Below are 143,615 nucleotides of genomic sequence, written 5' to 3'. Positions count from 1 at the left end.
GTTTGCAGCCCCTTTTGAACATAAAACACTAATTTGTAATAAACATATCTGCTTTTCAGCAGCACGTTACAATACTGGTTTTGTGGGTGATTCGCACAGGGCTGCTGAGAGTCTTTACCAGAACAGATACATCGCTAATGGTATTAGGGTATTAGGTACACCTGTACTTTTACTATATGCTTTTACAGCTCTGATAAAATCATCTGGCCTTTTGTGCCATTTTGTTCAAGGCTGTTGAATGTTTTTTTCTTTTTTTCATTTATTGCCATCTCTCTACTAAAAAACTATTTGAAAATGACCTGTTCTTTTAAAGGTCATCATGGATTGTTAACACGTTTTACATTTAAACAACTCTAAAGTTTATGCCAAGAAACAAGATATTGCAAAGCAATGAAAGACAGGACTGAGGCTCAAATTGGATGCTGATTGCATCCCGTACTAAAACGCTGAACTTCTATGTGTCTTTCCTCTTTTCATTGACTTTGTGGCATTCATTCTCCTACTAGCTCTTCTTGTCTCTCTTGCTTCTCCTCTCCAGGTCTCTCCCCCCTGCTTGCCTGTGAAGAAAACACTGATATGACTTGTGTCTGATCTCCAGCTTCTAATGCATGTTTTGGTTGACTGGTTTATAGATATCGCCCCGCGTTCACAGAATGTCAACACAGGCTGCCTCAGCAATTATGTATTTTTGAACTCTTTGTTTTCATTGACTTTCCCAAAAACGCTGCTGTCACGGGGTCAGAAATGTGTCAGGGTAATAGCTGACATCTTTTATAGCTAATCGCACACCAAGACACACCGGTGCATCCACAGACACACAGAGACAGACCCAGTCACATACCAAGAAAACTTTCAGAATATCAGCACCACTAAAAAAAAAGAAAAAGACCTTGCTATAAGTGATTTGCATAAGATGTTACATGCGTCGTCCATTAAAGAATGGGACGAATGGAAACAAGCCAAGGCTCTTATGGTAATTGAAACAGGTTTCCTCAGAGGCTGCCAGTGGGCCCACCAGGATTTGAAGCAACACTTGGCTCTTCATGTCAAAAGGGGCCCCAACAGCAATCTGTCTGATTGGAAACCCCAACTTCAAAACATGAACCACCCTTGCACACACAGAGCTGAGATCTGAAGGGTTATACCTTGGCCTCTACAGCGGGCTGGTTCCCTTCAGCTCTACCAAATCCTTCCCTGCATGCACTGTTGGCTCGCTGTGCATTCACAATAGCAAATTTTAAAGCTCCAGAAGCCCCAAACCTCCTGCCCCCCTTTTTTCTTTTTCTTTTTTCATCCAGTTTCTTAATATTAGTGACGTTTTGCTGCTCAAGCAAAAGTTTGGACAGTTGTGGTTATTTCGCAAATTCTTGTGTTCATATCTGTACCCTCCATGCTGGTTTTTTTTCTTCTTCTGTGAACCGTTTCAACATTTGGATGAAAAATCTGATGACATTTGTATGTCACTTTTAGTCTAACGTAGCCCTGATAAAACTGCATTAGGCTAGTTTTATAGTGTTAAACTCTTATCAGGTTAATATTACCAATGGTGCAGATGTTTAATGTCGGCTTCTATGTTTTGCTCGCAGAGCACAAATTTGCAATAAAAACAAACAAACAGAAAATTTAGGAGACGATTTGCAAAGACGTTGGACCTTCGCGCCGAGACAACTTTTACAGCAGACGAACACGAACATGGAGATTACACAGGGATTAAATCTTGTAATCTCACATGTTGGCCTGTAATGCTGTCCAAAAAAGGAACAAGGGAGGCTTTTTCCCTGACAGTTTTGCACCCAGACACAAACAACACAGAGAAGCTCATAAATCACAAACATGCTTGACTGTCCACTGCTGACATGATTTTTATTTAAAACACAAAAAATCATTTAAAAAAAACAATACCTGCAACAGCAGGAAGAGTGAGAATACTTGGAGCCTGACAGCATTTTGTCGCCCTGTTTTCCTTTGAGACCAAAAACTGCAACTTTTTTTTTTTTTTTTAGATTTCCTATCGATCTCTTCTTTCTTCTCTCCTTCTTTATCTACTGCTGACAGATCGTTGACCTTCCTCATCTTTCCTTCATTTTCTTTCTTCTAAGCAGAGATAAAGGAAAAGATGGAACTCTTGGAGGATCTGCAGTGTTTGGAGGGACTGAGGGTGATTATTTCGGGGGATGGGGAAGAGGTTGCAGGATAAAAACAGAGGTCCTGGCTTTGCTTTAAGGCAGCCTTAAGTGATGCTTTGATTGCTGTGACAGTTTATCTTTATTATGAAATTCCATAATGGAAAATCGACCCTGTCCACTAAGCCCGGGACCTTATCTGCAGGAGTTTGAGTTGGATAGAAGTCTGTGTTCACAAGAGTGTGCACATCTCTGGTTTTATTTAAGAGATTTATAAAAAAAAAAGACACGTGTTAAAATCAGGCACAACAAATCAAACTGGACAAAAAGTGAAAAAAAAAAGGTTTATTACTATTAGAGAATCACCCATGCCAATGCAATTATATACACTTCCTTATTCTCTTTGGCCTGCTGGTTATGCATGATCAACAATACTACCTTTAAAAAACCTATGTCACTGCAATAAGGCCTGATGATAAGGGCCCCTGCATTCACCCAGAAGCCTGAAGGACAATAATAGGCTGGGGCCTCACTGCCGTCTCAGCAGCCTGGTTTTCCTTTGTCTGTGTAGATTTGTGAAGCTCTAGTGACAGATGGTAGGGACATACTGCCGTATCTGTTACCTTTCCGAGTGACGTGCAACATGTACTCTTTCCTACAGACGACCACAGAGAGACGGCAGCTGTCCATCCCTCGCCCCGCACCACCCTGCAAGGACGTAGTCTACGAACTGCCCAATTCAAATGTGGCAAAAAAAAAAAAAAATCACCATTCAAAATTCATTAATGAGTATATTTGTGATAAATTAGAGTATTCTATTTGTAGCCACTGTTATTTTTGGTTTCTGTAGAAATCATTCTTTTGTGTTTGAGAAAAAAAGTTAATGCGGCACTCTTTCATATTTACATCAAATCAGTCCCGAGGGCTGCGCTGTGCTGAATAATATTAGGAAGTTGCGTAACTTGTGTCATCTCGTAAAGTTTCTTCAGTCCTTGTCTACTCTCCTCTTCTGTAACACGGGTTACAAGTAACATTAGTTCGCTTGAGTCCCTTGACAGTGAACTAAGGTATCCATAATAAGCAGGGATGATGACAATGTGTGTGAATCACTAAGGGTAAGCCTGATACATTTCATCCTTTTAGTGTATATGACTCACTTTAAAAACTGACAATAAAAGTGTCTGCATTGTCTCTCCATGTATCTGTGTGAGCGCTTATTTGTGTGTGTGTGTGTGTGTGTGTGTGTGCGTGTCTTCCTCCCCGCCACTGATTTATAATGGCATAGTCCTAGCGCGGGCCTTTGGAGGCAGATCTGGGGGAATTGGTCTAATTTGTGTGAACTGCTGTTGATTTATAGCCCAGCCAGAGGTTAATGACAGTGTCGCTCATTGCCGCTTGTTCTTTCCACTGTAATGTCGTTAAAAGGAGGCAATGCCAAGACCCCGCGGCTTTGTATCCATCGTTTCTTTCCTTCCCAGTGACCGCGCTGTCCTCCCCTCTATGCCACTCACCACTTTCACCTCATCTCACCTCACCTCCAGTTCCATCATTCATTCACTGGTGATGTACTGGATAGGTTAATTATCTTTATAAAAAGGCTCTTTTGGATGAATGCCTTGACTGAGAGCTCTGTGTTGATATGGAAGCTACAGGAGCATTTTTATTTTTTTTTTGGGGATGAAAAATTCAAGCACCACATTTAAAGCAACAAGGTGTACTCCAGTATCAAAGCACGAATGTATACTTTTAATGTACTATTACTAATTTTATTGCGATATTATATCCTATACTGTAGGTATTACAGTCATGTGGGTCTAAGGGCAGAAATAAACCCCTAAGAATCACATTAATGCTGCAGCTAGACAGGATATAAAATAATTTTTCTTTTTCTTTCATTTTATTAGAGTTGAATTTAGAATACTCTGATCCTCTGTTGTATTAAAAGCAGCTACACAGAATCATAGAAAACATCATGGATTAAGAATCCATCCAGTCTCCATGAAATAAAAGTGTAAAAAAATAATCTAATTATGCTTTTAAAAAAATCAACAGGAAAAGTGATTTATGTCACAGTTACACCCTTTTCAAAAGTTTTGGTGCCAGTTTCAGAGCTTAAATCTAATTTTCACTGTTACTATTTTATTTCTTTGTCTTAATGTTTGTCGTTCTGCCATTTTACTTACCAAAATAAAAGTTTGTCCACTCAGATAAGTTAACAATTACAGACTATTGACTAGACCAGTGACGATTCAGAGGTGTCCAAAGGTGAATAACAACATAAACTTGTATTCTGCATTTAACCTCTAATAATAATTTAGGTTACTTTATCAGAATCCGATAACAGGTTGACTTTAAATGGGCTGTCTCTCTTAAACCTGCTTTGATTCTGTGCAGTAATACATGCACACTTACCAGGCAGATCTATAGCTTTATATACAGTAGGAAAATTGCAAGTATGTTGCTCTAGGTCTCTCAAAGTTGCATTAGAGTAAAAACATATACATTTCAAACTGCAAAAATTGTCTGACAGAAAAAGATGCACAAAATGTAACAATATACGATAGTAAATATATTTGTAATATACTATTTTCAAACAATTTTACACAGTTCTTCATAGGATAGCACCAATTAAAGCTGTACGTCCTCTCGAAATAAATAGTGTTTGCATGTGTTTTTCCTGCTTAGTAGTACATGCACTAGAATAAGAGGGCAATTATTCAGGTTTTTACAGAATATAAGAAATAATTTCAGTGTACTTCATTTTATGCGGTGTGTAAGCAATTCTAAGCAAGTAATTTTAAGTATTATATAAGCAGTTTTAGGTTGTGTGAAAGTAATTCTAAGTAGTGCATAACTTATATTTCACAGGTAAGGACACGCAAATTATGCTGAAAGTAGTTCTAAGTAGTGCAACAAATGCTGTAATTCCTCTCGACTTAAATGCAATTTCCATTGTTTTTCCTGCTTAGCAGTAAATATACTAGAATGATGGGGTAATTATTAAAGACTAAAGTGTAATTTTGAGCAGTATGTAAGTAATACTGTAATAATAGTTATTTCTTATTTCCTGTATAAACTGTACTCCTTTATTCTAGTGTAGGTAACTATAATTACATTGTAAGTTCAAATAAAAAAAAGTTCCATTTAAATTTAGACACCCTAGTTGTAGTCCATGTAACAGTGTTTCCCTTTATAGAACTACTTTGATTAAAGTGTATGAGTTAAAGGACTTGGTTACCTTCCCTAAGTGTCAGTGAGCACACACGTACACACTTCATGACTTTGACGACACTTTGTGGCTGCAGCCGCGACTCCAGACAGGGCTCATCTGTGCGTATCTCTAGAAGCAAGGAATGCTGGTAACGTCAGCCCAAGAGAGGCTGTGTCTGTCTGGGCATGGATGCTGCCCTGTCACCCACCCCACTGCTCTCGCCCCACGCCTCCCTCAGCCTGCCTGAGCAGCAGCAGCGGCAGCAGCATGGCATGAGAACCCTGAGACAGACTCTGCATACAGACAAGAAAGGGAGGCGGGAAGCTGAACTCATTCACACTAAACTGTGTGGTGGAAGTTCAAAAATAATAATTTGCCAATCCATTCAGCCTTTATTAATCAATGTAATATTCCTCCTCCCACATAAAACCTTGAAAATGTTTTTCACTTGACCTGCCAGAAAGGGTGTTTTGGAGTATTTGTCACAGCAGCAGCAGTGTGACAGGAGGCAGCAATAGTCTAATGCTGGGGGAGGAAAATATCCAAAGTATTTACAAAACACCCGTGACACGTGTCAAATCAATGCTGCTTTGCTGTTTGTAGTCGGCTCTTGATGCTACCAAAGTGTTGCCAAAAAGAATTCTGTAGCACTGTGGCTCTTCAGCTGGGTATTGCATTTTCTGCCGTTATGAAATGAAATCTCTGTGTGTGTCTTTCCCAAGAAACACTCGCGAAATCCAAACTGCTTTCACAGATTTTCAGAGGCGTGAACGGGTCTTTCTTGCACTCTCTCTCTCATCGCCCTCATTCCTTTTTTGTCAGTTCAATCACATTTTTAGTGAATCCACAAAGTTTACTGAAATAACTTTGAAGCACAATCTGTTCTAGATTACCAGAGAAAACGCATCTTTAGGGATTTTTTATATCTCATCTATCTATCTATCTATCTATCTATCTATCTATCTATCTATCTATCTATCTATCTATCTATCTATCTATCTATCTATCTATCTATCTATCTATCTATCTATCTATCTATCTATCTATCTATCTATCTATCTATCTATCTATCTATCTATCTATCTATCTATCTATCTATCTGTCTGTCTGTCTTTTTTCTTCTTCTTCTCTTCATAATCTGTTTGCATTTACTCACTTGATGGCACAACGTGAAAATTTATCTGCAAATGTCAGGCCTCTTCTGCTGTCATTTCTACAAGCCTTGTTAGAACAGTTATTACAGTTTTTCTCAGTCGCTTTGGTGCGTTTCTCAGAACACCATTAACATTTGCACAGCAGTTAGTGCATTTCCCAAAACAATTAGTGCAAACTGCAAAACCTAGTGGATAGCCTGCAAAAGCACGTCACATGCACAGAATTGATTATCCATACCTCAAAAGCAAGTATCCATGTCAATGAAACTGTCAGTGCCATCAAAATGAAAAGTCTTGACACCATCTTTATGAACAAGATAGTCAAATGGCATTGTCATGTTTCCACTATGACAGTTTATAATTTCAGTGTTTCCCATTGCAAAAACAATTGGTGACACCTGAAAATGCTGACGACAGCACTATGGCCTACCTGTACAGCCATCTGAAATGTGCAGTAAAGTCACTGTAGATGTTATGGGAGTCTTGGGAGTAACTGAGACACTGAATACGTACGTTTCACATTTCCATTGTGTAGAAGTGTTTGTAATCCTACAGAATTGTGCAAAAGAAAAATATGCTACAATCACTTGTTCACTGTAGAATACATGTAAACATAAAATCACCCATTTGGTAGAGCTGTGCACTAATGTGAACAATAAACAGCACATGTAACAGTACAGTAAATCATTCTGGCACATCCAGACGTTCCTGTCTGTCTGGCCACATATTTTCATCTACATCACAACAGATGTTATCCCTCGCAATGCAGCGAGGAAAGTATCTCCTGGAGTGGCGAATCCATCCTCTGCAGGACCCTGCTGTGATGTCGTCACATGCTGCATCCATGGCTGCTAGCAGGGCCATTTGCTCATGTGGATTTCATTTTTCTTGAGTACTCTGTCAATTGTTGAAATTGGAACAGATTCAATATTGCCAAATACCGTGTAATTCTCTATGACAGCGCTTTGTATGTCTCTCAGCTTTATTGCATTGTTTGCAATGACCATTGCACAAATGGCTTCTTCTTGCTGTGGGGTAAAAAGGGGCCCTCTTCCGCCTCCGCGAGGTTGTCTTACAATCCTATGTGGTGCAGAGTGAACTTTTTGTGAAATTGCAAATACAGTACAGTAACATGTGATGTGTCTGAGATGGCACAGTACAGTACAGTGTATTACTGTTTGCATACCTGTTTTCCCTACGGAATGTTTGAATGATTGAACTGACAGTAGTTCTTCCAATATTGGGTTGCACCCTTCGACCAGCCTCCTCCATGGTGAGGCCGTGATTGACAACATGGTCCACAATTGTAGCCCTTATTTCATTAGGAATCCGCCTATATCTGCCTCTTCTCCCTCTTCCCCTTCCCCTTCCTCCCCGCATCCTCACCCCTCTTCCACGATGCTGACCTTCCGTTTTGTGTCACAGAAGTGTAGAAATGGTACACACTAGCTCCTGCGCAGTTTATATATGCTTGCCAATTGGGGATTCACAGGATTCATCCATAATTGACAGTGAACAAGTTGTTTGTCATTGGTTACAACTAAACTTTCACACGCCTCCTCATGAGTGACAGCTGTAATTCACCCGAGATCAATTGTTCAATTTCGGAGACATTTCCAGGAACAATGATACAGAAAGGTATAGGATTTGCTTGACAGATGGCCAATATTTGGCATGTGATAACTAGTTCAACAATTTTGTGTGTGATGACTCAAGCAATGGATGTATGACTATTAGTTTTATTGGGAACGACTATTCAGCATCCATAGGTATGATTACTTTTGACTGACATGACATAAGCAAATGGAAATGTCAGAAAGCAGCAGGGAAATGTATGGAAGCAACTGATTCATGTCCAAAATCATTTGCAGTTTGTTCAGAGAGAGGAGAAATTGCTACTATGATGTGCACAAATGACTGAGTGTTGTGGAGGTTGAACTAATAGTTATGAGAATTTCAATTCTGATCTGAGAAACGCACCAAAGCGACTGAGAAAAACTGTAAATATTGCTGAGCAAGTGCAACAAAGGAGAGGACAATATCATTTTCCCTGTCATTAGACATTGAATTTCAGAATCCATGACACTGCCAGGTTTGCGTCTCTCAGATATACCCGGCGTGGATGTATTTGGTGTTTTCTGAACGCAGTATTTATTTCCAGAAATTAATATTTTTAAACTCATATAACACCAGTTTAGTCTGTGTGGGCTAAACTGTGGATCGCTTTTCATTGCTTTAACATAAAGGTGTTGGGATGTGTTTGTAATTATGACCATGATATTCAAAATTGAAATAATAATAACATATTAATAATATACATATGATACTGTCATAAATAGTAGCCACATATTCAGTATAGGAGGTGGCTGTAATGGACTTTATCACTAGTTGTGACCAACACAGAACAAAAAAAGAAGAAAAAGAAGCTGTAGGAACTGGATGCCCCCTAAATATGAGAACTAACTGGACTTCCACTTTTATAGGGTACACTTGTGAAATAGTGCATAAAAATGGAGACCCATGGAACTGTGGCATAAATAGAAGGGGTTGTGACAACATTTTAAAAAAATATACACAAGGTTTTACAAAAATTAGATAAGTAACAGCATCAAGAGATTTTACAGGATTTCATCCACGAGAGAAGCCACAGCAGAGATTTTCATCCACCCCAAACGTATACATAGGCACATTTTTTTAAAACATTTTTTTGTTTAAATTTAGCTATTTAGCTACACTATGTGGATAAAAGTGTTGGTCCCACCTCATAATCTTTGAAGTGAAGTGTTTTCAGTCCCATTGCCACAGGTGTATGAAATCAAGGATCTAGCTATGCAGTCTGCCTTGCTCAGCAGTTGAGCAAGCACTTGGTGACAGTGGGAAGGAAAAACCTCCAGAAGAACCAGGCTCAGCAGCCATCTGCCATGATCGGTCAGGCGTGATCCCAAATCAGTTTTTCAAATCCAGTTGCACTTTTGTGTGTGTGTGTGTGTGTGTGTGTGTGTACATCATGTTTACATATCTTTGTGGGGACCAACAGCTTTTATAGGGACAAAATGCTTGTCCCCAAAAGTTTGAAGGGATTTTTGAGACTCAAAATGTGGTTTAATGGTTAGGTTTAGGCATTCATTTGATGGTTAGCGTTATGTCAATTAGATGTCCCCACTAACATATAAAAACACCACTGTGTGTGGTGTGTGTATTATCTGTATTTGCAACACATTCCATTTCTTCATAGCCTTGTATAAAAATATTCTTTCAGTTGAATTGGTTATTGCTATGGGTAATAACAATGTCCTTCTGTAGTCTGTCGGGTAGAATAGTCCTATCTACACTGAAATATAATTTTTATACAAAATAATTGGAATCTTTGTAATGATAATTTTTTTTACATAGTAACAACAATAAAGTAATCTATGTTTTACAGTGACTCAATTAAGACATCTATTTACAATATCGATATCTATAACAATTCATTTGTGCTGCTCTACTTTGTACCATTTGCAGTTTCTTAATCTGATCCACTGTACCACCAGACCATACTACTGAGAAATACTCAAGATGAGACAATATCAATGCCTGGATTAATCAATTATTAAGCAGCTTGTCCTTGAGAAAAAATGGCAGGCCTAAAAAAACACTATCTGCAGCAGATGAACAGTAGCTGAGGATCATGTGCTTACTAGGAAGAAACCCAGCTAAGATATGACACAGGGCCCGAGAGATGCATCTGGACCTTGAGCTGATTTATCTACTCTTCACTGAGGCTTAATCAGTAATGGTCTCAGTGGAAGGGTGGCTGTCAAGAAGCCGTTCTCAAGGAAGTGAAAGAGGGAGAAAATGCTGAGGTATACCACATTACAGGAGAACTGGACTGGAATCAGTGGCAACAGGTCTGATGGAGAGATGAATCTAAATTTGACATTTTTTGGGTCAAATCATTGTCAATGTGCACAGAGAACATTAAGAGAGAACTGCAACAGTGAATGTTTACAGCCATCTGCAAAAGACGCTGCAGGCTATGTTATAGGTCAGGGTTGCATTTCTGCTAGTGTTGGGGGTTTCGTCAAAAATTGATGGAAATATGAACACAGGAAAAGTCTGTCAGAAGTTAATCCACCATGCAGTACCATCCAGAAAGTGTCTGATTGGCAACAGCTTCATTTTTCAATATGACGATGATCTCAAAAATACTGCCAATAGAGAAAAAATATACCTGGACAGAAAAACACATAACAAAGCACTGTCGGTCATGGATTGGTCTCCCCAAAGCCCGGAGGCCAACGTTACTGAAACGGCATTGGATCATCTCGTCAGAAGGCAGAACAAAAGGCAGCCAACATCCACAGAAGAGCTTTGGATGTTGGCTGAAGATTAGAGGAAGGATTGCCAAAGACTGAAATTATGAATGTGATCATACCAATTATTGAATCTGAAGCTGATTAGAATTGTACAAACTCTGTTTTTGTTTTATATACTTTACTTCCATTTTTGTTTTTCATTTGAAAAAAAAAAATCACTTCACCCACTGCCCAATCAAATCCTCAAGACTTTTGCACAACACTGTACTGTATCATTTTGAAATGTGTGTCATAAAGGGAGAACTCTCCATACATTAGCATAATCCTAGCATTTTGGCGGCTAATTGGCTAAGACAAATGAAAGAAGGTAAGGATTGTTTATTTCAGTTCCTAATTGATACATACTGTAGCAAAGCACTGTAGGCTACTTCCAGCCAAAAAGAGGTAGTTTTAATTTAGGTTTCTGAAACTGCAGGAAGTACTGAAAGTAGATATTGCAATAATCTTTTGCAAGTTAATTATTTTATTTTTTATTTGTTTACCAATGTTTTTCTTGTTGTGAAAATCTGATATGGTAGCAGGTTTACTTTTACAAATTGAAAAAATGCATCAGAAAATACACAACATGTGTGAATTCTTTGCATATATGCTCTTTTAAATAAACACTTTTACCAAACTCATGTAAGATTATAATATTCTAACACTTGCCACATAAATAAGAGTCCAAACATTTGAAAGCTTTGCAAAGTGGGAAGGCATTTAAGAATCCTAAATGTTTTATGTTAGCATGTCACAAACATTTTACAGCCTATCCTAGGGTAGCGTCTCTTTTTCTTCCACTGCTACCAGACAACCAACTGCTGACACAACAAGTGGCAAAAAAAATAATTCTCTCTTAGGTATACTGAACAGAAAGCCTGGAATTACTTAATAAAGTGTGTTTTGTTTTTATTTTTCATTTATTTGTGTGTGTGTGTGTGTGTGTGTGTGTGTGTGTGTGTGTGTGTGTGTGTGTTGGGGGGTGTCTAAAATTTAGCTTTACTTTGATTGTATGACAGGTACAAAGAAATGACACTAAAAAAGCATAGATGCAAAAGGAGTAAAAGGTTGAAATGAAAGATTCTGTGTGGTTGGTTAAAAACAGTTGGAATGATGCAACACACTGTGATAAGGTGCTTCTGCCAGACTTTGGAGGAAACACACACACACACAAACCATCTGTTACAGACGAACATTTAATTCAGGGGTTAGACATCCACTTTACGTGACTCAGACAAAAAGACACCCAGATACCTTGTGCAGTTACAAAAATAAGCCTAGATTTTATAAATAATTGAATTTTTCTGTAAAAAAAATAAACAAGAAATACACTATTTCCATGTAAGGTTTAGAAAAGTGAAGAATTAACTTGATATCACAAGTAAACAGCGGATTATTTGTGGGGACTGAATCCTTTGAAACATGTCCATCCATTTTTAAAAATAGATTTTTAGATATTTTCTGCTTTTATTGTTTATGTTTTGATGCTTTGGAGGTTTGCATTCCAGTTTTCAAAACTACATCTGATTACATGGTGTTATAAATCCAGTCCTTAGCACAGCACCAGACCTTGAAAAGGCAAATTAGGAAATCGGTGACACCACACGTGTCATTTGAGCCAAAATCTTTAGGAACATGGTACAAAAGATATTTTACAAATTTGTGTAATTTTTTTAATCCAAAAAGTATTGTATGATATAATGTGGCTTTGTGGCTGTGTTCAGTCCATTATAGATTGACACTCCCACAGACATGGGTACTTAAAATGTTTTGGGTTTTTTATTTCCTCTGTTATATTTTTTTTATTTGTGAATAATCTATAATATTATGTCTGTATTTACTATATATCTAAGTCCATTTAAGTATTTAGTATTCGGTCCCCTTCTTTTTTATTATTATTGTCCTTTTAACCACTGATTTAGCTTTTTCTCTACATTTGTCACAACTAATTTCCTCTGCTAAAAAATAAATTTATGATGATGTGATATAAATACAAACTCAGCACTTTAAAAAAAATCTGCAATGAAAGCACAAAATGAGCAAACTGAATAAGCCATGATAACAAAAATGGCGTCACTTGCATATGTATGTTATTTGATGGGATTGGTTTTCTGACACTTTGATTGACAAGTGTGGCATAGCTCCATTTTTGTTACCCGAATCTATGCACGTGTGTCCGCAGAGCTGGTTGTGTTTGGCTTCAGATAGAGCTCGGGTCACGAGTGGAGGGCTCAGGGTCAGAGTTTAGCACTAGCTTCAGGCTCTGCTGTGTCATCTGTCTTTGTTGGGTAAATCACTTCCCTTCTGCCAGGGTCAAGGTTTAGTTAAGGTCAAAGGTCACCAACAACAGCGGGTGCCTTATGAGGCAAGGTGCTGCGTCTGTTGGGTCTGCTGCGTCACAGACACAAAGAAACACACGGGCACACTCTTAGACGCACACACAAAGCTTTGCGGGCCTTATCTGGCGGGTGCAAAGCACCATAAGAGCCAGACGTCTCCCCTTGATGTAATGCTCATGTTTAAACTGCTGCTTAATATGTCTGATCTCCATATCTAATTGACACCCCCACAACACACACACTGATCTCCATCCCAACAACATGCATCACATTTTAAGACTTAGCTGCCCTCTTATACTGTAACATCTATTCCCTCTGCATCGTTAAAAAAAAATAGCCTCTTACTAAGTTGTCTTTTAAGTATCTTAACCCCCAATCCATCCATCCATCCATCCTTCCTTCCATCCATCTCTCTGCTACCCCCCACCCCACCCCTTCCTCAGTTACCAGCTGAGCCTACTGATGGTGGCGGCTGTGTCAAGGGCTGAGGTCTGTTTGTGGGTGAGGGGGAAGGAGCAGAGGGATTTTGGGGGTTGCTGGGGATGAATGAGGTTGTCTGATTGTGTGACACATGCCGACTGTTGTTTCTGCTGCTGATTCATAGTATCTCCCCCACTTTTTAAAAACACAAGCTGGCGCATGCATACACAATCAGAACCTCAGAGCCCCCTCCCCCGCCGCTTTTATCTCACTTAATCCATCCATTCGAGTACATACGGCTGACAAACATGGCGGTCTCCATGTAAAGGCACACAAATATGCACAGCATACACACATACATGCCCAGCTCGTCCCTAATACTGATTGGCTGAGCACAGCAGAAGCCGGCATTGGGGGGGGATTAAGGTCACATGGTGTGTGTGCTGCTGTAATCCTTTACTGCACCCAAGGACAGTTTGGCCTCCATCACCACCAGCAGAAGTCACCCCTGACAGGAGAAGAAAAGGGGAGTGGTGGCTTGTCTGGGTAGCAGTTCACATCCATGTTTTAATAAGAAGATCACACATGTTTTGCACACAAAAGTCTGGTGTCGCAGCCCTGCCTGCCCTGAGCTACTGTAAATGAAGCAACATGGAGGATGGTGTATCAGTGTGGGTGAAGATAAATCGATGTGTTCATCTAAACGCGAGCTATAGATGCAGAGAGAGAAAGAGGAGCGAGTACAGTAGTACAGTATGAGGTGTTGTATCTCTGGGGAGGCTGAGGTGACAGACCGGTACGCCTCTCACTCCAGTGATTTCGCCTGCTGCCTCATATACTCACAGCTCTACAGTCAGTTGCCATGGAAACAAGACGATAGGGTGTATACTTTTTGGGAAAATGTACATTTGCTCGTCGAGGAGGATGGGGCTGCTAGTGGCACGATGGAGTAACGCTTGCTTGACTTACTCATTCATCAGCGTGTATGTATATGTACTTAAATATATAATATATAGAGAGATATATATGTGAGTATGTGTGAGTGTGTTTTTTTGTTTGTGTGTGTGTGTGTGTGAGAGAGAGAGCGGGTTTCATATTGTCAGGCTTCCACTTTTGTCAAGTACTCCGTTCCTGTCTGTTCACCTGAGGGAGGGAGGATTAGGTGATTAGTGTGAGATTATCGGGAGGTGAATCCCCTGGTTCTGCTAACGACTCAACAGTGGTTCACACTTAGACTCTCTCACACACACACACACACACACACACACACACACACACACACACACACACACACACACACACACGCATCCTGCTGTAATATCCTATCTCCATCAGCACCCCCTGTTCTATCACACTCTTGAATAAACTGAGAGGCCCAGATGAGCTCCCATGTTGCAATAGTGTGAGAAAAAAAATTGCACTGTACTGCAGGCACATTCGTATTTATTTCTAGATGTACTGTACGTGCCCACTGTAAGCGAATGGATGTGTTGGCTAAATTCCTGCACATCACTGTTTGTGTTTCATTTCCCATGAATCAGCAGACTCTGGGTAAACAGAAGCAGGACTAGTTTTAATTACAATGTTAATTGATAGGAAACAAAGGGGGCTTAATTAGGTGCAATGAGGCAATGGGCACAGTGGCACTGTGGACTTAATGATTCAGTGCACTCAGTCTGCCGATACAGACACTCATCTGTACCAGCGTGCACAAACATACACACACACACACTTACACACACAAACAGAAACACAGAGAAATTTGAATATGTGGGAAATCCTAAGGAGGGAGAGGACGAGGCAGCGAGGCAGAAATTTTAAGTCGTCGTTGTCATTTATTCACCGTGTTGGTTCTTGTTAACAATTTACTGATATGCTGTTGCTCCACATACTAATGTTGTGGAATCGCCAGAGAGCAGAGGAGGAGCAGAGAGGGAGAAAAGAAAAAAGAAATCAGTAGGGCTGCAGTGGAAAACGTTGCACAATCCAATCAATATTTTCGAGTCACAGCCAGCATCAGTCTCAGAAATAAACCAAGCTTGATAAACCGCATATAAAATCACTGCCAAACTCTGACAGATACTTCTGAAAATTTCTCTCACTGATGGGAAGTTTCTGTGGCACTCAGGTGATGGGATGTCGCTCTATTTGCTTAGCTAAGCATACACGTTTGAAGACTTTGATAATTGAGCTTTTGTTTGGGACCTCCCTCCTTTTCCCTGCCACCTACGCCTCCTCCTTCTCCATTCCTCCTGTCATCCTTTGCTCCGTTATTGCTGTGATATTTTTCTCTTCTCCATCCCAGAAGTAATTTGGCTTGTGAAATTGCACCTTTTTCCTCAGCACCCCCCCACCCACCTCCTTGGAGTGTTCCTCTTCGATTTCCTGTCTGGGTGGCTGCAATCACTCTTCCCTTGTCCTTGGTCCACGACCTTGGGCCAACATCGACTCCCATCCATCGTCATGGAGATGACCCAACATCTATCACCATGGAAACAACCTCTGAACAGTGGTGGGCCACACCCCACCCTTAGGACTCAGCAGATTCACTGCTGCCTATACACACACACACACACACACACACACACACACACACATTAAAACTCCCATGCGCCCAAATGCAAGGCAGCACACCAGCTTTGCATAAGCATACGTGGAGATATTATTGGTTGTTTTCATTGTTTGGTATTCCTGTGAGCTCCTACTTCACTGTGAGAAGTCTGAAAGTCAAGCGAGAGCGAGATCACGGAATTCAAATAGAACTTTCTCACAAAGTGAACAGCGCGCAAATAGATCTCTTAGATGTATCAGTCACATTGATATGCTGTGATTAAAGAACGGCGAGATAAGGCGAATGAAAGAGATAGAGATAGGAGAAATGCAGGGAGAGATAGGCACATAAAAGGATGGAGCTGTGGCCCTTCGGGCTGCTTGATTAACTTCTCTGAATGCAGCACTCCCCTGTCCTATTTTCAGACATTAACATCAACAAATAAGCCAAAACAGAAATAAGCATAATCATGATTACCCTCCTCATCCTCACCTTCCTCAGCAACCCTGTCCTTTTTTAAGTGTACTCCGATCACCACGACAGTTGCCACCTCTCCCTCTTCACAATGCCACATTGCATTTAACCCCCCCAACTGATTTCTCGTCACAATCCAGTGGTTACTGCTAAAATACTTACAAATATCCTCTGTAGGTCAATCCATCAATTGTAGTTATTCAATTTAAATGCAATTATTTCTCCTTACCCATGCACCCACAGTACTTCTGTGTCTGCATATGTGGCCATTCAGTATCAGGTAGAAGTCATTTGTAACTGGGCTGATTCTTAGATGCCACCATTGTGTTGTATGTGTTTAAGAGCTCTGCCAAATAGACTTCCTCTGTCTCTATTGCTGAAAGCCCAGTCAGTCTCATGGCATGTGTGCATCTTTTATTACTTCCAATTCAGCACTAAACCCCAGAGAAAAGAGGAGTTGGCAGTTGGAGTGAATGGGAGCGAGGGGAGAACAGGATGAAAGGAAGGAGAAGAGCGGGAGACCTAAAAATAACACACCACCCCTCAATTTACAGCCCCCTCCCCACCTCAACCTCACCCCTCTCACAGAAAGAGAGGGAAAAAATCTGTGGACCCCTGTTGGAATTGCCAGTACCACTCAAGCTTACTCTTATGCAAATTTTGCTGTGTCTGTGTCAACGGTTGCCGTGTTAACAGGGGGAGCTGTGGTACGCAGGCCCTCCTCACTGCCATATCATTTGTTTAAGTCATCCAAACAAAAGCCAGGGGAGAGAGCCACATGATTGGTGAAATATGCTTGTGTGGGACCACTGCAGTGGAATAATGATTGCGGCATTACTCTTGCGTGTGCCAGGGGCTGTGTGGCCATTTCATGCCAGCACTGAGTGAATGTAAGAGATGTTTATTCATGAGGGAAAGACAGAAAAAGGGGGGTAATAAAGGATGGTGAGGAGGTGATACCGATATTACTCCTCTGTGAGCTGCCTGTGTCTATATGTGCCGAGACCTTGGACCAGCAGAGGGAGGAAGTATGGAAACCAGGAAGCCTGCAGGTGCAAAAAGAGACTCTTTGTGCCATTAAAAGTGAAAGCGAAATAAATAAATAATGGAGATCAAGAACATTATGGGTTAATGAAAATAGAAATTGTCTGTGCTGTATATATTCTTTTATTCATGCTCTCAGAGATGGATATGAGGCCTTGGGGTTTAACTATAGGCGCTTAACTTTTTTTAAATCTTTGACCTTATTTAGATATTAGCGAATGCACAAAACAGCCTCTTTTAAATCCCTTTCATTGAATTAGATCAACATGTTCCATCTAAAGCAATTCAGTACGCTTGCACAACACTCACCACAGTCAACACAGCGGTTGTTCTGTAGAGATGCTATGATGAGCGTCACTTGCTTTTATGTTCGCCGTGACTTCTGAACAAAAAGGCAAAAATCCACACAGAAATTGGCTGCTCTAGTCACTGACGTCTTCATTCTGGCTGCTTTAATTAACCACGTTTGAGCTTCAAATGGGAAACAGCACCAAAGTGTAAAATGAATGAACCTGAAGAGGATTTAAGAAACGCAGGAGTGGTTTTTGGCCTACTAGACAGCCGCCTACGGTGCCACCAGCTGGATTGGCACCAGAGATGAGGGAAAATATTTTGTTATTGCTCCTGATCTATTCTTAATAGTCTGCCATTGACGTCGAAAGCTCCCAATATTTTGTTAAAAACAATATTAACACTGCAGTAAACAGCTGATGCTTAGAGGACACTTCAGACAGAGTGAGTAAGGACACGTTTATAACGCAAGTAATAGCATATGTGTGTAGTTGTGCAAATAAATACTAGAAATAATCAATGCACTGAATTTAAGGCAAGTCTTGTGTTGCAAGGTTGAAAATCCCAAAATTTTGATACTGATAGCTACTGAGGAGGGCACCAAATCCTAATCTTGGCCAGAGAATATTCACGAGAATATGCAACCAGAACTTGAGACAACTTGTGTCCCTTTGGAGTAACAGTGAAAGCGGTAATAGATGGTCAGCCCTGCAGACTGGTATTGATAGTTTAGGATGATCATTACATTCCCACCATGCACTGATCATTTGTTGGGTTCCCTGCTTGATCTGTCTCCTCTCTCACATTTAACACCAAGCTAATTACAACATGGAGAGAACAGTCTCACTCAGATGATCAAAGACAGAAGAGTTCTGTGTGTATGTTCAACGCTCCGGTGGGGGGATGTAACACTGCAAATCAACACACGCATGCAGTCATACACGTGCACAGAGACACACACACAAGCTATGAGCACTTGTGATTGGCAGCAGAGCTCAATTAGAGGCCTGCCTTGTATGCACCCATCAAGAGAAGCTTTCACAGAAACTTATCAGTCATCCACATGATGACATGCATATTTTAGGCTTCCCTTCCTGCACTCCACATCTCGTCACTTCTCCTCCTCCACTCCTCCTCTCCCATGCTTTCCTCCCTCACACTTTCCCCTCATTATCAGCTTGAGAAATGACATGCTAGCTACCTGTTCTGTAAATATTCCTCAATCCCAAACTCATTTGCCAAACAGGTCACTCCCACCTGCGTTAAAGTGTTCCATATAGCACAGCAAATCGGGGCAAAAACCTCCATAACCACCGGAAGGACGCGGTTATTGATGTGCATGGTCGCATTCGCCGAAACATGAAACATTTTCAAAGTCCTCCATTTTGCTCCCTGCTGTTATTGCATCTCACTATACGTAAGGACTATTTGCGCAATCACAGCCGAAAGTGACATAGCATCAAAGAAATATGACAGCAAGATACACAAGCTATTGAGACTGTGTGTGGCAGAGAGACAGGAAGATTGCAGATATTAGTCACAACAGGAGGTAGCGTTCTTCTAGCCTGCTTTTACCACATGGCCTCCGCAAAAAGAGGAAAGATGTTTATTTATAGAACTGCATCTGACTATTGCCTACTTATTTAAAAAAAACTACTGTCTGATAATCTTACACTTTTCATTTCACTTCTTTTTGCAATGCACAACCTAGTCTTTCAGGGTCTTGACGGCGCAAAGGTCAGCCAACATATGTGTGTGTATTTGTGTGCATGTATGTTCACTGCCTCATTTCTGTTCACCCCTCAGCACACATCTTCAGGCCCAGTGGCACATTTAGCCAGCCAGGTGTGAAACGCAGAGAAGGCCAGATGAGGAGAAAACTACATTCAGTGGAGTACAAATAATGCTGTGCTGCTTATGTACGAGGTTCTTCTCCGAATCAACCCAGCGGCGTCCCTTAGAACCACAGTTAGTATTTTGCAATTTGCTATTTCTGATGTTCCCCGTCTTTGATGTCAGAAAGGCTTTGTGGCTCTTCTTCACATGGAGAACAAAAGCCAGTGCTGACAATGCAAAGCTTGAATGCATATTCAAGTTGCCGCTGCAAAGTAATCCGGTAATCGCTATCTGTTCGACACAAGAGTTTGGAGGATGAGTGTTTGTGTTTGTGTGTGTGTGCTTGTGTGAATAATTGCACATGAGCGCGGGCTTTTGAACATGCCTGCATGTATGTGCTGTTTTTTTTTTTTGTCTGCTCGGACCTGAATGCATGCCTATGTTTGTGCGTGTAATGGGGTGAATATGTGTCAGGACCTAAGCGGCATGCTAATTCAGATGAGAGGCCACAGCAGTTATCGGTACTGAACACGCGCCACTGTCGGTGTGTGAGTCTTTGTTTGGGGGCTGTGCTGTTTAGTAATGAGCGGGACTCTGTCGCCTCCGTGTGAGCTGTGGAGGGAGAGGAGAAGGATACAAGAGCAACACACACACACACTCACCAGCCCCCTCCGGTTTTTTCTCATAGGCACTGCTTCTGACCATCTCAACAGTACATAAATTCAGGGACAGTTGCAGAGCACTGCTATTCTCATGAGGCCACATCAATATATCTCTATTCCTCTACAGTTTTCCTCTCCATGCCTCTTTGTGGCAAAATGATGAAATGTATTATTTAAAACAATAAGTACAAAAGCATTTTTTATGTAGAGTAAAATGCTGATTTTTTTTTTCAAACACTATATTTTCCAAAATTTCCCCTACCAGACTCCAGCCCCCACTCCCGCAAGTGTTTATTTATGTCCTGCAGTGGCTATCTTTGGGTTTATTATGTATCAGCTATGTCAAACTTAAAGGACACCATGTCATCATGATGAATATTTTCATGGACATCACAACTCTGACTGATACCCTGAGTTGTGTGGGTCCGTAGAAAAAAAAGAAAAAAGGAGAGAGGACAGGACACAAGGAGATGGATGGAAACGGGGGAGGGGCCAGTACAGAGCTAAACTTTGAGCCATGTACACCATCCATTCAGATCCAACCTTGTAATCAACAAGAGCTGAAAAGCAATTAACTAGGACAATTATAGCAGTCAGAAGAGGCTGAATGGTTGGCTAAGTAAAGCAGTGTGTCATTGAATGGAGATTAATTGATGAGGGGAATATTTCAAGGTCTCTATTTGGCCTCTAGAAGTTTAAGTGAAACATGTTTTGTCACTGTCAAAGCCCAGAAGCCCATTCAGGGATTTCCCCATTCTCATTATCTGGTTGAGTTATCAAAAAATTAAGAGGTCACAAAAATAATCATCTTTCTATTAAGGTAATATGCAGTTAAAGTCCATATAACATATCATTTTATGTGACTATCTATATTAATACTATTATTGTTGGTAATAACAATAATGGGTATTTAATGTGCCACATCGTGGATCACCTGTATTATATTATATCTTCCAGTTATAAAAGTTTGCAAGTAGCTATATTTTAATTTTTGAAGCACATACCAGTCCATTAGAGAAGGAGAAAATTGCTTCTGATTCCTGTTACACTGTGTTATGAGAGGGCGAGTTTTTTCTTCTTTTTTTTTTAAGAGCTAACATGCCAAAATATTATTCGAAAAAATCTTTTTAACTACAGCTGCTAGCTAAAAGCCAATCTGATATAATTTAATCAGCGTATCAGCAAGATCATCAAACTTGAGATGCAAGGGTAAAATGAAGAGATGATTATAAGATTTATACTGGGGCCAACAGGGTCAGGAAGGCGGTGAGTGCTGGCTGGTAGCGGATGAGCATTTAATAGTAGTTCAAATGTGACTGAAAACTGAATCCCTTCTGACTGAGTACCATCTCAGCACTCATCTTCTTCAGTTGTTTTTTTTTTTCTTTTTTTCTGCTGGAGCATTGTGTACTTGGACAACAAGATACCAGCTGGCTTGTCTGGCACATACAGGTTCTCTATAGTCACTGTGGAGAAACTCAGTACTCCTCCTCGCTCTGTTACAAGGGTCCACACAGCATGCATCACACATGAATAATCACATTTTATCACTACATTCAAACACACTCGAGCTCTGTACTCTTTCCCCATTTCATTTTCTAGTGCTGTGTGCGCTTCGTCTATCAATAATTCAACAAGCGACAAGATGGAGGAGAATGATTGAGCTTGTTTTCTCTTTATGGTTGGACGACAGTCAGTCCAATTAAAAGTGGAGACAGTGGGCTTTTTTCCGATTTCCCCTCCATTTTTGGATTAATTAACATGAGTGTGTGCATGTGTTTTGAATAGAAGCACAGAGCACAGGGCTCTGCCTGTGCCTAGTTATCAGTGAGGGCCAGCCACGCTGTCGTCTCACTCGGCCTCACACTCACTCAACGGTGAACTAAATAGCTGGTAGAACCCTGTCACTCACACACATGTGCTCACTTTGGCACGCACAGTATGTACATATTTACATGTACTAATAAATATGCCTAAATATGAAACCAGGTGCTATGTAACAAAACAGGTAGATAAAGTGCCACGTGATTATGACTTTTAATGAGTTAAACTGCCTTGGTCATTGGGTCGTTAGTGTTTGTTGATGTCGTGACTGCTGGTAGAAGTAGTAGGATGAACTGTGAAGTATACAGAGTTGGACTCTCTACTCTGAGCTGCTACACAGTGCAAATGGATAATGACCCAATGCCAGGACTGGACTGGGACAAAAAATCAGCATTTTGACTAGAGACCGGCCCACCAGGTATTATAAGAAAAACCATAAAGCCTTTGAATGAAAACAAACGCTGCTGTCACAGTGATGTACACTGTCTTGTTGGTATATATGTATCAGTCTAATAAACTAAACTATTCTGGTATTCTAAACAGTACCCGAAAATAGACTGCTTGGTCGAGTTAACCTCCTGAACTATCTACAACACATGGTGAAAACCTGAAATTAAGACAGAGAAGACTAGAGGTGAGACATGATCATTACTGATTACTGATGACAGATTTAGATATATTTTCATAAACCATTCATTTGCCACATCAATAAACAGCATGGCAGGGCAAAATATTTTTTCTAACATGGCAACCTTTAAAAAGTGAAAGGAGACAGAAAGACAGGTGAGAAAGAAAAACTTAATTGACTTTTTGATGGCATTTTACACAAAGTACTGGTACAGTACCTAGAAAATGTGGGAAAATACTGGCATCATATACAGTACTTAGCTACTTCTGAAGAAATTATGATGGAACCCTAAAAAAAATTACTATGTACAATAATGGATTTCTATATATGTTGTAAGATTCAGATAATTATTTGTTAAAAGCGAGACATTTTAAATGAGAATAAGAAAGAAAAGTATTTCTTTGTGCCCACCTCTCCCTGTTAATGCCCTACCTGCCCCCTGGCAAAACTTTGCTAGATCCGCCCCTGCACAGTTACCAGCTACATAAAAAAAGGATCCTGGTGTTATTTGTCTCTCAGAAACAGTTCATAACTTCCCTTCAACTCATTTATGTCACCGAAAAGGTAAACCTGTTTCTCCATCACCTGTTCAGCTCTGATGATTCAGTAAGGACATCTCCTGGTTTCATCTTCATGTTTCCCTCTCACCAGATAAGCAAACCGATATCATGACCAGCAGCTTTTACAGCTGTGGCTCCAGCAAACACCAGCTGATACTAGAAATTAATATTAAATAAATTCTAACAACAGCTGATCAAGCTTAAACGTGCTGCTATTGTTTAGCGTGACATCCGCTGGTTTCCTCTTTCTGGCGCAAAGTGAGCGATAAACAAACAAGAGAGAAAAGCCGATCAGCTGATCATTGATCAGTTTCATGATTGAAGTAGAAACAGGGGAGGGTGGGGGGAGAATGAGAGAAGAAGAGGTAGCTGTGCAGCAAAGACACAGAATAACTCCAGCTTTGTGTCTTTTTCATTGTAGCTGAATTACGGGACAAACTGTGTTCCTTTTCACCTCAATACAAAACGCGCAATATTTTCTCTGAATACGAGACGATTCCGTTTTTTACGGGACGGTTGGAAACTCTAACCTTATAAATAAAATAAGATAAAACAAGTTCAACATCATTAACATCATAGCACCCGCCCAGCAGTATATAAACTCCGTCATGCTAGCTAGTACGCAGTACGAGTTATTGTAACTGACTGTAAAAAGTCAGCATAACGAAAACTCCACCTAAACTTGGTTTATATCTGACCCAGATAGACTGCAGGGCCCTGTTTCAGGAAGCCGGTTTAGTGGAAAAACTGAGTAAGTATACCCTGAGTTAACGAAAACTCTGGGTTTTCGGTTTCACAAAGCGAGTTCAGCTGCAGCCTGAGTGAGTCACTATGACGACACACTCCGTGAAGCTAACCTGCCCCCTAGCAGGTTTACTACAACTAACCCTGACTGTCTCCGCCCCTTTGTCGGAAACCTGACAGTAGGAAGTGTCGGACATGGCGTGCCACTTCCTTGAAGAGCCAGTAGATCGTGAAGCCCAAATTCTCCGCAGAGCTCTCCGCCGGGAGAGAGTGATCAGAGCGCGTTTGGACATTTTATCATTTCCTGATGATTTTCTGTGCGAACGTTACCGTTTCTCAGCACAATCTATAATTTATTTGGATAACATCCTCAGGCCATATATTACGCATGTGACACATCGCGGACATGCTCTCAGTTCATTGCATATTATTTGTATTGCACTTCGGTTTCTTGCAAACGGGAGCTTTCTGTATAATATTGGTGACGCTGAGCACGTTTCCAAGGCTACCGTCTGTCGGGCAGTCAGGAATGTTACAGTTGCACTGAAACGTCTCCTGTACTCGTTTGTGGTGTTCCCCGGTCACAGACCCACAAGATTTATCAAAGAGGGATGCCACAAAATTGCAGGTATCAGGATGACCAAAACTTAATGTATGATGTGGTGATACTTGGACTACTACTTAAATTGCACATTTATTTTCAGGGTTCCCAGGCGTGATTGGCTGTATAGATGGCACTCACATTCCAATCATTGCTCCTTCAGTAAATGAAGGAGACTATGTGAACAGGAAGTCTTTCCACAGCATTAATGTACAGGTACATAGTTCCCTGTAGCATGTCAAACTAACAAATTATTTCATTATAGTAATGGATGCTAATTTGTGTTCTCTGCACTGTGAAGATCATATGTGATGCTGCCAACATTATCACAAATGTGGAAGCCAAGTGGCCAGGCTCTGTCCATGACTCACAAATATTCCGTGAATGTACACTGAGCACAAAATTTGGACATGGTGAGTTGAGAATACTTTAAAATATATAAAGACCAATTGCTTCAGGGACATTTGAACTGAAGTGTACCCTTCTGTCTTAGGAGAGTTCACTGGCTACTTGCTTGGTGATAGGGGGTATCCATGTTTACCCTATTTGCTTACCCCTTACCCTGACCCTGAACCGGGCCCACAGCAGCGATATAATCTGGCTAATTGCAGGACAAGAGCCAGAATTGAAATGACTATCGGAATGCTTAAGGCCCGGTTCCAGTGCCTGCAAAGACTCAGGGTCACCCCAGAAAGGGCATGTGACATTATTGTGGCATGTGTGATTCTTCACAACATTGCCACAATTAGAGGAGAACACTGTCCTTCTGAACCAAACATCAGCAGTGATCCAAACCATGAACATCCTGACCCTCCCACGGACATACAAGATGGAAGAGCAGTCAGAGACACCATATGTCACAATCATTTCTTTTGACCCATCACCTCAACATGTTGAAAGAAGAATAAACAGATTTTTTGTTCAACTGGCTTTATTGGTCGCCTGTATTTCCTGTACACAAAGTATTAAAAGATGTAAACCTCATAAAGTGTCTCTGTTGCTTCCTCCTCTGTAACAGCTGTCAATGTTTCTTCATTATTTTCCTGTAGTAAAGAAATAGACAACATTGCTGTTCTACTGTAAACTCATATAATCTGTGGAGTATTACTCACAACTGCATGTTGGTCTGGCTCAACAGGAGGCTGCACCAGATGCAGTACACCATCACCATCAACTGATAGAATATGAGGTTTATACAGGTCACTTATAACTTACAAGGGACCAAATGGCAATTAACAAACATACCAAGCACCTTACACTTCATTGTCATTATGCTCTCAAAGACAACCAAGACTGAGGGAAGGCAAAATCAGTCGGAAAATAACTTCACTACAAAATAATTCATTATGGTAAAGAGTTTATCAAATGAATGTGTCGCACTGCAAAGGTGACTGTGAAGAAAGGATGTATGCACATCATGTATTATTTTGAATTTACCCCTTATGTAGGCACTTGTGTCTTGCGGGGTTATTGACTCAGAGGATGTCCCCGCAGAGATGCCTTCAGCCACAGGGCGCCCACTGTTTTGGCTGAGGGCCAACTGCTCAGCCTCTGTGAGTGGTGGTGGTGGAGGACCCCCACCTGTTTTTCGGGCCTCCGCTTTTTTTCTGTTGGCTATAACGGGCCACATTTGAGCATACAGAGTAAGCAAATATGTACTTGTAATGTGCTCAGATAATTTCAATAAGTGCTTACAGAAAGAAAATTAATGTAGCCTCTAACTGCAATTGATTTACATAGGACAAACAGACCAAGCACTATGGCTCATAATACAATTACACCTTACCTGTTTGGACTATATTTTTATATTTCATTTCACTTGCTGCCAGGCACGTTTGGGGCCTGTTGGGTTGCACCTGCGCTCACATCACATCACAAAATAAAATGTATAAAATAACAAATAAAATAACATATGATAAAATAACGTGTTAAATGGGTGGAAATCCCTCGATCAATGTTTAAATTAACACTCACGCATTGACTCTGTCGGCTATGTTTTGCCATGCATGCTTTTGCAGCTGTGGCTGTGTTACTTTTTTCCGCGGAATTTGCATGTTATCGGCATATGCTGCCATCAGAATTTCGGCCTCAAGCGCTGTGAAATACATTGACCGCGCCTTCTTTCCCTCCGTCTCCATGGTGACTCGCTTAATCTGTGCTCCGCTTATCAGGGCTTTATGTATCCTCGTCCGCGCGCTTCACTTGGGGTTAAAGCAACTCCGCGTTGACTGAACTAATTGTTATCAGCCTTTCTGAAACGGAATATTCCGAGTTGGACAGTTTGGGGTTACTCAACCGTGAGTGTCGTTTTTCACTCTGAGTTTTCCAAACCGGCTTCCTGAAACAGGGCCCAGGTCATAACTTCTTACCTGAAGTTCAGTTGACCGCCTCGGGTCTCTGCTCCTCCTGCCTTTCCGTCATCCACCTGCCAGCGTGTTGCATCTGCTGGCCTCCATCACTTGCTAATGTTACTGAATCTGTGGAAGCTCCACAATAGCCACCACCAAACAATTGCGTTACTTTTACACATCTCCCAGCATCTGGCCAATACACCACCTTTCAGTGTTTACAGAATTCAGCATTAATGAATAAATGGTACGGAAGTGGAGGAAGCAAGAAGAATGAGTTGAGTAAAGTTTGACTTACCTGACTGTTTTGTTTTGCTTAATGCGCCTTATAATCCGGTGCGCCAAAAAATATGGCAAGTACAAAAGAAAAATTGAGCTCATTAAACTTGAACTAGAAAACACACTAAAGCTAGAAACACTGGGATTACAAAATACTGATGCTAAAAGGACCAGAACATAAATGGACACTCAGACAAAGGATCTAGAGAGACAATAAATAAAAAAAATACACAGAAGAAGTAATTATGGGAAGTGAAGACTTCTGGGAGGAATGAGACATGAATGAACTAAATCACAGAAGATAAGACACAAAACTAAAAGCAAAGTACCAGGACCACAACTCTCAAACTAAAACAGGAAGTTTTAACTAAACAGGGAATACAGAGAATAATCCAGATACAAAGGACATGACACATGAGGAAGAGCGGGGAATAAACTAATGCAATTAGGAAATGAGAACACAACTAAATATACTTAAGAGTAAAATATGCAAGAAAAAATATAACTACTAAGAGAACCAAAAATCTCAGGGAATATTTAAATGAATACTAGAAAGACTCCCAAAAACATCAACCTAATTTCCAAAAGGTTGATGTAATGCTTGCGTTGAACGCCCTGGAATGAAATCTTAAAGTCTGCACATCAGTCTTGGTTCTTTGATTTAATCACCACCAGACAACTGGTTTACAAGTTTTTCACAAAAACCTGTGAACTGTAGCTACATTGTAACTCACTTGGCTAAATTGTTGCTGTTTTGCTCAGTTGGTTAATCAATTGATCAGTATCACCACCGGACAACTGCCGTACATAAGAATGAGGCCACTACATCTGTCTGTTAGGAGCAGCACCTACAACTAGACCACGCTAGATGTGAAGTCTGCAGTGATCACAATGGGAACTTTCAAATGACGAGTTCTGCATTACTCCTTTATTTTATTTTCAGAAATCCTACAAATATTGCAGATGCCAGTTTACCAGCTCTGAGAGTGTTCGCAGTATGATCGCAGAATAAAACAACAAAGATGAAAGTAGTGTAAATGTTGCCAGTACTACTCATTTCTGTTTATTGCGTATCCTTTATTTACTCTAACAGGGCTAGCTGTTACGATTGTTTTAATCTAGAGATATGTGCAGATCTTTGCTTTCCCCTGCTTGGTTGATGTAAAAACTTATTTCAGTCCAACAAGGTTTTTTTTGGTTCACTACAGGCCTACTGAGTATCAGGTTATTATTGAAAAAAATAATGAAAATAATGGGAGGCTGAAAACCCTAGACTGTAATAAACCACAATTATCCTTTGAGCTGTAGACCTGAGACTTGACCTGGACCAGCTTTGCTTTGTTTACTTTTCTAGGTCTATTTTTAAGGGTTTGTTGAGTTAACCTTACATCTCCGGCATAGCGAGAAGAACTACATTTCCTTAGTTAATTGTCATTGCACAATATTTGCACAGAATATGACTTAGAAACCCACATATGCCTTGACATTGAGTCATCGCCCCAATGATCTCTATTAGGCTAATTAAGCCAATTAACCTACTGAAATAATTCAGCGAGGCCACAGCACCACCTCGCCAACGCTGAACGAAACCCTGAAGGTACATCACACAGAGGCATGTGTGTGACTGATCCCTTCCCAGATACACCAAAAGGACAAGCACTGTTTCATATCATTAGCATAAACAAATTAGGGCATCGCTCCCTCGTTAGGCCAAATATGTCTCATTAGTGCCACAGCTGAACAAACCTCCTGATTAGGCCTCACTGTCTCCCCTTGAAGCCCACAAAAGGAGAGTCTATTTTTTAATTAAGCTCATTTGCATTTACAAATGAGAAGCTAATTAATGAGACTCATTTTCTGGGGCTTTTCTAGTTTGGCAGGAAGCATGTGGAACTGTTTTTACCTGCACGCAGAAAATCCCGGAGTGAAACGAGGACAAGAAAGCGTGGCTCGGAGAACTTAGAGAGCCAATGTTGTTTCTGCTCTTTAAACCAACAAACTGATGTTACATATTTTCAAATCACATCACTGGCAGAGCATCCGTTGTGCAATTCCTCCTACTCGACTTCACAAAGAATCTGTTTTTTGTTTCTTTTTTGATAAGATGGCAGTTGTGACGGAAAGTTCTCATTCAGTTTTGTGTTTGTGGGTACACGTTAGCTAAGAGGCCTCCTCTTGGTGAGCCCAAGGTGGGCAGGATGGAGTAAGGGGAGGTGTGGGTGGCGTGTCATGCGAGGACAAGAAGGTGACAGGGCAATTACAGTGTGCACGAGTGTTAATGTGTGTGCCCGTGTTTGTGAACGTGCACGTGTGTTAGAGAGTCAGAAAAAGAGGGAGAACAAGAGGGAGAGAAAGAGGGAAAGAGAGGTGTGATATCATCAATTAAATAACCCTCCCACACAGCATCTGGTGCTCTCTCTTAGGCCGTCTGTCTCTTTCCCGACCATCGCACGCCGATTTTCTGCTTCTCCGTTTGTTTTTCCTCTTTCTGTGCTTTAGTAGTGTCAGTGTTTCTTAAGTTGAACATGCTAGTTAGCCGAAGTCAGAGGGTGTAGCGACGCTTCCTCTGTCTCACTAAGCATCGGATTTCACATCCTACAAAAATAAATATACATATATATCTATATATGCACAGGTTGGCTTGAACACACAGGCTGATGGAGGGCAAAACCTGAAATAGAAGAGTTAATGTAACCAAGTGGAAGACTGTTGAGGGCAAAATCACTGACCGCATGTTAATAAGGCAGATGTGCACACTTTGCTTATTAATTCTTAACTCGTTGCGTTAACTGTGCTACTTCAGTTTGGGCAAAGTCCGTGATTCAGTAAGACATTTTTCCATGCTAATGAGACCACTGTCCTCTCTGTCTTCCTCTGCCGCACCATCTTTCCTCCTCTGATTTATTATGAAATGAGGCCAGTTCATGTGTATTGTAGTAAGACTAATATGAGATCCAATGATGAGGACAAAGAAAGCTTTCATATTAATAGGAAGAATCCAATTATAAGTTTATGTGAACTGCAGCTAGCAGGGAAAATTAATTTGCATTTTAACATTTTGGGTTTTGATGTTAGATTGAAAGATGAGAAGGAAAGAGGGAAAGCTCTGAAATGAGAAAAGGGGGGAAATTACAGATGTGCAATTTGGTGTGAATGGATCAAATCAGCAGTTCAAATCTTTTAAGGTGAGAAGTGATGAATGGAATGATGGTGTTGCACATAAAGCAGAGACATAGGGTATGTTTCTTTTTTTTTCATGTGTGAGTGTTATTCTTTGTGCGAGTGCTGACACGGGGCAACATCTCTCTCTTCATGTGCATGATTTTAGAATCTAGGTCAGCCTGGTGAATTAGAAACAATCTGCATCCCTCTGCATGCCTACAGTGAAGCCATCCAATAAGGATCCGTGTGTATGCGCACGACACCCACTCACACAAACAGACACATACGCGTGCACATCAATCAAGCCCTAACAAATATAATCCAATTTTAGATATGAGCCCTAGTTTCTCAAAATTCTCAAAGATTTAAGAGAGAAAAATATTAAAGGTGTTTCTGTTAGGTCTGCTGACAACAAAATGATGTGTCTCTTTGACAAATGAGGGCATTTTTTTTTTCATACCGCAGTTCAGTGCATGAGAATGACACCACTGTGTGGGAATGAGTGGGATTTGATGGAGTCTGCGCTTTGTTGTAGAAAGCTCTTGGTTAATGATATGCCTCTCTCATCCAGCCCGAGTCGCGCCTCCCCTCCCATTCTGCAAGCAAGAGAGATAACGAGGGAGCAGACAGCCCAAAACTTCACACAAAGAAGAGAGGAATCAGCACAACCGCAATCTCAGCCTTCACTCGCAAAACTTTCTCTTCTTCTCTGTCTTCTGTTTGCCGATAGTCTTCAGATGCTTGTTCAAACTTGTTCAAATACGCCTACTGATCAAGTAGGGGACAGCTGCACTTGTGTAACTTAAATGTTGGAGGGCTCTCTGGAAACAAGTCCAATCTGAATGTAATGTATAAACAAAAAACTGAATCTGAGGGTAGCTCAAGGCAGGAACTGCAGTAAGGTGACGGAGACACTTTGAGTCCGTGACTCATAACTATGTCTTCACTCTGTGCACGCTCGTGCGTGTGCACTTGCCTTCCACATATGTGCATGCGGGTGTGCACGAGTTTACGCAAGCTTACATGTTGTATTCGTGCGCGCATGTCTGCGACTCACTGGGACAGAGGCTCGTCCCCCTCTAGAGCACCATGCTCTGATGGATGTTAATGTGGACTGACGCAGGGGTGTCCCCCGAGGGAGGGAACATGGCCAACGAGTGAGGAAGGGTGTGTATGTGGGTGTGTGTTTCTGTGTATGTGTGTATGAGATGGGGAGGGGGATTCGTTCGTTCTAATCCTCTCCCTTCTTCACAGAGCCAGAGCGGGGAAGAGGCACTGAACCGCCCAATGAATAAATAAAAGCCTCAGCCCCTGCTTCCTCCTCCTCCTCCTCCTCTCCCCTCCAGCCCAAAGCCCTGCACAGGAGCACTTAAAAGCATTTTAACAAGAGAGTCACTTCATTAAATATGTACTTCCTGTCCACAAAAACCCTAGAAGGAAAACTCTGGGTGACTTTTCACATTGTGAAATATTGGGAAAAATGTGGGGGTGGGGGGTGGGGGCATTCATGGGAGTTTGAGGCAGACAGAGAAACTATTGCGCAGAGAGACAAAGGGAGAGAAATATAGCAGTGCTGAAAAAAAGGACAAGCAAGGCGAGATAACAGGAGCAGTGAGGTGGAAATTGGTGAAGACCTGTCAGATCTCTCTAAATTTTCACAAACCACACATCAGGGCAGTTTTGCGTTCATATTGCATCCTTTTTATGTTTGTGTGTGTGCGCCCATTTGTTACCTGTTTTCAAAGCTTTGACAGAAAACAAATTTCATCAAATTACATTGCAGAGTCGAATAAGACTGAAAAAGAAGAAACAGAGTAAGATAAAGACAGTGGGGCGATGAGTTCTGCTATGCAATCAGCTCAAAATTTTAAAGACTTAAAGTTTGTAGGAAATTTTGGAGGGAAAGAAATCGATGTTTCTTTCGTGTTTTTGAAGCCACTGCAAGAAATGGTGCAACTTAAGCACCAAATTCAGCTCGATGGTGTATTAATGTTGAAACAGGCTGCTGTTAAAAGGGACTGTACCACCTCTGAGCACTTTTCACCCAGACATATTTAATATGTCAAAAAAAGAGGAGTTCAGGTCAAATGTTAAATCTTTTAGCTTGCATCGGTGTCACATCTGCAGTCTAGAAAATGCTCCACACAGACGGTGATGGTGTTTATCAAAAGCACATTCATTCGATCTTTTGCGAGTTTATAATTTAAACTTCAAAATACATTTTGAAATTTGGCACATTCAAGGATCTAATTTAAAAAATCATGCGAAATATGATTACTGACATTCAATTTTTCATACCAAGCTTTACAGACACATACCTCTACTATAAATAATGCAAAGTGGTGCCTTAAGTAACACTTCAGATTGGGATATCTGTTGGGAAAGGTGATAAAGATCAGGCATATACACCATAAATACAACAATGCATCTGTACAGACCTGCTTAAAATGAACATAATCTGACCTGTAAAGTTTCTCATTGCAGAGATCACTTTACTGGTTAACCCTTGTGTGGTGTTTGGGTCCGTCGGGCTTGTTTTCAAAATCTCAACAAAAAAACCCAAACATTTTATCACGATTCAACCTCAGATTTTTCTCGTTTTCTGTGACCTATGAAATAACACATTTTCTATGACTTCCCATTGTGAAGTGTGCAGATGTTGTTCAACCAGAGCTAACAGTAATGTCTGCACGACATCAAATAAGAGTTTAAACCTTGCATCCTACTAAATAATCCTTATTGGGAGATTATTTCCTGATCTAAATTCTGTTCTAGATTCAGTAGTAAAAGATGAGCTGCACTGTGTGTGCCCAGGATAGACAGGAAAACACAGTATACGTGCATCAAGTGTAAGAAATACATATGCAACACACAGGAAAGCTCTGCCCCTCATGTGTTGCATAAACTGGCACGAATAAGATATTCCATTAGGGACTAAAAAAATAGACTAACATGAATCTCTTCACTTTCTAATTCAAGTAAATATCAAACTTTGGCAAACTTTGCTTCCTTTATATTTGTTCAAGGTACAGATGTTACGATTTTTCTTATTATATTTTGTTGTATGACTTGAAGATTAATGGTATTTTATTCAAACTGGCTCTAACAGAGGAAAATACCAAATATTTACTGTATAATATGTGGTATATGTTGCTTTAAAGCGGGATAAAGTAAACATCTGTTAAGTATTTCTTTGCATACATCACTCTCCACCATTTGGCCTTAGAACTGAAGAAGCTTCTCGGATGAGAGGTGAAACGTCTTCAAGTAACTTGAAGAAGTCCAGACGCTTTTCTTTGCAAGCTCCTTTGACTACGATGACCTGGATGACTGAGAACCTTCACAGACATTTTGCATACATTTATATGGCCGTATTGATTTGAAAACTAAAAAATGCAGTGAATCCATCAGACCTGCAAGCACTAGCTGAATACACCACACAAGGGTTAATATGCCATTCAGTCTGGAATGTTTGGCCTCCAAGATGAATCTAACTCGCCAGCATTATTCATGTAGGAAAGGACATTTTAACTCTGAATGAAACTCCTCCTGTGCTGTGGTCTTATTTCAGCAGCTGCAGGTTTGTCATTTCATACACTTTTCAAGTAGAATATAACAGACTATTTGTAAAAAGAGGAATCACGAGGTTAAGGGGAATTAGCCAACTGACATCTAAAGATGTTAAAGCAATACAGCACTGTTTTAATTCTGGACATAGCAAAAATGAACATCTAAACACTAGCAAGGTTAGGGAGGGTTACTAAAGGAATACTAATTCAAATACACTCCCCAGTCACTTCAGTATTTCATAAAGTGCCGATCTACTTGGACTTTTCTGCTAAACAATTTCTAGGATTTACAGAGAATGGTTGGAAAAAGATAAAATATCCAGTGAGCATCAGTTCTCTTGTTGATCATATGTTGGTGATAATTTGATATCTTGGTGATATGTTGTTGATGCCAGAGATCAGAGGAAAATGGCCTGATGGCTTCAAGAAGAAAGGACGGCAACAATAACTCAAGTAAGGACTTGTTACAACCAAGGAATGCAGAAGAGCATCTCTGAATACTACAGCAGCAGAAGACCACACTGGGTGTCACTCAAGTGCCCTATGTTTTGTATTATGTATTTATATATTTTAACTTAATTCATGAGCTTTTCCCAAACATAACCAAAAACTAAAAGTAACATTTACATTTTAAAAATCCGCAAGTGCCAAGGTCTCAGAAGTGCATGAACCGCAGTCTTCTAGCTGACAAATCAGAGGCTGTTGTAGGCCTCTATTTTGGATCCATATTCTCAGGGTGTCCCATAAACCCCTTGCTGGTTTGTCAAGGCCCCAGTGGCAAAGGAGACCTTATGTGTAACACCGAGATTCAGGGCAGGGCAAAACAGCACTGAAGTACAAATAAGAACAAATTGATTTGGGAATTGGTCGCATGTCAAGAAGATATAGAAAGCTGTTAAAGTTGCATCCAAGAGTGTCTGAGATGACAGCATACACAACACGAGATAGTAATTAGTATGTTATTGCGTGGTTTGCATTATTTGTTGCTGAGCTTAATCTCCACAGAAAATATCTTAGTCATGGATTAGCTGGAATATTTCAAACAAACGGCGTATGTTGAAAAGAAAAGAGACATTAATGCAGTGGGGCTTAGGGCAGTATTCTAGCAAAGTCCATCCAGTTAACAAACAGATGGATTGGCTGGTCATAGAAAATAATTTTTTACTGCTTACTAAGTTTTGTTTTTTTTTTTCCCTTAAAAATACAACTGCTGACTGCTTTGACCTCCACGGTGATCAGGCTAACAGAACAAATCATCATCAAAACAAAAAAAGCACACTTTTAGATAACATTTTTATGATCTACACAGTCAGTAGTGAAAACAGAGACAGGTGTTCACCTTGTCCCAATGCATTTTCTTTCAGCACAAATTCTTTGATGTTTTGACTCCAAATCTTGGATATACATATGTGTGTCAAAAGGGAACGGTTGGATTTATGCTGTTCCAGCTGTGTGTGGCTACAATGTGGTAACATCCAGCTCGGAGCGAAGTCCACAAACATGCCGAATGGCTACTTGTGGATGGTTATAAAACTCAGTCACTCTCCAAAGACACTGACGCTCAACTTTAAAGTCTAACACAAAAAAGCTTATGTTTGAAATAAAAATTACCAGTTCAAGCTGTAGTAAGGCTTAAAGTTGTCAAGTCACACATGCCATTTCGTCTATGTCACGGAGGAGCAGGGAGGACTCGGCGCAGACTGAAATCTCAGAAAAACAGGTTTATTTACACACTCCAGGTGCACTATATACAGGTGAAGGAGAAGGGGGCCAGGGTTCCCAGGGGTGCAGAGCGGGGTCGGGAAAAGCGTCCAGAGTCTCCAAACCAAACACGAGAAATCTGCATACAGAGAACAAGGGTTAGCACGGAACTTTCACGGACAGAGCTCAAAACTGGCTGAGGCTAAAGTAGCACTGACGAGCGTTATTCAATAGTCCAGCGGAGAGGTGCTCTCAGTCACTGCCTTAAGTAGCGGGAGCAAACAAGGTGAGGAGCCACAGGTGATTGCCTACAGGTGGTGGAGGCCGGGAGCTCACAATGAGCTCCGCCCAGGCAGCGAGCAGAGAGAGAGGAGAGAGAGAAAAGACTAAACATAACATGTAGCCACACAGGGCCAGCCGAGCAGGCACGGGGACCGTGACAGTACCCCCCCCTCAACGGGAGCCTCCCGGCGACCCACCAGGCTTACCCGGATACCGACGATGGAAGTCCCGGATCAACTCCTTGGCCAGGACAGCCGACCGGGGCACCCAGGACCGTTCCTCCGGCCCGTAGCCCTCCCAATCCACCAGGTACTGGAAACCCCGTCCCCGGCGCCGAGAGTCCATAATACGAGTGATGGCGTACACCTCCTGACCATCCACAAGCTGGGCGGGCGGAGGGGCCCTAAGAGGGGGGCACAGCGGGCTGGAGAGCACGGGCTTGACCTGAGAGACGTGGAAGACGTTGTGTATGCGCATATTGCGCGGCAGCTTCAGGCGAACAGACACCGGGTTGACAACAGAGTCAATTTCAAAAGGCCCAAGGAAGGTGGGCGCCAGTTTCTTAGACTCAGCGCGATTAGGCACAAAGCGAGTGGACAGCCATACCTTCTGACCCGCGGCGTATGCAGGGGCAGGGGTCCGACGGCGATCAGCGAGGGCCTTGTTTCGCTCCTTAGTTCGGAGCAGGGCCGCTCTGGTAGTACGCCAGGCCCGACGGCACCTTCGGAGGTGGTGTTGCAGAGAGGGGACCGCATGCTCGCCTTCAAGAGCAGGAAACAGCAGCGGTTGGTACCCCAGAGAAGCCTCGAACGGCGACATTCCCGTGGCGGACGACGTGAGGCTGTTATGAGCGTACTCAATCCACGGTAACTGGTCGCTCCAGGTGCCTTGATTGTGGGAGACAACACAGCGAAGGGCAGCTTCCAGCTCCTGGTTGGCACGCTCCGTCTGTCCGTTGGTCTGAGGGTGAAAACCAGATGAAAGACTAACCTTTGCGCCCAGGGTCGTGCAGAACTCTTTCCAAACCCGCGAGGTGAACTGAGGGCCTCTGTCGGACACGATGTCGTCAGGGATGCCGTGCAGCCTAAACACATGTGCCGTGAGCAGTTGAGCAGTCTCCAGTGCGGTCGGGAGCTTTATGAGGGCAACAAAATGCGCAGCCTTAGAAAAACGGTCCACAATGGTTAGTATTACTGTGTTACCTGAAGAGGACGGCAGCCCCGTGACGAAGTCCAGGGCGATGTGGGACCAGGGCCGGCCAGGAGTGGGGAGAGGCTGGAGCAACCCGGACGGCGGTTGGTTGGGACGCTTGTTTTGAGCGCACGTGGGACAGGCGGTCACATAGTCTCTAGTGTCTTTTATCAGGGAGGGCCACCAGAAGTAACGTTGCAAGAAGGAGATCGTGCGATGAAGTCCAGGGTGGCAGGAAAAGCGGGCGGTGTGACCCCACTGGAGAACACGTGACCTGACGGACGTGGGAACATAAAGCCGCCCTGGTGGGCCCGTCCCTGGGTCGGGTTCGGTGACTTGCGCCTCGAGGATTTGGGATTCAATCGCCCAAGTGACTGCTCCGAACACGCAGGAGGAGGGGAGGATGGGCTCAGGGTCAGGGTCTTTCTCTGTAACGGTGAACAGCCGGGAAAGGGCGTCAGGTTTTACGTTTCGTGACCCGGGCCTGTAGGTGAGAGAAAAGTCAAACCGTGAGAAAAACAGAGCCCACCTGGCCTGCCGGGAGTTGAGACGCTTCGCTGACCGGATGTACTCCAGGTTTTTGTGGTCTGTCCATACAATAAAGGGATGCTCAGCGCCCTCTAGCCAGTGCCTCCATTCCTCTAGTGAGAGTTTCACAGCCAGCAGCTCTCGGTCCCCGATGTCGTAATTCCGCTCCGCTGGTGTGAGGCGGCGAGAGAAGAAGGCACACGGGTGGAGTTTACCTTTAAAGCGCTGAGACAGGACTGCCCCAACCCCCGTCTCCGACGCATCCACCTCCACCACGAACTGTTGGTTGAGGTCAGGCTGTTGAAGGATAGGAGCGGTGGCAAACCTTTCCTTTAGGCAGGCGAACGCCTCCTGGGCTGGCGGGTCCCACTGAAACGACACCTTCGGGGAAGTAAGTCTTGTGAGAGGCAATGCGATCTTACTATAATCTTTAATGAAGCGCCTGTAGAAATTGGCAAAGCCCAAAAAACGCTGGAGCTGCAGGCGATTTGGGGGCTTGGGCCAGTCTAGGACTGTTTGGACCTTTGCCGGGTCAGGCTTCAGATTACCTTGAGCGATGATGTACCCCAAGAACGCCACTGAGTCTACGTGGAAGTCACATTTCTCCGCCTTCACAAAGAGTCTGTTCTCCAACAGGCGCTGGAGAATCTGTCTCACATGGACTTCGTGCTCCTTCACAGTCTTTGAAAAAACAAGAATGTCATCAAGGTAGACAAAAGCACAGCGGTTAATAAAATCCCTGAGGACATCATTGACTAGCGCTTGGAAAACAGCAGGGGCGTTCGTCAGACCGAAGGGCATTACCAAATACTCAAAATGACCAAGATGTGTATTGAATGCCGTCTTCCACTCGTCTCCCTTTCGAATCCTCACTAGGTGGTAAGCGTTTCTCAGATCGAGTTTGGTGAACACTGTAGCCCCTTGAAGTAGTTCAAAGGCAGAGGAGAGAAGGGGCAGCGGGTATTTGTTTTTGATCGTGATTCTGTTGAGGCCACGATAGTCTATACACGGCCGGAGGGTTTTGTCTTTCTTGCTGACAAAAAAAACCCCCGCACCCACAGGAGAAGAAGAGGACCGCATAATGCCCGCGGCCAGCGAGTCGGTGATGTATTTCTCCATTGTCTCTCTCTCAGGTTGGGTGAGACTATACAAGCGGCCAGAGGGAAGCGGCGCCCCCGGGAGGAGGTCAATGGCACAGTCGTAGGGCCTGTGGGGGGGGAGCATTTTTGCTTTGTCCTTGCTGAATACTGCTGCCAGGTCGTGATAGACAAAGGGAACAGCGAACAAATCGCACTCCTCTGTGGGCTCAACTGTGGTTAGCCGAGTGACCGGGGGGGGTGGCAGTTTTAAGACAGTTCATGTGGCATTCCACACTCCACCCCGTAACACGCTCTTTCTTCCAGTCTATCTGGGGGTTATGTTGCACCAACCAGGGGTAACCTAACACAAGTGGTGCAAACGGTGTCTTGAACACGAAGAAGCTAATCCTTTCAGTATGGTTACCGGAGAGTGTGAGAGACAAGGGTTCAGTAATATGAGTGATGTCTGGCAAACGTTGGCCTGATAAGGCAGACACACGGAGCGGATTAGGCAAAGCTGTGGTAGCAACGTTCAGCTTTGTGGCTAGTGAGATATCAATGAAGCTCTGCTCAGCACCAGAGTCTATTAATGCAGAAAGAGGGTGAATAGCTGTCTGTATCATGAGCTTTGCGGGCAATGTTAAACGTGGATGGGAGTGTTTACCAGACAGGTCGCCCACCAGTACCCTCTCCATTACTGGTGGGCGCGCTCTTTTGCCAGAGCCGGGCAGGTGGAGATAAAGTGACCCTTACGGCCGCAATACAGGCACTCACCAGCGGAGAACCGACGCTGACGTTCCGCGGGTGAAAGGCGGGAGCGTCCTATCTGCATCGGCTGCTCTCCTTCCTCGCCCCTGCTGTACTCACGGGCTCCTCGTGACTCGGGGGAAGGGTCTCTTGTTGCCCGCGGCTCCCGCGGTGCGTGCCTCCGCACGCTCCGGCGCGCACGCAGCCGATCATCCACCTGAATACACAGCGACATAACAGCCTCCAGAGATTGAGGGAGTTCACGCATCATTAATTCGTCCTTTAGGTCGTCATTGATGTTGTTTAGTAACGTGGTCCTTAATGCCTCCTGCCCCCACTTTGTTTGTGCTGCCAGGGTCCAAAAATCAACAGAATAATCAGCCATGCTGCGCTTACCTTGTTTAAGGTTGAGTAAGCGGTGACCGGCGGCTTCTGTGCTGGAGCCCTTATCAAACATAGCCTTAAACTTGGAAAGGAAGTCAGCATATGTAATTACAGGGTTTGCTTGAAGTTGAGCCTGCGCCCAGGTCAAAGCACGGTCACGTAACAGCTGAACGAAATAGGCGATCTTGACCTCATCGCTAGAAAAGACATGTGGCAATTGGCGAAAATGCATAGCGCACTGCATCAAAAACCCCGCGCACTTCCCCAGCTCCCCCGTGAATGCCTCAGGTGTGGGCAACAGCTTATCCAAAGACACAGAGGAGAGAGGTGGTGCAGCAGCGCTTGCAGCAAAGCCTGATGTTACCTGAGGAGATGAGGCAGAGGCTGGGCGCTCCGGGGGGCTCGCCTCGGGGGGGCTCGCCTCTAGTGGTGTTCGTTGGGCGACGGCCAGAGCCAAGGCGGCCACCTCTCCACTGAGCCGGACTAACATCTGCTCATGCCGGTGTAGTAGCTCCTCCAAGGTGATCGGGGCCGGGGCCGAGGAAGCAGAGTCCGCTGAGTCCATGGTTGGCTGGACTATTCTGTCACGGAGGAGCAGGGAGGACTCGGCGCAGACTGAAATCTCAGAAAAACAGGTTTATTTACACACTCCAGGTGCACTATATACAGGTGAAGGAGAAGGGGGCCAGGGTTCCCAGGGGTGCAGAGCGGGGTCGGGAAAAGCGTCCAGAGTCTCCAAACCAAACACGAGAAATCTGCATACAGAGAACAAGGGTTAGCACGGAACTTTCACGGACAGAGCTCAAAACTGGCTGAGGCTAAAGTAGCACTGACGAGCGTTATTCAATAGTCCAGCGGAGAGGTGCTCTCAGTCACTGCCTTAAGTAGCGGGAGCAAACAAGGTGAGGAGCCACAGGTGATTGCCTACAGGTGGTGGAGGCCGGGAGCTCACAATGAGCTCCGCCCAGGCAGCGAGCAGAGAGAGAGGAGAGAGAGAAAAGACAAAACATAACATGTAGCCACACAGGGCCAGCCGAGCAGGCACGGGGACCATGACAGTCTAGGCTGATAGTAAAAATAAAGGTGGTTACGCATACAGCCCATGGACATATATGATATCACAGTAGCTACAACCATCTTTTATTTACAGTATATGGTTACATACTTGCTGGTGGCTGTAAATCTCAGTTTTGCTTCTATGGAAAACATGAAGGTGCCTTTGTGCTATTTGCTATTTACAAAAAATGTAGGTGACACTCCGCATGTTATGCATCACCAACACAGCTTATATAATGCAGTTTTAGTATAGCCAGTGTTTAATCACTAATAAATATAATCAAACCCTTGATGTGAAAGAGTCATTCATGGTTGGTTTAATCTAAATCTGTCAGTGATTCAAACTGTTACTTTCAGCATATTACAAAAGCATAATTTAGAACAGTAAATAGCTTTCTTTTATACCTACTGTATCACATCATATTTGTGTTTTTTTCCCCCTTTTGTTCTTTCTTGAAGCGTATAACCAGGCGGTACATTATATCACGGCTAATTGGTACCTTCAGATCAGGTACAGAAATTACTGCTCACTTTGCTGATTCATACTGAATGAATGATTTAAAGTCACTGATTACATTCTTGGTTCATTTCTTTTATCACATTTCAAATGCACTCGAGAATATACATTAATTAGCAACTGTATTTCTTCTCATACTGCTGCAACAGTCTGCACTGAACCTGACCGCCTTAACTTAACTGATTATTTCACTCTTCTGTTGGTTCAAACTTTTAGTGCCTGAAAGTTTGCGTGTTGTGCTTCCTGAGTAATTGTGTATCTTTTGATATATTAGACATTACATGTGTTAAAGGCCCATGTTTGAGTAGATTTTGAGCCATGTACATGCATCACTGTCCTTCTGAAATATTAACATGTAAGCTGCACAAAGCTTGTCATTATTATTTTGATTCTAACTTCTGTTTTTAGGAGTTCAACCAAATCATCTCATATTTATGCATATCCATGTCAGGAGCAAAAGAAAGACATGCACTGGAAGCACTAAATCTATTCAAATCAATACGAAAAAAATTAATAACACTAACAGCTAATGGATTTTTAAAAAAAACTACGAACCAAACTGCAGCAAGAAAATATTTTGCACTGATTCTATTTTAATTCTGAGTGGTATTGTATTTGCCCTAGTTGGTAGAGCCACATAGAAATAGCCAGATTCATGCACTCTGCATGTTACAATGCAAACATCATTATCAAACCTGAAGCATGACAACCTGAAACAGCATTATAAACTCACAAGATTGCTGTATGACAAAGTTTTGCTGACAAAATCAAATTTTCACAACAGTGTTTACCCTAGTTCTGTGCACATGCTGATTAAATCATTCAGCTCTTTAAACCTGTTTACACAATCAGCTGCTTCTTGCTCTAACCTTTGTTACTTTCCAACATGCCAATCTACCGGCCAAATGCCACAGATTACTGAACAGGCCACATGGAACCTTTGGCACGTTCATCTATCACACAGTGGATTTAGTTCCTGAAGATACTACATCTGAGTAGTAACTCAAACTGTGGGGAAACTTGCTGCTCCTATTTTTGAGACTAGCAGCTGTTAAGGACTCACACTGATAAGAGAGGATATATTATTCTCATTTTCCTCTCTATATTTTCATTCTAATGACTCTGGAGTAGATCTGCATGATTCACATATGTACTAACAGTTTACCGGTATGTACCCCATCAGTTCATTTTAGCTCTTTTCTGTCTTTAAGTCCAGTTTTTTCCTTTTGGCCAAGTTACGAAAGCCTGCAGAGGGGCAGTGACCAGTTCTTGTGAGGTGTCCTGCTTGTACATTTTGGGCAACGAGAGGATTGTACAAAGATGGCATCCATGATGAGATGGCATGGCCACAGCAGAAAAACATTTAAAAGCCTAGCAGAAGTCTGACGCCTGAGTTTTGTGCACACGGGTATTAGGTTTACCTCTTTATTTGAAACTGCTGCCACAGTCAGTATGAACATGTGCATCACTGTAGCTGCCTTTGGTCATTGTTTCTGCTACTGCTATGATCACAAGTTTTTTCCTCCTTGTGGCATCAATACAAATCAGTTTTATGTAATAGGACAACATTAAACATTTCATTCCAGCTCTAATTTAGTATGGTCACTGCACTTTGAGGACTCAGTGTGAAAGATGCATTCATATGTTAGTGAACACCTTGGTGCATATGGAGAAGAGACTGGAGGGCTACTTTTGTCTTTCAGAAACCATTGCATTCAACTTAAAGGCATCTTCTAGAAAAGCTGGCGAGTGAGCACTGCGGAAATACTGTTTTTTGAACTCGATCATGATGCATGTTCTTAAATAGCTGTAGACATGCGTTTGACAGCTGAGACCACACAACTCACTTGTGAATTGGTTCTGTTCCTTTTGCAGCACTCATTTAAACATTTTTGTGTTGACTTATTACAGAGTACGGCTGCGGCACCTTTAAGGGGGGCGAAAGGGACTCTAAAGTGGGTCAGAGTAAAAATATCTTCAACAATTATTCATGGGACCCCGCCTATCTCTACCATACCTCCACCCTGTGAAAAATCTGCATTGCACTGCAGTGAGGGGAGACAAAATGGAGGGAAAAAGAGATATGGCGCGAGGGGAACCGTGGAGGATGGAATTTCGGGATAAAGAGACCAAACACAGAGTCAGGAGCGAGTACTTTGTTTAGTTCTTTTGGCTCGGCTTGTGATGAAACGTGGGTGCAATAGGCGATATGCAACGTACAATGTGCAAGCTGCACTTGACAAAGATTTCCTTTCATGCTCAATGCTAAATTTTGCCAACTTTTGCTCTGTCATCAGCAGAAAAGATCTTCCCAAACACTAACATTGTACCCGCCATTTCAGCTGACTCCTAAGACTGACTGAATTAAACATTTACCACACCGACCACAGCGATCTCGTGCTAACTAACTTCCTGTCAATTCTAAGATGAAAATAGAGAGGTTTGAATTGGGGAAAGGCTTTGCAAAGCGGAAAGTTTTGCGAAATCTCTCTGATTGGGCAGGTACAAAGTGTGTCCGGTGATTTGTGACAGCGTGGGGATTTTTGGAGACTCTGGATTGCGTGCTTAAGGTTGAGTGAGACTAAGACTTTTGGGTTTGTTTCATGAGTGCCTTGGCTGAAAGCATCACGACCGGAGCAATGAATAAAATAAAGAGCTCTAATTATTTGTGCAAAAGAAGAAGAAGAAGAAGAAACTAGATTCCAGTGCAGCAGAGGGGTGTCATGGCTGCCAGGTCCCTGCAGGTCTGCACTGTAAATCCACACATTAATCAGAGTTGGCAGGGAGAGATCAAAGGAGCCTGTTCCATCTTTACTCAGAGCAGCACTTTGATGTCTGTGTGTGTGTGTGTGTGTGTGTGTGTGTGTGTGAGAGAGAGAGAGAGAGACAGAGAGAGAGATGGGGAGTGAGTCAGACAGAGAGGGAGCAGGGTTGAAAGACAGCCTGAAAAGAAAACTCTCATCCTGCTGGGGTTTGAGATACAATCAAGACCTGGTCTAACTTTGAATATCAGCACCTGTTAAGACTAAAAAGAGAAGAAAAAAAAATGCTCCCGCTCACTGCATGCACGGGAGTCTACAAAGAGCAAAATTAGCGCACATCATGATGACAGCGTGAAGCCAACACAGCCGTGTGTATAACATGGATGCTCGCGTCCACACGTCTGCATGCATGCACATATAAACGCATTTGCCTACGTGCTTTGCCGCGTGCATTGTTCCTGTCAAATGTGACCGCCGCCAATTTCGGTGCAATGGAAAGTACTTTCCTGCCCCATGGTGGTCCTCCCCTGTCACTGCAGCGTAAGCCCTTCTCCCTTCCTCGCAGCAGACACTGTCACAGAGGATGGTGGTACGCCACCATCGCTTGGCAGCTGAGCCTGCAGTTGCCATGGCGACACGGAGCTGCAGCAGAGGCTTTAAAAGCATCATGTATTAATAGTTGGTGTGTTGACACTTTTTGTGCTTCTTCCATTCTCTGTGAAGCGGGAGCTTTTAGTGCCCAGTCCTGCTTGGAGAAGGTGAGGATTCTGTGTAGTGCTGTTAGCCGAACACTTGGGGATCTGATTTCAGTGAGCAGAGAAGTGCAGTACTGCCATTGCTGTATCTACTTACAGTACAAGGCCACGTTTCACTAACACTCTAGATCCTTAGTCTTAAAGTTAGTGATATTATTAATGCTCTGTGTACACCTTAGAGCTCTGCTTTTGTTTAGATGCTGTTTGCAAAACCCCTTTAAAATAAGCTTCAGTAGTTAGATTGACATGAACATTTGTGCGGTAGAAATAGCATAATCAAATCACACAAAATAACTCAAGAAATGACCAAAACTTTCTTTACAGACAGACCGTTTCTTTTCTGTTGTAATATGTCTAGGGTATTCTTTTTTTTTTTTTTTTTTTCAATTAATGGACGTCTCTGCCATCTGCTGGCAGAAACTAATACTGAAAAGGTGAATTGCACATTAAGTTTGAGAATTAGATTTAACAAACTATGACGTGATGTAACGCCCACCCTTAATCATCAGAGTAAACCTGGACTATGTAGTGTTTGAAGTCACACACGTGAATAAATTGTAATATAAAATGAGGTTTTCACCTACAAAAAATATGTAAATAGCAACAATAAAAATAAAATCAAACCCACACTGAGAGGTTTGTGATCAAACACCTCGCTATTCTCTGTGTGATATTAAGAATATATAACTAGAAAGCATATTAATATTTCTATGGGAAGGATATTGTAGAATTTGTTTGTTATCATGAAGCTACATGTTTGCTACAGCCTTCAATCTTTTGTATATGGAAAATCTTTATACCCTGTTGTGCTTTATGTTATCTTTTTACCTGAGATATTTTTATGTGTCTCGCTAAGCACTGATAACAAAATTAATAACAGATTATTCCACAAAGCTGCTGCATTTTCAGAGTTATGGCATTGTGCATGGTGCTTACTGTCACACTGTCATGACTTACTTTTTGTCATTACAGTTTCCAAAAAGCTGTAAGACTGTAAAAATGTAAATAAAAACACAATAAATTGTTTTGGAAATGATTACAACTAGGGGCAAAGACAACATATCAGATGTTGGTAGACAGAAATGTGTTATTATTATTTTGGTATATGCTTATTTTCAATTTGATTGAAAAAGAAGGATGTCATATTTACCGATGTTTTGTGCTACCTCCTCTTTAAATGCACTCTGTAAGCAAATGAGAACTGAGGAGACTAGTTGTCTGTTTCTGCAATTGACTGATGACCTGTCCAGGGGGTACCCTGCATTCTTTTACCGCAACTTTTTAAGAAACTTTTTTGTATTATGTTAGGTTGTCTTATTTTAGACCGCATCTGCCACTTGTCAAATCACACCAACAATAATTCAGTTAAATGTTTCAAAATTCAGTGAAATCAGTTGCTTCAGGATGTCAGAGCAATAGGTTGCCACACAACTACCACACAACTAAGTCATTATACATCAACTAGTAGTAATTGTGTCAAATTCGATTCAACAGTAATTCCTAATCCAAAGGAGTGGAAATACAAAAAAGCACATTGAGATAGTGTACCAAGAATGACTAAGACATGTAGTCCCGTGGACAGACTCAAATGTCCCATCTTTTAAGCCCCTGAATAGCACCGAAGCATTACAGTTTTACTGAGAGACCTAGACAACGTCTAATGCTGTGCTTCCAAGGGGCCATTAACCACACACATAACTCCACTCATGGTGCATTATCTATTTTCCACAACAACAACTGTACATCTGCAGTAACAAAACTAAAAACACCACAGCAGATGCAATAAACACAGTTCTCTTAAACTTAGCAACAAAAACAATGTTCACAGGGCTTGAGGGAAGTTTATCTAAGCCATTATAATAATACAATATATCAAACACGTGCTAATAATTGCATTTGCACACGATCAGAATGTCACACTTTCTCTCCCCATGAAATGAAGGTGCAAACTGCTGTGACTGAGCTTTTCACATACAGTGAATCATTGTGCATCATGAAGATCAAACATCTAAGTGTCTAAGTGAAGTATGAGCCCCTGGAAGTATACACTACTCTTCAATGCAGGTATACTACGGGCATCTTCAAGAGTACTGCGTATATATATATATATATATATATATATATATATATATATATATATATATATATATATATATATATATATATATATATATATCTTGTGGTTCTCCTTCACTGCTTCCATGAAGAGCATGCGGAAGTTGGCCAGTTCTCCGGCTCGAAGGACCACCAGTGTAGGCTCCTCTGGCTCTAGTCCCATGCCTAGCACTTCAGTCTACCCCACCATATATATATATATATATATATATATATATATATATATATATATATATATATATATATATATATATATATATATATATATATATATATATATATATATATACCTCGTCAAGCTGTCGCACTAGAGCATTTTTAAGGCATCTCCACAAGGTGGCACCATCACCTAAACAAAAATATACACTAACATAGGGGGAGCTGAATGTACAGTGTATGGCTTTAGTGAGTTACGGGAGGCTTCACCGTGGTGTAATGCTCTACAGTGAACTCAGAGTGGCACCGTTATCTCAGCTATCAACTTAGTGACAGTCAGGACACCTGTTCCTCATCCTCAGGAAGTGTCTGACTTGCACTCTAACACCTACAGATATAATGACGTTTTAATTCTGATTATCGTTTGGTATATAATTGTATTACAAATCTTTATTTAGCAGATTTAGCAGATATTTAGAGATCTCAAGTTGACGCTGAGCTATTTTCTTTAAATTCTATCAAAGCATCCTATTGTCTCTTCTTGCAAAGAAGAGGATTGGCCTTTAATATTATCGCAAATTGTGACGATTTTCATGACATTTGGTTACTGATTCTTTCACTAATCACTGACTGGATAGTGTAAGGGGCTGTAACACCTGATGTCTGAGTGTATCTGCCCACGAGCTTTTGTTGGTGCTGATAGCAGAGTGCAGGTGAACGGCGGTCAGGAGGACTGTGGGTTCATTGTTAGGACTATCAATCAGAGAAGGCTGCACAATTGAAACTGATGCCCAAAACTGTCACTGCACTGTCAGCTTGTCTATCTATCACATTCACTTCAAAAAGCAAAACGCTCGAACCTGGAGGTCACATTCCCAAACCTCACAAAATGTCCTTTACCTGATCCCTCACTATGTTTCTGATCTAGACTTCTTCAGATAGGTGAGTCCTTTTTCTCCAACGACCTAGTCGTATGTTAAGGCTTGAGCTCTTCTTCATTTGTGCATTTTAAATGCCTAAAAAAAAATCCTACAAATACCTCCAACTTCAAGTTTATTTAAAGTATCGGAAAGAACAGTTTTGTTAAATTTGTATTTATTCGTGGAGAGTGCCGGCATACACGCGGCTGTGTCAGTTTGTGTTGCATTTATCGCTTTGTGATTGAAATTGGGAGCAGACCTGCGCTCTTCCTGAGTTAATTAAAACGCCCCCCTGATTGGACGGGCAGATAATCCCGACGGGCCTCGTGCTCCTACTAACTTGCAAGCAGGGCAGAGCGCCAGTCACAATCTGCCCAAGGCGAGGGAGGGCAAGAAAGACGCGCGAGAGGAAACCGACCGTACGAAAGGGACACGAGCGCTCCGGTCTCAACGAGCACAGTTAGAGAAGTGTTGTTGAACGTGGGCTATGCGCGCAACAAGGGGGGAGCGCAGTGTACAGAGGAGGTGAATGCATGTAGAAGCTTCAGATTCACAGCCTCCTTCTTGAAGAGTCACTGCACTGACAGAGGAAAGGAGTGAAGAAGGAGAGGAACTCCTTGGAAACAGCAACTCTTGGAGAGAACTACGCGAGAACACGCTACTGTTTCCAAAACAAAAGCTAGGATAAAGGATAAGGATAAAGGAAGCGCGGTAGACTTTTCCTGGTCAAAACCTGCTCTGGAAGAGAAAATGAATGCCAACGAAGAGAATCTGCTCAAGTCCATCAGCAACGACGCGCTCCTCGACCTGACGCAGCGCTACGGGCAGTCAGCCTTCGGGTTTGGCGCTGGCCATGGTGCTGGAAGCCCCGGCCGGTACCCGCTTACACCTGCCACTGATTTCCTCTCCGGGCAGACCGCGAAGTCCAACGAGAGCGGCGGGGAACACACGAGCGACGACGAGGATGGCTTCGACTCGCTGGAGTCCCGGAAAAGGGGCTCGTCATTTGGGGACGACAAGCCCGGAGGGGCCCTCGCTAAGAAGAGCAAGGAGCAACGGTCCCTGCGGCTCAGCATCAACGCCCGCGAGAGAAGGAGGATGCACGACCTGAACGACGCGCTGGACGGCCTGCGCGCCGTTATTCCCTACGCCCACAGCCCCTCGGTGAGAAAACTCTCCAAAATAGCCACTCTCCTCCTGGCCAAGAACTACATCCTCATGCAGGCGCAGGCTCTGGAGGAGATGAGGCGGCTGGTGGCGTATCTGAACCAAGGACAGACCATAACCTCACCGATCCCCACCGCCCTGGCACCCTTTGGACAGGCTGCCGTATACCCCTTCTCGGGTTCCGCACTCGCCACCTGTGCCGAGAAGTGCACTACTTACTCTGGGGCACCGTCGAGTCTCTTCAAACACTGTAACGACAAGCCTTGATTTGCTTTAACTCTCTTTCCTGAACTTTTAGCCTACCTATACTGCACCCGTGTCGGTCTCTCACCCACCCTAGTTATTTTAAAACCATTCTGTGGAAAAAAAGAGGAAAAAAAAAACGACTTTAGTCTAATGCATAATCTTAAGATATGGTTAAGTGAGCATATTGCAATGTTTCATCCAGATTTAACTGACGCTACATAGAAACTGAACTGCTTAGGCCTTCTTATAGGATGACGTCCCTGTTACTTTGTCGCTTGTACTTTACAAACACTTACAGGCCATGTCCAAATTTGGGTAAATTTGAGAAAGCTTTTGTTATCAGCTCATTTGTAATCTATGCAACATTCAGTAACAACAACACGAAACGACGAAACGGGACCCAATGCTACAACATTTAGATTTGAAACCGCAATTAAGGCTTCCCCCGACTGAATATATGATGCTATGTGGGAGATAAAAAACACAACTTTATGTGATTCTGACTGATATTTTCTGATACCATGTGTTGACAGGTTTGTTTTTATTCTACGTTACTGCACATTTCTCATGATTGTATTGTACAACTTAAAAAAAAATCACTTGCTTCAAGCCCGGTTATCTTAATGGTTATATGACTACAGCCTATCAACTGAAGAAGCGTTTTGGTTGTGTTGCAACATGGATTTCATATATTGTTTATATGTCTTTATAATTAAAACACATATCTATGCTCGGACTCGGTTTGCTTCATTTCAACAACAACGCCACAGCTTTAAAACAGTTTTACACGAGACACACCGCTGACATGATATTTAAACTTCAGGCAGTGTAAAAATACACACTTTACTTAATTTAAAATTTCAAAATTTTCAAATGCATTCTGTTTATATTTACGTTCCGGACACAATGCCGTGTTTTTTAGGAAACCCTGAAAAAACTGACACACTTTTAACGCATCTATTTTTCAAGGCAAACAAATGGGAGAATAACGGTGCATTGTAGCCACAGACAAATTTTATATGTGAAAAAGAAAATAAAAACTATCACGCTGCTAACATGATCTCTACTTCTTACCCTCTGAGTTGAACCCCCCACTCACCCCGCAAAAAATGAGTTGGCATTTTTCTGTTCTTGCATTTCAAGCCTTTGACATGAAGAGATGGGTCTAAACGAGCTCAGTGGGGCTGGTGAGGCCTGTTTGGCACGCAGTGGGGTCGGTGGCGCTGAAGGGAAGTACGCAAGAGCCGCCCGGGGCACCCAGGACCTGTCTCTGGTTATTTGGGTGATTGTATGCTTCCTTGGCGGGCTCTTAAAGCCTGGACAGCTATTAACACGATTTCTGCTCCTGTCTCTTTGGTAGACAATTCACTGAACGTTACAGGGCCAGCTCCCCTTTGCAGGTTGGGCACTGGATGAATTTAGAGCAAAGTATATACATATTTAAAAAGAAAATATGCTTGGTATTTGTACTGGTCAGAGAGAAGTGATATTCACATTCCTGAAAACAAGCATTTGTCTTTGTTTTTGATCATCTCTAACTGTCTGATAGTATCTCTGTTTGGCACACTAATAACAAGTCCATGTTATCGCTAAGTTTACATATCAGTGCTTTATTATTTCTCTTTTTAGTTATAGTAGTGTACATATGTTAATGTAAATAGTCAGATTTCCATTTGTGGTTTTGGGGTGTAAATAAAAAACATCTAACGTCACAAAATATATTACATATTTAACCTATTGATCTGGAAATTAACACTGAACAAAGATCCACACAGTAGTAGTGGATTAAACAACGCTTCCATTAGACTGATTACAATTGTAAACCGTTAGGTAAATGTGCTCTTTTTCAATCACCACCAGCCTGAAAAGTACTTTGATTTGTAAGAAAGAACTTAGAAAAAATGAGTAATACCAGAATAAATGTTGCCTTTAATCTCACAGGTGCTTTTCCTACACTGACATATTCACACTCATTTGTGTTCTTTCTACTTGCTCCGATGAATACATTAAACCAGACATTTGTTCTTGAGCAGTCTGGTAAATCTAGTCAGAGACTAAGTGATCCACCACAGTGTGTCTCTCTTACAATTTAGATACATGTCACAACAACAGGCCACCCATGGCATCTTAAATGGGACCTTTGATGACACATGCCTTGTCTGAGGCCCCGTGAGACAGTTAGGACAGCGGAGATGAAATGTGACAAATGCTGCCAATGATGTGAGGACTCTGGCCCTGCGCTTCATCAGTCCCTGTGCAGCCTAATAGCCATAAATGAGACTGTTGCTTTTTGTGTACCGATGGTTGGGTGGTCACTGTTCCTCCCTATAGGCCTCAGATGTCGAGCTAAAGAAATATATGTTATATTTTGGCACCTTATTATCTTAATGGCCATCAGCGTGCATAGTGGTAGTGTGTTATTTGACATGTTGGCTATACATTAAGACAGATTTGCGGTCTTGCTGGTCACATGATGGTGTTCCCCGATGCTTTAGCCAGTCAGCAGTGAATGAAGTGTGTTTTAAATAATCATTTATCTTCATTTTTCTGTATAACGAGGGCACTTTTGTGTGTTTTACAATTTTCGTAAATGTAAATCAGAATCTGAAGATGTGGGAAGTGGCAAACATTCCTTTTTCTTGTTGTGCAACATGTTGACTGCTCATTTAATTTGCTGATAAATGGACTCAAATTAAATAACTGTTCTTAATTATCCATGTAATAAATTGATAATTACATGGATAATTCATGTGACTTAAAGTAAGTGTCTAATGCAATATCAGAAAGTACAATTTGGTGTTTAAAAATATTAAAATTGAGAGAAATGTACATATCTTTTTTCATAACATACAGTAAAAAAAAGAAAAGAAAAGAAGAAAGAATAAAACAAACACACGTAAAGAATTTTTATCCATACAACTACAATTATACAAACCCATTGATTTTGGATGCAACACAGAAAATAGATACATTTCTGGATATGCTCCGGGCAAGGTTAAAAACAAAATCTGCCACATGTTTGTGAAGGCTACAATTATAAAAACAAGATTTAAAGTCATCATTTAAAACTATGAATGAAGTACAGTGAAAGACAGTTATGTGTACTTATATTCCTCATCTGGACCTGTCTGATCTGTTCTACCATGACAGATTGTGGAGTCACCTCACACACAGAATTTAAAAATAGTCATATTAACCTGCGTCATCACTGTCCTCTCCTCACAAAAACACATTTTCAAACAGGTAGTGGGAGTACTGCAGTTGAACGTAGATTCATCTCTAAATATGATATAATCCAGGTATTTCAAAGTGTTGAAAGAAAATATTTTACTATAAATGCATTGTAGTATTGTATAGCATATATTAAGATTGCAAACTATTATTGCTGCCTTTTCTCACCTATTTTCTCTTGTGGACAGTGTATTTATTCGGAGAAATCCTCGGTGCTTTACTACTCTCACAGCCCAGTGTGGTGCAGGAGTACGGACAGACTGTGTGATGTCTGTAAACATTTGTGTTTGCTCTCGGTGGGATAGAAAGGGAGTGATTTCATTACCATGGCTCAGAGCTTTGAGGTATGTTTGTGTGCTTTTCTCCAACCCGATGGTATAGTACTAAAACCATATGCCCTTAAGTGCGTACCTCTGCCTAATGCATCTGACAGCGCTGTTTTCTCTAATTAAGTTCTCTCCATGTGCAAGCTCATGTGTCTGATGCACATTGTAGCACTCCGTTTCACACACACATAGCCCAACACACAAACTGTACTTACAACAGGGGCCTTGAAGGAAAATGAACACCCTTCGACTCTGATTAAGCTTACTGCAGGGGGACCAAAGGGTTTATTAAACATTAGAGATTTTTTGTCTTCATTAAAATGCGCTCACAGAAGCATAGTTGAGGCTTTGTATGTGAAGTGGCATTGAAGGCTTGTTTTTATGCAGGTTCCTGAGAGGGGGAAGGGGCGAGGATGTGAGATAGAGAATAGACCTAGGCAAGTGGATGTGTGCGCGGGGGGTTCATCAGTGTGTGGAGTAAAAAAGAGGGCACAGCACGTGGAGGAAGAGATGAGGTGCTGAGGAGATGAGAATGCCAGAGGTTGCACTGTAAGGATGCCCCACATTCACCCACCCAGCCACCCGTGGACCTCCAACTTCTCTGCTTCACTATGACATCACACTTTGTCGTCCCTCCCAGCCCCGCCTTGTCGGAAGCGATAAGCGGGTGAGTCAGTTGGTTCCGAGGAGCCATGTGATTTGGGGCGACGTTCCTACAAGTGTAGCGGGGACGGGCCAGGGCCTTTCATTCGTTAATCAGATGTCTAAAGGGGGGTTGGAGAGAGGATGTCTGTTTGTATGTGTCTGTGTTTTTGTGCATCGTGTGAATGTGTGTGCGCGGATGCCCGTGTTTTGTGCTCATATGGCTGAAAACCCTTGAAACATGGCAGCCATGCAAAGCGTTTTGCCTATCGCCACAAGGCACCTGACACGACGCATGGTAGACCCAGACAGTGTGGCAGGGGCCAAATTGGGCCTGGTAGGGGGGGAGAGGAGCTGGGATAGGCAGCACTTGATGACAACAGTCTGAGCCATTGTTGAAAATGATATCCTAGGCCAAAATTACCCTCATTTTTTGTTGATCCCAGGACATTTTGATTCTCAAAGGCTCAATTTTCTTTCAAGACCTCTTTTGCACTTTACTAAAGCTTTTCTCACCCCTACATTCTCCTGCTAACTTGCCTCTATTTCTCCTCCTCCTGCAGTCCCTCCCCCTTTTTCTATCCCTGTGCTCATCACACTCTTTCTCCTTTAGCTTGTTGTCTTGACAGAGGATATGAGCTGACAAACGGGGGCATCCGTTATTGTAGCATGGCCTAATCTCTGTAATGGTCCCAGACATACATAACTGGTGGTGGGCGAACACTAGACATACACAGACACATAGACACGCAAACACACCTCAACTTACTAGACAAATGTACATGAATGCCCTGGAGTCAGCAATCAGCAAACCCTCCATCACACTGTATCTCCTTCTAGTCCCAAAGACTTACCCTAACTTTAAACACTTCTTGCCTAGCACTAACCAGTACTCCAACTTTAAACCACATCTCAGCCATTGAATTTGAAGAATTATCGACAAGGCACGTAATGCAGAAGTAAAGTATACACCCATCTACACGCACACACACACACTTTCACACACAGGCCCCAGCACCCCTCTCGCTGCTCAGTACCAGCTGAGGAGCACCATGGTTTTGTGGGGAGCAGGGGGAGCTCGTTATCCTCATTAATTAATGACAAAAGCGATGTAATTGGCCATCCATAATCCTCCATGCGGAGACGGTGTGACAGGCAGGGCCGGGACCATCCTCTACAGCGAGTGCTACTCATAAACACACACACCGAGGGTAAATGAAGACACATTTCATCCTGTTTTTGTGCGTCAGTATTTATGTGTGGCTTCTGATGCACATTAACTGAAAGACATGCAAAGTGATACCAAAGGTTGCAAGAAGAGGGAAGCGTGACTCTGTGTGTTCCCACAGTTTCGGTGTCATTTTACACAAATGAAGAACATTTCAAAGTGTGTCACTTGGTTTTTAATTATCATCTTATTGTACTGTTTAAGGCTCCACTGGGCCCAGGCTGGAGCACCACACTGCAACATGCTGTAACCCCCCCACTCAGGATGAAAAGACAAGATTAATGGCACTTCCTGTCGCTGACGATCTTGCACTAGCCTAATTAAAACCACTGGAACATGCGCGTAGCCAAGGATCAGTGGCTTTTAATGAGGAGCTTGTAGGCTGATTTGGGCCTCATTTTCTGCTTAATAAGGCCGGTTTAAAAAGTAATTTTGGAGGGATGTGACTCCTTTAAACCTGCTCATTATCAATGATAGCGCTTCACTTAAGTACTTCAGGAAACGCTGTGTTTAATTAATATTGTGTCGCGCACGTGGATTAGCTGACAGGCTGGAATGGTGGAGTGCAAGCAAGTGAGCAAGGGAGCTGGAATTGATGAAGAACTTTCAAGGGCACTGATTTCATTAAGCAGCTTCATTACAGCCCAAATAACTCTTCATGTCATTTCAGTGCTCCAGTCACTCTTACTGTGCACATACACACACATACACACTCACTCACACACACACAATAATCCTTTGCCGAACAAGGAAGGCGCAGCAACAACTTTTACATTTTAAGTGAAAAGAAAGACAATGACAGTTTTGCTTCAGGTGATCTTGATGACACCCATTCTCAACCTGACAGTGTTTTTCTATTCTTTCTTTGTGCAGTGCTGCCAAACAGAATTAGCAACACTGCATTTTACCATGTTACGTGTTTTGTTTTGTTTTTTTCATTTTCTCCTCTTCCCACAGCTTTTTCTTTGAAAGCTCATAAACATTAAGGTCAAGCAGTTTAAGGGCTTGTGAGTGCTGTCACAACTTTCATTGTGCATTTCTAACCCACCCACAATACAGAGGCTACACAAAAGCTCTTACAGCCTCTTTATCCCATTGTGTTAATCTTCTTAGCCCCCTGACTTCACTGTTCAATATGTATAGAGCAGAAAAGAGCTGGACTTGAGGGGCTTTGAGTGTCATACAGCTCAGCCTCTGGGATTTTCTTCACTCTAGGACTAATAACCACAAACAATCAGTCGGAGGACCCTGCTCTGTTACAGTAGGCTGTTAAACTGAGACAAGTGTACATCAGTCATTCTAGATTCCAGCAGCTGATGGTGTTCATTTTGTTTCATTTGATGTGTAAAATTTGTTTTGGTGTGGGCAATGTGTGAAAATGTGCTTAGACAAAAAGACCCTGAATGACTTAGCGCAGTGGTTCTCAGTGATTTTCTGGCATGCCCCCTCACTTCTCAGTTCACTTCTCACAACCCACAATTTTTGTCAATGATTAACAATAACAAAAGATCCAAGCTAGCTTCTAGTTGCATAAATCTCAATCTGATTGCATTAGCAAACTTTTTTTGTTTAAAAAGGTAATTCATTCATATTTTTCCGCCGATCATCCATGCCCTTCATGCAGTGGCTTCGTGTCCTGCCAGTGTGGCCATCCCACAGTTTGAGAATCATGTAGTTTGTGATTTCAGGAGGGAAATAAACTCGCCAGCATCAAAGGAGTGACAACACCAACATCAAATGTTCAAAATTTCATAGCAATCACAAGCTGGTGAAATAGACCAAAGTCGTGGCCTAACTGACACAGTTAGAAATACTTCACTCATCACAGCTGAAAATCACAAATGTGTAAAATCCTCAAAGCTAACTGAAAAAGTGAACCCAAAATTATGTTTCCTTAATTAACCCTTTTATTGGAGATATAGTAAATAACTTCTGTTTCTTTAAGCTGCATGACAAAGAAAAAGAAACTGTTTATGACTCATTCTGGGGCAAGGAGAGAGAACTTCAGCGAAAAAAACAAGCTTTACATTCTGGGGAAGAGAAAAATTGGAAAAGAGACATGCTCGGTTTAATCTCCAGAATGGGAAACTGCTTACATTATTTTTCGCCATGCCTTGTTGATAGTATTCACACTGTACAACATCCTATCAGGTAATATCACAGTCTTTGAGGGATTAGCGGGAATAAGAGGGCTTTTATTCTGTTTTTTGGAAGGGATAATTCCTCTGAAATATTCGAACATTTTATTACTAATATGAAAATGGATTGAAGAGTATTTGTTTATTTTGTCCATGCTTAGGTTTCTCTGGGACAGTGTAGTGGACAAGCAGGGTGATTTTAGTGATTGACAGCGAGAGGAACAAACAAACAGACAGATGCTTTATTCTCAGAGAGGCTGGGTTTTAGCATCACTGTTATGCAATAAAGCCTCTCTCTTTCTCTCTTAGTAAGAAACAGGGGTTTTCAAGGCTTTTGATTTTTGCCACCCTCTTGATGTAGCATCTTGAGCTACATAACCAAGTTAGCTTCTGGCTGCTAATGCTAATCCCACAGTGGTTAATACAGGAGCTCTAGATAAGCCATGGACCCACTCTATTGTTATTCCCTTTTCATACAATACAAATAAGAGGATAATAATGCCAGATATGATCCCCGGAGACTGCTATTGTTTTTGATTCTGAGTCAAACAGCAGAAAAACACCTCTTGTTTGTTTCTCCAGTATCCCTTGTTGTTTTTGTTTTGCTATGGTGAATATCTGGAAGGAGATGAAATCATATGTGAGACCTACTAAGCACAGCACTGAAAACATCATCTTGTTAAAAGACAATATTGTTCTCAGCTAATGAATCAATCAACTTATCTAACTGCTAAGCTCCTGTATATAAATCATTCATTATCAATGCTCTGGTAACCTTCCGGTTTTATCTCGGAGGTCCAATTGTCATCCCTCAGGTCTCCTGTCTCAAGGTTGATCTGCACAGAGGATGGACAAGAGACAGCTGCCCATCAGTCTCCTGCTACAGCAGGTCATTAGAGCACAGCCTGTGTTTGTGTCTATGTGTTTGTCATTTACAGGTTTAATTAGACAGTGCTGTTAATGGAGGAGATGACTTTGGGGCTGTGGATGAATGACACTCCCTCATCTCAGGCTGCAGGGCTACAATATGTTTTGCTAAGAGTAGAGGAGGGGAGCTCAAGACGGAGAAATGTGTTAGAGGAGTGGCGATAAAGCAGAAGGAAGGAGGGCCGAGTGGGTCATATTGATATTATTTATGAATGGATGACTCTGTGTGTGTGAGTATGTGTGTGTGTGTGTGTTTGGTAATGGAGCCCCATACTGTATCACCGTTGGTCCAGGTCACCTGCCGTTCACTCTGTTGTGTTAAGGATTATCCCAGGAAGTGAACTGGAGCAACAATAATATGAAGTGTGCCTCTTACTGTAAGCTTGCCCAGGAGTTGCTGACACACACACACACACACACACACACACACACACACACACACACACACACACACACACACACACACACACACACACACAAATAAGCGCTCACACAGATACATGGAGAGACATTTGTTAAAGACCTTGAATTAAAGCTTGATGTCTGCAATTCAAGTATTTATTGCATCACAAATCCTTTGTGCTGGTGGCAAAAATTTGAAAACTGCATAATTTTCAAAATACTCACGGAACTGAGAATATCCTACAGTATAATTCATTTAACGTATAAATAAATAAAGAGATAAATAAATAAGCAGATTAATTGAGCCAAATCTTTGTACCCAGTGGTTTATTTCATATTTTGCCATTTCATAAGAGTCATAATCCAAAACCCCGCAGCACATTTGGAATATGTCCATACAGGTGACTCTGTGTTGAATCACATTAAAAACATGTTTTTGCTTCAAACAAACTGCACATGAATAAATTAATTTATTACTACTAAGAATGAAAACAATAAATATCACCAATCCAATGCTATCAGTTAGAATGTATCTTCTGTTAATACTGCAGACAATAAAACCCTATTTTTTTTTATAAAAACAAACAAACAGGAAATAACACGGGATACATTTATCTTATCTTCCTCTTTTATGCACACACACACACACACACACACACACACACACACACACACACACACACACACACACAAAGAGCGAGACAGAGAGCGAGACAGAGAGAGAGAGGGCAAGATAAAAAGTCCTGTTTCCTTCACTTCAGAGGACAGTACATTGATTTAATTCATTCACTTGTCATCACCATAATCAGGAAATTCCTAGAAGACTTAACCTACACAGGGTAACGAGGTCCTCACATTGACTTAATAAACATGTGCGTCCTCACAGAGCCAGTAATACGAGTACACACACACACACACACACACACACACACACACACACACACACACACACACACACACACACACACACACACATTTCTGATCTTCCTCATAAGGTGAACATGGGATTTCTGGTAATGTCCCAGCTCCATTTTCATTTTAATCACGACAATGGGATCAGACAAGCTAGTGGGACGGGCTTGGCCTGGCTTGGTTGATTGTTCTGATTGAGTTTTCTTTGTTTGGCAGATATGTAATGCAGCCTGCTTAAGAGGATTTGATAAGGGGAAGGAGGTTATTGTGTGATTTAATCATGTTCACTGAGGTGAACCTGCACTTATCTACTTCCTGACAGGCAGAAAGTGGTCTTAATATTTCAGCACAGACAGGGACAAGTTTGTTGGTATTATCAACATTCTGCCGCTATGCTACAGCGTGCAGCAGTGCATAGTTTATGATAGGATCTTTCAGCCATTTTTCATATGGTTGTACATTACTTTAGGACAGCGTTCCTGATTGTGTAGGATTAGAGGTAGGTGACAGAAATAAAACAAAAGGGATTGATATTGATATAGGTTCAAAAGTATTTAAAATTGTAGGTTAGCAATATTCTATCATTTTCAGAGAAGAGACAAAATAAAACATATTTGATGCCCCAACCCTGTCTGACACAACAAGCCTGTTCATTACAGACAAAGATCTAAATAAATAAGGATAAAATTTCCTGAAATACCTGGAAACTCTATTTTTAGGAAATGTTAATTAAACAGAAGTAAATGGTACCTTTGTGTGAAATTATCTTCAGCTGTGTATGTGATGTTTAACTGAACATTTACACACACAGTGCATGTCCTACTGCTGCAAATATAATCTACCATACTCTCTTTCATCATCACCCAGTGTGGTCATGCAGTTCACTCTTAATTTCTTTTGATAATAATGCACGTTTATGACCTAGGCTGTGGTGACACAAGCAATATTTGTCAAGTCAGTACTTATTGTGTTGACACTAAGGAATTTAAAAAAAAATCACTTGAGTTATGCTTTAAAGTTTTGCCAAAAGAAAAAAAAAGTTGAAAATGTAAGTGTAGGAATTTAGAAGGAGGAGTTGGCCGTCCGACTGCGGTCTGGGGTGTGGGGCCTCCCTGCTGCTGCGGAGTCGGGGTGGTCTGCCTCTCCCCACCGCAGGGAAAAGGGTAACACCACCTGGGTCTGGGTGCAATTCCCCCCTCCAGGGGCAAGGGTACCTAGACCCGGTCTGTAGAGTACGCTTGGGGAGTGTGATTGTGTGTACAGCGTCTCTTTATGTCTGTCTCCACGTTGGTTGAGTGTGGAGTGAGTGCATATGAGAGCATGAGGGTGGGAATGGATGTTTGTATCTGTGTGTGCCTGTATGTCTGTGTCTATATGTCAGGTTGGGTATCAGACGCCACCTCTCTGGGGACACCTCAGGCCCTCCAAGGTTTGGAGGCCTATCTCCACCCACCACCACTTCCCCTGCCGGTGGCGGACTCCCTCAGGTGTCGGTGTGTTGGTGGTTCTTTGTGTCTGGGGGTGGGCGTCCGGGTACACACCGGCTCACTCCTTGGCGGCCGCTTGTCGGGGCCTGGGGCCTGGGGCTCGCTCGGGCCCCTTTGGAGGTGGGGTGCCCCCGGCCGAGGTCACTCAGGCACAGCTGGGGGCCGGCGGAGCTCACGGGCGCGTCACTGCAACTCCCCCTGACTTCTGCTCTGCGGCTGCTGGGCGAGCCCTCATCTGGGACTCTCCTCAGCTCTTACTGGAACAGTGGCGCGGCTGCCCCTCTGTTGGTCTTCCATGGTCTCTTGTGTTCTGGGGGCCTCTGGATGTCTGGAGTTTTGATCTCCTCCATACCCGCTTCACACCCTGGAGGACGGGGCTGTGGCCCCCCCACACTCCCTAGCAGATCATTACATGGAGAAACCTTTGGAATGCAAGCATGCTGATCCACACAGGTATGCACACATGGGTATTCACAGACGCGGACTAAAGCTTTCTTGGCTGCTACCTCAAAGCACACTGTGCGCTGTCTATCTTGCGTGCTGCACAATATCGTTTATTATTTAGTAAATATTGATATCTATGACTAGCTAGTTTATTGTGATGGTGCTTTGTTTTCTCTATTATTATGTTGCTCTTTGTTGTTTGCTGTCTCCTCTGTTTGTTTTTTTTTTTGTTTGTTTTTTTTTTTTTTTTTCTCCATACAGGTGACCCAGGAGTTCTTTTTTTTTTCTCTCTCTTCCCCCCCCTTCTCACCGTCTCTTCTCCCCTTTGGTTTTCTTTCTTTCTCTCCCCCTCTTTCTCTCATTCATTCCCCCTGTCCTATTTATTAAAAAAAAAAAAAAAAAAAAAAAAAATGACAAAGGATGAACTGAAGCTCTGCCATCACGTAATGTCGCATACTACATAATAGACAGATTATGGTTAAGCAAATGCTATGAGGATAAACTATGTCATGAACAATGTGCAAAAGATTAAAAGAAATGCAAAGAGTTAGTGTGTCACAAAGGATTTTTGAGGTAACTGGACTCATACATTCCTACATATTTCTTATTAAACTGCTTTTTGTGCAAGCTAAATTCAAATCCAGGGTAATTTATATATAAAATAAACATGTTTTAGTTTCTAGTCATACCTGTCAGATTCACATAAATTTCAAGTGTACATCAATATCAATGTGTTCATATAAAATCAGTGCTCTTAATATATCCATAGGGGTCCCCTGATATCTAAATGGTGTTCCCGTCTGCCACTGGGAGGATTAAAAAGGCTAAAATGGGGGGTGATCTCCTCCTCCTGATGTTCACTCTCCCTCTTACATTTTCACCCTGTGCTCTTCATTACTATCTGCTAAAATAATCACCTGAGGATATTTTTTTTTTTACCAAAAGGCAGATTGAACTACACTAACTAATGTCTCTGCAGTATTACAAATGTAAAGACTTAAAATACAAGGCTGTCTGCTACTGTACTGCATGTGTGTGGGAGACAGAGGAGCAGAGAGATAGATAAGCCGAGCATTAGCTTTGCTCAGTTAGTGGGGTTTCCTCCATCAGCAGCAGTATTATTTACATGAGTCCCAGCAGGGTGCCTGCTCCTGATCCAACATTTTACTTGGTTAGTCTGTTGATATTTGACATGACAGTTTAATCTAGATTGAGAGAAACACGATACAGCATGCAAATTCATATATTTTTACTTTACTATAAATGACATAGATGTATCTTTTTTCAAACAAAATTATTGCAGGAGAGATCATCCAGTGCGTTTGGATTTCCTGGATATAAGCATTACAATATTAATATACATTTTTTAACAGTGTACACTTAATTACTTGATCCTCTTATGGCTTCTCCAATTCTCTGATAAACAAGGTCGTGTGAAAATATAGAGCATGTGTATGAGAAAATGATATGACCTATTGCAAAGAAATTGCCACACCCAAAAACACTGCGACACTATGACCTCAACAAACATTACCATTCAGCCCCTCCCTTCACCTCCTGCCACCCCCCTCACAAACACTCAGACAGGCCCATCTCATTTTAACCTAATCAGGATTTACAATATGTAGGTGCACACGCACACTATTTATTAAAGCATCTTGAAACTCGGATATTATCCTGATTTCCTTTATAAAATCTTTATTCTGAGATTTAATTTAATTGTGTTTTTGTTTTTTCCCCCTAATCTGGCACTTTTTTTTGTTATATTCTGCATTTGTGCAAAAATATTTTAAGCTTCCTCTAAAATGTCTCCACCGTCTCCTGTCTCACATCATTTTTAGGCCTATACTTGCACAGAGGCTTTGTGGCTGACTTGCTGGCTGGTTGAGTGTGACTGGCTGGCTTAGCGTCAGCTGTTGGCCCAGCCAGGCTCAACTCAGATTGCTCCAGATTAGGAGATGGGGCACTCTGAGAGCAACTATGATCCATATTAAAGCTGCATAAAATGAAAATTGCAAAGATTTAGAGGCGGATCATAGGCCACAGAGAATTTAATCACAACCTGGCAGTGTCTCTGTGTGTCTGTGTGTGCGTGCGTGTGCAACTCTGCATAATACAGAGTGCGCAGTGACATGAGGATTATTGATGTAGGCTGTATTTACTTATCAACCCAGTGTTTAAAGATGTATCACAAATGTTTTATCTGTGCTGTATTTTTTTCTCCTGTAAAGGCTCCCCGTGAGCATGGTGATGATGCATGAAAAGTGCAAGGCTTCTATGATTTAAACTTTGGACACAAATATAGTGCATTCATGGACCAAAGAGAAAAAGCTAAGTCTTGTATTTGTTCTGTGTTGGTGTGTGAGTGGGCGAGAGAGTGTGTGTGTGCTTGAGCACAGCCGGGGATGATTCTGTTCCGGTGTCCTCAACACTTGTAATCTCCCTAAAGCTTTAAATACTGTATTCAAATTGTAGTCTGGTAATAGATAGCTGCACAAAGGTCCTAAATTTAGCCATGATATTTACCTGTATTGTGTAATATTTTCTCTTATCTGCCTACCATTTAAAACTAAAATTAAATATTTCAGTTACTTTATTCGTATGAAGTCATTACATAAGATATTGTGAACAATACATATTAAATCCACAGTCCTTCGAGTCATTCAGAAGTCTGCCTGGTGTATCTGGACTAGTGGAAACATACAAATAACCTTTTTGGTTATCTTTTTGTTGTTTGAGTATTGTTATTATGTGCTGCTTGCATTTCAGAATTAAACATTATACAACAGATGGCTATCCAGATTCAAATAGACAAAACATTAAATCTGTTCAGAAGCCTAAAATGTTAAGCGATAGCTCTGATTCAGACAGCCCATAACCGTAGAAAACACTTTCAGATTTGGTTCATTAGCCAGCTGCATTTTCAACATTTTTGGGAAAGATTATATAACAAGTGCAATTCTGCACAAATATTTTATTTACTTTAAAACTAGCAGCCAATGTCACTGCTGTTGCTTACATATAATTTTATGCACTTTTTATGGATCTTGTTGTTACTCCAGCAAATGTTTTGTAAACCTATTTTACTCCTGTATATTCATGGATGTATACATTGTTTTCAGCTTGGACAGTGTTAGTAATAAAACAACAAAAAAAGTATTTTTTTTCCTTTACAGTTTTCTATTTTTTGCAAGTGTGCTTTTTTTGCATGTTTGCTTGCAACCACAGGCTAGATGCGCTGAGGAAACCTGACAGAATTTGTAATTTGTGCCCTATTTGTGCTCACCTGTATTTGTGTCTCTGCTGTATCTCAACACATATGATGTTACCTACATGAACATTTTTTCAGACTCTCTCCTTATATCACTTTCATTGTTTCTTTCTTCATGTTAGCACAGGTTTTTGTTGTTCGTATCTCCTCTGCTAGCTGTTTCATCCTCTCTTTCTTCCTCCCTCCTTTTTCCTCCATCCCATATTTCCAAATCCCTCTCCAAGAGCACATTGTGTGTGTGTGTGTGTGTGTGTGTGTGTGTGTGTGTGTGTGTGTGTGTGTGTGTGTGTGTGTGTCTGCATGATTGTCATACACACAAATGTGCACACACACATGCACAGAACGCAGACTTAGATCGAGCAGATGGTGACCGTATTCATTTTTTCCCCGACTAACATTAACCATTCATTATAGACAGCAGACTAAGCCAATCCCACATCCGCCCCCATGCAACACGTACACACACATCCACACACGCACACACATAATGTCCAATAATTTTGCCATTAGCTCAGTGATGGTCCCAAAATCTTGCATGCCCCTCCGTCAGTGTTGATACTCTCTCCTTCCAGACGGTCCCAGTTCTGCTCTGACTCAATCTGTTGACATTTCTGATTCCGTCTCTGTGACTCAAATTTCTTCTCCTTCACTTCAGCAACCCACAACAGGAATGAGGAGCATCTGACGATTCCCTCTGCCTCCCTTTCCATCCAATCCATCTATTTTTTTTTCTTTGTTCTTTCCACTTTCACTGTCTGGCTTCTTCTGGCAAGTTCCCCACAAGTAGGAGACACAATCACACAGTCACTCTGCTTCCTTCCTTTGTTTCTCTTTCTGCCTCATTTACATCCTTTCTTCTTTTCTATCTCTCTGAAATTAAATAGAACAAAACTAAAACCTGTTAGGCAGTAAATCAGGTTTAATCTGTGGCTTGAAGAAAAGATGAACATTAATCCACATCTGTCCATACAAATGTTTACCGCTTATATTTCAGACGTGATTAGGTTCCGCTGTTAATCTGCATGCTCACAGTTATGTACAGTACACGCATGGCTGCAAAAGAAAAAAAAGGAAGAAATACGTAGGAGTGCTATTATTTGCATACACAGTTTAGCTTAAATACATGCACATTTGCTTCTGTGCATCCCTCCCCCTGTAGAGAAAGCCATCTGAGGAGATTTTGGCCCTTTGCTGCTTTGTTCAGTCAAAAGGCTGCAGAGGCAGAGAACTCTCACTCTCACACACTTAAACTAATGAGAGTTGTAGCTGCACCCAGAGAGCAGAGTGAGTTAGTGTTCCTCAGCCACCCGTTGGACATCAATTGCCCTGAAAGGCCTGAAGGCTTTACTCAGTTCCCTTTGCGAAACCACACCCATCGCTGCCCTTTGGACACAGCCACACAGACCTGCCCACACGGACAGTCGAGGTATTTTTCTTGAGTAGTCTAACTCTTTTGTGGTCTATACCAGAAAGGGGTGCATCATCACAGCGAGCTCCTCTGGAAAAGCAGGTATAAAGACAGATGACTCAGTTCTGAGCTCTGATTCCACACAAGCAGTTGGTACAACAACACAAAGTTTAAAGGTGCCCTGTGGAGATTTTGACTACCATGGTATACTGTTATATGGAGGGGATCCCTGTTGTTGCTTATACAGTGCATACAGGCCAGCATTTGAATGACGCAAACTACTGCTTCTCATTTCAGCTATCCTGCTGATATTTGACAGTGACACACAAAGAGTGCACTGGACCTATGAAATGGGAATTTTAAAACAAACAAACAAAAACAACAACAACAACAACAGGATTTTATTAGGAAGAAAATACATTTAGCATCTTTTAAGCATCTTTTTAGTGCTTGATGATACACACAGTAGAAATCACTTTAGCATTGTTCTGAAACTGTACACATATTGTGTGTACTTTCATTAATCAACAAAATCACATGACTTTAAAGGAGCAAAACAGAGTTCACGGTGACAGTTTATGATATTACCTGTACAGTAGTTGTATTAAATTGTATAAATTGCACTTAAGCTTACTATATTTGTGTAAAAAATACTCCAGTTTGCAACATGAAATGCAGTGGAAAACTTAAATATTTGCTTTTTTGTTCTGATTGCTTTATCGGACATTAATTTGCCGTATGTCACAAAGGCCACGAGTCCTTTATATTGCACGGTTTAACTGTGATTCCTTTTCATTCTTCAGTTGGATTTTTTCTATGTTGGTGGTTAACCTGAGTAAAGCAGTGCAAGTGTCTGCCTGCGTAACGCAGGTGTGTCAAAATACATTTGATTGTCCGGTGCAATTTATTTTGTCTGCTCTGTCCATATTCCTTGCAAATAGGACCCATCCCCCCAAAAAAACACACCACAAAACACGTTGACAACACTCCTCTCCCTCCTTTTGTCTCCTCTCCGTCCAGCTCCTTTTCTGTCAGTCAGTCGGCTGCCCTAAAACTGTCCTAAATGACTTAATCTACAGGGCAATAGTACTCCAGAGAGGCTGGTGAGTGAGGACAGTCTCTGTGTGCTGTAAGGGGATTGCTGTAATTACTGGGATCTGTGCACCGTATTTATCTTTTCAAGGGATGGGTGATCCTGCCATAAAAAGCCCAACATTTGGCAGTTAACTAATGCACACCATTAGATTGATTGTGCTGGATTTGTGTCTGTGTGTGTGTGTCCCATATTTTCCTACTGCTGCCATGGTCTGTGATGTGTGTTAAATAATGCTTGGTTGTTCTCTGTAATCCTGATTAAATGAGGGTTAATGTGTGTCTGTTAAACTTTTTCACAGATCCCCCAACCGTGACCTTCTACAGCTAAATAGTTTGCATAAATGAACTGGCTTATGAGATATAATTAGATAGACGGAGACACAGGCAGACAAGGAAGAGGTACAAGGATCAGGTAATACCACAGGCTATGTCTGTTTTTCTGCCACGATGTCCACTATTCCATTTCAAAAAATAAATAAAAACCATTGTCTGATATGCTCCTTCCTTGAACATAAACCTCAGCAGCTTTCAAAATCTGACATTAGGAGTAAAATAAAAGAGAGAAAATAATGAAAGAAAATGAAATTATCACTCTTCTTGGATGTGGCAGAGAAACAAACAGATTGACCACGCTCCTCTTTCCAAAATCCTCCCCCGTGCAAGCAACATGTTCCTCACGTCCATCTTGGCTGTTTTTTTTTTCGTTTTTTTTTTTCAGATATTTGGTGTCAGTGTGTGTGTCTATCTGTGTGTGTGTAAATGTGTAAATGTGTGCATTGGTTTGTGTGTGCTGGTTGTGAAGACGGAGGCTGCACCAGGCTGTCCAGCCTACACACAAACCGTCCCGTCGTTAAATCACCTTACTGTTCCATCCACCATCCACTGCCCTGAGCATGTTTTTCATTTGATGTATGTTTTGGTCGAAATGAAAGACACACGGGGAGAGAAGAGAAAATAAAAATGCAGGGGTATCAAGACAAGATGCATAAACATTGGATGCAAAGTGACTAAAGACTGTCTTCTCCTTGCATTAATAAAACTAACTTTTGCCATCTTTTAAACTCTCGCACACTCGCTCTCTCATTTAATCTCTCTTCTCTATCCCCTTTCTCCCACTTGTTCCTCATTAATTTTTATGTTTCTGACCTCAGAAACGGGCATGAGTACACAGATATATTACAGTAATTATCTAATTTTACAGTGCCATTAAATGTCACAGAAATCCAGAGTTATGACATTAATACAATAAAGAGGTTTTGGGCCAGAGGCATGATAACTTACTACTGCTCCAAAGTGTCTGCTGTGGATTTTTGCCAGTTTCATTCTACCAACATCAGCAGTGTCTTTCATAGTTAAACACACTGCATACATTAGACAATTCGTTTATTAATATCAGGTTAAATGTTAAATTGCATGTGTGGAAATCCGTTTTTATCTTTAACTGAATATTCAGAGAACAACCATAGTGTGATATGATTACCAAAGCATACATTCCACATCTTAATTTCTGTATTCAGAAGAATTTTCCAGTAGACATCAGATTCACAAAATATTATATTTAGATTCTCCTCATTTTCCCGGATTCTGGCCGGCAATAGTGTTATTTACTGTGGCTCTGACTGAGGCACATTTGGGAGCAGTTCAAATTCAAAGCTGTGCCAATCTACTCATTCCTTTTTTTGTCTTTTTTTTCACCCCCTCAGTCTCCCTCTATTTCTCTCACTTACTCTCCACTCATTTCGGTGTACCTCTGTCCCAGTAGATGGAGATGTGAAATATTTAAACACACTTTGTTGTTTGGGGACAATGCACTTCAGCAGATGGGCCATCGCTGCACAGACCCCAATGTATGCAAATCTCCATACAAAGCAGCCCAGGATGTTTTCAATATAACACAAGTGCCTCAGGCCTTGTTTTAATCCCTCTTTACCCGCAGCCAATGCACTGTTTCATCCAGTCAAACGCCTTAAGCGCTGTGTCAACTTGGACATCTGGCCACATAACTGAACCCAACAAAAGTGTGCATGTGTGTTAGGAAGAGAACATGTTTATGCTGGAGGAAAAGGTGATATAGTGCATGCTATTGAACTAAAATACCCAGAAATAAAATCATCAGTGGTGTTATTAGAGTCAGAGTACATCAAAGGACCAGTCATTGTAGTTTCTGTGGTGGATTCTTCGCCCTCAACACCAGGGGAAACAGGTGCCAGTGTTGCTTTCTTCATTGTCTCTTAACTTGTTTTGCTGTTTTTCTCACTTGTTTTTCTCACCCCCACCCTCTAGGAACAGGCAACCAGAAGTACACACATGCAAATGCGTGCGCAGATGCACCAACACACATGCACGCACGCTGGTGCTCATGTACACAAATGTGGCAAGGTAACACACGCATGCTGCCTGCAGACTTTCTGGTCAGAACACTGATTTCTGTCGTTGTGACATCTGAAGGGCGCTACAGCACAGCCAGACACCTGGATGCACATGGCATCCTTCACTACTGTGTGTCAAAGTCCACGTGTGTGTGCGTGAGGGTTTGTGTGCTAGCTAGGTGTGCATTAGGTGTGGGGGGAAGGTTCCATAGAAGGCAGCATCTCCTGAGGGTAACTCATGAGCTTTTCCTGGATGGACCACAAGTTCAGACGCTTAGAGCAGTGCTGCATGTCCTCACTGACCTACATGATACACATGAACACGTATGTACTGCATATGTACAGTGTGCATACTGCAAGACTCGTGTAGGAGGAGGAAGCCATATTTACTCATACTGTCAATAACTAGGTTAGCACAATTCATTGAGCAAAATTTTTAAAAAAAAATTTAGCTAAACTTTCACTGAATGACAGTTTAGTGTTTGGCTTGGAAAGGTTGGAAAAATACACTTCAGTGTGAAATAATGAAGCATTGTGTGTTTAAAATGTTTTCTGATTTATTTGCATCAGATAGAAATTTTCACTTAAGGAACGCAATCGAAATATTCTATGTTTTTTTAATTATAAAATGTGCGGGATAAAATGTTCCATTTAATGGAATGAAGCTAACATTGCTACTGACAGCATAAAATCCCTGCACAATGAAACTACATGGATCAAAGTATAGAGCCATGATTAGAAATACTGATTGAAAGTCAGAGTTTAATGGATACATCTCTTGGATTTTAACATCTCTGTTTGCAGATTTTTATCAAATTGTAAAAATGTGTTCAGTGAGCAGCCACTATAAATTGGAGCTCTGTAAGCATATTCCTTTTGCGCCGTGTTTGGAGCTGGCATGAGAGAGACTGCCTGCAGCTTGTGTGATGGTCTGTGGATATGTGTGGATGTGGGGGGGCTTATGTGTGCATGTGTACTTAAACCTCAGGCCATGAAAGTGTGTGCGTGTCTGTGCGTGTCTGTGTGTGTGTGTGTGTGCGCGCGTCTCATTATGTGTATGCGGTTGCATGTGTATGGATCAGTACGTGCGTGTTCAGGGGGAAGAAAGAGTGTAGGTGAGTGCAGGAGACAAACCTGTCAGTTTCACAGCTGGTTTCTCTGGCTGCAGGGCTCAGGCCGGAGCAGGGTGACACTCAGCATCACAGCACCACAGCACAGGGCCTGGGGTAAACACACCATCATATACTGTAGAGGCAAACACATACACACATACACATACCTTGGTTGGCTGCCCTCACCCATAAGACCAAGAGACCAGTGAAACACACCACCTGGGCAAGTCATCATATCTTGTCAAAGATTTTTTTTTTTTTCCTTTTTGGCTCGTCGAAGGTGTGAACAACATCACAGACCAGATTGCCTGGCAATGGACTGACCATCATGTTGTAAGGAAGGGGCGGGGGAGGTTGAGAGGAACACAGAGTGAGAGAAATAACAAGAGAAAAGTATAACGTAAGATGAGAATGGATGTGTCTTTAGTAGCTTTACCGAAAGACGGAGTCGCTTGTCTCCCCGCATTATGAGCTCTAGTTGCTCGTTTGCAACTATCACACTCACTCTTGACGCCTTATTGATGATAGGAGTTGGCGTGGACTATTAGCTGGGTTGTCGCTTCCTACGTCAAAAAGAGATGGCGCTTCCATCCTTTGGTCTCATTTCAGGACTTGTTTTATAAGTGCGTTCCCGAGTGGAATGGACTCTGCGGATGAAAGAGCCTAAGGCAGTCTCCCCCACACCCTCCCCACATCCTCCACCATCACACATTACCATCTCCGAGTAGATGGAAGTGATGGCAATTTCTTTAGGGTATTAGGAGGATGCTGGCCCTTTTTAAAAAAATTTTTAGTTCTCATACCAAGTACAGTTTTGAAGAAAAATGATCATCAAGGTAAGAAATGTGTTACATGAGTTAAGGTGATAATTATAATTCTGTGCAAAGCAGCTGAGCAACAGAACGCAGGTATGTTCAGGAAAATAAACAGCCCCACTGTGAATTCTGTTGACATTTTGCAGAGAAAGAACCCAAAGTGAGTCAATTATAAAAATAAAGTAAACATGTTGACAGGAGAAACGAAACTGTGTTTTGACTGCTCCTGTCGAGGGAGGTTCCCCTGTCTAAAGTTTACATAGTAAATGATTATGCTTCACTGATTTTGCCCTGGATATGTGTGTGCGCGCGTCTCTCTCTGTTTGAATGTGTGCACTCGGCGATCAACTTCTGCTAAATACTAATTACTGAATACTTAGTACGGATGCCCTTTCTATTGGGTCCCTTTAGTATAAACATTCATTATAGTGCTTTTTCTCCTTTGTAGCTCCATCATCATTATTCCACCACATCCCCTGAGGAGTGAGACAGAGCCGAGGCCGAGGCCGGGGCCGGACCAGGCTGGGAGAGAAAACACTAGAACCAGAGCGCCAGGACCTGGGAATGCACACAAGTGATATTTGTGCGAGGAGATCAAAAAGCGTTTACCTTTAGATGTTTCCCTGATATGAATATTCAACATCCTTATTGAAATCTAATTTGGGTCTCCTTGTCTCAGGGGTCTTTTCATCAGTGCCTGTTGCCTGAGGCCACTGCTGATTGACAGCCAAACTTTAGTAAAGAGCAAGCAGGAAAAAAAAGGGGAGATCTGGTGGTGTTGGAGATGTGAGCGGTGTGAAGCTGGGGAGAGCTGGAACAGATGAGTGGAGGGGTACTGAGGGGGGGTGGGGGTGGGCGAGAGGGCGGCGGGGGTGATTTATTTAACCTCCTGGTGTGCATGCACAAACAGAATGCAGCAAATTATTGGGAACATAACAAGCAAAACAGAACTATTTCACAATATTTTATGATTTCAGGCTTTTTGTTCTCTAACCATGTTGTCCACATGGACACAGCGGTATGTGAAGAAAGAATCACTATACTGGCATTTCTTTTCTGAAAAATAAGCAATTGGATTAACCACTTAATTGATGGTTAATCAGCAACTAGTTTGAAAAGTGACAATTTTAAACAATTTCATGAAACAGCTTAAAAATGTCTCCTGAAGCCAGATTCTCCAGTCTGAGGAGTTGCTGCTTTTCTCTGATATGTATCAATGCAAATCAAATATCTTTAGGTTTTGGACTGTTGCTCAGACATAACAGTGAATCTGACGATGCTGACCTGGACTCTGTCACTGATGAAATGAAAGTATGTTTATTCAAGCCTCATACTTTACATAAAAAACGTGGAAATTCTTGCTCATTTTGAACCTACTACAGTGATATTGGAGCTTTTTTAAACCTTATACTTTAGGTTTATAATTTTTATACCATTCCTGTCCATCTAAAGCTGTGTATCTCTGAATATGATTATCTTAAATGTGACATTTTTTTCTGATTAGATTAAGTAAAAACTGGAAGTTTGTTCATTTTAAAGAAAAAAGCTAAGCAATGTCTCTAATCTGAATACATGGCTGCTTCTGCGGGCTCATGAAAACTTTAATTTTAAAAACACCAAGGCAATTACAGGAATGGAAAAGGCATATGCGACATTGTAGAATATCATACACTACTGTAGATTAAACAGTATTAAAATCAGCTCAGCCTTAAACATCTACTGCAACAACAAAAAAAATGCAACAAGAATATTAATCCAAAATGCCACACACTGTATCTGCGAGGGACTATTTTATTGTGGAATAATTACCTTTATTTGTCATACTTTAATTACATTCTGCTAAAAATTGTTAAATACTTTTGAATGAAGGTTTTTAACTTGTACTGGAGTAGTCTTAATGTGTGCTGTTATTCTTACTTCGGTAAAGGATCTAAAAGCCTCATTCACCCAATCACATACATCGCCTTGACCAACACTCCCACACACACCATCCAATCAACCCCACTCGGGCCAACTCTAGGTTCAGTAGCAACCGCTTCAGAATGCACAGTGGAGGAGCTGGGGATCAAATCCACCCCCCCAATCAGTGCACAACCCGCTATTCCCTTCTGGGCCACAGCCACCCCCAGAAAGCTAAATCCAAATCCACCTTCCCCTGGACTCCACTTCTGGACTCAATCGGGATAATAAATTTGAGATTAATTAATAACACAAATAAACCGCAACCCTAGATCTGCATACCTGCTACACATAGCAAAGGGGCTGTGTTTATTTGTAATTTACTGCTCCAGTCACCTAATTTATTCACCCCAGTATTCAAGTATTCATTTTTTTCAAGATCATATAGCAAGAGATGCACTGAATGTTGTAATTCAAATTTGCTTGTTTCAGGTGAGATGAGACGGTAAGATAACTCATCCTCAACTGTTTGATATTTCTGATTAATTGATGATTTTATGAGCAGTAGCAGAAAACATTTTGCGATAAGAGCCTCCCATTTTTGGTTAATGATTTTTCTATCTCTTTTCTTTGTGTTTTGAATTTTTTAACAAAATGTACAAAACAGATTTTACTGGCAAATGATTTATGAAAAAATAATGAGAACACTGGGAGCTAAAAGAAATACTTTTACTCGTCTTAATATTAAAAATATTAGGAGAAGTAAAGTCATTCTCATTAACAGCAACGCACAGACATTCATGTTTAATAAATATACTTTCATTTGTTATGGGTGAACTGAAAAGGCGTGCTATATTTACCCCATCAGTGTTTTATCTGTTCTGTTCTTGCCTTAAAACCAAGCATCTGACACTCTGTGCCAAAGGCGTAGCACCATATTGTTTTCTAAAATTATATTTCTAAACATTTGTTCAGATATTTGTCTCTGTTTCTGACTAAGGACCTGTGAACTCCATAACCATTCATTTGGCAAAAGAAGAAAAATCTGTACTCTCACTCTGACTGCAGGGGAGAGCTGGTTTGCAGTGAAGGAGTGCATTTGTGTCTTTGCTTCTCAGGGTTATATAATAAATATTAGACTCTGAAAACAGCCTGAGCCTCTTTTCTGCTGTTGTGGCTCTGAAAACAGAAAACATATCGCTGCGAAGGATTCAAACCAAACATACCTGTGGGTTCTAGAAACAGACCAAACAATTGCAGGTGAGGCTGAAATGAGATACAGTAGAGCCATGTGCATGTATACACACACACACACACACACACACACACACACAAACCAACACTGTCCTCATCTGGCCAGTGGGCTGAGCATGGTTTAATGTTATTATCACGCAGGTGTGGGTCTTGTCCCTCAGGGTTCCATTAAAATGATGCCCCTCTCAATGGAGGCTCCATTTGCTCTTTAGATTTAACACGGGCCATATGTCTAGCAGGAGGCAAACAGCTGATGGGGTTTTAATTGACAGAAATCAACATATTTGGTTGTGCGCATGTGTATGTGCGATGGTGCGCTAATGGTGGATGAGCTTGGGCATCAGGGGATCCCTTTAAAGGGTCAATTATCTATCAGAAGAAAGAAAGAAAGAAAGAAAGGGATGGAGAAACGCTGCGGGTCTCGTTTAGCATTGTAGGACATAATCATGCACATCAGTGAGTGATTACAATTTCCTTCATTTTGGAGCTGACATTCATTGTCCATCCCAGGAACACACTGGGTGTACAGAGCACTAACTTCATGTTTCATTCAGCTCCACAGAGATAATGCACCAGGCTGCAGTCAAATCATGTAAAATTACCTCTGTCACAGAGCTGCTTTAAGCTCAGGAGGGGACCCAAAACCAAAGACTGTGTCTGCTGTTGTGTTCAAACTCAATCGCTGCTATAACAAGAGACTGAAATAACAAGACGTAACATACGAAACCATTTTACACTCACTTAAATGGAAATATTTCTTGGATGATTGGTGAAAAATGGTTGAAAGTAGTTCGAAGTCCTGAAGGATAACAAAACGTTAGGCTAACAGGCGCAATGCAATTAGCACATAAAGCCTGTCAATGGCCTTCAGTATCACAGCCCTCTAAGGAGTGGGAGACTTGTAAAGCCTCCTGATCTATTGCCACAAAGTGATTAATCCTCCCTAACAATGACCAGTCTTAAACTGGGCCTCTATATTATTAGGTAGTCCTATATAGCATTTTAGCTTTTCACTAATTAGCATTCAGATCAGGGACCCGAGAGACAACCCCTCCACCACAGAGGAAGGACATAGGATGAGATGGCGACACAGTGAAATGTCATTAACTTGATGTTAATTACTAATTAATGGGGCTATTTCATTTACATGTATCTCTGGCTCTCTGATGGGCCCTGCATTTACTGGGTTACTCCTACCAGCCAACAAGTAGAGAGGAGGTGGGGAGGGTTTATCTCCCCCTCTCTCCTCTACTCTCCCCTCAGTGTTTCATCTCTGCTAATTAAATAGTGGGCCACTCATCATGATTATGTCTGCTTTTACAACACCATTTTGTGTCAGTGAGAGCACTCCAATAAGTGACTGGCCATCTCTTTAACACCGACGTGTTTTCTTTTTTTATATGAACTGTACATCAAAAAGCTAGATTCACTGCCAACCCGCTCCGCTCCTCTGACTTTTATCTGACTTGTTACTTTCACTCACTTGTGACCCCTCCTTTTTTTTTTTTTCTTTTCATCGCCACGCGGCAGCCACAAGCCATCCGTCTCCATAGCAACCCGAGCCATTCGGTCCCATGAGGGGGAGTGACTAGCGTCTGGCCATTCGCACGTGGGTAGTGCCAGCTAGCCAACATGGCACACAGCATCCTGCCATATGGTGCCACCACATAAGTACTGCTGGCCTGGACTCGGGATCCGGGGCTGTAGTGTGGCCGGTAGTGTGAACACGACGAACCTGCGGTGGAACCTGCTTTGGACTGGTCTAAATAATGGAGTCCAAATAAAAGGTTCCCAGGACAAACCTTTATGGTTCCTGAAAAGCTTGAACGCTTTGTGTATGAAAAGGCTCTTTCGTGCAGAAGCTGGCGATATTTGCTGCAAATCGACATTCATGAAAACTTCATGGGTATGCTGTTAAACAGGAGGACCCCTTTATACATAACAGGAACTGTGGAGTATCTGGAGATTGGGAAGCACGCCGTGTGCTCGCCTCATTACTGATGCTGCACTGCCTCTCTGTGGAGATGCAGAGAAAATACACGCAGTATTTTCTCTGTGCAACATATTGAAGAAACTCAAAATAGTTGACAAAAATATATTTTTTTTTATTCAAACTCAAGAGCTTTTAAATACAGTATATCTGAAACACATTAGAATACTGCATTTTATTTTATCTAACGTGTACATTACAGGTTATCAAAAACTATTTGACAGAAGGCTTTCAGCAACCTGTAGTAAGATATGTTGGCGAAAACTATTTATAATGTAAAAGGTTTACATTTTCAAGATGTGAACATAACAAAAAAAAAGAGGCATGTGGGCATTTGTAAATAGTGCAGTGCAAGCAACTGTGAGATCCAGCATAAGAAAAAAAAAAACTGTTGAAGAGTGATTATTTTGTACAGTAGTCTTATGTAAGACACAAACACAAGCATGATCTGATGTCCCCGCATTTGTGTTGTTGTTGGATCATCAAAACCTATGTTGTGATGTCATCACAAGCTCATAACCATAACTATAGCCAGTAACACTAACCCTAGCCCAAAATCACACCCTAACGAACATTAATTATGATGATCCCGGAACAATACCAATACGTGGATATCGATACACCCAAGCAAAACACACTCTGTGTACGGCCACACTAAAAACATAGTGTTGGAACAGAATTTTAAGAGATTTGGGGAAAGATACTCGATTTTAGATAAGAGTTTTTAAAAAGGTAATCATAATTTATAGCTACTTAGGATTATGTTTTTCTACCAAACACAAAAATAAATAGGTAAAGAAATGTTCTTTTTTTTTTTTTACTCTGAAAGACGGAGAGCTGCGCTTTAAATAAATCCAATGACTTCATTCTTTTTTGTAACAAGTGACAATGCCAACATCAGAAATGCACTTCATGTTACACCTCCAAGTATACATGGAATAAAATCCTAGAAAATATAAGCCAATGTGGAGTTGTATGCCAATAACAGTAACAAAAGACAAAGAGGCAACAAAAATCCAACAAATAAGGCAACTATCAGCAATGTACAGCAATCAGCACTTGACACTTTGTTACCACGAAGGTGCATGTCTTGCAGTTTTCTTGTTGCTCAACTGAGGCACGAAACAATAAATGCATAGATTTAAGGTATCAAATAAGCATCTGGACCTAACATGAAAACAGAACTTGTAAAACTGTGAACGCCAAAGATAAACATTACATTTACCTAAACCTTCAGACGGAGTTATGCAGCTAGTTTTACGTTGCTACATAGGTTTCCAGTTCGATTGTACTGAATCCGATAATTTATCGTTATCTCGCCTGTCCCCTAACATTCATAACGTCACTGTGTAACTTGGAGACTATTTCAAACTGCCTTAGTGACAGCTAGCACTATCTATCATGAAAAATTAATGGATGCCCTCTCAAATACTGATATCACTTCCTGTCTAGTGCCTAAGTAACAAAGGTATTAAGTGCGATGATAATAATGCAACCTAAAAAGGTTTCTTCTTGAAGAATCGTGTTGTCTGCATGTGTTGTTTTTACATTATTATGATATCACACTGGTGATTATTTAGATATATTTGTTGTCTATTTAACACAATTTAAAAAAAGAAAGTCTTTCAAACTCTATCCATATAAATATAAAATTACTCAAAGCAGTTAGGTGAGGTATTTCTATTCCATGCAATTACAAATAATGAAAACACAATTATTTAAATTAATTAATAACCTTTGGTCTTTCAACTTAAAACAAACCCTTGGAGACAACGATCAGCGAGAGCGCCTAGGCAAAGCCTTGCTGCCATAAAGCTCTTGGTGATTCGAACCACAGAAGGTAAATTGTATAGGACATTAAACCGCCTTTAAAGTAATTAGTGGCTGGGTAATGAGGTGTCACTCAGATCTCTCAGTGATGGCTGAGTGAGGCGTACTAATAAAAGACTTCAGGTATGAGAGGCTGGACTCTCCCTGTGTCATCCACGCCGCCTAACCCATCCCTGCAGGACAAAAACAAACCACCTCGGTCTGTCACAGCTCTCACTCCGGAGAGTGACACATCCATCACTGTCACAGCTCCTTCGGCACAAACACAGCAGAGCAGTGGGCTATGGCTTTCAGTTAACAATCTGTTTGATTTTCTTGTTCCTAAGTAACACAGTTTGTACACATGTTAAGTGTAAACTATTTTCCATGGAGCCTGGAGGTAGTGTAGTCTTTCCTACTTCCACGTTCTTCTTTAACTAGCACAGCACCCTTTAACACAGTTGTCTTCTTTCCAGGATCCAAGGTTAAAGCCCGACAAGACTTTTCAGTAACATTGTGCAGGCTCTGCTGTGTGCTGCTGTTGCAGTCAAACAACCACAGAGCCAATCAAACTTTTCATAATTGTTGTGTGCAGTTCCATCTATGCGCTGGATAATATCGCAGCTGCTGGTTGCCCGAGGTCACATTCAGGTCCCTCCAATAACTGACGATTTAGATGTGTATGTTGTGGTGGCGGAACTTAGTAGAGTCAATGTCAACCCGGCGTGCCTCAGCGAATGCCAGGAAGGTACAGAGGCCAAGCAAGTTGACCGTGGTGATGAGGGCAAACACAGAAGCCCATGAGCCTGTCGCCTCAATGAGATACCCCGAGAAGTACACCATTAAGACCCCTGCACAGGAACACAGAGTAGCTATAAATAGCAAAGCAGCACAAAGAGGGTAACAATATGTGCAAGTGGCAAAACTATTCAATTTGTCCCACATCTAAATTTCTACAGAGAAAATGTCAATCTTTTCTGTGTCCCTCACAGGACCACTAACTGTCATCTCCTCATCCCTGTATTATTCATCTGACACAAACTTCATCATGGTCCCTTGATGAAATATGAATGGGACAAAGAGACAAGCGGGACTGACATTCAGCACATCACCTCAAAGTTTGAATTTAGAGAAGTGAATCAATGATTTCACTTAAAAGCATGGAAGCAACTACTGGTAAAAGATTAATGACATGTAGATATTTTTTTAATTAATACAAACTCACCTGAGAAAGCACCGCATGTATTCATAACGCCTGGAAAAGAAATGTACAGTAATTACTCGTAAGGTGTGACATTTTGCCATTGTTCTAAAACACATTTTTAGAACTTACCAAATAAAGCGCCAGCACAGGACGGAGCAAGATCTTGAACATTTACAGAAACACCACTGCAACAGAAAAACATGTCATTGTCAATTTGAACTTCAGAAATGACTCTAAATACATCCCAAACCGCAACAGAGTATAAGCCTAACTCTGAATGGCATTTTTTCCCATAAAAAAACAGATGGAGAGAAAATCTGTGTCTGTATGGGCTACTGCTGAATGCATATTTACTGGTTTATTGTAAACATATCTATATCAATTCCACTCTCTTTTAGTCATCAAGGCTGGAACCAGAGTGAAGAATAGATTTTCTTTAGTGAGTTCGAAATATCATTAATGGAGCCACATAAAAACAAAATGAAATACATTTATTGTCCACATCATAATCATTAAATTTACTGATTATTACTACGAGGTAATATATGTATATAACTTATACTTTTTATTTACACCATTCAAATATGTATAAAATGTAGTATTAGGGCCACAGTTAGAAAAAATCTATATTGATGATTGTTTTGAGAATAAAGTTAGAATTTCAAGAAAAAAATCAAAATGTGGAGATTACAGTTGATTCAAGACCAACTGCCACGGTTGCTGTACCTTCTGAGTTAGTGAAATCATACTTCAGAATCAGCTTTAGTAACAAGGAAGGAAATTTTTTTTTCTTTAAGCACATAAACACTATTTTATCAAACAGAAAAACCACATGGCTGGTAAAAGGCTGCTAATGAACAGATGCAAAGTCATTGATGGTTACCATGGTCATTGTTCCTCAAGCTTCCCCTTTCAATATGCAACTGAATACACTAAAAGAAGTGCACTCACAATTTCATTTAAAGGATATCTGATTATTTTTAGATATATTTTTGATAGGGTTAGCACTGTTGCCGCACAGCAAGAAGGTCCTGAGTTCAATTCCAACATCAGGCCGGGGTCTTTCTGTGTGGAGTTTGCATGTTCTCCCCGTGTTTGCGTGGGTTCCCTCCGGGTACTCCGGCTTCCTCCCACCGTCCAAAGACATGCAGCTTGTGGGGATAGGTTACCGGTAATTGGAAAATCCAAATTGCCACTAGGTGTGAATGTGCGAGTGAATGTGAGTGCGAATGGTTGTCTGTCCCTGTGTGTTGGCCCTGCGACAGACTGGCGACCTGTCCAGGGTGTACCCCGCCTCTCGCCCTATGACAGCTGGGATAGGCTCCAGCGCCCCCCCCCCCCGCGACCCTGAAAAGGAGAAGCGAAAGCGAATGGATGGATGGATATTTTTGATATCTTATTGCTTTGAACAAATCCCTTAAAAGCCCCAAACCACCAAAGAACTGATCATTGTTTTCTTATTCTTTTTTATCCTTTTCTTTAGTCACTCTTTTTTAAAATGTTCCTCTGTGCCAAAGAGCTCCAGTGTTGTTCACAAGTTATTAAATACACATCAATGAATCATACCATTGTAGCGGCTGTACCTTCATTACCATAAACCCAAGTTGGCTTGCATACTTATTAGCACACCAAACATGCATTGATGCATTCTTTAAAAAAAATGCAGTATTTACTTTGGAAGTTATTTTAACTTATTATAATTAAAGCCGATGTTTATGCCCTGTTAGTAGCTGGGATGACGAATTCCAAGACAAACCAAGGCACTACTAGGTAAAGTGGTTAAAACATAAATGCTTACAGACACTGATCCGATACAATGACAACTAGACAAACTGCATGCCTAATAAAAGCTGAGATCTGCCAAGTCTTCCTTGGTTATGCCTGAGCCAAGCAGCATGATTTAAGACTTTTTCAAATACAAAGTTGTACACTGGGGGGCGGAGTGGTGAAATATTTAACATTTAATTTCTAAGCAGCTATGCAAATAAGGGTAATATTCTGAAATTGTATCATCAAGTTTGAGTGAACAAAACACAAAACAATCTCTCAGGAAACACCACATTCACATGTAAAGCTAACCTCACATCTGCACAAATACCCACAATGGGGCAAAACATTTCTTACTAAGGAACAAGCAGGTTAAAGACCATTTAATATTTGATCCAGTCACGTGGGATCAATGTGTTCTCATAAGCACCTCTGTCGGGTAATGTTTAGAAAAGTTCAGGGCTGCAGCATAAGTGTGAATACAGCTACAGAGTGTGAGGAAACAATGGGTGGCAGTACCTGTGACTGAAGGTGGTGAGGCCCATGGTGGCAGACACAAATGCTACAGCCCAGGGGAAGGTAGTTGTGCCACACAGAAGAAGGGTAAACACACTGGACACACCCATGGAGAAAAACTAACACAGAGGGATGGACACATTAAAAAACCCCACATCAAACACAATTGTACATAATTCATTACATAAGCAGTGTAAACAGGACAGTCATGCACTTTGTACTGGGAAGAAGAATCACACTAAACATGCAACATACAACAGAATAACTGAACAACTGAGAAATATCGTACCTGCATCAACTTCCTCACTGATGCTGTATCGAAGCCTGAGGGATTCAGAAGAGAGATTAGGGAAGTCCAATGTAACGATATCAGTGCACTAAACATTTAAAATAATACTGATGTACAGTTTATTTCTCCTATTGTTTACCTTGACTGATGAGGTGGTCAGAGAGACAGCCACTAAAGAGGGATGACGGTATGGCCACTAACCAAGGAATGACATTGAACACCCAGCCCTGGAAAGATAAAATATTTTTGGGCTTTATTTGACCACATACAGCAGCCAGCTTCGTGTAGTGTATCAAGGACATGTGCTGTTTTAGTGACCTGTCTCAGTGATGATGATCCTAACAATTAATGACAAATAACTGTGACTTAATGTTGCTTTAAAAAGTCGACGAGTCTTAAAAATTATTTTTAGAAGATGGATGTAGAAACCCAGTGGTTTCTTGACTGCATTTTAAAGCCTAAGCAATAGCATTTTAGTCACTGTCATGCTTTTAAGGAACCAGAGGAACCCATGTTTAGGAAATATGGCAGGGTGCTAAATATACTTGTTCTATACCTGACAAACCAGCTGCCTACATCACCAAATCTGGCAATCAAAGCGGCCACAGCTAAAAATCTTAGAAAAACCACGAGTTAAAACAACAAGAAAACCCACCAATTGTAGAGCTGTTATGAATTTGGGCCATTTTTGTGCTAGGTTGTAAACATGCTTTGCAGTGGTGTTTGTTAATTTGGACATTTTAGCATGCAAATCTATGGAGATTGCCTCTGTTTTGCAGCCAGGCTCAAGTGGCCCCTCCAGGAACTATAGTTCTTGTAATTTTTCCAGCTGCTTGGTCAGACAGATTTTCAAGTTAAAATGCTCAACATTGTACCATAAGTAAACATGTTTGCAGCCTAGTACAAAAAAGGAGGTTTTGGCCAAAAAAAAAAAACCCCACCTAATATCTACTTCCATAACAGTTCTGGGAGGTTGATTTTATTTTTCATCCTTTCTTGTAATCTCCTTCTTAAATTTCATTAAGTCTTAAAAGATGCAGAATAAGATGTCCAAAGCTAGTTCACCTCAGCTAATTTGAGTCACTGAACCAGATGACTCAATTGCACTTGTGTTACTTGTGCCTTTTGGAGCCTGTTTAATGCAACTACCTGACATATAATATTGCTGGCACCATTTTTGCTGGTTATTTTTTCCTACAGCCTATATGTGAATTCTAAAGAGTCAAACTGTAGTATTTTATTCGTATGTTATTCAGCAGATATCTGTGTCTGTGCAATGCAGTCTATGAATCCTCCACAGTGTCATTTAAGTGGTCACTTCTGGTTCCATGAAACCAGGATGGTGATGGCCAAAATTCTAAAATCAAAGCTTCAAAACAGGAGTTTACAAAAGAGTGCATTTTTCCTTGACTTTTCCTCAAGCGCCACCATTTGGTCAAAATTTTAACCTATTCAGAGTTTTGATTTATATAACTGCAAAACTTAGAACATAGTTCAAAGCGCCTTTATATCTAATTCTACTTTCACAAAGTCACTCACATGGCTGTAGACTCTAAGTCTAGTAAATAAAGGTGCAGTATTTCATATTTTTATCCCTTAAGCCCTTTTTTTATTGATTGGTTTCTCTAATAATCAAAGGAGTCATGAGAAAATAGTTACCTTGGCATCGGGGAATGTGTCTTTAAAGAATGTTGGCAGCCATGACAAAAGAGTAAAGAAGGTGCTCGCCGTGCAGAGGTGCGTCACTATTACAGCACTGGTTATTGAATGAAGAAAAACAAGTCTCAGTGAGCCCATTATAATTACACAACTACTCGCTCTGGGTTTTTTAGCACACAATGACACATTGACTTAGATACTGTTTTTCCTATTAGACAAAGGTTTGTATCTGTGCTATTTGTTATTAACCGAGACCTCTATGAAGGTATGATGCATTATGTTAAAGTGAGTCAACAGCATAGTAATACTTACAAGCCTAAACTACCATGTAATATGTGGAGGTGTCAACAGGGATCAGATCAATTAAGACCACACATGTACTCTGTGTCACTGAAAATGGAGCACATCAGGTGTATTACAGTGTATAAATATCTAGGTCATAGGGAGGGACTGGAAGGAAAAGACCTCAGAGACATGATTCAGACAGTTGAGGAACACCAACATAAATCCAATAATAAGATATTTTACATATTTCCACATTCCTCCACCTATTTTTTTTCTTCTAGCTCAACACACATGCAATGGTTACAATTAGTATTCTGAAATTTTGAGGTTGCAGTAAATCAGCCGAAGCATTACATCAGAACCTGAAGGCACACAGGCAAGATTATTGCTGCTTATCCATCTGAATATGAAAACAAGCATGCAGTACTGCACATGTGCACAGAGCATAAAATATGTGTGCAAAAATTATAGGTGCAATTGCACATAAAGTCACACCCTCATAAATAAACACAGGCTTTATCTCACCAGACAGCAGGTTGTTTTAAGAGCCGTAACCAATGTCTTTTGGTCAGTTTGGACTGGGCTCCACTGCTGCCCAGGGACTCCAGGGTGATTATAGGCCCTACAAAACACAGATAAAATACAGGAACATGAGCACAGAAGAAGATGCTGACTCCAGCTGAGCAGGTACAAGATAAGAGACAGCACAGAAACTACTGACACAGCTGAAGCATCACTTGCCTTCTCCTTTGAGTAGATATTTCCACATGCAGTAGGCCCACAGGACTGAAAGGAGTCCAGAAACATAAAAAACACTCTGCCAGCCGTAAAGGTCCAACATGAGGGAGCCTGCCCCCCCAATTACCAGAGTGCTGGGAAATAAAACCACAACAACATGACAAGTTAAAACACAACCCTGTAAAAAGACATTTCCGCATGTGATTAGTATGACAGAATTTTATTGTGAAATTTCCTTATACATTTTTACAGAAACAATAAAATCACCATATGTAATAGTAACTGCTATTAAAATCAATAAAAGCACAAAAAAACTTCTTGTTTTGCAATAAAAACACCCAATAATGAACTAAGAAGGAACACTCAGCCTTTTCTCACTACTACCCAGTTATTGCATAACACTTGACTCACCCCAGATAGGAGCCACTACCCACAGTGCTCATGAGGAAGCCTCTTTCACTTTCCACCACCTTTTGTGAGCACAGACTTGCAAGAGAGGGGTAATGAACTCCTGACATGAAAACACAAAGCATAACCAAATTTTAGAAGGGCTTAAGGTTCAGCGGAAGAACGTTACACATTATTGTCTAATAAGACAAACATAAAAATGTGACAGAAAATAGAAACAGAGTAGTACATATGATACTGTGCTGGGTTATTTGAAATAAAACAATGCAGTCAAATCAATTTAAGGACACTTTTAAATGACTAAACTTAATCGCTGTTCTAAAGCCAAACAAAGCAAAGTACAGATGTCTGTTTGACAAATCGAACATCCCACCAGCAGAGGTAAATATGTCTTGATTGCTCAACAAATATGAGAATTATTATTTGTTTTCTATATAAAAAGTAGCCATGATGAATGTAGGATACTCAAAGATCTTGGATTCCTGGGATCCCACATTTTTAACATTAAAAGACTAGCTAGTGCAAGGGTGTTTTTAGCATTTCTTTGTTGTCTCTGCAGTGGACACGTTCAAGTCACATTCCTTGTAAGTGTGACTGACAAATTGAATCATTAAACACAAGACAAACGTCCGCAAACATGAACCAACAAGGACTTTAACAAGTGTCTGCACGAGTTCATGTGGGTCAGATAGATTATTTCGACTTCCCTGATGCAGACAGTAAGCAGATGCATTGCAAACAGAATTTTGTAAGAAATGCCACAAAAAATAAATGAAAGACCATTTACTGGCAAATGTTCTTGAGGCATTAAAGGCAGCAGCAGTTGTGGTCAGATGAATAATGTCTGATTGCCCATCCCTACTGTTCTTGTGCACAATATCTTTAGAGCACACTGAGAAAATCTCACCAAATCTGGGGCAAACATTCACTTGGACTCAAAGAAAGTCACTCTGACCTCACATCGCTTTGTTGTCTCTTCAGTTGTTGTGAAGATGATATCTCAAGTAACCCTAAAGGAAATTTTGTGTCTTCAGGTTTGGCACGAACGTCTTCTTGGGCTTAAAAATGTTTCAAGGTCACATAAGGCCATAGATAGAATAGAAAATTACAAAAACGTTAAGGGGGGGGGGGGGGGGGGGGGGGAGTGGTGACATTTTATATTCAAAGGGTCAAAGATTTGCACATTTGCATGTTAAAGGTCTGAAGAATAATCAAAAAACTTCTGGCCCTCACTCAACACTGTATTTCAGAAGTCTTCACAATGTGAGTCCATTTAAACGGAAGCATGACTTTTTGGCAGGGACATACGACTGAAAAACAGCAATTACAGATGCAATAAGTCTTGCAGTTATCGGGAACCCGAAACTGCGACCGATGGGAGTACTGTCCGAGACCTTTTTCATTACCTGGATCTTACACCTCACTAATGTAATCTCAAGTGGTGATTCATCTTGCACACCGCTAATCTCACCTTGCAGTAGGCCCATGAGGAAGCGAGCTAGTGTCATAGAGAGGATCGGCTGGGAGCAGAAGTGGGCCAGGATTGGGGTGAAAGCTGTCATTGAACCCCAGGCTGCTGCAGACAGCAGGAGGACCTTCTCACCTCCCACCCTGTGAACAGAGCACAGATGGGTTGCATTAGCTTTAACTTTGGCCTACTAAGATATCAACTTTTGACTTCTAAGATATCAGCTTGGAAGAACACATTGAGAGGTTTTAATCTTTTGGATAACTTTGGCTGAAAATATAATCATAGAGAATATTTGATCTAAATAAGGTGAGCATTTAGATCAAGTATTTTGGACTGTTAACAGTTTCTAGAGTGGGGAAAAAAAATACTGTGCAGACACCCATGCAGCTTATCTGTTAATGACACTGTGACTTAACATGACATTACAGGGCAAACATCTCGCTCTGTAGACTGAGCAAACACCACTGGGCTGCTTACGTCAGTGCCAGCACGGTTCAACATAAAGCGACTTGATTTTAATTACAACTCTAAAACTAGAACAGATGCCAACTGAAGACCCGCTTCAGAGTTCTGTAGACTCAAGATGATTTTCAATCATAAACCCAGAGCCTACCAACTTATAGAGCATGCGGTTTCTTACCGGTCACTCACGTAGCCTCCGAACACCTGAGTGAAGCAGTAGCCCCAAAAGAAGCTGCCCAGTACCATGCCGGACTCCCTCTTGCTCCAGCCGAACTGCTCTGCCATGCTGACGGCACAGATGGGCATCGCCACACGGGCGCAGTACAGGAGGCACGTCCCCAGCAGCAGCACCACTGTCCATATCCTTGCCACAGGCCTGCACCGGAGGAGAGCAGAACAATTTGAATTTGGCTGCACATCCCCCAACAGCTGGGGACAAACTTTGGCCTTGTTAGACCAGTTCGTAGGGGCTGTCTTATCTACAGTATGTGGCGGAAGCAAGTCCAACCTGTAGGGCATTCAACAGGGGTTAGTGGTGATGGGTTCTAACATGGTTTGGTTAGATTTATACATAAGATACTAGTATTCAAAATGTACATCATAACTTTATAATAGTTCATGGCAGTCTTTTCATAAAGGCAGCACTGTTATTTCCTTCTTTTTAGCCAAAACAGCACTGCATAAAAACACTGAGCCATGAAAGGCCAGAAAAGATACGTGTCACCACCAGATACAGCACTTCAGAAACCCTGAGAGGACCGGCAGGCATTAAGCGTCATTAACGATTTAAAAGTTAAAAACTCTCCCCCCTCCATATGGCCTCTGTGAGCCTTTTAGGCGGTGGGTTTGATTTAGTAGAGTTGTTAAAACATGGTTAAAACGAGCCCCGATGAGTTGGTGTTACCAACGGTTACCTTGACCAGCTGGTGTTGTGTTCAGGCCACTTCTTATGACACCCGGGGACGATCTTGGCGGGCGGGTGGTTGTCCTTGTGACAGACCAAATCTGGACTATAGGTCTTGCCATGTTTTTGAATAACTGCCATTCAACGTGAGGTGACGGACGGCAGCCTCTTCTCAACCGCTCCGGGTATACTGCACTTTCTTCCCTTTCCGGTCGATCAGTGAGAAAAGTAAGCGTTCGGGTGAAAAGGGGAAATCTTCTCCTAAAAGTATGCGCGAAATCACATCATAGGATCCTGACGGTGAATTCCATACCCTGTAAAACTGGACTAACAGAGAGAGAGGAGGTGATCGCCGTATTCGAAACAGAGCTAGAAGGGGGGGCAGCCTGTTTTTCCTGATGCGCTAGGAGGAGTAATCCACGTGTCAGTTTTTCTTCCCTGCCTCCTCCTCCAGCCAGCAGCCACGCAGCAGTTCTTCTTGTCGTCGCTAGGGTTAATCAGGAAGTGGTTTAGCCCGGCTGCTTCATCCGTTACCTTATCATCTGAAACGTCAGAGAGACGCCTGTGACTCCGGGCCCTCGGCGATGATGACGATGCAGTACTGCAAGTAGAAACAGAGCCTCCGCGGAGAACCAGGATGGGCTCTGTCGGTGAGCTGTCCTTGCCGGATGAAGATGTGATTCTCCCCGTGCTGAGATGCAGCTGTCGGGATGGGGCACCAAAATGCGCAGTACCTAGAAGGTTGCTGAAATGCTCCCCCGGCTATACTGAGTTAGCAGGAAATTGTTACATAACACGTCACAGCATGTATGCTGGTTGCCGGTGGGAATTAATGTACGGCAACAGTGTAAAGTAACAAACTTTTTGATAGTAAAATAAGAGGACAAATTAACAGCAGACTTCACCTACACACACACACACACACACACACATACATACATACATACATACATATGTATATATATATATATATATATATATATATATATATATATATATATTTAAATATATATATATATATTTAAATATATATATATATACATATACACACATATATATATATATATATATATATATATATATATATATATATATATATATATATATATATATATATATATATGCCTATATATATATATATATATATATATATATATATATGGTAACATCAGGTAGAAGGAATTCTCAGAAGCTTGAGAAATACCAAGGGCTGAGAGCGGCGATTTGAAGGGTGAAGCCAACAGTGACCCCCAGACTGGTAGAGTGGATAGACTGGTAGATCTCTGTTCAGAACAGTGCAGTTCCAGGAACAGCAAAGACCCAAGCTTGAAGGATAAAGACTGCCCGCAGGGGCAAGTTAAGAATTTAAGATTTTTTTAGTTGCATATTTAGTCACCGTTTAGATATCACCGCAGTGTGTTGTCTGTCTCTATCTCATCCAATCACTAGCTTACTCTTCTGTTACACCAATCCTTTGAATATCCTTTGAATTTGAATCCTTTGAATACATCAGTGAATTTTCTCTGTGTTCTTCCTCTTTTTTTCCTGTCTGGCATCTCCATATTCAACATCTTTGTCTGGCACATCCATTTTCCCTCCTCTGCACATGTCTAAACCATTACAACCTTGCCTCTTTATCTTTGTTTCCAAAGCACTTAACCTAAGCTGTCCCTTTGATATGCTCATTTCTAATCCTGTCCATTCTTGTCACTCCCAATACAAATCTTAATAGCTTCAGTCTGCCTCCTGTCTTTTTGTCTGTGCCACTGTCTCCAAACCATGGATCCATACAAACACGCAGAGGCCTCACTGTCATCTTATAAACCTTCCCTTTCACTCTTTCTGCTGTCCTTCTGTCACAAATTCCCCGACAACCATTTTCACCCAGTCTACCCTGCCTGCACTTTCTTCTTCATCTTTCTTGTGCACTGTTAGTTGCTATGGATGACAGACCCCAGGTTTTCAAACTCATGTCATCTCACTAGATCTCCTCCTTGCATGTTCACCTTTCCACTTATCTTTTTCCTATTCATTCACATCAAATCAAATCAAATCACTTTTATTGTCACATCACATGTGCAGGCACACTGGCACAGCACATGCGAGTGAAATTCTTGTGTGCGAGCCCCACAAGCAACAGAGATGTGCAAACACAACAACACAAACGAGCAAAATACAAGAATGGCCAACCTGAAACTAATAAATATATGTACAATATATAATAGTGTATGCATTTCTGGATGTGTATACTAAATATTTTCCTACGTGTGTGTGTGTGTGTGTGTGTATACACATTTTTACAAATTAAATAGTAAAAAAAAAAAATAATAATAAAAAAATAAAAAAAATAATAATAATAAAATATATAAAATATACAGAGTTGAATATGTGCAAAACAAGTGGCATTTATATACAGTGTGGAGTGCATAATGTTGAAGTTCCAGTAGTGAAGCTGAGGTGTCTATGACGTGTTCAGCAGTCTGATGGCCTGATGGAAAAAGCTGTCTCTCAGTCTGCTGGTACGGGACCGGATGCTGCAGAACCTCCTTCCTGATGGAAGCAGTCTGAACAGTTTATGGCTGGGGTGACTGGAGTCCTTGATGATCCTCCCCGCTTTCCTCAGGCAGCGCTTCCTGTAGATGTCTTGGAGGGAGGGAAGCTCACCTCCAATTATCCGTTCAGAGCACCGCACTACTCGCTGGAGAGCTTTGCAGTTGTAGGCGGTGCTGTTGCCATACCAGGTGGTGATGCATCCAGTGAGGATGCTCTCAATGGCACAGTGATAGAAGGTCCTGAGGATGCGGGGGCTCATGCCGAATCTTTTCAGTCTCCTGAGAAAGAAGAGGCGCTGCTGCGCCTTCTTCACTGTTTTGTTTGTGTGTACTGACCACGTAAGATCCTCAGCCAGATGTACGCCAAGGAACCGGAAGCTGCTCACTCTCTCCACAGCAGCGCCGTTGATGGTGATGGGGGTGTGTACTTCTCTGCACCTCCGGAAGTCCACTATCAACTCCTTTGTCTTTGCGACGTTGAGGGTGAGATGGTTGTCTTGACACCAGTGGGTCAGGGCGCTGACCTCCTCCCTGTAAGCCGTCTCATCACCGTTGGTGATAAGACCCACCACTGTAGTGTCGTCCGCAAACTTCACAATGATGTTGGAGCTGTTAGTGGCTGTGCAGTCGTAGGTGTAGAGTGAGTACAGGAGAGGGCTCAGTACACACCCCTGTGGAGCACCAGTGTTCAGTGTGATGGGGGATGAGGTGATGCTGCCCAGTCTGACCACCTGGCGTCTGTCAGACAGGAAGCTAAGGATCCAGCTGCAGAGGGAGCTGCTCAGTCCTAGATCCTGCAGTTTCCTGTCCAGCTTCGAGGGAACGATGGTATTGAATGCTGAGCTGTAATCTACAAACAGCATCCTCACATACGTGTCTCTCTTCTCCAGGTGTGACAGGGCAGTGTGTAGTGTCAGGGCTATGGCATCATCAGTGGACCTGTTGTGGCGGTATGCGAACTGTAGAGGGTCCAGTGAGTCGGGTAGTGCAGAGCAGATGAAGTCCCTGACCAGCTTCTCGAAGCATTTGCTTACGATGGGGGTCAGGGCTACAGGTCGCCAGTCGTTCAATGAGGAGATGGTGGAGGATTTGGGTACAGGGACGATGGTGGCCATTTTGAAGCAGGCTGGGACTACAGACAGAGAGAGGGAAAGGTTGAAGATGTGCGTGAACACTCCAGCCAGCTGAGCCGCGCATGACCTGAGGACGCGGCCGGGAATCACATGTACTCCATCTGACTTCTTATACTCCAGAACATACCTCCACCACTCCAGGCTCTCTTCCATCTCTCCCTACTCTCATTAGAGATCACCTATACATGAATGCATCAGTAATAAGTATGATTCACAGGCAGGACACTTTCTAGAGTTAATAAAGTGAACACTTGTTTCACAGCATGTCATTCATCATTGTGTCTCTTTCAGTGAATTCCTATAAGTGAAAGTATGATATTGTTTGTTTGGTAACAGTCAGTATAACATGGTAATGTTTAATGTAATTGGTAAGCTGTCATATACCAGAATTTTAATGGAATTAAATATACTTGATTGCTCTTTACAGTTTGAAGTCTCTAGAATTGAAACACACCAAGTCTTTCAACACTTGCCCAGTTTAAAAATCCCACTTTTATTGCAAAATAATATCCCAGCAAAAAAAGAAAAGCACATTAAATTTTGCAAAACAGCGACTGGTTTCATAAATGTAAATAAATCCATCTGTAAAAGTGCCTCCATGTCTGCGGACACATTATCCATTCACATCTTTAAACATTATCAACAGTATTCAAAACACTGAAACTGAGGCTGCCTTTACACTTGATGGCATTCCGGTAATCTCCTAGATTTTCCCTCTATTGCTAATATTATATTTAGTCTGAAAGTCTTTGTGGGCATCTTTTTTTTAATAATGCCTCAAGCAACAATACAGCATAAAATCTGAAGCAGATTTTAACTTTAAAAGGTAACAGTAGCTTCAAACACCCCAAGTATCAAGTTGTGGCTACTGTCATCACACAAGAGTAGTAGCTGAAAGACCAACAGCTTAGCTGAGCAGACTTTTTTTCTAGGGATGGAATATATGTTTATTTGAAGCAGTGCACACTAAGCCAACCATTTATCCTGATCAAACTTTTCCTCCTCTAAGTGGTTACACACAGAAAGTGATAGCCTAATTTAGGCTTTATTCACACATTCCAATGCCAACAACTTTCCCTGCCAAAAGACAGAAAAACTAGTGTAACTTAAGTATACTAATTTTATATAAACAAATATGTAAATTAGAATACCAAGTGAAATACTTGCACGTCACTTTAGTGTGAGAGGTCATTTTAAAATGCCATCCAGTTTCCTGCACATTCTGAGTTAATAAAGTATCAAAAAGCAACCCTTACAAAAAGAAAAGGTTGTACTCTATATGAGTCAGTTTGTTGCGGGGTATGAATAGATAAAGGAAATGTGTCCATCTTGTGATGCTGTGGTACTTTTTTCACTTTGATCCTTATTTTGGGTCTTCAATGGTTCCCTTGCTGAGGTCAGTCATTTTAGGATACTTCACTTTCTTTTGGTCAAGTTCATTTTGAGCCCACAGCAGCAGCTTCAGGAGCTTGGCCAGCTTCGGGGTTGACTCTCTGTTTTCATAGTCTAGTACACACTGATTTACTTCACTCCACACCTAAAAAAACAGAAAGCAACATATAGAATAATTTCTTGTGTATGAAAATGAGATCACTTCATTTGATGTTCTCAGATTATAAAAATCTGTCTTCAGAACTACAGCAGACGTCACAGGATGAAGGTCACTTCCTGTTGATGGGAGTTTTTATCTCACACCATCACTAGCTGCTGCTCATAAGGGACTGTCTGATTGTTGGAGTTATCTTTGTAATACTGTTGGGTTTAAACCTAATAATATAAAATTCCCTGAATTGACTGTTGTAAATTCGCACAACATAAAAAAAGCTGAATTGAACTGAACTTTACAAACGCTCACTGGGTGAGAGTAGTACTGATAATTTAAATTGGCTTCTTATGTAAAACTGCTAGAATGTTCCCTTCAATCAGTTAAAGGACACTTTGCCTATACAGTAAATCAGTTTAAAATTATAATGTGTGTATAATAATTATAATGTGCTGATTCTACCTTTTGCCTCTGCATCATGTTAAGGAGGTCTCCGAAAGGTGACTCTTCTGGGTTGTCAAATGCCAGCAAGGCCAGCGTCCTCTCCATCTCTGTCAGACATTCTCGGCTTTCTTCCCCCTGTTCTGCTAGCTGAGACTGAGCAAATTCAAGGGCAGCTTCAGTCTCCCTCAAACGAATCAGCTCAATAAGATGCTGCTGCTGCAAAAACCAGAAAGCCATGGATGCAATCAGGTGTTAAAATAGCAAGGCATACATAACAAGAAGCAGTTATTAAAGTACAAAGCTGAGATGTCTCACCTGGAGATGAAAGTAGAGGTAACGATTTGTGTCCAACAGCTCTGGGTGCAGACTGTTGATTAGGGCGATAGCATCCTGGATCTGTCCTTTCAAGATCATTTCTCTGATCTTAATTCTTTCATCTAAGGAGTCCAAGTCCACACTAGGCTCTATCCCAGACTCCATCCTGAACTTCTCTGCTGCCTCCTTAAAACCCTCTGTTGGACAGGAAAAAAATATATATACATAAGAAAAAATCCGCTCCCAAAATCCACACTCACATCTATACTTGGCTTCAGATGTCTGTAAGAATAGAGATCTGAAACCCAACTTTCTGTAACAAAAACCACAAAAAGATACCTCACCTGTCACCAGGTAGTTCATAATGAGTCTGTTCATATCAGCCCTCTGGATGTGGACATTGTTGAGTTTTTCCATCCACTCCTCCCTTGTTATATCCTCCGGCTTCTCTGCATAACTCATTATGATAAGATCCTGCAGGAGTGCATCGGGGTTATGTTTACAATTTAAAAAGATATAATTTTAGACACCGAGAATATTGGCTTATGTAGTATTAACGGTTTATGTAACTAACTGTAATTCCTTCAGTGTGACTGCAACATGACAACATGACATATGAAATTCTACGTAACAATAGTTTGGGCCTTCTCTGAAAAACACAACACTGAAGCCTGACTTTCGTCAACACGAATCAAAACAAAGATAACCTGCACCTTTAAAAGCATATACTTCGGATAAACGCATCAAGGACGAGCCTTAATATATTTAATTATATTCTATTAGTATTTATATACTACATAATGTCCACATAATGGGTAGATTTATCACAATACCTGAATATTTTGTCGCTACTTTCAAGCAGTAGCTAGGTAGCTAACGGAGAGTAAGCCTCTTCTTCTTCTTCCTTCGTCTTCCTTATTTCCGGTAGCAGAATGTGCCGCAGAGAAAATGCTGCCCCCTAGAATAAATCCGAAGCACAGCAAATGCACACTCTGTGACAAAGTCCATTGTGCATAAAACATACCGTTTTCAGTGCGGTTTGAAGAGGACCACAGGTGTAGAATAGGAGTTAGAACAATCTAAAAATGTCTGTATTCATGTCTCTTCTTCAAAAAAGAGCTTTCTTCAGTAATTACCGCGAAATTAAGTTAGTGTGAATATCCTGATAAATCCTAAACCTGATACTTTACTCTGAAATCTGTTCAAATTATCAACTGACCAGACTCCCCTTTGTATTGTATTACAGCTATTTAAACGATCATTTCACTGGTGAAGAAAATATATTATAAATGCATGAGCCACCCGTATTTCTTTCAATGTTGCTTCCAGGGAACCAGATTTTCTTGTAATTTTGTTAAACTGTTCTTGTATGCTTTTTTTTTTTTTTTTTGCAAAAAAACCCAAAACATTCTTAGTCAAGTTCATAGCCATTTTCAGAGAAATATATATATTTTGTCTCTTAAGGCACTTAACAGTTACCAATTTATCATTCAAGCATAAAAAAGCACTTAGTTGATGAACCAGTGCTGTGTTTACACATACCAAATAAATTGGCAAAATAAATAAATAAATAAAGATGTAAGTATCTTTATGCACTTTGTTACTAGCGATCTGCCATTTGTTTCAAGGATGGGAACAATAAACTCCGCCTCTTCCTGTGGCCTGTTAACTGTTTCTATGGTAACGACGCCGTTAAAGCTTCACAAGTCGGTTCAGAGACTAAATTGTGATTATTTATGAGTAAACTAAGCAAAGCGTAAATGTATTGGAGGAACAAACAGGTGAATCGACAGATTTTCACTGCAGGTAAACACTGTAATAAATAATGCAACGTAACGTTTGCCTGTTCACGGTGAAATGTTAGCAGAACACTAAAGTTAGTTAACCAAATAGCTTGGAATCTTTCAGCTAGTTTTTCTTCTGGTTCTCTTCAGTTTCTTGCTGTCAGGAATGGCCACCTCTCCCGGAGTGTTCAAAGACACACAGAAAAGGATGTCCAACTTTCCAGTCCTGCCCCCTATTGAAGGGGCACAACAGCTTGGAGAAATTGAGCAAATCATAGCCAAGAAGGAGGAAATAGCGGAGAAGGTAGCGGTCTCCAAGAAGCTGCTGAGACACAAAAGGAGCAAAATGGAAGTAAAGCAACGCCTAAAGATACTGTATGTCCTTTCTTCAGCTATGATTTATTTAATTTTTTTTTTCTGTGTTAAAGTAGTCCATATGTCTGACATATGCAGGTATTTATATTGGTTTCTGTTTCCTGAAGTGTGGCAGTTTGTTGCTTGAATTTTTTAGGGTCTCTAAAGCAGCAGAGGATTTAAGACAGAACAGAGAGAGGGGAGTTGTCCGCAGCTTGTCCCCAGAGCCACAGCTCCCACCTTCTGTATGGCATCTACTTATTTATGCATACATACATACAAGTACTAGCTAAATAAGAAAATATTCCCCAAAATAATGGTATATTTCAATCCTTACTTTACAGATGTTTAGTGAGCAACGGAAACAAATGGTATGTGTACTTTTAAGTATTAAATTTGATATGTGAACAGACAACCTCATTAACATCTATGTTAATCCTTGACTATTTAATGTATTTCCACTTTTACAGATGAATTACAACTTCCTTAAGCAGTGTGTGGAGAGACGCGAATGTCCAGTTATTCAGCAGCAGTGGTTAGACTCGATTGTAGATCGAGTCCCAGCAAGACTAAGAGGCAGCCCCGAGTCAGAAAAACTGCTGCAGGAGCTCTGCAAGGAAGTCAGCGACAATTTCAATAGTGTAATTGTAAAGTACACAGGTATTTCCAGTTATTTATGTTGTATGAATGTACAGTGCAGTGCAAGAGTGTAGGTACTGAAATTAAAAACAGAAAGCTTTCAAAAATATGTTTTACTTTAATTTTTAAATGTAGTAAAAAAACAGTTTTCCAACAGTAAAGAAGAAAGTTGTATTCCTTTTTCAGCAGTAACTTGAAGTAATAGTTTTCTATATGATTTCATCAGTCTCCCACATTGCTGTGTAGGAATCTTGGCCCACTCTTTTTTACAACGTTGATTCGATTGTGGTTTGTGTGTGTTTGTTAATGCACAACTGGGAATCTGCAAAATTTTAATTGTTTTATTTTTGACCAAGTGTTAGCTGTTGGACAGATGGCCTCACATTTGGGTCTTGAATACTTTGGTATTCAATGGTGGACTCAGTAGCTCCAAAACAGTGTCAGATTATTCAGTGCTGTACTTCACAGCTGATATGAGGTGTTTCTGATATGCTGTGTTTGGGTTTCATCCAACAAGACACTGTGTGCCATGGCCAAACATCTCCACTTTGGTCTTGTTTGTCCAAAGGACATTACTCCAGAAGTCTTCGGGTTTGATCAGATGCAACTTTGCAAACCTAAGCTGTGCTGCCATGTTCTTTTTAAAGAGGAGATGCTTTTCTCCTGGAAATCCTTCATAACAAGCCACACTTGTTTAGTTTTCATGGTTCTGGCTTTAAATAGTTAACAGGTTATAGTCTGAGCTGCACCTTTTACTTTTTTTTTGGAGCGTCTCTGAGCATTGCACAGTCAGACCTTGGCGTGGATTTGCTGGGATGTCTACTCCCTGGGAACAGTGTGGCATTGCATTAAAACACACCTGAATCCTCCGGACTAGCAAACTAACAAGATGTTTTCCTTTGATAGAGGTGGTCACACAATCAGTTGATTTGACTGCAAATCAGATCAATCACTTATTAATTTCAATGGAAGCAGAAGGGGTGTGCAATTCAGTGAAAGTTTTCTTTTTCAAATCCATATAAATGTAAACATTTGCATGGTCTTCCAAGCAGCTTAGACACCATACCTTAGTTTTTCTGTGGCTTTATACTTCCCCAAAGTGATTTCTTGTTAAAACTGGGGCTCTGGGGTAGCAGGATTTTGCAGGACTTTTTGTTGCAAGTTTTTTCAACTCACTTTAAGTGTTTTATGGCTATTGTTATGTTGCACAATGACAATATCTGCTGATCATATAGATTAGAGTCTAAACATCTAGATTGTCTTAAACTAACCAGATATGTGTCACTGGTATGTTGATCTCCTATAGTGGGCACAGTGTTAAAGAATCCACAGGCAGATGGATTGAACTCAGAAAAACAGAGCGCTACACAACCAAAGTGAGTCCTTAGTGTGCGTTTAGATCTGTGATTTAGACATAATGACTAATATTCATCAGTCTTTTTATGTTCCCATTTTTAAACTGTATTTTTGATCATTTGCAGAATTCTCAGCTTCTCCCGTCCATGGCATGATAGTTTTATCAGAAGCCGCAAGATGATAAAGGCAAACTTGCATATTCTTAATCCTGTAATGCAGACTCTGTTGGATCTTGGAAACACAACATTCTCTTCACTGGTCCTAATTGAGCTTTCATCATACAGGTGAGGGATGTGGACATAAAGGCAAACAGGCAAATTTGACCTGTCTCAGCAAATATAGACATCTATTTGATTTTACTTTGGCTTCTGTTGATATAGAGCTTCAGGACCCGTGGATTCTAAGAGCCTACAGAACAAAATGGCTGTGGAGTGTAAGAGGACAGAAGATCGCATCATGAACACCTGGTTTCCCAAAGTCATCCACCTTTTAACAAATCAAGAAACTATCAAGGGAGTTAAAGAGGAAAAAATTGATTCCTTTTACAATTGTGCTTCCACCCTAATTTCCAATCAGGTAAGATGATGCTCACTATATTTTAACCTGAAGAATGTCATAAAGACCATTTCATAATTGGCGGTTGACAGCTAGTAAAATCAGTATTTCACAGTGTTTCATTTAATGAAAAGCTTAAATATATGTAAAATGTGATTCTTAATTGTACAGTTAGTCTCATGCATATGTTTTTCTGTAAATTCGTAGCTGAAATCTCTTCTTCATGGAAGTGTGGAGGAGTTTGTCGGTGTATTTGATCCAAGCAATCACCACCGCTTGCCCATCTTTCGGATGGCTTTAACCTTTGACGATGAAAAGATGGAAATTTATCCCGCCTTACAAGATCTGGAAGCTGCTGTTCTTGACATTCTAAGTGCCATAACAAACACTTTTCAGGTGAAATTATCACTTTATGCCAAATGTGTCAAATTTATGCTAAATTTGCCAAAAATGCATTCAGAGCTGGTAATGATATCTATGACATTGTTCTACAGAAAGTACAAACTGTCCAGTCGTGGCTGGCACAAAACACATCTTTATTTATGGATGCCAAGGTGACTGATCAGATCCATGCTTGGGCTCAGGCCACCGTGAAGAGTGCTGTGCGCAGAAATCTAGAGGAGCCTGACAAATATTTCCAGAACTATGGTAATGTGCCACAATATGGTCATTTGTAATCTGCACTCCAGTAATATTACTTCAGTTTATTGGTGAAATTTGTGGTTTATTTCGTAGTTGACAGTTACGACTGGCTGGTTAATGGAACTGCACAGGCTAAAGTAGAGACGTTTATGGAAGAGGAACACTCTTTTGATGAATACACTAAGGTAGCAAATCATAAAGTTGAATTCAGATTCTTGCCTTATCTTGTTTTATCTTGTTTTCTGGTGACTGTCATTGTGTAATCTCACTGCTTATTAAAGCAAGTGGAGGAGTTTCGTGCTCTGTCAAAGGAGATTATGAGCCTCCCATCAAAAGCCCGCTTCACAATGGTCCATCTGGACTGTGAGGAGCTGAAACAAGGGCTTGCCAACAAAGCCAAAGCTTATGCCGAAATACTTCTGAAGAAATTAGTCTCCAGGCACCATGAACAAAATCTAGAGTAAGTCAGTTCTTATAATACTACCAAACAAATCTGTCCTTCTATGCTTAAATTGGTCACATTTTAATTCTTGTTTGTGTGTGTGTGTCTGTAAAAGGATTTGCTCTGAGTTTGAAAACATCAGAATGAGAGCTTTGAAAGTTCCAGAGAATACAGAGGAAATGGCTCAGATGCTTGACTTTATACATGAAGCTAAGAGTAAAGGTCTTGCAGAGCTTAATGAAAAAATTAAGGTAAATAAACCAGTAATTGCTTCCACCTGTTATAAAAGCATACTAATTTTTGATGTCTTGCATCAATTCTAACCTGGTTTGCTGTCTCGCTTTGACAGGAAGCATGCTGCAGACTAATCTACCTCTTGGAAGTCCACGTCATTGAAGCAGAGGATATGGAGCTTAATTCGACTGTTTTTCTCTGGCCACAAAACATCCTTCATACTTTTGAACTCAGCGATGAGGTAATGCGGTAGCGTGTGCTTAGTTCAATATAACATGAGTGTTTTGTTTTGTTATGAATAATCTTGATTCTGGACGGCTCTATTGTTTTCCAGTTAATGGAGAAGGCCAAGAAGAAAGGAGAGGATGAGTTGGTTGCTAAAAGAGAAAAATTAATGGTGCAGCTTGAAAAGTTGGGACGCAGGACTGAGGAGTTTAAATTTCTCTCTGAGCTGGAAATGATGCAGCAGGTAGAGCATGGTTTATGTTTCAGAATACCTTTAATGAAAGAGTTTTTTCTTCCTTTCTTTTTTTAGTAAATTCTTTATTTGTATTCTTGCCTGTCCCATCTGTACAGTAAATATGTTTGTTACATTCTTTGAAAGTCCAGTGGATATGGGGAAGCAACAAAGGAGGGTCTAGGTCAGGGGTCTCAAACTCCAGGCCTCGAGGGCTGGTGTTATGCAGGTTTTAGATATCACCTTTTAGATATCATACACCTGAATCAAATGATTAGTTCATTACCAGGCCTCTGAAGAACTTCAAGACATGTTGAGGAGGTAATTTAGCCATTTAAACCAGCTGTCTTGGATCAAAGACACATCTAAAACCTGCAGGACACCGGCCATCGAGGCCTGGAGTTCAAGACCCCTGGTCTAGGTTGAAAAAAGAGACAAGAAAGCAAACTTGGCAATTAAAGTATTTTCATTGATTAAACTGAAGAAGACAGTCAAAACACTGTCACCATTACTATCACCTTAAGTACTCTGGCCTATTGCTGAGTAGAGTCAGCTGCACAGAAGGGTAGCGCCTAAAGCTTGACAGCGAGCAAGACACACCCACAGGATCAAAAATCACAGTAGGCCATGCTAGGGATGTAGCTTAGCTTAAGAGACAGTCTGTCCAATATATGCCATCGCCAAGCTTCAGGACCTATGCCTGGCCGGGTTCGGTTTTTGCATAATAGTGATTTACTTCTGAACAGAGTAGATTATCCGTTGCTCCAGCCTGATGCTAAAAACGTCAATTCTGAAAGAACTGTAAAATTTAGCAAAAAGTGATACAACTTTATACTCCTGGCCTAAATTGCATGTTATTTTGACATATTTATTACACAGCAACAATAAGACTGTATTATTTGTTTTGTTATTTCCAGCTTAGACGCTAATCAATAGCAAAACATGTCAGCAGCATTGCTATAACTGGTATCTCTTTTTTTTAAATCAGTATGTTGCGGATGTCCGAATAGTTCAGAAACTTCTCCACGAGGCTGAGGAGGCTATTACACTCATTAATAAGGAAGAGGCCTTCTACAAGTGGGACCTGACATGTTTCCCAGAAGTTGAGATCATCAACGAGAATATCGAACCATATCAGAAGCTGTTTGGATTTGTCCTGAACTGGCAGCGCACAGAGAGCAGGTCAGATTCCTATTTGATGCATGCTGTTCCTTTTTTAAATTTTTAAATCCTGCTAACCTTTTGTTTCTTTTGTGCCTAGGTGGATGGATGGCTCCTTCCAGGACCTTAATGGTGAGACGATGGAGGTAAAAGTGGATGAATTCTATAGGGAAATCTTCAAGATGCTCAAGTTTTTCCAACAGAAAAAGATTAAGGCTGCGCAAGAGATGGAGAGGATCTCTGAGAAGAGGCGACACCCTACTGAGGATGATGTGACAAAGGAAGAAAGCCCAACTATCAGTTTGTGTTCGGCTGTAATGGAGCAGATTAAAAACTTTAAGGTATTCTACACAACTGATATTTAAAAAGAGTTCATTAACAAAGTGTTGCTTTTTATGGAATGCCATTAAAAGGAATGTGTTTGTGTTTAGAAACATATCCCCCTGGTGTCCATCTTGTGCAACCCTGGCCTCAGATCTCGCCACTGGACCCAGATGTCACAGATAGTTAGCAATGAAATCACCCCCAATGGTGGTACAACACTACGGAAAGTTCTCAAGCAAAATCTGACTCCATACCTGGAAGACTTTGAGTCCATCAGTGCTGCTGCCAGCAAAGTGAGAAGATTTTGAAAGTCTGTGTGTGTTTATACAGGTTGTACTTTATTCTTTGTGTTAAATTATATATGTCCACTCTATTACTCACTACAGGAGTTTTCCCTTGAGAAGGCTATGAAAACCATGGTGGGCATTTGGGATAGTGTCTCCTTTCACCATCAACCTTACAGGGAGACTGGCGTTTCCATCCTGACCGCCTTAGATGACATTCAGACAATGTTAGATGACCAGATTGTGAAGACTCAGACTATGAGGGGCTCACCTTTCATAAAGCCCTTTGAAAATGAAATCAAGGTTAATATGAGTTTTATATTTGCATAACAAATAAATGCTGAATTTGCCTATTAAATTTGTATAATTTGGCACCTGGGAGTATTTTTTTAACCTCCTACATATAGAGAAAGCTTTAACCATTTGTTCTGTGATGTTAGCAATGGGAGGAGCGTCTGCTTCGTATCCAGGAATCCATAGATGAGTGGCTGAAAGTACAAGCCCAGTGGCTTTACCTGGAGCCCATCTTTTCATCCAAGGACATCATGCAGCAGATTCCAGAAGAGGGGCGACTTTTTCAAACTGTTGACAGGAACTATAAAGAGGTTATGAGGCATTGTGTTAAGAACCCTAAGGTAAGAAAAAATGCATTTACATTTACAGAAAGTAAATCTAAAACTATAATTTTTTGGTTGATTAACTGGATAATTTGTTAACATAGATTCTCCCAGCAACCTCGCTACCTGGTTTGCTAGAGAAACTGCAAGATTCCAACACCCTTCTTGATAGCATTATGAAGGGCTTGAATGCATATCTGGAGAAGAAACGTCTGTTTTTTCCTCGGTAAAAATATTTTTTTGCAGATTTTATTTCTGTCCAGATCTTTCATATTATCACAGATTTTAATATGTAATGCTAACCCTGGTGATAGGTTCTTCTTCTTGTCCAACGATGAAATGCTGGAGATTCTGTCTGAGACCAAGGATCCACAGCGAGTGCAGCCACATCTGAAGAAGTGCTTTGAGGGTATTTCCAAACTAGACTTTCTGCCCAATTTGGATATCCAGGCAAGGCAGTCACACATGTTGTTTTCATTACATAATGGTGTGGATGATTAAGCCTTTGACTAAACTGCACAATGTTCTTGTTCAGGCCATGTATAGCAGTGAAGGGGAGCGCGTTCAGCTCATCCAGCACATCTCCACGTCCGAAGCCAAAGGAGCTGTGGAGAAGTGGCTGATTCAGGTGGAAGACGTGATGCTTCGGAGTGTTAGAGATGTAATAGCCCGGTCCAGGGTGGTGAGATCACTGTTCTTCGTACCTAATTTGAAATAGTATTATGGTTTACTTACAATGCTGTCATACTGTGTATGATCCTGTGCATCAATATATATATATATGCATGTGAGTCAGTGACAAATGAATGGATGTATATGGGTGTCTTTGGCAGGCATACGCTGAGACTCCACGGAGCCAGTGGGTCACGGAGTGGCCTGGGCAGGTGGTACTTTGCACCTCACAGATTTTCTGGACATTGGAGGTTCATGAGGCTATCAGAGCACACCCTAACGTGGGTCCTTTTACATGTTTCTAATAAAGAAGTGATGTTTCTCACTCTTGATCAAGTGACCTGAGTATCTTTTACAATGAACTAGACACCTTAAAAATATCACCTTGGGAAGAAACTAAAATAGTAGCCGGCTGTTCTCTGCAGGGTTTAAAGAAGTACTATCAGAAACTTCAGAGTCAGCTGAATGACATCGTAGAGCTGGTGAGAGGAAAACTGGCCAAGCAAACACGGATTACTTTGGGAGCTCTGGTCACAATTGATGTCCATGCCAGGGATGTAGTCATGGAGCTTATTGAGAAAGGTACTGCAAGAACAAAACAGGTTTATTAGTATTATGCATTATTATATAAAATACCTTTGAACGATAAAGAGAAAATGCACAGCGATTAAAATGTTTTCTGGATTTTTAATAGGTGTATCACAAGAAGCTGACTTTCAGTGGCTGGCCCAGCTTCGTTATTACTGGAGTAGTGATAATGTTCGCGTTCGCATAATCAACTGTGATGTTAAGTATGCCTATGAGTATCTGGGGAACTCGCCACGCCTGGTCATCACTCCTCTGACTGACCGATGCTATCGAACCCTGGTAAGAAAACATTTCTTAAAAATAGTTAATTAAATATGTTTCAGAACTTGCATACTTTTGCTTTTGCTGTAGGAGTGATAACTGACATCATATTTTAACTATTCTTTTTGAGATTGGAGCTTTCTACATGAATTTGGGTGGTGCACCAGAGGGTCCAGCTGGAACAGGAAAGACAGAGACGACTAAGGATCTGGCTAAAGCACTTGCTGTGCAGTGTGTCGTCTTTAACTGTTCAGATGGACTGGATTATCTGGCTATGGGAAAAGTAACATCCACAAGTTGAAAATTTTCCTTTCTAATGCTTTTTCAGACATTCAAAACATGGTTTACTAACTTGTAATTTCATATAGTTTTTTAAAGGTCTTGCTTCATCTGGTGCGTGGGCCTGCTTTGACGAATTCAACCGTATTGAGCTGGAAGTGCTGTCTGTAGTGGCCCAGCAGGTTCTCTGTATTCAAAGGGCCATCGAGCAGAAGCTGGAGTACTTTGACTTTGAAGGGACCATGCTCAAACTCAATCCCAACTGCTTTGTGTCCATAACAATGAACCCTGGCTACGCAGGACGATCAGAACTCCCAGACAACCTCAAGGTCTTTTACCAGTAAAATATTTTATCACACATAGCATACACATTGCTGTTCTGTTTCAAATCACACATGCTGGTGCTCTACACATCCTTAAGTATAATCTGAAAAATGTATGTTACTGTTCAACGTTTTTTATATTTTCTCTGTGCAGGTTTTGTTCCGAACAGTTGCCATGATGGTGCCCAACTATGCACTTATAGCAGAGATATCTCTGTATTCATATGGCTTCTTAAATGCCAAACCTCTCTCGGTGAAGATTGTGATGACCTACAGGCTTTGCTCAGAGCAGCTCTCCTCTCAGTTCCATTATGATTATGGCATGAGGGCTGTCAAAGCTGTCCTTGTGGCTGCAGGAAACCTCAAGCTCAAGTATCCCAAGGAGAATGAGGACATTCTGGTATTTACTAAACATCGATCTATACTTTGTGTCCTGATTGTGAACTTTATTGCCAGTTTTTGATCCTTTCAATTTCTTATTCATGTTGTAACATTCAGCTCCTGAGATCCATAAAGGATGTTAATGAGCCCAAGTTTCTCTCCCATGATATTCCGCTGTTCAATGGAATCACCAGTGATTTGTTCCCAGGCATTTGCCTTCCCGAGGCTGATTACCAGGTCAGTGTTAATTTGGGTCCATATTGTTTTGCCCAAAATCTAACAAAACCCTTTATTTGTGTGGTTATGTGTGTTAGAATCTGTTTTTTGTTTGTCAGCTGTTTCTAGAGGCTGCTAAAGAATGCTGCAAAAATCACAATGTACAGCCAACAGACGTTTTCATACAGAAGATGATCCAGACCTATGAGATGATGATTGTTAGGCACGGGTATGTTATGTGTTTCAGTTTCCATGCTGGTGTACTATATTATGATTTCCTGCTTGATATTCACATGATTGGAAAATGGCTTGGAGGAAATGATCTAAAATTCAATCTGGATTTATAAATATTGTTATAAATACTGTTTTTAAGATTCATGCTGGTGGGAGAGCCTTTTGCTGGAAAGACCAAAGTGCTACATGTTTTAGCTGACACTCTGACTCTCATGAATGAGAGAGGACACGGCCAGGAGGAGAAAGTCATCTTCAGGACGTTAAACCCAAAGTCAATTACTATGGGACAGCTGTTTGGACAGTTTGATCTAGTTTCTCATGAGGTAAACCCGTGCCATCGATCTTTTGTTTTACAGATAAATAAAAGCGTGTTTACAGTATTGACATAGAGGTGGCTTTAATTTTTTATCCTCATTCTTAGTGGACAGATGGGATTGTGGCTAACACGTTTCGGGAGTTTGCATCGGCTGACACTCCTGACCGTAAATGGGTGGTGTTTGATGGTCCAATAGATACACTATGGATTGAGAGCATGAACACGGTGCTGGATGACAACAAAAAGGTACATGTTGCACAGTAAAATAATGTATATAATATATATAATGTAATTATATATATTTTTCTGTTTTTCATACCTTTTTATTTTTTGCTTCCTTGACAGTTGTGCCTGATGAGCGGTGAGATCATCCAGATGTCAAGTCAGATGAGTTTGATTTTTGAAGCTATGGATCTATCACAGGCCTCTGTGAGTTGGATGTTTGCAGTTAATAAAGTTATTTGCTAATCTTATTTTAAAATGTAAAATAATTTCTAGTTAATTTGCAAAATGATAACCTTTCTTTTATGAAGAAAACTGTCTTTCTAAAAGGTGCTTGATAAGACTGTTACTGTAGCATTACTGTAGCTTGAATTGATAGGATGCTTTTTTCTGCATTTTCTCCAAATGAAGCCAGCCACAGTCAGTCGATGTGGTATGATCTACATGGAACCATCTCAGCTGGGCTGGAAGCCCTTGGTGCTCTCCTGGATGAACACTCTTCTTGATGATCTTCAGACTCCAGACAACCGTTCCTTGTTACTGGAGCTTTTCCACTGGCTCCTGCCACCTGCTCTCACAATGCTTCGAAAACATTGCAGAGTAAGTGGCCTCAGAATCCAGGGAGTGTATGTGTTATTCACATTATATCAATACAATAATTATTTGACATGCTAAATTTTGGTTTGGTTTATAGGAAGTCGTTTCCAGGAGCAACAGCAACATTGCGGTGTCTTTGTGTCGACTGTTTGAGATGCTTCTCACTAAACCTGTGAAGACGGGTCAAAGTGATAAAAATATCCGCTGCTGGATAATGGTAAAAGGGCTTATATCTTTTAGAATTTGATATAATATTTGAACTTATTTATTCAAAATACTTGTTAGGATCTGCACCTTGCAAATGTTTTGCAAAAATGTTTTTTGTATATGCACTTTGCACTGCTACTTTTTCTTTTTGCCCGCAGGCAGCATTTGCGTTCTCACTCGTGTGGTCTGTGGGTGGGAGCTGTGATGCAGACAGTAGAGAGAGGTTTAGTAGCTTCTTCAGGTTGATTGTTGCAGGACAAAAAAAAGAACATCCTATCCCTGAAACAGTGGGAAAATGGGAGTGTCCATTTGAGGAGAAGGGGCTAGTGTATGACTATTTCTATGAGGTATTGTGTAATTATGTCACTCAGAAGACTTTAGCTTGTGTTATACCAGAAAATCATAATATATTCTTTCATTTCCAGTTTAAAGGGAAAGGCAAATGGTTTCACTGGAATGAGGCCATTAAAAACATCAACCTGGGCGACAAAACCACCAAAGTGCAAGAGATCATTGTACCCACCATAGACACAGTTCGCTACAACTACTTGATGGATCTTTGCATCAACTACGAAGTGTCAGTATTCTCTGAGGGATTGGTCAAAACTGTTTTTGTTGTTCTTTGCATCTTTAGTACTATGATAATAGTGCATAGCCTGAACTTATATACATTTAATCAAACATAATACACTTAAAAATATATGTTTTGTTTTGCCTTTAAGTCCTTCCCTGTTTGTGGGTCCTACTGGAACTGGAAAATCTGTGTATGTGAAGGAAAAACTCATGAATAATCTGGACAAAGATCAGTACCTACCCTTCTTCATCAACTTTTCAGCCCGCACAAGTTCAAACCAAACTCAGGTTAGTGTGAGAGACATGAGACATACAGTTCTTAACAAATGTATTAGACCACCTGTCATACAAACGAGAAAATAAATATTAACAAATATTTTTTTGAAAATCTGCCTAAAACTTACATAAAAGGAACAAGAAACATTTTATACCCAAATTTGACCTGATGCACTGGTCAAGAGCATAACTTTCAACCAATAATTTTTTTTCTGTTCAGGAATGCAAGTAAATAACTGTAATTTGCCATCTTAATTCAAAAATAATAATGTGCTTCAGTAATTATTAATGTTAGCCTTAAAAATCTGATTTTGATCAAAGAAGTTGCACATACTGCTAAATTAACCATTGGTGGTCTAATAAATTTGTTAAGCACTGTATGTGAAATAATGTCCCTGTAGAGAAACAGCTTTAGTGATCATATATTATGTGAGGTGTTTGTTTGTTTCTAAACAAATAAGAGGTTATAGTTATTTAAATTGTATTTATTCTGTTTATTTCATCATGTAGAATATCATCATGTCCAGGTTAGATAAGAGAAGGAAGGGCGTGTTTGGACCCCCCATGGGAAAAAAGTGTATCATCTTTGTAGATGACATGAACATGCCTGCACTGGAACAGTTTGGAGCACAGCCTCCTGTAGAGCTTCTTCGACAGTACATAGACCACGGAAACTGGTATGAACCACCTATTACAGGACAAATTCATATTCTAACGAGAGAAATATAAATATATGAACAGGACTGAATTCACTAGATTAGAGCACTGTTCTTCAAACAAACAGACCTCATCTACTCTTGCAGGTATGACCTGAAGGATACCTCCAAGATCACTCTTGTTGATCTCCAGATCATCTCAGCTATGGGCCCCCCTGGCGGGGGAAGGAATGCTGTGACTTCACGCTTCTTGCGGCATTTCAACATTTTTAGCATTAATCCCTTCAGCGATGACACCATGGTTCACATTTTCTCCAACATTGTGTCCTTCTATCTTAAAAACAATCAGTTCCCACCTGAATATTTCACTGTTGGCAACCAAATAGTGACAGCAACAATGGAAGTGAGTGCTGTAAAAACAGACATTGGGAACACAAAAACCAGAAAGCTGGATAAATTCATTTTGCAGTTGTATAAAAATCTAAATCATCTTTATGTTTACGTTTTTTATTTTCCATAGGTCTATAAGAAAGCCATGGAGAACCTGCTTCCAACTCCAGCCAAGTCTCACTATACCTTCAACCTGCGGGACTTTTCACGTGTTATCCAAGGTTGCCTGCTGATTAAGAAGGGATCTCTGGAGAGCAAACGCACTATGATACGGCTTTTTGTCCATGAGGTCTTCCGTGTCTATTATGACCGTTTGGTAGACGATGACGATCGAGTGTGGCTCTACACGCTGATGAGCAGCATTGTGAAAGATCACTTTAAGGAATCCTTTCACCAGGTCTTTGATCACCTGAAACAAGGCAGCAAAGTGAGCTGATAGTCCCTTATCCTTACTATTTCATGTGCTTTACTACTTTTAAAATGAAACAATACAGCAAAGAAGATGTGCTTGCAGAATTACATCTTGATGTGCCTGAATCTGTGGCATTTAAATTTGTGAATTTCTAGCTGGTTGAAGAAGACATGCGAAATCTTCTGTTTGGTGACTACATGAAACCTGACCTGGAGGATGATGAGCGTTTGTATGCTGAGGTGCCCTCAGTTGAAAAATTTGCCGTGGTGGTAAAGTCCTGTCTTGAAGAATACAACCAGATGCATAAGAATCGGATGAACCTTGTCATCTTCCGGTAAACAGCTTTCAAAGAGGATATAGTTTTTATAGATTTTCTTTCTTTCTTTAGCAATAACTTTACAAGTTGACTTGACTTTTGTGCAGTAAATGAATGAGATATGTTTTTATCTGTAACTTGTAATTTGTGTTTAAACTTAATTAACTGAAAATAAAATCTTATCTAGCTATGTCCTGGAGCACTTGTCCCGTGTCAGTCGTGTGTTAAAGCAGCCAGGAGGAAATGCCCTCCTTGTGGGAGTGGGAGGAAGTGGACGCCAATCCATCACCCGTCTGGCCACATTCATGGCCCATATGACCATGTTTCAGCCAGAGATCTCCAAGAGCTACGGTATGACTGAGTGGAGAGATGACCTCAAGGTAAGCTGTAAAGGCTTCTGTTACTTCTGTTTAATACAAGTGTGTTTTGGTCGTATTATTCTCATTAGATCCTGTGGCTTTTTAACAGTCCTCGCTGCTGTACTCTGTCTCACTGCTTTTCTTTCAAATAAAGATGTTGCTAAAAAATGCTGGGGTGAAAGGCCAGAAGACAGTGTTCTTGATAACTGATGCTCAGATCAAAGATGAAGCTTTTCTAGAAGATGTGGACAGTGTCTTGAATACAGGAGAGGTTCCCAATCTTTTTGCCATAGATGAGAAACAAGAAATCATAGAGGTAGGATATTATAATCTTATATACATACCTTATGAAATTGTATGCAATAAAATTCTCATTTCATCTGTTTTTCCCCAGGCAGTACGTCCCATTGCCCAAGCTGGTAATAAAAACTTGGAGCTGAGCCCTTTGACTCTGTTTGCCTTCTTTGTGGCACGCTGTAAAGAGAACCTGCACGTTGTTGTGGCATTCAGTCCTATTGGAGATGCCTTTCGAAATCGCCTGCGCCAGTTTCCAGCTCTTATTAACTGCTGTACCATTGACTGGTATCAGGTAGGGCACTATAACATGCGTGCATTGTAATATACTACATATAAAAATGTCTGAATCACTGAAAACTATATAGGTATCTGTTAAGCGTCAGCTGTGCTCTTGGATCTGGAAATAAAACCAAAGAAAGAAAATAGGACATGTAAATTCATTAGCAGACCCTGTTCTGTGTCTTCACTCTTGTCTTTGTATGCCATCTTTGATCCTGCCCTTAGTATCGCTTTCCTCTCTGTACTTTGACAGCCATGGCCTGAGGAAGCTCTTGAGCGAGTAGCCAACTCCTTCCTGGAGTCACTACAAATGAATGAAAATGAGAGGCAGGAGGTCATACCTATCTGCAAGACATTCCACACCTCTGCCAAAGAGCTTTCACAGAGGTATGACAGCTTTATTCATACTTTTCAGAATGAAATGTAAAGTACATTTCTAATCCTTTAATTATGCTGTTTTCACTTGCAGATTCCTTTCTGAGCTTGGTCGCCATAATTATGTGACACCCACATCCTACCTGGAACTAATTGCAGCTTTTCGTCAACTTCTCACTCAGAAAAGAGACACTGTCATGAAGGCAAAACAGAGGTACACCAATGGCCTGGATAAGCTAGCCTTTGCTGAATCTCAGGTATATGAAATACTATTTTCACTGGAGCTGTTTTGTCTATTCTCTATTTCTTGTATTATTCCTATGCAGTAGTTTATTTGAGCAATATATTTCCATAGGTGGGTGAGATGAAGAAGGAACTTGTAGACCTACAGCCTAAACTGGAACAGGCAAAGATAGAGAACACCAAAATGATGAAGGTGAATACATTTCACACAATCGATCAACATCAGTATCCTCCCCAGAGTACATATGTATCAGAACATACATAAATCCGTACTAAATGTACACATGTATTAATTTTCAGGTTATCGAGGTGGAGTCTGTGGAGGTGGAAGCCAAGAGCAAAGTTGTGCGGGTTGATGAGGAGGCAGCAACCATAAAAGCCAATGAGGCCCAGGCTTTGAAGGATGAGTGTGAGAGTGACTTAGCTGAAGCTATCCCTGCCCTGGAGGCTGCTCTATCTGCCTTGGACACTTTGAAGGTGAGCGCCCTTCAGCAAAATATCTTTTTTTCATTACATATCATTGCAGTTAGATAACTGAGCAAGTCAAGCTGTCCATTTCTTTTCAGCCCTCTGATGTCACAATTGTGAAGTCTATGAAAAATCCACCTTCAGGGGTGAAGCTGGTGATGGCAGCTGTGTGTGTGATGAAGGAGATAAAGCCAGATAAGATAGCTGATCCAGCTGGGACTGGAAAAAAGGTTAGACTGAGTACAAAAATTAAAATAAAAATTAAATCATGTAAAATGATTAAAGTCTGGTACTTATTTTTAGTCTTTTAAAACACAGCTAAACCTCATTCGAATGATATAGTTTTTCATTCTGTTAGAAAAAGGGCATAAACACAGTGAGTGACATGTTTGCTTTATTATCTAGGTTTTTGACTTCTGGGGTCCGAGCAAGAAGTTGCTGGGTGATATGAATTTTTTACGAGATCTTAGAGTATATGACAAGGACAACATTCCTGTGAGTGTCAAAATTATGTCACAGTTAAAAAACATTCAACTTGCACTTACCCCTAACTTACTCGTCTGTCTTTGGGTTGCAGGTCCATGTGATGCAAAAAATCCGAAGTGAGTACATGACTAATCCCGACTTTAACCCCAGTATAGTGGCAAAGGCATCCTCTGCAGCGGAAGGCCTGTGCAAATGGATCCAAGCAATGGAAGTGTATGACAGGGTGGCAAAGGTGCAGTGTGTTTGGATATTCAAACCACTTGTAATTGTACCTGCACACTTACTTTTTCACACATTTCTTGATTTCGTCTTTGGTTTCAGGTTGTGGCTCCTAAGAAGGCCAATCTTGGAGTGGCACAGGAGTCCCTGGCAGCTACCATGGCCCTTCTGGACCAGAAGAGGGCTGAGTTGAAAGAAGTTGAAGATCGCTTAGCAGCTCTTCAGAAAACTTTTCAAGAAAAGACAGAGGAGAAAGCCCAGCTGGAATTTCAGGTTGATTTGTGCGCCAGGAAGTTGGAAAGGGCGGAAAAACTCATCGGTGGTCTGGGTGGAGAGAAGACCAGGTCATGAAGACACTTATAAATATTTCAGTGCCAAGCAGTGAAGCTGAGGAGACTTGTTTATGCGTTTACTTATAGGTCTTCTTCTTCCTCTTTGTTTTATTATTATTCATTGGACTGTAGAGTAAAACATTTGAAGATTTTGTTCACTGACTGGGAGCAGTTTGCCAATTTCTCTAATTAAGACTCACGTCTGAAGTATTATAGCACCACCAATGGGTGGAAGTTGGAAGTATGTCCATGCATGCAGATTTTTAACTGTTAGCCTGCTTCTTTTAAGGATTCCTTGAATCATTCAGAGTTCAAGCTATATTTCAAGAATTTAAGCTATACTTAACTTTCTGAAGCTTTTTCCAGCCTTCACCAAAATTGGCGCAGATGAAAGTTAAATACCAAGCTTGAAAGACCAAGTATCACAAAAGCAAGCAGTTGGCATTTACATTTTCAAAACTGTTAGAACCAATAAAAATTAGCAGTTAAACCACCAGACGGCAAGTAATTTCCTGTAATTATAACCTCTTAAAAGTTTACCTGCGTCACTCGGGTAGCTTCAAAATGAAAATGTGTTTTTACATCTTATAGCTATGCTTTTATCATAGTTACATGAAGTTGTTATGACAACTGTGCCCAGCTGACCTGCTTGGCCTCCTTATTGCCTTGTTCTGTTGCTTGTTTCCTGCAATTTGAAGAATAACTGCATACCAGTGACTGAATGTGACTATTTACTCAGATGGTCTAAAGCAGCAGACGACCTGCAGAACACGTATGACAATTTGACCGGAGATGTTCTTATCTCTGCCGGTGTCATCGCTTATCTGGGGGCTTTCACAGCTGGCTTCAGACAAGAATGCACCAAGTTGTGGACCAAACTTTGCAAAGTACAAAGTTCTTCCTTCTCTCCTCTCATTTTTATGAATCTTTGTCATACATATGTATTTCTATGTCTATATTACTTACCTTAGTAAATAAATATCTGTATTTGCACCTCCCTCTATCTCTAGTCTAAGAACATTCCATCATCAGATGACTTCTCACTCAGTAAAACTCTGGGGGATCCCATTAAGATCAGGGCATGGAACATTGCAGGGCTTCCCAGTGACACTTTCTCTATTGACAACGGCGTCATTGTCAGTAATTCACGCAGATGGTGAGTTTGTGTTTCTGAAATTTGTGAAACTTATGTTGAAATATTTGTGAAAAGATCCTTTTCATTTATTACCTAATGCTAATGTTCTTGTAGGCCCTTGATGATTGACCCTCAGGGTCAAGCCAACAAGTGGGTCAAGAATTCAGAGAAAGATAACAGCCTGAGTGTAATAAAGCTAACAGATGGGGACTATATGAGAACTTTAGAAAACTGTATTCAGTTTGGAACACCACTGCTGCTGGAAAATGTAGGAGAAGAACTGGACCCTTCTCTGGAACCATTGCTGCTCAAACAAACCTTCAAACAAGGTGCTAGAAGTATAAAATGGATGCCAAAGAATAATTTTGAATTTAGAAAGAGTGACAGTTCTTAGCTCCCAATTTTTTTTTTGTTTCTCTTAGGCGGTGTTGATTGCATCAGGCTCGGGGAGAGTGTGATTGAGTACTCCAATGATTTCCGTTTCTACATCACAACAAAGCTCAGAAACCCCCATTACCTACCAGAGCTGGCCACCAAAGTGTCCCTGCTCAATTTCATGATAACCCCTGAGGGCTTGGAGGACCAGCTGCTCGGGATTGTTGTTGCCAAGGAGAGGTAATACCTGCAAAATGGTTACTTATTTTATTGACCGAAACGTTTTTTTTATAGCTCTTTTACTCATGTCATCTACTTGTATTTCCACAGGCCAGAACTGGAGGAGGAGAGAAATGCATTAATCCTGCAGTCAGCTGAAAATAAGAGGCAGCTAAAGGAAACTGAAGACAAGATCCTAGAGACACTGCAGTCCTCTGAGGGAAATATCCTGGAAGATGAGAGTGCCATTCAGATTTTAGACTCAGCAAAGATCATGTCCAACACAATTACCAAGAAACAGCAGGTGTGAATTACACATAAAATCAAAGCTGAATTGTGAATTTGATGTCTTTTAAGTTAATTTGATTGTCTCGTAGTCTAACCTAATGTTTACATCTTTCCAAGATTGCAGAGAAGACAGAGATCAAGATAGCAGAGTCCAGAGAGGGTTACAGAGCTATTGCAAAACACTCGTCCATCCTGTTCTTCAGTATTACTGATCTGACCAACATTGACCCGATGTACCAGTACTCTCTCAGCTGGTTTGTTAATCTCTACATTAACTCCATACAAGACAGGTAAGTGATCCAGGCGGAGTAAACCTGGTTAGTGGTATGGTGAAGTAATGAACTATGACACATCTGCCAGAACTAATAGCTTTTAGTTTGTCTGTGTTATTTGGAAACTTATAAACTGTATTTTGCCTTTTGTTCATCAGTAACAAGTCCAAGATTCTGGAAAGAAGGCTTCAGTTTCTTATTGATCACTTCACCTATAACTTGTACTGCAACATATGTCGTTCTCTGTTTGAGAAAGATAAACTCCTCTTCTCCTTCCTTCTCTGCTGCAAATTACTACTGTAAGTTAAAGTTACAAGCAATTTTGACTCTTACTCTCATGCTTAGTGCAAATCTATGTGGATGTTTACTTTTATATTTGATGCTATTTTTTTTATCAATGTTTTCTTCTAAGAGCAAAAGGGGAGATTAAACACACTGACTTTATGTTCCTGCTGACTGGGGGAGTGGGCCTCCAGAACACCACTGCTAATCCCGACCCCACCTGGCTACAGGACAAGAGCTGGGATGAAATCTGCAGAGCAAGTGAACTCCCTGGTTTACGAGGATTGAAGTAACAAGCTTTAATCACTAAAATAAAAATGGCCTCATCATCATCATCATCACTGTTTACCCAATGTGGATTGTTATTTATTTTGCAGAGAAGCTTTCATTAAAAATCCAGATGACTTCAAGTCCATTTATGACAGCAAAGATCCATGCACTATTGGTTTGCCTGCTCCGTGGTGTGAACAGCTCAATGATCTGCAAAAGATGATCATCGTTCGCTGTCTCAGGCCTGATAAGATACTGCCAGCTGTGGCTAAATATGTGAAACGCAACCTAGGGAAGAAATTTGTCCAACCACCTCCCTTTGACCTGAGTAAGAGCTACTTGGACTCCAACTCTGCCATCCCACTCGTGTTTGTGCTGTCTACAGGTGCTGATCCCATGGCTAGTAAGTTCTATAAATCTGTTTTACTGATTTTCAAAGGGCCACATAAAGTCAGTGTCAAATCCTGAAACTAGGAAAACTAACTCTTTTAGAAAAACTAAAACTATCCTTCCACAGGCTTGCTGAAGTTTGCCAGTGACAAGAACATGGGTGGTGCCAAGTTCCAGTCTATCTCTCTGGGTCAGGGACAGGGGCCCATTGCTTCTAAAATGATATCCACAGCCATGCAGGATGGGACATGGGTGTGTTTACAAAATTGCCACTTGGCCGTTTCCTGGATGCCCATGCTAGAGAAAATCTGTGAGGACTTTAGTCTTGCAACATGCCACCAAGACTTCCGCCTCTGGCTCACAAGCTACCCTTCAGCCAAGGTAAAACCCATAAATGAACAACTTTAAGGACTAAATAGATATAACTGTCATCTGAAAGAGCCTTCAGTATAGTAAAAAAAAATTAATCAGTTTCCAGTGACCATCCTGCAGAATGGAGTGAAAATGACAAATGAGCCCCCAACAGGACTCCGTCTCAACCTGCTCCAGTCTTATTTGTCAGATCCTATTTCTGATCCAAACTTCTTCAGCAACTGTCCCAATAAAGAGCTGGTGAGTCAGGAGGAAACCTATTTAGAATTTTTTATGCATAATTATGTATTAATTCTATAGGTGTGTGACACAATAAATGAATTTCCTAACTAGATCTGGGAGAAGCTCCTGTATGGACTGTGCTTCTTCCATGCTCTCGTTCAGGAGAGGAAAAAGTTTGGTCCTTTGGGCTGGAATATTCCGTATGGCTTCAATGAGTCTGACCTGCGCATAAGCATCAGACAGCTACAGGTATTTACTCAAAACACTCAGTTGTTGTGTTTCTACCCTGAAAAAAACATCAAAAACTCATTTAATTTCTCTTCCTCTTTAGCTGTTTGTAAATGAATATGACAAGGTGCCCTTGGAGGCCATAACATATCTGACTGGAGAGTGCAATTACGGTGGCCGTGTGACAGATGATTGGGACAGGCGGCTCCTGATGACTATCTTGGCTGACTTCTACAACAAGGACATCATTGAGACTTTTCGCTATCCTTTCTCACCTAGTGGCGATTACTGTGCCCCACCAAAATCTAGCTATCAGGATTACATTCTGTTTATCAAGGTGCAGACACTCCAGAAGCAGTAGTATATATAATTTATATAAAATAACTGCATATAATCCTTAATTTCTTTCAATTTTATGGTATATTACTGACAGCAGTGTCTTTGTTGTACTCTAGGAACTTCCATTCAGCCAGCATCCAGAAGTGTTTGGGATGCACGAAAATGTAGACATTTCCAAAGATTTGCAGCAGACAAAACTACTGTTTGATTCACTGATACTCACCCAGGGTGGAGGCTCCGAGGGCGGAACCCATTCTGAGAGCGACAACATGCTGTACGACATAGCGAATGACATCCTCACCAAGGTACAACTTAATCAAACTTCCTCTTCATTTAGGAGTTTTTAGCCATACCAATGGCATGGTTGGTCCAAACAAAAACATTTCAAATACCAACAGTTGGATTTCCCTAAGTTTTTATGCAGAATAATCCTATTAACCTTTGGCAATTACTTAATGTTCCCTTAAGCACCATCACACATCGAGATTTCACTCATTCTGTGAAATACAGCATCTCAGCATTGGCTAAGTTAATTGACACATTTGGGTTTTTTTTTTTAAATAACATTTTTCAGTTCCCAGACACTACTTTCAATTTTACCGACTTTGGTCTTACTTTGTCTCCTCTGTTTTGACTGAAGCCAAATTTCTCAACATCTGTTCAGTGGATTTCAGTAACTGCAGTGCAGGTGGACATATTCCTGCTTCTCCTGGATGAATTAATTTAGGTTGATAACCTCCCTTTTGATAGAGAATTATTTTTATTCTCTGTCATTAGTCAAATAGTTTGGTTAATGACTAGTTTATATACTGTGTAAAAGTCTTGAAGCACCCCTAGTTTCTTTATAATTGCTCCCAAGGAGCCACAATGTTTTGAAAATTGGTCTTCAGCAATAGTTTTTCAGGTTTTTGGAAAGTAAGTCAGTTTTTCTTTGAATGTTGACTGCTTTTTTGTTTTCGGTTATCTTTCGTTCAGTTCTTAAGCCCGACCATTTTCAGAAGAATGTTTTTTGTTTTTTTAAGCCACACTGACCTATGACTCATTCAAGCATAAAAAGACACCTAACCCAGTGTTGTGTCTACACAAAGCAGACAACTTAGCAAAGAGTCCTTTGGCCCTTTCACAAAAACACAGATTTATTTCCCATCACTTTAGTGGAATTTATAAAAAGTGCCAAAGTCAACAGAGTTTGAGTGCCATAAAATTGCATTTTTGCACCAACAAGGTGATTCCAAGTGAGCTATCCCATATGGAAAAGAAATAGAAAAGACTTGCATCAGATGTGGCCTACTTCATATAGTGAATCATATAAGGCTTATATGATTTACTCATGAAAGTGGCCACTTTCATAGATTGTTTTAGTAAGTATCCAAAACATACAAGTTTCATTTATATAATTTTTCTAGGGATCTTATGTCTGTTTTCACTCTTGTATGCTTTTCATACAAGTTTCACACAAGACAGACACAAACTTTATAAGATTTATATGTATCTTTTCCATATGGGATTATCCAAATTGTTTCACAACTTGGCATAGTGTGCAGTGTGTCCTTAAAACATGTGAGGAAACTGGAGAAGTGGAAGTCAAAAAAGAAGTATCAGACCTAAAGAAAAGCCCTACCAGACACCTGAGAGATACATCTGGCTCCATACATATTGGTTTGAACCAATATGTATGGCCAGTATGTATGGAGGAAATGAGTAGGAGTAAGCATCTGCAACCATCTGAGAAACACAGTGGAGCCTCTGTCATGGGTTGGGGTTGCATTTCAGTCAGTAGTGTTGGGGATCTTGTCGAATTTCATGGCATTATGAATGCAGAAAAGTTCTGTCAGATTTTGATCAACCATGCAGTACAAATGGAAAATGTCTGATTGGCAACAGCCTCATTTTTCAGCATGACAATGATCCTACACACACCTTGCCAGTGCATTAAAAGCATACTTGGATAGAAAAACATACAGTAAAACACAATCAGTCATGGATTGTCTTTGCCTGAACTCAGAGGTCAACATTAGTAACAGAACACAAAGCAGCCAACATCCAAAGTGGAGCTCTGAAATGTTCTTTAAGAAGCCTGGAGAACCATTCCTAAAGACTGCGTGCTTATGTCATTTATTTCTATGTATGTTTTCATACTTCAGTATATTTCTGAACCTATATCACATTATCCAAGCAAAAAATAAAGAAATGAGTGATGGCTCAAAACATTTGCACAGCACTGTAAAAAAATAGCATCCCCATTAAACATACATGTGCTTTGTGTTTACTGCTTTGCGTTTCCTCTGGGTATTCCAACTCCCTCTCAGAGACAGTGTAAGGAAGTCCTACTCTCCAGCCATATGGTTTTGGGGGCCAAGTGGTAAAGAAAGTTGATAGATGGATGTATTGTGAGCATGTTAACATATTGTTACTAGCGTATTAGGTACATTTACTTTTTATTGTCCAGATAGCACCAGTATATCTATAACTCTCTACGTTGTACAAACGTTGAGAGTTGTCTGTGCTCTGTGTCCACTTCACCGTGTGTTTATAACTGCCACATTTGCTTATTTCCCTAAGCTCCCAGCTAACTTTGACACAGAAGCAGCTCTCTTGAAGTTTCCTGTGCTCTATGAAGAAAGCATGAACACAGTCCTTGTCCAAGAGATGGAACGCTACAACACGTATGAACAGACAGCTCTCCACCCTGTTTTAAGCTATATAACCATTGCAACCATTTTTCTTTCATGACTTAACTGCTGTCTTTGCTCTCTCAGGTTGTGTAGTTTGATTCGTATCAGCCTGCAGAATTTGCTGAAGGCTATTAAGGGATTGGTGGTGATGGATGCAGAGCTGGAGGCAGTTGCAGGCAGTTTGGTGGTTGGAAAAGTGCCAGAGAAATGGGCCAAGCGCTCTTACCCCAGCCTCAAACCCTTGGGCAGTTACATTAATGACTTTCTGTCAAGGCTCAAGTTTTTGCAGGTAAGACTAGTGAGCAAAAGTGATTTGAATGAGCAGTTTCAACTCGGCATATCAAAGCTTTGTGCACCTTTTCAGTCTCATTATATTTTCACTTTATTTTGTGTGCCTGTAGGTTTGGTTTAACACCAGCAAGCCCAATGTGTTCTGGCTGTCTGGCTTCTTCTTCACCCAGGCCTTTCTAACTGGGGCCATGCAGAACTATGCCAGGAAATACCACATCCCCATTGACCTGCTGAGCTTCGAATTTGAGGTCTGGAGACTCACACTTTTGGATCTCTCTTCACATGTAAAGATCTTATCATAGCCCTTAGACATTACTAATTAGTGGTTTGTCTTTTATGATTTTATCTTACAGGTCCTTCCTTTTGACGAGATACAAACAACGCCTGAAGATGGTGTTTACATTAATGGACTGTTTCTTGATGGAGCTCGGTGGGACAAAGAAAGGTACATGCTCACAGCAGCGTTAGGAATACAATATTGACTATATGCTTATAGCAGTATAGCTTATAAGCTATTACTCTGCAGGAAAAAAGTCATTCACTGTACTTAAGCACACATTTGAGGATTTAATGAAAATATTCTACTTCATGTTGCTTTATATTACATTTCAAAATTAAATATTTATAATACTTTTTATTGGGCTAAATTTATATTTTTTAATATTGGCCCTTTACTTGTAATGGGGATTTTTTTTAATATATATACAGGATTTATATAGGATTTTTTTTACTTTGTTCATCACTAGTGAAATATAGGGAGACCTGATAAGGATGGGTTTGTTTGTCTCTCTCTATTATCAGTGGAGTTCTGGCTGAGCAGTACCCCAAAGTCCTCTTTGACTCAATGCCAATCATCTGGGTAAAACCCAGTAAGTATTGCCTGACTTTGTGCACTTCTAGAGCTGGTGTTTCAGATCTGCAACAATCTGGATGCAATTAATGTTTTCAGATATCTCTTTCAAGTGCATAATTGCTTGTTTCCTTGTATTATTTTATCACCATCTATCTACCATTTTCTGTGTTCCTTTGCTTTCATTTCTGCCCAACAGCTCAAAAGAACAGCGTCAGTCAGCCTCAGAAGATGTACATTTGTCCTCTATACAAGACCAGCGAAAGGAAAGGCACGCTGTCCACCACAGGCCACTCCACCAATTTTGTCATTTCCATGACGCTGCCCACCAACAAGCGCCCACAGCACTGGATCAAGCGTGGTGTTGCCATGCTCTGCCAGCTTGATGACTGAGATCAGTCAGCACATTGCTTTAAGAATCAAATGCTTTACTGCAGCTATTCTCAATCCTGCTTGGATTAGTTTAAACTCTGTGTTCCTTAATACAATAATAAACACAATGTCTATGGCTGATGTGGAGATCTTAATGTAATATAATGTTGGTATTTTCAATTCACAACTTTGTCCATTAACTACTTACAAAATAAAAAAGCTGCTGTGCTTTCACCAGAAATGTTACAGTGAAAGATTAAGCGCATCAGATGTGCTGTTTTCTTTTTTTGAACAGAAAGACATGGAAACAGGTACGCCTCGGTGCTCAGCTGGTGCTGTGTGAGTCCTGATGGAAAAACCTGTCAAAAATTAATTGCAAACACACTGGTTTCAAAATATTTGGCTCACATTTTAAAAATATATTTCATGTAGGTTCTTATTTTACTTAATACAGTTTGACTGCAGTACACAAGAATAAGCCAAGAACATTGCAAACATTCTTTGAACGCTTAAAGGATAGTTACACCTATACGGTATATCATTGCAGTTATGCCTTTACAGTTTTTACATTTAGCCATGTGTCTCCTTGGAGTGACTTTTTTCATGTGCTGTAATACTAAGGTGGACACAAGCCCAATAAAATGATCACTCTAAAGATAAAAACATGGATTATACTTAGAAAACCTACTGACGGAGAGCCTCAGCTTCCAAACTAGTTTTGCTGTCTAGACTGATACCTTATTATAAACCTTTTGTCCTTTTTCTTGCTGTTCATTTGCCTTCTTAGTAACCTGTTTGCCTCCTTTTCCCTCAGTGTGAGCTGATACCATCTATAGACTATAAGCTATTAATGTGCAGCAGCAATAACAAGTAGAAAATAAAAGTCTTTTAGGGTGAATCATAAGAGATTAAATATAATTGAATTTAGCAGTGTGCTATGCACAAAGAAAACAATCTTGTTAAATCTGAAAAATTGTATTTTAAAATTGTATTTTATGGAGGGGGTGAACTTCCAAAGTGAACCAACTGTTGGTTTGTGTTTGAATATTAGATTTTGCATTATGAATACAATTGCTTATGAGTTGAATGATGGCAGTTGTTGCAGTTGCTTAGTGGGTCAAACTAGAAACTGGCTGTGAAGACCTTGTGATCTGATATTTATAGTGTGTGTGTGTGTGTGTGTGTGTGTGTGTGTGTGTGTGTGTGTGTGTGTGTGTGTGTGTGTGTGTGTGTGAGAGAGAGAGAGAGAGAGAGAGAGAGAGAGAGAGAGAGGGCAGGATATAAATAGCCCCAGTATGTGTGGCTGCTAAAGAGCCCCCTGGCTATACTGGTGTTAAAACTACACAGAGAGCAGCTTTTTGACTGAAGGTAAACACCACGCGATGAAAAACATTTTTATTTGGTTAAAAACTTGATTAGTGTGGAGCTTGAATGCCACGCTGTCATATTATACAAACTGTTGCAATACATGTGGCATTTGAATTTCCATGCTATAACTTTGTGTCATGTTGCAGTCTCTGCTCTCGTAACAGCATTTCCTCTGCTGCTTTATATGTTCTTTTTAAGAAATGTCCACTGGAGTCATTTGTGAATCTCCATTTGTTTGTTTTGCCGATGCTGAAAGAAAAAAAAAACCCTGCAGCTTCTCAACTGGAGATTTGCTTTTGACATTGAGAGTTATTAGACTGAAAATTGGGACAATAAGTCCAATTAAAGTCATTAGATCCAATATCCTGCATGTATTATGGTGTCAGTAAAGTAAAAACAATGAGACTGACTGCCACATTTCCTGCTTAGCTGCACTGTGTTGCAGTTGTTATTCAGGACTGTGAGTGGTGTGTGATTTAATGCTCTTGTTTACCTTATAGCTGTGCCTCCTCAGAGTAACCCCTTCTGCACTGGCTCTTTTTACACTTGTCAGATGAGCATGGAAACAGAAGATGACTTTTATCAATCAGAGGAAGACTTGGACGAAGATGAGGCAACGCAATATATTATTGAACAAAGTCTAATTCAGTATAGAAAGCTAAAAGGATTAAATCCAAGGTTTCTATCTACTCACCCAGCATTCACATATAAGTATCTATATTATGAATGTCTTGTTTGTTTAAGTGAATCCTTATTCTGTGCAATAACTTTAAATAGTGATCTGAAACCTTGTGAAGACCCTGATGAGATTTTTAAAGCAATTAAGGAGGGTAAGCTGATGACCTTTAACCTCAGTGCTGATTCAGACAATTCTGAATCTTTCTCAAAGATCTGATACGTCCCGTCTTCATATTCAGGTGATGAGAATGCCCTGAACAGACTTGCAGCCCAACCGGAGACTCTGTCCAGAGTTGATACACGAGGATGGATCCCGCTGCACGAGGCTGCGGCACAGCAGAATAAGAAGGTGCTAGAGATGATCTTTTCAGGTAAATGTAGCTGTAACTTTTGACTGGCACAGGCTTGTTCATTTCAACCCTGAGGTGTTGATCGGTTCCTGGGTGTTTGGGTTCCAGCATCACCCCCGGGTGCAGCCCAGTGTCGCACTCTGAAGGGTGAGACGCCACTGTTTTTAGCTGTGGTCCACGGGCTCAGAGAGAATGCTACATTCCTGTTACAGAATGGTAGCAACCCAGATCTCCAGAATGATGAGCAGGATTCTCCATTAGTGGCAGGTATCTCGCGCTATGTTCGTCTAACTTCAAACACATTTTATTTTAGAGATACCTCAACATGTGTGACACTTTCTCATCCTTTTCTCTCCTGCTCCTTTTGCTCACAGCTCTTCTAAATGATCAGTATGATTTGGCCACGCTGTTGCTTCGTTACAATGCCAAAATAGACCAAACCGGACCACTGGACAGGACAGCTCTACATGAGTCCGCGTTTTTAGGCTTGGAGAATTTTGTGTATCTGCTCTTAGAGTCTGGTGCTAATCCAAATGCATGTGACGTTAAAAAGAAAACTCCACTGGCTCTGGCTGCACAGAATGGACATCTAAATGTGGTGGAGGTTCTGTTACAGAAAGGTAAATGTAGTGATTCAATCTCCTTTTGCTTTTACATATGTATATAAGTAAATGCGTGTTCTCATAGTGCTTTAATTCATTTTTTAGGTGCACAGGTGTGGTGTGAGTCGGAGTCAGGTACGATTTTGTTTGATGCAGCGGCATCAGGAAATCCTGACATAATCTCCTTGCTGCTGGAACACGGTGCAGATCCAAACGTACCCCTTTATAGTGGGCACCTGCCAGTTCATCGAGTGGCATACCATGGACACAGACTGTGAGCATTATCTATACTTATTTTCCTGAATTTTTAAATAGGGTTTCAACCAATATCATGTTCTCACATAAAGATTTTTTTTGGGTTGTTTTTTTTACAGAGCACTGGAACATCTCATCCCAGTGACGAAGCTGCATGCTGTAAAGGAAAGTGGGATGAGTCCTCTCCATTCTGCAGCTGCTGGGGGACACGCCCAGTGTGTGGAGATACTGCTCAAAGCTGGCTACGATCCAAACTTCATGCTGCACCCAAGGATCCGCCGCAACTATGATGATGACCGCAAGTCTGCCCTCTTTTTTGCTGTGTCCAACAATGACCTCCAGTGCACCCGCTTACTGTTAGAGGCCGGGGCTCTCGTGAACCAGGATCCCATCAACTGTCTACAGGTGGCTCTGAGACAGGGCAATTATGAACTGATCAACATCTTGCTGAAGTATGGGGCAAATGTCAACTACTACTCCCGTGTCAACACCACTCATTTCCCCTCAGCGCTGCAGTATGCCTTAAAAGATGAGGTTATGCTGAGAATGATCCTGAACCATGGTTATGACGTGAAGCGCTGCTTTGACTGTCCATATGGTGACAGTTCCCATGATTACACTGCTTGGACGACGTCAGTCATTAAAGACATGGTGGTGAGGCCAAGTTTATGCTAAAAAAATTGATAAAGACTGGAACATGTGAAGTGCAATGGAGTAATGCTATTCTACAAAGTTTCAGATTGACTGTCACATCTCTCTTTCCTTTCTAGTTCTGTGAGGTGATAACAGTATCCTGGCTGAAGCACTTATCTGCCCAGGTGGTGCGCATCATGCTTGACTACACTGACCACGTCTCCTTCTGCACCAAACTAAAGGACACACTGCAGGAGCAGAAACAGTGGCCAGAAATCTGCCACATTCAAAGTATGAACTGCTCACTACCTGTTGTCAGCAAAAATGTGCGCTTCATCTGTAGTTGCTGACTTTTTTTGTCTGACAGGAAATGTGCGGAGCCTGAAGCACCTGTGTCGCCTGCGGATAAGGGAGCACCTTAGACGCCTGCGTTTGAGAGCACCAGCTTTTATCAACTTCCTTCCTCTTCCTCCCAGGCTGAAAGATTATCTGCGTTACAAGGAGTTTGACATTTACAGCAGGGGCAGTATGATTATCCCCTGATGAAAACATATTTATAGATATCAAAGATGTCACTCTTTTATAGAAAGCTTCCTGCTTTATTATTATTATGTGTGATTAAAATTACATTACTTATACAGTCAAAAAATGTGAACATAAATTGTACTCACCTTTTAAATATCTATCAGAGACATATATATGAGCGCAGCGGGACATTGGTGGGTAACAGTTTGTTTGCAGATGACGTGGCGATCTGCAGTGAGAGGAGGGAGCTGGTGGAAGAGAACCTGCAGAGGTGGAATATGCGCTGGACAGAGGATGAATGAAAGTCGGTAGAAGCAAGACGGAGTACATGCGTCTACATGAGAGGGAGATAGGTGAAATGATGAAGATGCCAGAAGTAGAGGTAGTGAAGGTTAGATGAGTTCAACCATCCAAAGCAACAGACAGAGCACAAAAGAGAAGTGTAGGTAGGGTGGAGATGAGTGTCAGGGCTGATTTGTGACAGAAGGATAGCAGCAAGAGTGCAAGATAAATGGTGGAGACAGTGACAAAAACACGGGCCAAATGGAGGTGGCAGTCTAAAATTTTTGATGGGAATGACCAGGATTCGTACAAGATTAGGAATTAGTATATCAGAGGGACAGCTCAGGTCGAGTGGTTTGGAGACAAATTTTCAAAGGCTGACATTGTTTGTACATGTGCAGAGGAAGGATAGTGGATACACTGGACAAAGAAATCTGAATATGTTAGCATCCAGCCAGAAGTCAAAGAGGAAGACTGCAGAGAAGGGTCATGGATGCAGTGAAGGAGGACAAGCAGAGGGTTGGTGTGATCCACTATGGCGACTCCAAAAAGGAGCAGCAAAATAATAATAATAATAATAATACCCTTTAAATATCGATTTTACTTACTGTAGAGGTTTACGTTTATTGAGTCATGTATGAAGGCAAGTGTATTACCGATACACATATGAAAATCACAGCCTCTCTGCTACCATCTAGTGGTAGAATGGGGTATTACAAGCGTGATTGCTCTGTATTTAGTTCTACACAAGATTTTAATACATTTTTAATACATAGAATAGAATAGAATTAGAATAGAATTCAACTTTATTGTCATTGCACATGCACAGGTACAGGGCAACGAAATGCAGTTTGCATCCATCCAGAAGTGCTTTAGTGATATAGATATATTACAATATATATTGGCAATAACATAGATATGTAAGTATATTACAGAAATGGGTCTATTATGGTATGTTATAATGCACACGGTATGAAGTATGTTGTGAATATTCTATAACTATAAGTATGTACAGGCTGTAGTCTTTAATACGTCTTTAATACGTGCACGGTGCCCGAAAATACATAGCAGAGCCAGTACTAAAAAAAGAAAAGAAAAAAGAAAAGAAAAGAATCGGTTTGCATAAGTCACACTGTCAGGGCTTTCACAGCTCCAAAGCGGTGTTTCACATCCTCTTTCTTTTTCTCTTTTATTTAATGTGAGAAATAGTTTCACTTTTGCCATCCTGTTCCCTCCACACACAGCCAATCAGACGGACGGTCACCGCGTCATGTGTTGCAGTACGCCTATCGGTCGCTGGGTGGCGCGGATTCCCTCGTATGTAAACAGTGACGGCAGCGTTTTGCAGTGGTGGAGAAGACCGTGTACGTCATTTTCACAATGGCGGAGGCTGGGTGAGGAGGAGAGTGTGTGTGTACAGCGGCGCCGTAATCGTCAGAGCTACATTGTCTTTAATACGTGCACGGTGCCCGAAAATGGCCCTGAACCCCAGCGCGGTGGGAAAAAGGGACTCAGACTATACCGAGACGACGGATCTCCACCCGAAAGGTGGCGAACCCCAGAAGAATTCAGCCGCCACCTCGGCCACAGCCAACCAAAATGGCGATCAGCCTGGATGTGGAGACAGTGTAATGCCCGAACAAGAAGCCCCTGAGCGGCGGAGGAGCATGCAGGCGGACGCTCGGAGCTTCAGCAGTTCTCCTCTGCCTGCCCAGAGATCGACCGATGAGCTGCCACGGAGAAATTTCCAAATCCCGAGGAAGATTCGCGAACGGAAAGGTGGTGCCATATCGCAGCTATTTTGAACAGAGCCTGTCCTGTCTTTCATGATTCTGCTGCTGCATGTTGCTAGCCTGCTAGCTAGCTACTTGCTTTCGCCAGTTATATTGGTTTAGCTAAAGGTTTGCGAACATTTCGGTTTCGGGCTAGATTACCATGCTGCAGTTTGAGCAGGCGAATAATGTCGGTTGGCGTAGCGTCTGTTTGCAGGCATGCCGCTAGCTGTGGTAGTCCAAGTTAACCAGCGGGCAGCAACGGTGCAGCGAAGGCGCCACTTTGAAAGACTGGCCATCTGAAAGCACACCATGTTCCGTTTCCTCATCCCTACCCGGCACCGTAGTACTGTTTAGTAATACAGCAGGAGTCATGAGTGGTTTGCAGTCATCACCTGACAACATGTGGGTGTCTCTTTGACCTCAGTGAAGGGCACGGATTTATCCACCCCACACGTCCATCCCGGAGTGTTTTCATAGCACCATGGTTCATTTGGTGGGGCTGCCCACCCCTTAACCCAGCTTGATGTCGCTGGCATTTCAGAGCATCAGTTTTGCACTTCACCTGAGTACCCCTGAGAGCATTACTCTGTGCATCCACCTACCTACGTTACACCCGCCCTTCCCCTTCCTTCTTGCAGAAAGGTGGATGGGCACTGTTGGTTACATTTTCCACAACTATGCTGTGGAGCATCTGTTATTTGGATATATGCAAAGTCCTGTTGAAGTGGAATTATTCTAGCACTATAGGTTGCATAAGTAATTTATAAAGTGTGTTAGTTTCCTAACAGCAATGAGGTACACTGGGCTGCCCCAGTACCCCGTCTCCAGCCTTTTTGTCATTTTGACTTACAGTGGAGAGGTTTACTCTTATCACACAGGCTTGAGGATGTTGACATTTCATTCAGGTTGTCTGCTAGTCATGGTTTCACTTCTTTGCATGAGTTTGGATTACTTGATAAACCTTATGTAAATAAATGCAGGTACTAGACTTCATCCACTGTGTCAGTGTAGCTGCCAGGATTGTAAAAAAAAAAAAAAAAAGCACTGGTCACTGGTGTTACGTGCACCATCGAATGCCCATGGTTATTTTGTATATTTAATATTTCAAATGATAACACGTGACATTCATATTCAGCTAAAGCCTAAGAAGGAACCGTACGCTTTAGACTTAAAGTCTTACGGCGAGGTTGTCTTTTAATCGAGGGAAATGGTTGGTTATCAGTTTGATGTGGCTGCCTCCTGCAGGTTAAATTTGAGTTTAAAATGTGACTTTTCGAAGGGATCGTCCTCTGCTCATTCGCTCAGTCCTGCAAACTGCAGATGGGAAATGCTAATCCGCTGATTCGCTTCTGTGTGCAGGCTTGTACCAGTTTCTCCCCCCCGAGAGCCGGGAGTTTGAGGACCTCGTGAAGATCATCTCCTCGTTTTACCTGGACGCATCATCGCGAGGAACCTTCACCTACTGCAAGGCCAGGCTAATTCACAATGAGCTGCTGAAGAAGGAGGTCAGTCGTCAAGTTTCTGGATAAAATGGCAGGCAATTTAAATAGCTGTGCTGAAGAAATGTTAAATATTGCGAGGTTGCCCCCGTGTCTAATTTACTGTCTGCTCGCCTTTTCTTCGTCAGTTCATAGAAAAGCGGAGAGAGATGAAGCAAGAGGGGCGGACCGAACAAGAACTCGCTGAGTCGTACTGCTTCCTTTTCCCAGACAAATCCAAGGTTGGCCTGCTGGCAAAACCTCACTCATATATGCAGAAGGATATTGACAAATTGGGAAGGCGCGGAGGTTTTTGACTTGCTTCTGAGCTTTGCCTGTTCTGTGTTTTCCAGCTCCAGTGGATCTGTGAGAAGGGTTTATCAGTTGGACACTGTAAGATTAATACACTAGGAAATCCATCAGTGGGTAAGCCGGGTGCTCCCATGTTGCTGTTATATGAAAATGGGCTTTGCAGAATAATTAGTCGAATTCCTTTTTATTTTACTTATCTGCAAGTTTCACAAGCATTTTACAATTGCCTCTGAAGTCTAAGGTAATGGCTCTTACATATGCAATAATATATTAGTCCAATGTTTATTACATACTTTGTTTTCGGATACATCGTTTCTAAGTAATATTAACAAGCATCAGCAAGTAATTGACATAAACGTAGCCTATTAGAAATGTTTTCCCTTAATTTGTTTTTTGTAATCCTTGTAGGTGTTTACCTCTCCAAATATTCCGATTTGTTACAAATCAATCCTTTTGAAGTGGGCGCGTTTGGAGACATGATCATTTTTAAAGTTATGAGGGTATGAATACCTTATCTGTGTTTTGCATTAGAGCTTTGACAGTTCTCTGTTTCCATTTGGACTTTGAGTCAGTAGTTGCATTTTGTCTCTCAGGGACGAATAAAGCACATCCACGAGAACACGCCGAAGAATGCAATCGAATCTTCACCCAAGTTTGACTGTCACTTGTCCAAAAGTGCCAACAGGGTTACATCTCTGCTGTCTTACAGGGCTTTTGAGCTCACGCAGGTAAGTGCTGGTTCCTCTTTATTACCCTGTTTATTTAATCTGGTGTTCCGTCGCGCGTTAGCCAGGTTCTCTAAAAGGTCCCTTCCTGTTAAAAGAAAGTTCTTCCTCCCCACTCTCAGCAAATGCTTGCTCGTAGTGGGTAGCTGGGTTCTTCCTGTGTAATCTTGCGCAGTTGTTGTTGGGATCTAGTGCTGTGTTTTAATCCATCTTCATTTGTGTGTTGCAGCAATATTTTTTTGAGTTTGCATTTGATGAGATCAAAGCGCGGCCCAGGCACGTGTGCCCCTACGCTGTGGTTTCCTTTCAGTACAAAGGCAAGGAAGCTGCAGCAACTCCTATGGCTGCACACAGGTACGTAATCCCGCAGGAAATGGTAAAAGCCAGAAAGCATTTCTAGGCCGTTGAAGTTTTTAAAAAAACAAAACAAAAGTATTACATCTCCGCTGAGTTTGTAAACAGCCTCTATGTTTTGCTCTTTAACAGGTTTAACACTATTTCCTCTGAAGGGAGTAAAGGTAATGGTATTTAAGCTTTTCTTAAATGTAATCAAAGAAATTGGCTTCTTTTGTGTTGTGTTAAAATAGTGCCACGTGTGTGTAAACGTAATAATATATGAAGTGGGTCTGTGCAATAAGAGAAAAATCTATGATGTGCTATTACATGACTTAGGCTAAATAAACAAATACTGAAGTGGGGCTATAAGATACATGGTTCATGTGTCTTGCTGCTAGCTTTTAAGACACCAAATGTGTCTTGAAATGAGGCAGCAGTTACAAAAAGTTATGAAGTATCATGCCTGATGTCTGTGTATGTCTGTGAAGGTTCTCAGTCATCCAGGTCATCGTAGTCAAAGGAGCTTGCAAAGAAAAGCGTCTGGACTTCTTTAAGTTGCTTGAAGACATTTCACCTCTCATCCGAGAAGCTTCTTCAGTTCTAAGGTCAAATGGTGGAGAGTCCCAGATATAAACCTAGTGGGAGTAACCCCCCACAGAGGGACAAAAGGACCCCCTGATGATCCTCTAATCGCCTGAGCCAAGGTGTGAAACTGGGTGTGGGGCCCAATCAGCCAGAGTTTCGGGTGTGCTCATTGAGAGAGTTCAGGAGAGTTTTCTCCAAGCATGACATCCCAGTGCATTTCAGACCCAGCAACACGCTCAGACAAAAACTGGTTCACCCGAAAGACAAAACGCCAAAACACAAACTTAACAACGTGGTGTATGCTGTACAGTGCAGCGAGGAATGCTCAGACCTCTACATTGGAGAGACCAAACAGCCACTTCACAAGCGCATGGCACAACACAGAAGAGCCACCTCCACAGGACAAGACTCAGCAGTCCATCTGCATCTTAAGGATAAAGGACACTCTTTCGAGGATGCCAATGTTCACATTTTGGACAGAGAGGACAGATGGTTTGAAAGAGGAGTGAAAGAAGCCATCTATGTCCACTGTGAGCGACCATCTTTGAACAGAGGCGGGGGTTTACGACACCAACTCTCTGCCATCTATAATCCAGTTTTGAGATCCCTCCCCAGACGCCTTAACGCCCACTCACATCCTGGGCCATCTGACCTCAGGAATTCGCATGATAAGGTGGGGCCAGGTTTCACAATGAACTCACCCGAAACTCTGGCTGATTGGGACCCACACCCAGTTTCACACCTTGGCTCAGGCGATTAGAGGATCATCAGGGGGTCCTTTTGTCCCTCTGTGGGGGGAAACTCCCACTAGGTTTATATCTGGGACTCTCCACCATTTGACCTTAGAACTGAAGAAGCTTCTCGGATGAGAGGTGAAACGTCTTCAAGCAACTTAAAGAAGTCCAGACGCTTTTCTTTGCAAGCTCCTTTGACTGATGTCTGTGTAGGTTCTCAGTTATCCCGCTCACGTTAGTCTCAGGAAGAATGACTGATGTTTGACCTCTGCCTGTTGCAGGGAAGAGCTGCTACACTGTGTGGAGTGGTCCACTAGTGAACAAGGGCCAGGAGTTGTTCCCCATCTGTTTACGATCCTCCCTGCGTCCTTACCTTCCTTTCAAACTGTGAGTAAACTTTTTCCCCTCTCATGCAAGTCTTAACAAAAGGTCCACAGAGCTACTGGACTTTTCTTTGTTAATCATTAAGGACACTCTTTGCTACACAAGGTTTTTTATGTGCTGAACTTTAACTCTTTGCATAATTTGTAGGAGAGGAGAAAAAGCTACAATGTCCTGTTTTGTTGTTCTTGTTGTTGTATGTTTTTTAATAATGTAACATGTGCCCCGGTGCAGGCCTGAGAAGTTGGAGGTGAATCGGGGCATGCAGCTAGAGCAGGTGAAGCGAAAGATTCCCTCAGTGCTCTTTTCCTGGGACACCTACAGCGTCTCACGGGAAGGTTAGTCCAGAACACACATTTGTTTCTCCCTTTTTTTCCTCTCATAATGATCATAATGGCCCCTGGCATGTGGGCGGTTGTGCATTACTTGAAATTCTGTAAAGCTTTTCTAAAAGCATTCATGCATCATGAAGCCCGGCTGTCTCAGTAAAGTAGCTTTTGTGTGTGTGTGTATCATAAATGATTACATGTTGAGTTCCGAGTAACGCATTCCCGCCTGCTTATTTCTGTCTGCAGTTATGAAGTGTGGGATGTCCTGCAGCCTGTTTGAGGTGGTGGACGGGAAAGGCAAACCAACCAGCGGCAGCTTGGCCGCTCTGGTCAACAAACTGGAGAGAGACCGGATGGTGAGTCACATACCTGCAGTTTATCCAGGTTCTCTCAGCAAAATAAACACAACATTCTCAGGTTGTACAATATTCAGGTAAATAAAATGCTCCTTTCTGTTTTGACAACTTTGCATTTCTGTGCATTTGTTTGATACAATTAAGGAGGATCTCGTTTCATAAACAGTTCCATTTTCTCATTGCTTAGAAAACAGTGTAGGGATGTCATCTGTCAAGCTGCCGTGCTAATCCTGTTCTATTTTGTTCAGTAATTTTAAACAAATGGCATAAACCTGTCAGTTTAGCACTCATTTACACACTGAGCAAATGAAATCCTGTCCAGAAACAGACTGCTAATATGATTGCTCCCATTGTGCGATAATGATCTATTCCCTGATGTTCTGACTGCAGCTTTTGCTTTTCTTCTTCAGGTGCTGGTGAAGTCCTTATTTGATAAAGGCTTTCTCTTCCTGTTGTCCTCGGCTCAGATGGTTGAATCCAAAGGTGCCAGAAAGCTTTATCTGCCACTCTCCTCTTGTAATTCTCTGTTGTGTGAGTTGAACACCTACTTGTTGCCTCCGGTGAGAGTTTGGGTTTTAAAAAGGTTCTCTGTTTGTTTTCTAGAGCGGCGGGGGCGGGTAGAGAAGAACCTGCAAGCATTATTCATCTTTCAGGAGCCAAGGATGATCGTCAAGTACTGTAAGTCGTATTCATTGTCTCTACATGCATTTTCTGACTGATCCCGAGTGCCAGCATCTCCGTGCATTTTTGTTTATCGCTGTTATCTTTGTCATGCCGGTTTTTACACGATTCTGATGCATTTTTTCCCCCTCATTCTTAGCATCGAGGCTGTTCGAGCCAGAGCCGCTGACGGTGGAGCCTCATCCGGCTTTCTTGTCATCCATGGAGTCTTTCATCCCCGCAGTGCACTACGGCCTGTTCAAGTTGCGCCCAAACCCAGGCAAGGACCTGAGCTCTGGGGTGGAGCGTCAGGCCACCGATTACCTAACTCGTATGGATTCGGGCACAGTGCGTCCATTCATCCTACCCGACTACAAATATAATGTAAATGAAAGGACGAACCCCGTCACAGCACCCAGACCCAAATGTAACATGGATGCTGTGCTGCGATCGTACGTTCACAACCCCGCAAACTATATTTTACCTCTGAACAAGGCAAAGGACATCATTGAACGAATACGGAACCCTGCACCCGCACCCGCTCCAGCCCCAGTGGAATACAGCCCTGTTTCTGACTGGGGCGGCTCGGACAGGGGCTCGGACAGAGCAGAGAGACCCTCAGAAAGGCTGTCCCAGGAGAGGGCGCCTACAGAAAGGCCAGCCCAGGAAAAACCGCCGACTGACAGCAGCGGCGGCAGTAGTATTAGTAGCAGTAGTAGACGGAGGCCAGGGGTGGCCCATTCAAACGGAGCCCAGCTGCAACACAAGCCCCACGATGAGTCCCAGCCTCAGCCGCAGAGGTTGCGGCTGTCCCAGAACGAGTACGATAAAGACAAAATGAAACAGCTGCTTAAGCTAATTCAGCTTCATAAGAAGGCACTCGTGAAGGATCCTGGGAAGGATCGGGGGGAGGACGGCGCCTGGGATGCCAACAGTCTGAAAAGGAAATTTGAAGGGGACGAGAGAGGAGGCGCGAACAAACATCAACGCACAGATCAGCTGAGCAACGGAGAACCCAGCAGAGGTGAGGCGCGCTGCGATCACCTGTGGAGCCAGATTTCAGTCGTAGAATTTAAGTCACAGCCAATTGAATGAATGAATATTTTATTCGTTTCACAACAGTCTGATTAGTTCTCAGGAATTGAATAACTTCAATACATTTTTAAACAGGTTCATTTCAAGATGCATGTCTTTTTGTCGCTAACCCAGGGGGCTGTTTGAATATCTGTGCATACTGAGAAGAACATCCTAAAGCTGAAAAATAACCTATGTGATGAAATGATGAGAGGGTTTCCGAATAACCTCAAGTTTATTTTGGCACATCTGTATTGCAGTTTCAAAACGTGCACTACTGCTAACTTATCTGCCTTACTTGTGCCCCACTAGGTGCACAAGGGGACGACCTTGTGGATGAGGGTGGGCAGAACGAAAATCTGACAGCAGTGATGGAGAGCATGGGGATCTATGACACCGACCTAAGGGCCCGTGGCAACACCAATACCTCAGCCGTCAGCGAGACCCAACGCCTTCTCAAGATCCTCCTGGCCACACTCAATAAAGCTGTGGCTCAGGGTTCAGTGTCTGCAGACTCAAACCACGGTGAACCATCAACAGGTTCAGGAAGGGTGGAACCCGTTTACCACGACCCGGACCATAGGAAACAAAACGAGCCTCCGTCACAAACGAACTACGCCGAGGTGAGATGTAAACAGCTGATAGGGTTGTTATTTTGGAATATTTTTTCCTATCCAAAGATGAATAAGTATTTTATTGTACTTAAAAATATCTACTGGTGTGTTCTCTCTGTGCAGGAGGACATGGACTGTAGCCCAGGTAGTCCATTCAGCCCGGGCTCCCCACCAGAGCAAAAATGCACATCAGAAAACACAACCTGGGATATCCCCGCCAACGAAGGTACCTGAAAGCAATGAGTTCACACAGTCATCAATCTTTGAGGCATATTTGTGCTAACAAGGCATCACCGTGACTAATTTCATATCTGGCTTCCTCAGACAAAGCGCAGCCATTTAATGAGCAGAAGCCCGAGCCGAAGCCCGAGCCAAAACTAGAGCTGAAGTCCGAGACGAAGCCTGAGCTGAAGCCTGAATTGAAACCCGAACTGAAGTCCGAGCTGAAGCCTGAGCCAAAGCCTGTGCCAGTGGCTGCGCCAGCGGCAGACGTTGACCCAGAGCCGAAAACGCCTGCCGTTGTGGAAGTAAAAAAGATGCCTAAACCCACGCTACCTGCTGTAGAGGAAGTTCCATTCAGGCCCTCCATCAGCTTGGACACAATACTAAATCAGGAAATCCATAGCCTATCTTCTGACATTAAAAATATCATGCACACACAACACATCAACTATACCTCGCAGCTGCCTCCGCGGTTGCCTCCTCGCCACTGCTGGGTGTCTAGCAGCTGCTTCTCACACTTCGTTGTGCCCTACGTCTCCCCTGTCCCCATTCAGGGGCACGTCAAAGCGCTGTGCGAGAAGATGGACAAGTTGATCCCAGCCCCACCTGCTCCCTCCAAGGTCACTTCTCCACCTCCCCCATTGACACCATCTAATCTTACTACCCCACCCCCTGCCCCCATCCCGACCACCAAAACGAAAGCAGAGCCCTCTCTGTCAAAGAGCACCGTCTCCTCACAGAGCAGTAAAACAAGCACCATCAAAGAGATGACATCCACTAAGATTAAATCGGAAGCCCCGTCAGCAGAGATGGGGGGAGAGGTCTACTCTCCTTCTCAAGTCACAGCGGAGTCTCCGGAGCAGAACTCACAAAACCCAGGCGCAGCTTCTGGCAGTGGGCCTGGGCTGCTAGCCGGCAGCCTGATTGGTCAATTGAAACCCGAAGTTTTCAGCAGCCTGGTGGAGATTTTTAAGGACGTTACCAAGAATACAGTTAAATTTTACATCTATTCTGGAGACGAGGGGGAGGAGAGCGCTGTCTGCAAGGAGATCAAGGTACAATGCATTATGTCATTATGTTTGTAAAGATTATTGATTAACCACAGGATTCTATAAATAATTCATTGCAGCTGAACCTATTGCAGCTACAATACAGTCAGTCAGTAAAAAGCCAGACAGTAATAAAAATGACGCTGAGGAAATTGAGTTGAAAGATAAAAGCAGAAATAATCTTTTTTTTTTTCTTTTTTCTTTTTTTTTGTGTTTGCATCTGTTTTGGGGGCATCTCAAAATATAAATAAGAGGTGGAAAGAGTCTGTAAATCTGCAAAGGTTTAAAAAAACAAACAAAAAGAAAACAGTGGCATAGTTATTTTCTATACAAGTCTAGGATTTCCAATATTTCACTGCTTAAATGTCACAGTCATCATCATCAGTTATAGTATAAAAAGATGGATGTCATTTCCAGGTCAGCAAACATCAGTGCTTTAAACATGCATTTTCTCTAATAACCAGCAGAGGGCAATTCTTCTGACTGCTAAAAGATTACATGCTGTGTAGAAGTCAATGGGAAAATAGCTCTTGGCTACATTGCTCTGTGACCTCAGATGGGTTTATCTGTTCAGGCATGATTTCCAGGTCACGTCTAATAAACTGTGAAGTTCATTTTATAAATTATGGTCATTATTAGGGTCAGGAAGGAGGATATCCAGGGTTTGCTCATTGGCTAACGACTTGTGAGTAGTCATTAACTAATGAGTGCACACTGTCCTCAATCCTTAACACCCCTAGTTGACATCTAAAGTGCTGCCATTTTGGAAGAACTACTTAACAATGTTACACCGAGCTCCAGCGGTTACGTGATGATTTGATAATGAACAAAAAGTTTAGTTTTTTTACTCAAAAATGCCAAATGGTTTCAGAAAAAGGCATTTGCTGTTTTCATTGTCGTGTGTAATAGTCTTCAGATATCATTAGCTGCTGGAGTGTGAATCAGACATATAACAAGCAAACTGCACGCAGTGTGGGCTCATTAAAAAAGATGGAAAAGCACTTTTTCAGGTTTTTATGGCTAAAACTAATATTTTGGAGAAAATTGTAAGAATTCGGCAATGAAAATCGTAATTGGTTGCGGCAGTAATGGTGTTGTTACTGCCCATTTTACATGTTTTCTTTCACTTTCTTCATTACTTTTTTTTTTCTCCTTTTACTGGAACCAGAGAGCTCATGTTTATTCTTCAGAGGGGATGCATACCATGAGTGCAAATACAGGTCATTGTGGGAATGTGCAAGGCTGCAATAGCTTCTCTTTGTCACTGTGGGTTCATGTCTTAGTGCTCAGCTCTTTCTGTATCTGTCAGTCAGTCAGTACTCGTATGTGTAAAAGAAGAAGACACATTCATCTGTCTGTCTCTAACAATCTCATCCTCTCCTGTCTGTCACAAAGGAGTACTTGAAAAGTCTTGGCAACAGCGAGTGCAGCCCACAGACATTTTTGGAAAACAGCAGCAGTTTGGATAAGCTCCTCATCATCATTCGGAACGAGGACATCGCAGCACATGTGCATAAGGTACAATCGCCGCCCGTTATCCTCCCTCCAGTCGCTCACATCCAGATTGTAGTTCGGATGAATCGGCACCCGCTGAGGCAGGTAGCGATAAAACATAAATAATGGGAAGTTTTACATCTCCCGCAGAGTGCTGTTTTTCGTCTTGTTGCCTGTTATTTACACGTTCTATTTAGTTATAGTGCTGCGGAAAGGTTTTAGCGCCAATAGCAAAGCGAGGATGCTTTTAAAATATTATCATGAATTATTTCTCTTTAATTTACTTCACACAGTGCAGTAAACAAAACTACCAAATAACTGAGGATCAGTATTCGCAGTGAGCACCCTTTTCCTTTAAAAGAGCACCAGGTCTCCTACATATACGTATCTATAAAAGTACTTTGCTTTTAAGTTTTGGGTGTTTTTTGTTTTTTTTTTTGTTTGTTTGTTTTAGCTTTGTTTATTTAGTAGTGTCCCTAAAATCTCAGGCCAGTTACTAACAGATCAACGTAAATGGTTCTTAATAACACTGGCTGTCTGTTGTTTTGGGTCTCAGTGATTCTGAAGAATCAGTTTGGGATTAGTCAGACACTTCCCTGATGCTAAACGATTTAAATGCTGGACCTTATATTTCGAATTAAAAGATGTTTAATCTGGAAACTATAAAAACAACTTAATGTTTGGGGAATTAAAAAAAACTCACTCTTTCCTTTATTATGCAGATCCCGGCTCTGGTGTCTTTGAAAAAGTTGCCTTCAGTGAGCTTTGCTGGAGTGGACAGTCTGGACGATGTCAAGAACCACACTTACAATGAGCTCTTTGTGTCTGGCGGCTTCATGGTGTCTGATGAGTTTGTCCTCAACCCTGATCTTATCACGCAGGGTAAGTCGTGTTTTTCTTTGTGTGGACTGTACAAGGTCCAAACAAATATTACTCGACTAATGCTTGTATTGCGTGTTGAACTTGTATTGTGTATTTTGTCCAGATCGTTTGCAGGGACTGCTGAAGTTCCTGGAGGAACAGAGCACCCCTGAACACCCCTGGCAGTGGAAGGTTCACTGTAAGTCCCAGAAGAAACTTAAAGAGCTTGGGAGGTCAGTATCTCAGTAAGAGATTAGCCATAATAGCTGTATCCACATCAAAATGTTTGCCCATACTGGTTTTAACTGACCTCTCTACGGAACTGCTTTTGCTGTTGTTTCTTAAAGGTTAAACACTAATGCCATGGGGCTGCTGAATCTTCTGACAGCCTATCAGAAAAAGCATTTAGTGGAGTTCCTCCCGTATCACGAGTGTGACACGCAGTCGCGGCAGGCTCCAGATCTGGACTGCCTCATCAAACTCCAAGCTCAGCACACACAACAGCGACACCTCATCTTCCTCACAGGTAATCTCACTTCACCCCCCCCCCCCAAAAAAAACAAAAAAAAAAACAAAATCACCATTTCCACATGCCTCGTTAAGATTGTATTTCTGTTGTGTTAGCAAATGTCTTTTACTCACTGAAAACGCTCATTTTTACAGAGAGACCGTTTGAGATGTTCCTGCAGTACTCCAGAAACGGAATTGTGATAGCGAGCATCGACGATGTTATGAGCGGTTTCCACAGTCTCATCGGATCCATTAATCAGAACGAGCTTCCTACACCTCCTTCTACTGGTGGGTAGCATCAAAAAGGGCGCAGAACACAGAAACAGCAGAGTTCATGTTTTCTGTATAATCTCATTGTTTTGCTAAATTGCCTTTTTCTCCAGCCATCTCACCAGTTAAAGATTTATGTTCTGCCAGACAGTTTTTTAAAGCACAGTTGTTAATGCAGCCATAACACATTTGTTGATTATATCTTTCTTTCCACTTTTCCATTACTCTCCCACTTTCTCTCTCTCTGTCTCTCTCTCTCTGCCCTCTCCTGGTCTCCCAGTAGTGAATGATGAGTGTGTGGAAGAGGAGGACATGTCATTAGACTCTGATGATGGCGAGCCACCAACCATATTAGATCCTCCAGAGCAAAAGCAGCAAGTTGCAAAGAAGCCTCCGCAGCCACCCCCGCCAGAGAACGAGTTTCGTCCTCCGCTCCCAGACCAGCAGACCACCCCTGAGACGACGCCTACACTGTCTAACTACAGTGCTTTCAAAACAGCCATCTCTCAGTTCAAAGCCACGAACCAGATAGGCATGGGCTCTTCAGACATTGGCAGCTTGTCACCGGGAGGTTTCCCTGTGAATCCCCACCAGAGCTTCCTGTGCCCTTCGGCCTCGTGGTCATCATATACGGGTTCCTCTAGCTACACGGCCTCCCCAGCCTATCCCGCCTCCCCCTGCAGCGGCACACAGGAACCTCCAACCACAGTTTCTTCCGGAGCCCCAACCCCGCCTGTCATGCCCCCAGCAGGACCTCTAGCTAACCTGGCCTCCCTCCCCTTGGAGGTCAAGCCTCCCCCTCCCCCTCACCTCATGATGCTGGGTCATGGATATAGCTCGGATGCTGGAGGAGCGGGAGCTGCTGGGACCTCTCCCCTCACCACCACAGTCCCCCCCTTCACAGACCGTAATGACGCAGCTCAGCCAGGTTTCATTGCTGGGACCCCTAAGAATGCTAGTGGGACCCCCAATCAACCGGACAGGACACTCAGTGGACCTGGGGACGGGGTATGGGGGACTGCAGGGACCACAGCTTGTGACAATGCAAGCAACCCGGGCGTGGTCCCACCTGCCCTGGTGGATCCCAGTGGGCTCGCTAAGACTGGAGAAGCACTTATAGGCAGCACCCCTTGTAGTCAAGGGGTCAGGACTCAGGTGAATTGCGCTGACGGCCTTGGTGCATCTGTGGGTATTCCCACAGTACCCACAAGGGGGGGCTCTGTACTCAGACCTAAGCTGCCTCCACATCCAATGTCTGGTGTGGGCTATGGCAGTATAGGTTGCATGCCTCCACATATGGATCACAGGCCAATGATGGGTGCTATGGGCCCGGGTTCTTTAGGAAGTTATCGAGGGAGAGGAGTCCCACCTGTAGGACTATGGCCTCGGCCTGGGCGAGGGCACGAACGAGGCGGTGGGACTGGAGGTGGACCCTGCTCTTGGGGTTACCCAGCAGGCAGGGGTGGGCCACCAAATTATTACACAGACTATTCATATTCTCACAATTATGCCCCTGAATAGACAATCAACATGATTCAAGAGGCAACACAAACACCATACACCAGAGACTATAAGTGCTGGCTGAATGTATATATTTCCTTGTCATAAATGCATTGATTTAAAGCAGAAAATAAGGATCCTGGTTTTCTACATTAATAAAAATTGATACAGGCAGGGTTGAGTGTCCTACTGTCGTGTAAACTGTCTGTACACTCTTTCCATGTGAGCTATTTGAGACCCTGTTCAAACCACTATATTTATATTTGCCAACAAATGTTAATGGCCTTCCAGCTTCTCCGAATTAATCATGTTCTGTTTGTCCCAGTTTGGAAAAGGTTTGTGAACAAGGGGAAAGGCTGATATTTTTTTAAAGAAAAAAAAAGAGTGAATGAAATTTCACTTTTGCTGTTGGTTTTCTTTTCTTTTTTTCTTTTTATTTACACACTTGGTTGTCCAGAATTCTATGAAAAATAAAACATTTCAAATCTTGTGTGTGATGGGTTTGATGACGGTGTCAAACAAACCATTAAAAAGATAAATCCCAGCTGTCTTACTATTTTTTTTTCTTTGCCTTGGAACTTCCCACCAACCAAACAGTTCAATTTTCAGCATGGAGGTGGATGATGGAGTTAAAGTGTAATATTGACAGTGTAGAGTACTGTAATGGAATTAAAATACTGACATCAAATGTTATTGCTTGTGCTGGTAGATTTAGAGGCCTTTTTAAAAAAAAAAATGCAGTAAGGAAACATTTCCTGACATTGACATAACATCAAATAAATCTATATTCTCCAGCACTTACATCCTTTGAGGCTCCATACGGAGTGCGACCACCTCTTCAACTCTGTCACAACCGAAAGACTCATTAAGAGGGTCGATGAGTGAGTTGTCTCATCAGCCATCTGATAGAGGGGAACGCCAGGGGGCGCTGTTTGCTTTTAATGTAAGAAATGGGTTAGCAGCACCTTTTTCTACAGAACCTCATTCCAGCTGTGCCATGGAAGCTTAGGGAAATGTGAAAATAAGTTCTTCCTGCTAAATCAATTATGGTTAAGACCCGTCACACAAATGCTGAGCAAGATGTATTTTTATTATTTATTTTAGCAACCTTCTCCACATGGTTATTTATACTTAAAATAACCACTATAAATGCAATATTGAGCGGAGTTCTGAGGCTTGTATGCCTCATACAGGTATGCTTGGTTCTGGAGCATGAAGCACAAACAACAGACTGACTTCTACTGATTTTTAAAGGGACATACACATTACGCAAAATATATAATTTACTATGCAAGTTATGGAAAAAATGCAATTGAATATGCTGCTGCTGCTAGCCTTTGTTAGTTGCTGCTAAGAGTTGTAACGAAAAAAAAATCAAAGATGATAGCTGAGGTTTGTAAAAATGATCATTTCAAGCAACTCATAGAGGTTAAAAAATTAAAAGGTTTGAAGTTAGGTTTTTATTTTGAAAATAGGACATTTAAAGCACGGCCTAAAAAGTAGCTTGAGACTTTTATTTTGAAATCCCCACAGAAATAGTTTAAAAAAAATAAAAAAAACCATGACATTTTAAAGCATTAAATTGGATATTTTATTTTAAAACATTTTTCATAATTTTAAGCATCTACTTTTCTTAGAATTGGACACCGTAATAACAAATTTTAAACTGTGCTAAAGCTAACAGTAGCTGCTCGTTCCTGGCTAATCGATTCATGTAAGTCTTTACTCATGTTCCCTCGTTCCCCTTAGCTTGTTTGTTCGAGGAAAAAATATCTGACTCTTAAGTTATCTGCACAGAGAGCAAGTAGAGTAGGTCTTGGTGCATTTTCTTTCAAAGAATGTGGGCAAAACAATGAATAAACCTGAACAGAAAAAAAAGCTTTTGGCAAAAACAAAAATAACAGGTTAGTTTTAGCTGAAACGTGTTAAAATGCTCTCATCCACTCTGTTTGTCGTATTTTTCATGAGTTTGTCACCAAGAGGCATTTTGGAGCGCAACTATGTGCATTTAGTCCCTAAAGTAGAGCCTGCATACTTGA

General features: G+C 41.5%; 6 protein-coding genes and 1 long non-coding RNA gene across 10 annotated transcripts; 4 read left to right on the top strand and 3 right to left on the bottom strand.

Moving 5' to 3' along the window:
- Window positions 1-40,690: 40,690 nt before the first annotated feature.
- Window positions 40,691-41,534, bottom strand: LOC146684830 (uncharacterized). Its single transcript, XR_014917216.1, has 2 exons — window positions 40,904-41,534; window positions 40,691-40,824 (listed from the first exon to the last, which is right to left on the bottom strand). It is a non-coding gene; the product is annotated as an uncharacterized LOC146684830 (long non-coding RNA).
- Window positions 41,535-48,731: 7,197 nt separating this feature from the next.
- bhlhe23 (basic helix-loop-helix family, member e23) lies at window positions 48,732-50,493 on the top strand. The gene has a single exon (XM_085443746.1). It carries the CDS (start codon window positions 49,101-49,103, stop codon window positions 49,782-49,784), a length of 684 nt encoding a protein of 227 aa, XP_085299872.1. The 5' UTR covers window positions 48,732-49,100; the 3' UTR covers window positions 49,785-50,493.
- A 20,287-nt stretch (window positions 50,494-70,780) lies between these two features.
- Window positions 70,781-88,980, bottom strand: slc17a9b (solute carrier family 17 member 9b). Of its 2 annotated transcripts, none has more exons than XM_085443885.1 (13): window positions 88,236-88,980; window positions 87,500-87,697; window positions 86,860-86,999; window positions 85,392-85,491; window positions 84,984-85,114; window positions 84,768-84,864; window positions 83,958-84,054; window positions 82,438-82,525; window positions 82,299-82,333; window positions 82,013-82,128; window positions 79,856-79,911; window positions 79,748-79,777; window positions 70,781-70,864 (listed from the first exon to the last, which is right to left on the bottom strand). In XM_085443885.1, the coding sequence occupies exons 1-13, from the start codon at window positions 88,364-88,366 to the stop codon at window positions 70,815-70,817; spliced, it is 1,269 nt and encodes a 422-aa protein (XP_085300011.1). In that variant the 5' UTR covers window positions 88,367-88,980; the 3' UTR covers window positions 70,781-70,814. The 2 variants fall into 2 exon arrangements, with proteins under 2 accessions (XP_085300011.1, XP_085300010.1); XM_085443884.1 differs by lacking the exon at window positions 70,781-70,864 and adding an exon at window positions 76,808-79,373 and having other exon boundaries at window positions 88,236-88,977.
- Window positions 88,981-92,383: 3,403 nt separating this feature from the next.
- LOC146684827 (glucose-induced degradation protein 8-B homolog) lies at window positions 92,384-95,138 on the bottom strand. The gene is made up of 5 exons (XM_085444867.1): window positions 95,046-95,138; window positions 94,557-94,686; window positions 94,213-94,409; window positions 93,916-94,113; window positions 92,384-93,447 (listed from the first exon to the last, which is right to left on the bottom strand). The coding sequence occupies exons 2-5, from the start codon at window positions 94,672-94,674 to the stop codon at window positions 93,274-93,276; spliced, it is 687 nt and encodes a 228-aa protein (XP_085300993.1). The 5' UTR covers window positions 94,675-94,686; window positions 95,046-95,138; the 3' UTR covers window positions 92,384-93,273.
- Window positions 95,139-95,861: 723 nt separating this feature from the next.
- dnah12 (dynein, axonemal, heavy chain 12) lies at window positions 95,862-121,757 on the top strand. The gene is made up of 74 exons (XM_085444866.1): window positions 95,862-96,018; window positions 96,147-96,371; window positions 96,508-96,595; window positions 96,695-96,721; window positions 96,821-97,010; window positions 98,296-98,365; window positions 98,471-98,629; window positions 98,726-98,921; window positions 99,108-99,296; window positions 99,395-99,548; window positions 99,636-99,727; window positions 99,824-100,002; window positions 100,100-100,235; window positions 100,334-100,459; window positions 100,553-100,687; window positions 101,664-101,857; window positions 101,937-102,177; window positions 102,268-102,453; window positions 102,547-102,747; window positions 102,885-103,079; window positions 103,166-103,287; window positions 103,376-103,511; window positions 103,597-103,743; window positions 103,895-104,014; window positions 104,159-104,315; window positions 104,428-104,600; window positions 104,713-104,865; window positions 104,951-105,190; window positions 105,339-105,584; window positions 105,683-105,802; window positions 105,901-106,010; window positions 106,155-106,338; window positions 106,437-106,577; window positions 106,677-106,760; window positions 106,965-107,153; window positions 107,248-107,367; window positions 107,516-107,704; window positions 107,783-107,934; window positions 108,080-108,218; window positions 108,717-108,883; window positions 109,010-109,265; window positions 109,383-109,679; window positions 109,820-109,998; window positions 110,168-110,360; window positions 110,494-110,655; window positions 110,734-110,928; window positions 111,169-111,302; window positions 111,385-111,547; window positions 111,646-111,726; window positions 111,834-112,010; window positions 112,100-112,231; window positions 112,407-112,496; window positions 112,579-112,719; window positions 112,809-113,050; window positions 113,778-113,925; window positions 114,049-114,194; window positions 114,288-114,502; window positions 114,596-114,788; window positions 114,879-115,071; window positions 115,173-115,345; window positions 115,486-115,626; window positions 115,740-115,898; window positions 115,987-116,282; window positions 116,397-116,650; window positions 116,741-116,881; window positions 116,975-117,112; window positions 117,195-117,428; window positions 117,547-117,735; window positions 119,993-120,096; window positions 120,190-120,394; window positions 120,507-120,644; window positions 120,750-120,841; window positions 121,198-121,265; window positions 121,446-121,757. Exons 2-74 carry the CDS (start codon window positions 96,163-96,165, stop codon window positions 121,637-121,639), a joined length of 11,919 nt encoding a protein of 3,972 aa, XP_085300992.1. The 5' UTR covers window positions 95,862-96,018; window positions 96,147-96,162; the 3' UTR covers window positions 121,640-121,757.
- Window positions 121,758-122,691: 934 nt separating this feature from the next.
- Window positions 122,692-126,213, top strand: asb14b (ankyrin repeat and SOCS box containing 14b). 2 transcript variants are annotated; one of them, XM_085443423.1, is made up of 10 exons: window positions 122,692-122,986; window positions 123,540-123,664; window positions 123,764-123,816; window positions 123,904-124,035; window positions 124,123-124,281; window positions 124,389-124,634; window positions 124,722-124,890; window positions 124,991-125,525; window positions 125,642-125,795; window positions 125,872-126,213. In XM_085443423.1, exons 2-10 carry the CDS (start codon window positions 123,540-123,542, stop codon window positions 126,045-126,047), a joined length of 1,749 nt encoding a protein of 582 aa, XP_085299549.1. In that variant the 5' UTR covers window positions 122,692-122,986; the 3' UTR covers window positions 126,048-126,213. The 2 variants fall into 2 exon arrangements, with proteins under 2 accessions (XP_085299549.1, XP_085299548.1); XM_085443422.1 differs by having other exon boundaries at window positions 123,487-123,664.
- Window positions 126,214-127,645: 1,432 nt separating this feature from the next.
- On the top strand, window positions 127,646-142,120 carry tasorb (transcription activation suppressor b). 2 transcript variants are annotated; one of them, XM_085443445.1, is made up of 23 exons: window positions 127,646-128,090; window positions 129,446-129,591; window positions 129,714-129,806; window positions 129,918-129,990; window positions 130,285-130,376; window positions 130,470-130,604; window positions 130,831-130,955; window positions 131,088-131,119; window positions 132,538-132,643; window positions 132,872-132,975; window positions 133,213-133,322; window positions 133,733-133,805; window positions 133,926-134,000; window positions 134,143-135,006; window positions 135,369-135,679; window positions 135,794-135,896; window positions 135,995-136,947; window positions 138,337-138,459; window positions 139,158-139,317; window positions 139,421-139,529; window positions 139,644-139,822; window positions 139,960-140,094; window positions 140,360-142,120. In XM_085443445.1, the coding sequence occupies exons 1-23, from the start codon at window positions 127,787-127,789 to the stop codon at window positions 141,595-141,597; spliced, it is 5,643 nt and encodes a 1,880-aa protein (XP_085299571.1). In that variant the 5' UTR covers window positions 127,646-127,786; the 3' UTR covers window positions 141,598-142,120. The 2 variants fall into 2 exon arrangements, with proteins under 2 accessions (XP_085299571.1, XP_085299570.1); XM_085443444.1 differs by having other exon boundaries at window positions 127,647-128,090; window positions 140,357-142,120.
- The last annotated feature ends 1,495 nt before the right edge of the window (window positions 142,121-143,615 follow it).

The sequence above is a fragment of the Copadichromis virginalis genome, linkage group LG20 (assembly GCF_057382275.1).
Source record: "Copadichromis virginalis isolate Kocher_CV1m ecotype Utaka linkage group LG20, C_Virginalis_male_GT1.1, whole genome shotgun sequence".
In the NCBI taxonomy this organism is placed as follows: Eukaryota; Metazoa; Chordata; class Actinopteri; order Cichliformes; family Cichlidae; genus Copadichromis; species Copadichromis virginalis.
This window is presented reverse-complemented; position numbering and strand designations above follow the sequence as displayed.

Bases quoted from the DNA above. Each gene is read 5' to 3' on its own strand.
- bhlhe23 (XM_085443746.1), top strand. From the start codon at position 49,101: ATGAATGCCAACGAAGAGAATCTGCTCAAGTCCATCAGCAACGACGCG.
- slc17a9b (XM_085443884.1), bottom strand. From the start codon at position 88,366: ATGGCAGTTATTCAAAAACATGGCAAGACCTATAGTCCAGATTTGGTC. The intron at 87,698-88,235 runs GTAACCGTTGGT...CCTCCGGTGCAG, and splicing joins CACAACACCAGCTGGTCAAG to GCCTGTGGCAAGGATATGGA. The intron at 79,778-79,855 runs GTAAGTTCTAAA...TTTCTTTTCCAG, and splicing joins CTGTGCTGGCGCTTTATTTG to GCGTTATGAATACATGCGGT.
- LOC146684827 (XM_085444867.1), bottom strand. From the start codon at position 94,674: ATGAGTTATGCAGAGAAGCCGGAGGATATAACAAGGGAGGAGTGGATG. The intron at 94,410-94,556 runs GTGAGGTATCTT...CCTGTCCAACAG, and splicing joins TATGAACTACCTGGTGACAG to AGGGTTTTAAGGAGGCAGCA. The intron at 93,448-93,915 runs GTAGAATCAGCA...CTGTTTTTTTAG, and splicing joins ACATGATGCAGAGGCAAAAG to GTGTGGAGTGAAGTAAATCA.
- dnah12 (XM_085444866.1), top strand. From the start codon at position 96,163: ATGGCCACCTCTCCCGGAGTGTTCAAAGACACACAGAAAAGGATGTCC. The intron at 106,011-106,154 runs GTATGTTATGTG...ACTGTTTTTAAG, and splicing joins ATGATGATTGTTAGGCACGG to ATTCATGCTGGTGGGAGAGC. The intron at 109,999-110,167 runs GTAAACAGCTTT...AATCTTATCTAG, and splicing joins ATGAACCTTGTCATCTTCCG to CTATGTCCTGGAGCACTTGT.
- asb14b (XM_085443423.1), top strand. From the start codon at position 123,540: ATGAGCATGGAAACAGAAGATGACTTTTATCAATCAGAGGAAGACTTG. The intron at 124,635-124,721 runs GTAAATGTAGTG...TTCATTTTTTAG, and splicing joins GGAGGTTCTGTTACAGAAAG to GTGCACAGGTGTGGTGTGAG. The intron at 124,891-124,990 runs GTGAGCATTATC...TTTTTTTTACAG, and splicing joins GCATACCATGGACACAGACT to AGCACTGGAACATCTCATCC.
- tasorb (XM_085443444.1), top strand. From the start codon at position 127,787: ATGGCCCTGAACCCCAGCGCGGTGGGAAAAAGGGACTCAGACTATACC. The intron at 129,991-130,284 runs GTAAGCCGGGTG...TAATCCTTGTAG, and splicing joins ACTAGGAAATCCATCAGTGG to GTGTTTACCTCTCCAAATAT. The intron at 139,318-139,420 runs GTAAGTCGTGTT...TATTTTGTCCAG, and splicing joins CCCTGATCTTATCACGCAGG to ATCGTTTGCAGGGACTGCTG.